Raw genomic sequence first — 112,251 nt, 5'->3', positions numbered from 1 at the left:
AAACGTACACAAGCCAACATCTGTTGAATACTGTATGAATACAGTAGACACATTTGCTTATCATTCCCTCTCCATTCCTTTGTGCCCCCCGGCTTCAACCCACAAATAGCCCCGGCTTCTTTGGACCAGCTTCCGAAGCTGAACTTCAACCAGCTTACATCCACAAACATCGGCCTGCTTCAGCCCTGAGGTTCCCGAATGCGAACTCCACCGGCTTCCACTTACCAGCATCTGCCAGCTTTTGCTAGGTCCATCGCTAAACACCAGCCGGCTTCCAAACTGGGATATATCAGCAGACTCCAAGGTCGCGAACTGGGCATAGTATCACTCCATAGCATCCCACTACCAGACGATTGCCGCCTTGCATTCGCCAGTTCACCACCTCCAAGTGGAAAAAAAACACCAGGCAATGCTGAAGGTCACAGCTGTTGCCAGTTGAGTTCTGCTTCCCCCCTTGGCCCTCCTTCATAGGAGGCAACTCCTAAGGGCCTAAGGGGTCTTCAGCTCCCTGATGAAATATTGAGCCCCCCCCCCCGCCGCTGCCGCCCAGTTGATGGGCATTATGGTGCTGGAGGAGACTCTTGAGAGTCCCATGGACTGCAAGAAGATCAAAACTCTCCATTCTGAAGGAAATCAGCCCTGAGTGCTCACTGGAAGGACAGATCCTGAAGCTGAGGCTCCAAGACTTTGGGCACTTCATGAGAAGAGAAGACTCCCTGGAAAAGACCCTGATGTTGGGAAAGATGGAGGGCACAAGGAGAAGGGGATGACAGAGGATGAGATGGTTGGACAGTGTTCTCAAAGCGACCAACATGAATCTGACCAAACTGCGGGAGGCAGTGGAAGACAGGAGTGCCTGGCGTGCTCTGGTCCATGGGGTCACGAAGAGTCGGACACGACTAAACAACAACCATTCAAATGGTGTGCATGCACTGCGTCTTGTAATCAATTATGTGGGGCTGGGCTTACCTGCTCTCTCTCCCCACCCCCCTGTATTTTATTCAAGTTGGCATCCCTGCCCTTGTTTATAACCACTCTGCTGCCAAGTGCTTTTGTGACATCACAGGCAGTCCGTAGCCAATGGCAACAGCTTCGGAAGCCTCAGCAGACCTTCCCAGTGTCCCTATTTTCCAGGGACAGTTGCAGATTTTCAGAAGCCCCCCTGGTTTCTGATTTGATCCCGGAATGTCCTTCTTTTCCTTAGGACGTCACTATTTTCATTGGAGAAATGTTGGTGGGTATGGAGTAATCTGGCCCTTGAGCCATCTGTTGGCAGTCTTGTACATTTTTTTAAAAAATGTTTAATGTTTCATTATGTTTTTATCATCTTCCAAAGGAACTACTCTATTCTGAACTTAAAAATGGAAAGCGTAATGTTCAGTCGTTCAGTCGTGTCCGACTCTTCGTGACCCCATGGACCAGAGCACGCCAGGCACGCCTATCCTTCACTGCCTCCCGCAGTTTGGCCAAACTCATGTTAGTAGCTTCGAGAATACTGTCCAACCATCTCATCCTTTGTCGTCCCCTTCTCCTTGTGCCCTCCATCTTTCCCAACATCAGGGTCTTTTCCAGGGAGTCTTCTCTTCTCATGAGGTGGCCAAAGTACTGGAGCCTCAACTTCAGGATCTGTCCTTCTAGTGAGCACTCAGGGCCGATTTCCTTGAGAATGGATAGGTTTGATCTTCTTGCAGTCCATGGGACTCTCAAGAGTCTCCTCCAGCACCATAATTCAAAAGCATCAATTCTTCGGCGATCAGCCTTCTTGATGGTCCAGCTCTCACTTCCGTACATTACTACTGGGAAAACCATAGCTTTAACTATACGGACCTTTGTTGGCAAGGTGATGTCTTTGCTTTTTAAGATGCTGTCTAGGTTTGTCATTGCTTTTCTCCCAAGAAGCAGGCGTCTTCTAATTTCGTGACTGCTGTCACCATCTGCAGTGATCATGGAACCCAAGAAAGTGAAATCTCTTACTGCCTCCATTTCTTCCCCTTCTATTTGCCAGGAGGTGATGGGACCAGTGGCCATGATCTTAGTTTTTTGAAAAAGCGTAATGCTGGTGGTCAACAAAAGAGGTTCAAAGACTCAAGGCAAATCTAAAAAAATGTAGTATAAACAGCGACAACTGGGAAACACTTCCCTGCGAGCGCTCCAATTGGAGAACAGCCTTTACCAAAGGTGTCATGGGCTTTGAAGACACTCAAACTCAGGACGAAAGGGAGAAACATGCTAAGAGGAAGGCATGCTTGGCAAATCCACACAGTGATCAGTGGTGGAGCTTCAAGCTCTGGCAGGGGCAGGCGGAGAGCAGGTAGGGGCATGGCTGGCGCGCGTCCTGAGGGCATGGTGTGCTGCCTGCAGGGGCGTGGCACCCAGTGCACGGGGGGGGGGGAGCCACGATGGCACCCCACCAGGATAGTGCCGCCAGGGGTGGTGCGCTCCCCCCGCACCCCTGTTCCTACGCCAGTGATCGTGATCAACCCCCACTCAGAAAGCAATGTCCCCGCTGTGGACGGACGTGTGGATCCAGAATTGGCCTCCACAGTCACTTACGGACTCACTTTTATGGAAGACAATCTTACTTGGCTACAAGTGATCACCGAAGAAGAAGAAGAAGAAGAAGAAGATGTTTTTATATATATTGGAAGCTGCCCAAAGTAGCTGGGGAAACCCAGTAAGATGGTTGGGGTATCTATATATATAAAACACAAGTGTCTCTGCGTCCAGTCCCTGTGTCTCTGGGTTTGCGCTACTGAGCATGTGCCCCAGGGACACAGGGATTGGATGGAGAGACATCGGGCCAGGAGCAGCGGCGGCAGTTGAAGCGGGGCGGTTGAAATGGAACGCCGGCGCTCCAGAAGAGAGGGGATGCTGAGGAGGAAGGCCACACTGCCGCTGCCGCTGCTACAACAAGAGCCCCGAGGCCTAGCGGCCCGGGAGTGGCCCAGAGCAGCCCGCCCCCGCGGAGCACCGGCGTTCCGCTTCAACTGCCACCGCCGCGGGAGGGGAGGAGAAGGGAGGAGGAGCATTATTGTCATTCTTAAAGGCTCCAGGGTGCCGCTGCTGCCAGTCTGTGTAGGCCACACTGAGCAAGACGGCAGCCCCCACGGCGATTCTGAGGCGAGGCCTGGCCGCGGCGGCGACGTACCCGAGGCTGGCGGCCATGAGGCCCACAAGGCCGGTGCCTGCGCCCAGCTTGAGCACGGCCTTGCGGCGGAGAGGGAGCCCCATCGGGCCCACTGCCACCTCCGAGTCCTCGGCCCCCTTCTCGAGGAAGCGCGCCAGCACCAGCGCCGCGTCCCACACCACACAGCCCGCCCCGCCCGCCGAGCGCAGCCCGAGGCGGAGCCCCGCCAAGCCGTCCCGCCATGCTAGGGTGCGCTCGAACCCCGGCCCTGTCTCCGGAGAAGGGGAAGAAGACATGATGGAGGCCGCGGGAGAGGAGACGGAGGCCGGCCGGCTGCAGGGAGGGAGGGAGGGAGGAGGAGCGAGAGGGAGGGAGGCGGCTTCTGTTCTAGCGCCCGTTATTTTAACGGGCTGAAACCACTAGTAAGTAATATGATGACAATGGAATAGGATTCTGACTGTTTAAAGTGATTTGGCACTGCTGTAAATATATTGTGCAGATGTGACCATAGCTGCTCCCCCTCGGTTGCTGGGATCAATTTCCCCTGACCTGGGAGGTTTTTTCCTATACTAGTTTCTGTTTCCATAAAACGCCACAGACCAGATTTGTTCTGCAGGGCATCATGAATGTATGCAACTGCTTTAGAAATGGATGCTTCAAATTAATAATGAGGGTAATATACACATACTTCACATACATTTCCAAGAGAATTCTTTCCTCTGATGAAAAAAGGAGCCCCTGATACTCGACTGCCATCTCCTGTATATCAGAGGTAGCAGCAGATGAAGGAGTCGTAATCTGGCCACTTGCCATTGAACAGGGGGCAACCTTGAAATGGGAATGAAATCTGCCTCTTAGGTGGGAGAAGTGAGGACCTGTGTTTGCCACGAAGCACTTTTAATCAGGTGTGTAACAGGACCATCTCCCTCACTCTGCAGGGTTATTTATTTATTTCCTTATCCGCATATCCTGCCCAGTGGCAGCACCAGGGAAAAATAAATAAATTCTGGGCACAGTATATTTTGAAGTGGCTGAGCTGTGTGTTCCAAATGTTAAGATTTCCCGGAAAGAAATGTATATGTATATTGTTACACTCCTCTGCTCGAGTTGTGTTTCCAAACTAAATTCAGGAATTTATGACTTTACGGAAATTCTAACCCTTTCCAGAATCTAAGGATTTGAAGCCTTGCTTCCACCCCCACCCCAAACTCATAACTCTCTCTCTCTCTCTCTCTCTCTCTCTCTCTCTCTCCACACACACACACACACACAGAGAGAGAGAGAGAGAGAGAGAGAGAGAGAGAGAGAAGTAAATGTTAATGACAGGAGTCCAGCAATGGGGGAGGAAACATCCTTGCCTGGCGAGGGGGCAATTGCCCTCCTGCCCCCAGGCACTTCCCAGTATAATATCACATACACAGCAATGCTAACAACCCTCAGCACCCTTAACAAACTACAACTCCCAGAATTCTTCGGGGGAAGCCATGGCAGTTTAGATTGGTATCATAGTGCTTGAAATGTGTGAGAGAGGCCGTATTCCACTCTGATACCCCTTCAAACAGCTGATATATATATATATATATATATATATATATATATATATATATATATATATACCTAATCCTTTTCTCTTATGGGGTATCAAAGAACCCTTTTTGTTGTTGTTTAGTCATTTAGTCGTGTCCGACTCTTCGTGACCCCATGGAACAGAGCACGCCAGGCACTCCTGTCTTCCATTGCCTCCTGCAGTTTGGACAGACTCATGGTTTGATCTTCTTGCAATCCATGGGACTCTCAAGAGTCTCTTCCAGCACCATAGTTCAAAAGCATCAATTCTTCAGCGATCAGCCTTCTTTATGGTCCAGCTCTCACTTCCATACATTACTACTGGGAAAACCATAGCTTTAACTATACGGACCTTTGTCGGCAAGGTGATGTCTCTGCTTTTTAAGATGCTGTCTAGGTTTGTCATTGCTCTTCTCCCAAGAAGCAGGCGTCTTCTAATTCCGTGACTGCTGTCACCATCTGCAGTGATCATGGAGCCCAAGAAAGTAAAATCTCTCACTGCCTCCATTTCTTCCCCTTCTATTTGCCAGGAGGTGATGGGACCAGTGGCCATGATCTTAGTTTTTTTGATGTTGAGCTTCAGACCATATTTTGCGCTCTCCTCTTTCACCCTCATTAAAAGGTTCTTTAATTCCTCCTCACTTTCTGCCATCAAGGTTGTGTCATCAGCATATCTGAGGTTGTTGATATTTCTTCCCTATAGGTAGGGTTCCCTATCGGTAGGAGGAAATAACAGAGGCCAACCAGAGTACAGTATTGAGAAGCAAAGCAGCTAGTAAGCCTGATCTTTATTAACTGTTGCAACAGGGTCCCAGAACAATGGTGTGCAAGCCCTTATATAGCCCAAGACCACCCCCCAAAACATCATACATACATCATAGAAGGAGGTGGTCTAAGGCGGTTTACAGCAGAAATCCTGTTTGTCAGTATACCTGATAATGGCCACTGATTGCTTTACCCGGGCAGCCATTCTTTTGTGATGGTTAATAGTATATTTCCTGAATCCAGGTCACAGGCTCACCCTGTTCATACACAAATACACCCTTAAGACAGGATTTGTAAGCAAAAGACAAAGGGGAGTCTTTCCCCATTTTCCTCCCTTACTGCAGAGGAATATTTGAGGTCATTGGGAGCGTCAAAATGGCTTCAGGATCGCTCTCCTGTACTATTTCAGACACGTGTTTTATATACTTATGTATTTGTTTGCCTTGTACATTCATGAACATTTATATTTGAGACCTTAGAATTCTTATAACTGTGTACGTCCGGAACTATGGGCCCGGACAGGGTTGGGTCCCAGGTACCATTGCCCGCTGTACAGGTCCGGTCTCCTACGAGGTAGGGTTGGAGGGGGGTCTGGTTTGGAAGAGATACCTTGACCAGATCAGAACCAGGACACCTCTGAACAGGGAACTTCAAGCGGAACCAGAGGACAGAGAAATGGGTACTTTGGGAGAATCTGTGCCCAGGCCAGGGTGGGAACCAGATGGGTTGCAGGTGACCGAGTTACCCCTGCGAGGTGACTCCAGGCCAGAGTCCTCAATGGTGCCATTGGCCATGACCCCTTCAGAACTGGCCTCTCCACTTAGACCGCAGGTACTGGAGGAACCTCCTGGGTCACCCATTCGGGCACAGGAACCACAACGGTCCCAGCGGGAGCGGAAAAGGCCAGCACACTTTGATGACTATGTTTGTTCCTTTTGTTAGGAAGTTGGGGGGAGGAGTGTTATGTATTGGGTTTAACACGTTATGATTCTAACTAATCGTAGAAACGTAGGTGGACGAAAGTTCTAATGGCAAGCTCTGTCAACTGCCAACTACCAACTGGCAGTTCTTGTTGGGGCTTTCAGAGTGTGTTCTTGTTTTAATATGGGAGTGAGCTGTTGAATAAACGAAGTTACATTGGGCTTCTGACTTTTCCTGAATATTTAATATTTAATTCCCCAAAGAATTCTGGGAGCTGCAGTTTGTTATGGACACTGAGAGATGTAAGGAGTCCACTGTTTCCCCTCAGAGAGCTACAATTCACAGAGTTCCTTGTGAAGGGGGACTGGTTGGTAAACCACTCTGCGAACTGTAGCTACAGCTCCCAGATTTCTTTAGGAGAAGCCATTACAGTGCTACCTCTGGTTACGAACAGGATCCGTTCTGGAGGCCCGGCCGTATCCCGAAAACTTCATAATCGGAGGTTCCCTTCTGCACATGCACGATTGAGCGCTTCTGCGCATGTGCTCATGGTGAAACCTGGAAGTATACACTTCCGGGGTTGCCACGGCCGTAACCCAAAGATTCCATAACCTGGAGGTTATGCAACACGAGGTACCACTGTACTGTTTAATTTGGTGTCATTGCACTTTAAATGCATACCGGGACGGAATTTGGTAATATGGTGCCCTGAGCAAGGACAAAATTTGCCTCACCGCAATATTTCTTATTTTCACAATAATTCATTTTTTAAAATTCATTATTGTTTTGTGCCCCCCTTGTCTTGGCAGCCTGTGCAGGGGAGCCGCCCACACCACCCTAAATCCGACGCCAATGTGTGATGTGAATGTGGCCAATGTCCACAGCAGGAGGACACAGCAGCTCCAGTTAGGCTCCTCACGGGAGGCGACTTATTCATAGAATCATACCATTGCAGAGTTGGAAGGGACCCTGAGGGTCAGCTAGTCCAACCCCCAGCAATGCAGGAATATGCAGCTGTCCCATATGAAGATCAAACCTGCAACCTTGACGTTATCAGCACCACGCTCTAACCAACCACCCTCCGCCCTCTCTGATGTCAGTGGCGCACTTGGTGACTGCCAATCCATGTGGTTCATGGGAGCCTGGAACTCCTGCATTGAGGGATCGACCAGCCCCAGCCTGTTTGGAGCTGAAATTAGAGGCCCACTTGCTACGCAGGTTTCTAACTTCCACGTTGAACCCTGCCTCATTTGCCAGAAGGTGGCAGCATGGAACCAGGCCAGGCTGAGAACAGCCGCCCAACCCTGTGTTGGGAGAAGTCATTGATCATAGATCATAGAATCCTAGAGTTGGAAGAGACCACAAGGGCCATCCAGTCCAACGCCCTGCCAAGCAGGAAACACCATCAAAGCATTCCTGACAGATGGCTGTCAAGCCTCCGCTTAAAGACCTCCAAAGAAGGAGACTCCACCACCAGTGAAATTGCTAACACCCTGAGCTCTTTCTGCCACTAATGCCCCTCAAATAGGGATGGGGATATCTGCCACATGGAAGAAGGAGGAGCAAGCTTGTTTTCTTCTGCTCTAGAGGGCAGGACCCAAACCGGTGGATTCAAATGGCAGATTCCGACTAAATTTTAGGAAGACCTTTCTGGCAGCAAGAGATGTTAGGCAGTGGGACAGGCAGGGGTGGAGCAAGGGGGGTGCATTGGGGGGGCCCTACCCCGGGTGCCACCCTGGAGGGGGTGACACTCGGCGCCCCCCCCCATGATGCCCAAGCCGAGCCCCGCCACCCGGTAAAGAGCACGCGCCAACGGCTTGCTCACAAACCTGCTCAGCGCACACTTTCCTTTTTCCAGCTGGGGCGGAGGCGAGGAAGCAGCAAAACGTGCGCCGAGCAGGTTTGCAAGCAAGCTGCGGAGCGACACCTCGCCCCCAGGTGCCCCTGGGTTTGCTGCTCCAGGTGGCCATGTGGCTTCCTTCGCCGCTGGGGACAGGCTCCCATGAGAGGTGGTGAGCTCTCTTTCCTTGGAGGTTTCTAAGCAGAGGTCAGACGGCCATCTGTCATGGATGCTTTAGCTGAGATTGTTTCATTGCAGGGGGTTGGAGTAGATGACCCTCAGGGTCCCTTCCCACTATACAGTTCCAGCAAGGCAACGGTAAAGGGACCATGACAATTAAGTCCAGTCGCGAAAGGCTCTGGGGTTGCGGCACTCATGTCGCTTTACTGGCCGAGGGAGCCGACTTTGTCCGCAGTTTTTCTGGGTCATGTGGCCAGCATAACTAAGCCGCTTCTGGCGAAACCAGAGCAGTGCACGGAAACACCGTTGACCTTCCCGCTGGAGCGGTACCTATTTATCTACTTGCACTTTGACATGCTTTTGCACTGCTAGGTTGGCAGGAGCTGGGACCGAACAAGTTCACCCCGTTGCGGGGATTTGAACCGCCAACCTTTTGATCGGCAAGCCCAGGCAGCACAGTGGTTTAACCCACAGCGCCACCCGCGTCGCTACACACACACAGTTCCAGCAAAGTTGGCACGAATTTACCTTTTGGCAACTTTATTTGATAAAAATTAAATACCATTTGAGTGCAAATATAACCTCAAATTGGCATAGGGGAAAAACATAAAAGAAATGTGAAATTTGTCAATACGAAACCAAGATAAGGGTCCCCCCCCTTTTTTCTAAAGAAAATCAGCACTAAACTAAAAAGAGATTAAAACTCACCTCAACATTCCACATACCTGGGTATCCTTGTCGATGAATTTTCTCCCATGGGGTCCAGAGATGGCCACCAATTTGGTTGCCTTTAAAAGCGGATCGGACACTTGCACGGAAGATCAGCCTATTAATGGCTGCTGGCCACAATGACTACAATCTCACTTCACTGACTGAGGCAGTAAATGTCTATTAATGCTAGTTTCTGGGAGTCATAAGTATGAAGGGGGCAGAGGCGCAGGAAGCCTCTTGGGAGCCCGGGGCGGCGTTGCCGCACGGAAGCACCTCCTGGGGGCGGGGCGTCCTGACGCATGCATCGTGACGTCACGACGCATGCGTCAGGACAGACTGTGCATGCCTGGAAATCCGGGTATGCGTAGTCCATCCCACCGGCGCTGCTGCTCCAGCGGCGACCTGCCGGGCGAGCGCCGGCTCCTGGGGCTTCCCCGTCCGTGCTCCTTTAAAGCAGCATGGGCGGTGCAGCACCACGATCCGCCGATCGTGCAGGTCAGCCCCATAGTGGGGCTGGCAGGCGGACCCCGGATGGGCCACAGAGTGGCTTCGCTCCGCGGCTTGCTCAGGGCATGCCGGCGGGACAGAGCTGGCCCAAGTGTCACCCCCCTCCCCTGGAACCCGGGGTGGACCGCCCCCCGCCCCCCTCACGACGCCTGTGGGAGGAGGCTCTTGTGTCCAGGTTCTGCTTTCAGGCTTCCCGAAACCTTGCGAGATCTTGCGGAGCTCACGAGATTTTGGTGAGATCTTGCCTGAAGCCGCGTCCACACAAGCCAGGAGAGGGGGGCTTTGGCAACTAGCCAGCCCTTCCTCCTCCTCCTCCCCCCTCCTCCTTGTGTTAAACTGGAGAGGATACCAGGGACAGAGACTGGCTCCATTCAACTCATAAGCTTTGCCATGGCAGCCCCTGGCCTGCTCCCTCTCACTTTGTTCAGGGCCCAGTGGGGGGTGGCGGGAAAGAGGTAGCAGAGGAGGAATAATGCCGCAAGGAATAATTAAGCCAGAACATTTGTAATAATAGCTGTGCCCTGGATTGAGTGTGTGTGTGTGTGTGTGTGTTGGGGGGTAGGCAGTGTTCTCTAGCACACTTAATCGACATGATGCTGCGAGATGCTTTGTGAGGCTCACCCACACGCCGCTTATCTGTGAGCGCTGGGATCAGTGTGTGGGCCGATGCGAAATGTTCTTTCACCCGCAAATCCTTTTATGGATCCGGAGGGGGCTGGGCGTGTATGTGTGTGTGTGTGTGAGAGAGAGGGGGGGGAGAGAGATCCTTATCACCATGGAATTGGCAGGAGAAAGCATCTCTTGGTGAACATACAAAGGCTCTCCCCTGAACCAGATCAATCCCTTTCGTTTGGTGCCATCATCATAATTCCTTTCATTCCCCAAGCTCAGAGGTGAGGGACAATTCTATGTAGAAAGTACTTCTTCGTGCCACACATAAACTATGGAACTCACTGCCACCGGAGGCGGTGATGGCCACCACCCTAGGTGGCTTTAAATTTGGATTACTGGTAGGCATATTCATGGAGGAAAGGGCTATCCATGATGGACATGCTCCACAGTCGGAGGCTGTAATGTCTCTGAATACCAGCTGCTGGAAAACACGGGGGGGGGGGAGTGTTGAATAAAAGCAGAGAAGTTGCAGCTAAGAAGCTCAAGTTAGATATAGGACTGACACCTTTCTTTGGGAATTAAACCGATGTCCAGACTTGCAGAAACGTAGTTATAGATGAATCAAAACAGCCAACGGCATAGCTAGCCACTCGGGTGCCCGGGGTTGGTGCACGTGCCCTGCACCTGGGGGGAGGGGACGTGAGCTGTCCATGGCGGAGGTGCGAGCCGGGCATGGCGCTCTGGGCAGAGCCTGCACAGAGTCCGTCTGCCGCCTCCCCCTCTCAACCACCCTCCAGCTGAGGGGGAGTTGGCGGGCTGACGCGAGCCCCACGACTCCCAAAAAGGCGTGCAGTGGCTGTGGGCACCCAAGCCACTGCGTCACTCCACATGGCTTGGGTGTGCGGCAGGCCCAGCGGCAAGCACCGCCCCCTGGGTGAGTGGCGCCCTGTGCACCCCGTCCCTCTGCCCCCCGTCCCCAGCTATGCTGCTGTTTACAGTCACATGCTTCTCCAAGCCCTGGGTTAACACTCTTTTCTTCTAACTTCCAAACAACTGTATTTTCCTCGCTTTCCAGAGCTTAGCCCTTCTAGCCTTCTGAATCTCAGTTAGGCCATGCCCTGCAGCTCCTTCGAGAGAGATTCCCACTTTTACATTCTCCCGCGGCTTCGCTCTTTTTCTTTCAAGCAGAGAAGAATCACTCCACCACTCTGTTCGACTTAGCAGTGTTCACAGTGGATTCTCGCTTCACATAAAACGGAGTCTCTCCTTCACTAGATACTTCCCACGGGACCAATGTTAGCCGATCACATGAGAACCTTGAGAGAGATCTCTAGAATTCAGTTACCAACCAATAAAATTTAAACACATAACAATGCATAGAAGCACTTACAATTCCAATGAATTAAGCTACTGTACTTAACAGGGAGAGCTGTGTTTGTGCTTGGGTCCTGCTTGCAGGTTTCTGACAGGCATCTGGTTGGCCACTGTGAGAACAGGATGCTGGACTGGATGGGCCATTGGCCTGATCCTGCGGGATTGGTCTTATGTTCTTCTTTGCTCTGATCCACCCTCTCAATTAGATCTTTGGGAGCTCTGTGTGTGTGTGTGTGTGTGTGTGTGTGTGTGTGTGTGTGCGTGTGTGCGTGGTACTCCAGTGAGAGCCAGTGTGGTGTAATGGTTAAGAGTGGTGGACTCGTAATCTGGTGAACCGGGTTCGCGTCTCCGCTCCTCCACAGGCAGCTGCTGGGTGACCTTGGGCTAGTCACACTTCTCTGAAGTCTCTCAGCCCCACTCACCTCACAGAGTGTTTGTTGTGGGGGAGGAAGGAAAAGGAGAATGTTAGCCGCTTTGAGACTCCTTCGGGTAGGGATAAAGCGGGATATCAAATCCAAACTCTTCTTCTTCCCATGGGACGAGACCCTCCTTCAAATCTGCAGGAGCCGAACCCTTGTGCCATACCCCCCATCCCAGAACCCCAAGCGCTTTCTGGCTCCTGGTCGTCTGACTCCCCTCCGCCTTGTCATTGGGCTGTGTCACCACCCCACCATCTCTGCTTCTGGGGGCAATGCTGGCAGGCTCCCCGGCTCTCTGTTGGAAGCCATGCCAGTTGAGCAGTACAGTCATCCCTGCCTGCCCACAGCGTGTGAGTCACCCGCACGGAGGACGGTTGGTGCTGGAGAAACACAAAGCTGTTTGGAATAAAAAAAACTCCTTTCCTTGTGGCAACTTCTAATTACCGGTATTTCTGGAGGCTTGACAGACCGGCCCCACAATCCAGCTGCTCCTACGCCAGGCCTTACCCCCACGGAAAGTGCTCAGGATTATTCCAGGCTCTCCTGGCATTGCAGTCAGAAAAGTACCAGGGTGGAAAGCAGAGACAGCAGCATGCCAGCAGAGCCATTTGCTGCCTCGGGTCCCTGGGGCAGGGACCACCAGCCTCAATGATGCTTGCTGGTGACATCTCCACCTTTGCCAAGAATGAAGGGCACCAACCTAGAAGAAGAGGAGGAGGAGGAGGAGTTTGGATTTGATATCCCGCTTTATCACTACCCGAAGGAGTCTCAAAGCGGCTAACAATCTCCTTTCCCTTCCTCCCCCACAACAAACACTCTGTGAGGCGAGCGAGGCTGAGAGACTTCAGAGAAGTGTGACTAGCCCAAGGTCACCCAGCAGCTGCATGTGGAGGAGCGGGGAAGCGAACCCGGTTCACCAGATTATGAGTCTGCCACTCTTAACCACTACACCACAGCTGGAGAGGAAGCAACCTTTGTCCCCAAATCCAGTTGCAAGAAAGGATGCAAGACAAGAGCCAGGCAATTTTCAGCTCTCCCCGCCACATAGCTTTGTTATTTTTAAAGACAAACTATGTCAGGTGTTTAGCTGCAGCTCATGACTGCTGCCAGCGCTGCTGTGGGTTAGTTATTTTGCATTTTATAATTAAATAAGGCCTCCCGTTGCTTAGTAACAGGGAATTTGAATTTTTCTAATAGCTTTGAGCTGCTGATTATGATCTTATCATTAAGTTGCCCGGTGGAGGGGAAAGGAGCACCAGTGCTCAAATAATGGGCGAAAGGTGGATGCTTTAGTAGAGATTCTTGCAAGGCAAGGGGTTGGGCTAGATGACCCTTGGGTCCCTTCCAACAGTTCTAGGATTCTATGGTAACCCACTAGCCCAGGCTTCCTCAACCTCGGCCCTCCAGATGTTTTTGGCCTACAGCTCCCATGATCCCTAGCTAGCAGGACCAGTTGTCAGGGATGATGGGAATTGTAGTCTCAAAACATTCTGGAGGGCCGAGGTTGAGGAAGCCTGTACTAGCCCAAGCTACTAATTCACTTCCAGTTTTTAGCCCAAACGCTGTCCCATTCAAGAGCTGTGCTGGATCAGACCAAAGGCCCATCTTACCCAACACCTCAACAAGATGCCTATGGGATTTTCGACTATTGCTTTTTGACTTGCAGGAGAGGGGAAAGCCATCAAGTTATGGGAAAGTAGCACTATTCTCCAGCCTGTCAGGATGTCATAATTTCAGTCTCCCCAGCATGAGTTTTCCATTCAGGTATGAATTACAGAGGAAATGAATATGAATGGAAATAAATTACGGGCGAAATGGATTCTGAGGCAGGAGAGGAAGTCAGCTAGCGGGAGAAAGGGGGAGGGGAGTCGAAGGCCAACGGCAAAAGGCCTCCAGCGAGTCAAAGGAAAGAAGGTATCAGGGACAGAGAGGACAGGAAAGGGTCGTAAGGGATGCCATAGAATTGTAGAGGGACCTCAAGAGTCATCTAGTCCAGCCCCCTGCATTGCTGGGACCACGGCTAAAGGATCTCTAATTTGTGGGCATAGAACATTCTGCAGGAAGCCTGTAAATATTTGCCATGGATCTCAACCAATAAAAGCTACTGTAGACAGTAGTTCTGGTCGCCTCACCGCAAAACGGATATTGCAGAGATGTGAAAAGGGTTCAGAAAATGGCAACCCAAATGAGGAAGGTGATGGAGCAACTCCCCTGTGAAGAAAGGCTGCAGCGTTTAGAGAAAAGGTGAGTAAGAGGCAACCTGGGAGAAGTTTACAAAACGATGCATGGCAAGGAGAAAGCGGACAGAGGAAGAAAAAAGGAATTCTCCCTCTCTCTCCTAACACTAGAACTCGTGGACACCCATTGAAGCTGACTGTTGGAAGATTCTGGACAGAGAAAAGGAAGGGCTTCTTCCTGCCACGCAAAGTTAGACCGTGGAACTCCCTCCCACAGGAAGCAGTGCTGGGCTGGCCACAAACTTGGATGGCTTTAAAAAAAGGATCGAAGAAATCAGTGGAGGACAGGGCTACTTTTGGCTCTCTGCCTTCATAGCTGGAGGCATCGATGCTTCTGAATACTGTTTGCTGGAAACCACAGGCAGGAAGAAGTCTCTCGTGCTCGAATCCTGTTTGTGGGCTTCCCACAGGCATCTGGTCAGTCACTGTGAGAACAGGATGTTGGGTTAGATGGGCCATTGGCCTCATCCATCAGACTCTTCTTATGTTCTCAAATCTAGCAGAAATGCATGTGTGCTGGCCCCAAGGGTTTGTCCATGAAGCGAGGTCCAAGTCCAGTCCTGGGTCTAGGGGTCCAAAGGAGGTCAATCCGGCGGGGAGCAAGGCAGGGAGCAGGTCAAGGTCCAAGGCGGGTTCAGGCACAAGGTTGCAGGTTGAGCACACGCTTGCAACTAAGTTGCTCACGCAACTTGGGCTGGGTCTGGCTGGCTTTTATCTGGCCCTATGCTTAGGGCGGTCCCGATCCTCCGGAGACTCGCCTCTCCTCCGGGCCTGGAGGCGAGCACTCCTCCTGCAGACACTTAACTCCCTTCGCCTCTCTGCCCTGAGCCTCTGTAGCTCAGGAGAGGCTGGTGGGTTACTAGACCCAGGGGATGCCTCCGCTTCTTCTGAAGAGGCTGGGAGTGGAGCACCTGCAGGCAATGAGTCCTCCCTCCCATCAGGAGCCAGAGCAGACTCTGCTGATGCCTGCACCTGGGGATCCAGCACAGGTGGGGATCCTTCAGGCTCAAGCCCTGGCCCCGGCTCAGCTGGTTCTGGAGGCGGGGAATCCTGTGCAGGCTGGGATCCCTCAGGTTCAGCATCAGAGTCTGACTCCCAGGCCATCACACCATCCCCCCTCCCAGGCCTCCCCCTCAACCGAGGGGCCGGACCAGGCTTGCTGGGGTAAGCTGCATGGAAATCACGGAGGCAGGCAGGTGCGTGGACGTTTCCCGCTGGTTCCCATGAACGATCCTCAGGCCCATACCCCTTCCAGTCGATGAGGTATTGGAGCTTCCCCCTGCGGTATCGTGAGTCGAGAATGCGCTCCACCTCGTACTCAGGCTCCCCCTCAACCAAAACTGGCTGCGGTCGTGGATTGTCCGGGTGGAACTCGTCGGGCGGGGCGACTGGACTAAGTAGGGACCGGTGGAATACTGGGTGAACCTTGAGCGATGGAGGTAACTGGAGGCGAAACGCCACCGGTGACACCTGCGCAGTGATGGTGAATGGGCCGGCAAATCGTGCATCCAGCTTTCGTGAGGGCCGAGAAGGATGCAGGTGACGGGTGGAGAGCCACACCCGATCGCCAACACGGAGTTCTGGCCCCTCCTGACGATGTCGGTCAGCCTGGGCCTTGTATGCGTCCTTGGCTTGGCGCAGTTGCTCCATCAATAATTGTTGCTGGGACTGAAGCTCCTGAAGCCAGTCTGTCACTGCGGGGACCGCGGAAGCTGGCAGCACGTCCGGGAACAAACGTGGATGGTAGCCGTAGGAGGCCTGGAACGGGGTCTGCTGGGTGGAGGCGTTCACTGCATTGTTGTAGGCGAACTCCGCCAATGGCAAGTGATCGACCCAGTCATCCTGCTGAAAGCTGCAGTAGCACCGGAGGTACTGCTCCAACACCGCATTTGCCCGTTCCGTCTGGCCATCGGTCTGCGGGTGGTGGGCCGAAGATAGACAGACCTCCGTCCCAAGGGTCTGGTGCAGGGCTCGCCAGAAGTGGGATGTGAACTGGACGCCGCGGTCAGAAACCACACGCTCGGGCAGGCCATGCAGGCGGAAGATGTGCTGCAAGTACAGCTGCGCCGTTTCCTTAGCTGTGGGTATGGACGGGCAGGGGGCACAGTGCACCATCTTAGTGAAATGGTCCGTGAAAACCAGGAGGCAGGTACAGTGACGAGATGGGGGCAAGTCCACCACAAAGTCCAGCGAGACCGTGTGCCAGGGACGCGGTGGGACTGGTAATGGCTGGAGCAGACTGGGGGGTCGCCCGGTAGGACCCTTGGCCCGCCGGCAGACGTCGCAACCAGCAACATAGCGTGCCACATCAGCCTTCAGGCGGGGCCACCAGAACTCCCGGCTTACCAGATGGGTGGTCCGGTACCGCCCAAAGTGCCCTGCTGCTGGGGCATCGTGGGACATCTGGAGAACCTCAGCCCGCAATGGTCCTGGTGGGATGTATAGACGACCCTGGTGCAGCAGTAGGCCCTGGTGCAGGGCCAGCCCCGGATATCGAGGGCATGACCCGTCAGACAGTTCCCGGAGCCGTTCCTGTGCCCAAGCGTCGACCCGTTGCTGTTCTCGCACCCGAGCCTGCAGCGGCTTGGCCTCCTGAGTGGCCAGGAATGCGGCTGGTGGTAAGATAGTCGTCGGTACTGCCTGCTGTACAGTGTCTGCGACGTCCTCAGGTTTCCGGGACAGGGCATCCGCTTTCCGGTTTTGGGAGCTAGGGATGTAGCGGATCCGGAACTGGAACCGGGAGAAAAACAGCGCCCACCGGATCTGCCTTTGGTTCAACTTGCGGGTGGTCTGGAGGTACTCCAGATTCCGGTGGTCCGTTCTCACTTCCACCGGGTGTCGTGCCCCCTCAAGATGATGGCGCCAGACCTCAAAGGCCACCTTGATGGCCAGTAGTTCCCGCTCCCACACGGTATAGTTACGCTCCGCCGGAAGGAGCTGCCGGGAGTAGTAAGCGCAGGGTAACAGTGGCGCATCGGGTCCGTGTTGCTGAGACAGGATGGCACCGAGAGCCGTACTGGAGGCATCAGTCTCCACCACGAAGGGACGAGAGGGATCAGGATGCTGTAAATCGGCGCCCTCTGGAAACAGGCTTTCAACCCCTGAAATGCCACTTCAGCCTCCTCATCCCAGGAGAAGGGCGTCTTGGGGCGCAGCAGTCGGGTTAATGGGGTGGTGCGATGAGCATAATCTGCAATGAAGGTTCGGTAATAGTTGGCGAACCCTAGGAACCGCTGTAAGTCCTTGCGGTTCCGGGGCGCTGCCCACTCTCGAACCGCAGCCACCTTCCCAGGGTCCATCTGCACCCCGTCAGGGGAGAGTCGGTGTCCAAGGAAGTCCACTGACCGCTGGTGGAACTCGCACTTGCTGAGCTTGGCGTACAGGCGGTGCTCCCGCAAGCGCTGCAACACGGACCGAACATGACTCTCGTGATGGGCTGGGTCACGGGAATAAATCAGAATATCATCTAGGTACACCACCACGTATTTGTCTAGCAAGTCCTGGAACACGTGGTTGATGTACCGTTGAAACACGGCGGGCGCGTTGCATAATCCGAACGGCATAACCAGGTATTCAAACTGCCCATACCGGGTCCCGAATGCAGTCTTACACTCGTCCCCGGCACGGATCCGAATCAAGTTGTAGGCCCCTCGGAGGTCCAGTTTGGTGAACATCTGCGCCCCCTGCACCCGCTCCAGCAATTCTGCAATAAGGGGCAAGGGGTACCGGTCTGGGATGGTGATCTTATTCAGGGCCCGGTAGTCATGGCAGAGGCGAAGCTCCCCACACTTCTTCTTAACGAAGAGTACAGGAGCGGCAGTGGGTGAGGTAGAGGGTCTAATGAACCCACGTTCCAGGTTCTTGCGAAGGAAGTCCTGCAAATCTTCACGCTCTGGCTCCGAAAGAGAATATAGGCGGCTCACAGGCAGGGGCGCCCCAGGCTGTAGGTCTATGCCGCAGTCGAAGGACCGATGAGGCGGCAGCTTGTCTGCTCCCTGTTCCTCGAACACGTCTAAATAGTCCTGGTACACGGCAGGGAGCGTTGACACAGCCTGCCCCATGGGGGCAGCTGCTACTAACTCGGACTGAGCACGGGAACCCGGGTCTGGGAAGCGTACAGTCCGATTGACCCAGTCGATCTGAACATTGTGTGACTCCAGCCAGTCCATCCCAAGCACCAGGGGAAACCGGGGCATGGTGGCAATGTCCAGGGTTCGCACCTCCCGGTGCTGCTGGTAGCACAGGACCAAGGGCTGGGTCTCCCGAGTAACAGCGCCCGAGCGTAGGAGCCGTCCGTCAATTGCCTCCACCTGTACTGGTTCCGGCTTGTTCTGAAGCGGCACCTGATGCTGAGTGGCGAAGGCAGAGTCCATATAGGAGCGGGTTGCCCCCGAATCCACCAGAGCGTGGGTGAGAATCCAGGGCCCACCGGGGGGGTATAGACGCACCGGTATCATGAGGTGTTGCAATTCCACTGGTGAGGGCCCATCATGTGATGCTTGGGTCCCCAGGTAGCCTGGGCCATCGGCTACTGGGGTTGGCAGTTTTCCCTGCGGCTGGCGTTTCTCAGGGCAGGTTCGGGCGTAGTGTCCACTCCCACCGCAGTAGAGACACAGGTTCCCCTCCCGACGCCGAGTCTTTTCCGAGGGGGAGAGGCGAGGCCGCGCTGCCCCGAGCTGCATCGGCTCCTCCAATGACTCAGCTCTGGCCACGGAACTGCAGGGAAGCACCGGCGCCGGGAGCCCGGAGTGCCGGCGGCCCCGGGCCTGGCGACGGTCCTCCAACCGATCGTCTATCTGCAGACTCCGTTGGATGAGGGCATCCAGTGTGGCAGGGCGATCCAATGTGGCCAGCTGATCCAGTATCTCGTCTGAAAGTCCCTCGAGATACTGGTCCCGCAGGGCAGTGTCGTTCCAGGTCAAGTCCTGCGCCAGCAGCCGAAATTCCGTGGCGTAGGTGGCCACTGTGGACTTGCCCTGTTTCAACCGCCGAATTGCCCGATTGGCTTGACTCCCCTTCTGAGGGTTGGCGAACGTGGTTTCCAGATGATTGCAAAACCCCGTATAGTCTGTCAGCAAGGGGGAGTCTTGCCGGAGCAGCGGCAACGCCCACTTGGCCGCCTGGTCCTTCAGCAAGCTGATCAGGAAGTGCACCTTGGTGCGGTCGTCAGGGAAATCCCGAGCTCGCCCCTGAATATACAGCTTGGCCTGGGCGAGAAACATGGGAAAGCTGGCTGGGCACCCATCAAATTTCTCTGGCAGGGCCACTGGGTACTTGCCAGGAGCTGGGGCGGCGGCCCCAGGAGCCGGTAGGGCATCCAAACGCTGCTGAAGCGCTGTAACCGCATTGCTTAGCTGCTGCACGGTGTGGGTCAAGGCCTGGTTCTCCTGGGCCAATGCCACTAGCGCAGCCGCCTGGTCTGCCATGGCTACTAGTTCCTCCCGAACGCACCCCAGCGAAGGGGGAGTGCGGGTGTGGCGTGAGCAAACTGTGCTGGCCCCAAGGGTTTGTCCATGAAGCGAGGTCCAAGTCCAGTCCTGGGTCTAGGGGTCCAAAGGAGGTCAATCCGGCGGGGAGCAAGGCAGGGAGCAGGTCAAGGTCCAAGGCGGGTTCAGGCACAAGGTTGCAGGTTGAGCACACGCTTGCAACTAAGTTGCTCACGCAACTTGGGCTGGGTCTGGCTGGCTTTTATCTGGCCCTATGCTTAGGGCGGTCCCGATCCTCCGGAGACTCGCCTCTCCTCCGGGCCTGGAGGCGAGCACTCCTCCTGCAGACACTTAACTCCCTTCGCCTCTCTGCCCTGAGCCTCTGTACCTCAGGAGAGGCTGGTGGGTTACTAGACCCAGGGGATGCCTCCGCTTCTTCTGAAGAGGCTGGGAGTGGAGCACCTGCAGGCAATGAGTCCTCCCTCCCATCAGGAGCCAGAGCAGACTCTGCTGATGCCTGCACCTGGGGATCCAGCACAGGTGGGGATCCTTCAGGCTCAAGCCCTGGCCCCGGCTCAGCTGGTTCTGGAGGCGGGGAATCCTGTGCAGGCTGGGATCCCTCAGGTTCAGCATCAGAGTCTGACTCCCAGGCCATCACAGCATGGAAGATGAAGTCATGGAGAATCAGGCTTGGCTACTAGGCACAAGTTGTTGTTGTTGTTGTTGTTGTTGTTGTTCAGTCGTGTCCGACTCTTCGTGACCCCATGGACCAGAGCACGCCAGGCACGCCTATCCTTCACTGCCTCCCACAGTTTGGCCAAACTCATGCCAGTCGCTTCGAGAACACTGTCCAACCATCTCGTCCTCTGTCGTCCCCTTCTCCTTGTGCCCTCCATCTTTCCCAACATCAGGGTCTTTTCCAGGGAGTCTTCTCTTCTCATGAGGTGGCCAAAATACTGGAGCCTCAACTTCAGGATCTGCCCTTCCAGGGAGCACTCAGGGCTGATTTCTTTAAGGATGGATAAGTTTGATCTTTTTGCAGTCCATGGGACTCTCAAGAGTCTCCTCCAGCACCATAATTCAAAAGCATCAATTCTTCGGCGATCAGTCTTCTTTATGGTCCAGCACTCACTTCCATACATTACTACTGGCACAAGTAAGGATGAGCAAATCTGTCAATTTTGGTTTGTCTTGGTTTCTCATTTTTTCCAAACCATAGTTCCGGGCAGGGTTGAGTCCGCAATGTCTCTCACCTCACCCCTAGCATCCTCAGGTACGCAATGGATGTAGGACTGCAAGAGCCCAGCTGTTTGGAGCACCACTGTAATTTGACTCATCAGGAGAACCATAAGAGGTGTCCTTCAGCTGTGCTGCTGGTGTATAATTTAGCCTATTTCTTCACAGCACTCAGCATGTCTGTAAAAACTCTCTTTTCTGTACTTAGGGGAAAAAAACGCTCTGCGCAAAAGGGTTACACGGAGAGCTGAGTGGACCTTTACTTGTTTAGTTCATAAAATGTATACACTGTTTGACAGGTGTGTTGTTCTTTAAAAAAGCTCAAAGTGGCTTACAAAAAGAACAAAATATAATTCTCAGTAAAAATGACTCTTCTAAAACACGCAGAAGAGAAAATCAGCGACAAACTAAAAACAGATTAAAACAGATAGGACTTCAGCAGTTCAAAACATTCATCCTGATTCCACCCCAATTTGCTTGCATGAAAACATCTTCCTATTAGTGATTTGTTCATCCCATGCTTTTCAATGCATTTCCCTGTAAATTTCCTAACCATAAATGTTTTAATTAAAAATTCCTTCCAGTAGCACCTTAGAGACCAACTAAGTTTGTTCTTGGTATGAACTTTTGTGTGCATGCACACTTCTTCAGAAACGGAGTCTCTCTATTTCTCATTTCTCCAATCTTAAATTCAGGTCTCCATCTTGCTTGGAGAACCACGTCGCAAAATCTAGATAAGTGCCTATTCCCAAAAGACAGTTGCTATTATATCATTTCATAAAATGTGGGAATGTTGCCTTTAAGGGGTTCATCTGCACTTCTTCCTAGAAATCACAGGTCTGAGAGGTTTTGCTTTAACCCCACTGTTTCCTTCCCCCGGGGAAATCCTGCTCTTTAGTACTAAATTGGAACAAACAGCAATCTGTGAAAAACCCAGTTGTTGTTTGTTCCGATTCAATGCTAAGCCATGGGCTTTTTCCAGAGGCAAACAGCAGAGCAAATGGAATGGTGGATGAATCCTGATGGTGAACTGAATCAAATTCCTGCACCATTCCTATAACCCCTGAATCTGAGAGGTTTTGCTAGAGGAGAGTCTTCATGTCTTCCTCCCCCTCCTAGCTTTCGGAACCAGAATGCAGGACTAGGTGGGCATGAAGGAGCTGGAAGCTGCATTGGGAAACAGCGGAACCAGAGGAGAGATGCGCTGAAAATTCACTGCCCTTCCCTAACGTTTGCAGGTGACCATAAAGGGAAGAGGAAGCAGCGAGGATGAGCTTGTGCTCGCATCTTCTGTTCTAGCAACATCTTGCTCACAGCACAGGGTGGATATTTATATCTCTACAGTTTAGGAAAAGCAGAGGAGCTTGTCGCTCCGATGTCTTCAGTGCGTATTTTGAGCCTGTTATATAACCAGCAAAGAAAGAGCAGAAAGAAAATAGTTTCACAGGGTGCCCTCTTCCATTTACTTAGAAGATTCTTAATGTGCCGTACCATTTAATGCAAATAACACAGTGAACATGGACCGTGCAACAATCAGGTGCACAATAGGTATTACTGTATATTGAGAGATCATTTGCATCAGGCATTAGGGGGAGCTGTTTGGGAAGGGAGGGACGTGGGTGATCCCCCCCCCCCAATTTCAGCCATCAGCGGTACAGGGAGGCACAGCCCTGGGGAGGTGATAATTCATTAAGGCTACTTACACCTTGTTCCTCTCTTCCGCCCCTCCCATGGCCAGGTTCCTGGTTGCTCTCCTGCTGTGCCCACCAGCCTGCGCGTGCTGTGGCTTAGCATAAGATGAGTACATGAGAGAGAGAGTGGTAGACTTGTAAGAGCGGTAGACTTGTAATCTGGGGAACCAGGTTCGCATCCCCGCTCCTCCACATGCAGCTGCTGGGTGACCTTGGGCGCTAGTCACACTTCTCTGAAGTCTCTCAGCCCCACTCACCTCACAGAGTGTTTGTTTGGGGGGGGGGAGGGAAAGGAGAATGTGAGCCGCTTTGAGACTCCTTCAGGTAGGGATAAAGTGGGATATAAAATCCAAACTCTTCCTCTTCTTCTTCTACATGCAAGACCTCTGAGCAGTTTGCAGCTGGTGCTCTAAAAGACAGTTTTTGGAGATAGTCCAGGACGGCTGTCACCCTTGATTCTTGGTAGGTCTCATGTAATATCTGTATGACATTTTACAGTTTTAGCTTTGAAGTGCTTTCTCCCGAAAGGTAAGTGATGCTAATGGGACCCCTGACCATTAAGTTCAGTCGCGGACTTCCTTGCATGTAATTAGTGGGTGGGCATGACCTTTCCAGACCAGGTAACAGGACAAGGCATGCTGCCACTCTCCCTCTTTCCCCATCTTCCTTTTGTCCTGCGAACTCCCCGGACTGCTAACTGCAGTCACTCGCTCAACCCACATATGGGGTAAACCTGTTTGTATATGCTTGTAACTTTAAGCCTTAAGCCTGCCTTCAGGGATCACACTCTGCTCTGCCTGATCGTGAGTAAACTTCCTTTTTATTGCTTATGAACAAGACTGTGGTGTCTTTATTCTTTTAGGAGGGATTCAAGGGGTCTTACCAGTAAAATATTAGACCACATTTCAATCTGGACAAGCCAGATGGAATTCCGTATTGCCTTAAGAAACTCACACCAGCTTTCTGCTGTGTAAAGGGGAATGCACTCTGCTAAGTGAAGAAACTTGCTAGCGCAAGTTAGGAAGGATATTAATAAACAATATCTCCTCTCCTGCCACCCTCAACATTCCCACACAATGCAGGAGGGCTTGTTGTTGTTCAGTCGTTCAGTCGTGTCCGACTCTTCGTGACCCCATGGACCAGAGCACGCCAGGCACCCCTATCCTCCACTGCCTCTCGCAGTTTGGTCAAACTCATATGACAATGACAATGGCCAAACTTATATGACAATGAGTAGCAGGAGGGCTACTCATTGCCATATAAGCTGCCTGCAGATAAAAGCAGAACAAATGGTCACTAAAGACCGGACATAGTCTAACTTCCGTGTAAGCAAACTGGGACGAATGCTGAATAAACGGATTGCCTAGGTGAGCTGAATTCTGGGTCCAGGTACCTCCCTCCTCCATTGCCCAGATTGTCTCCTTCACACAGCCACCTGCTTGTCTGCTTCGTTCCCAGCCTGAGGGAGGAGGGCCCCTCTGCAATGACAAAAAATAATAATAAATAACGGAGGTGTTTTCTTTTCTTGTCCCTGCTCTCACATTTGGTCTGTTCCAGCAAGATGTTTCAGGGCCCACAACCATCTGTCTGCTGGCTTGCTTTTCCGCTTATTGATTAATTGCCTGTTTACTTATATCCTGGAAGGTAGGAAGCAGGGTGGATCCTGGCTCCCCCACATAAGCATCACCACTGAGCTGTGCCAGACCTGCAAAGGGGGGAAGGTTTCACTTGCTCCTGCTCCCTTCCTTAAAATGCTATCAAATGGATTCTTCAGTTTGCTAAAGTCCTAAAACACGCCAAGTGTGGCTGAATGGAACAAACGGTTCACTCACCTCAATATCCTGTGCTTGGCAGAGGTCACAGGGTCTACCGGAAGGATGGTGGCCAAGGCTGTTCTCAGAACAATCTGAAGCTGCTGTCAAAGTTCAGGCTCTAGAATAAAGTTGGCGTCAAGGCTGGTTATGTAACTCTTCCTCCCTGATTTTATTCCCAAAGTGGCACGGATGTGTTCGCAGTCTTCCATTCTTCTTTGGATTTAAGGGCTCCCCTTTAAGGACTTCTGTGCATGTACAGTTTCCCACTCCTTGTGAGCCTGCCCTGAAGGCAGGGAACTGGGAACGAGAAGGAGGTACCGGGGAACCGATACGATGGCCACCTTCCAAGATGTGAAGGGCTGTCTCGTGGAAGATGGAGCAAGCTTGTTTTCTGTTGCTCCAACCTGAGCACAACCTGAACCAATGGATTCAAATGACAAGGAAGGAGATTCCAATTAAACATTAGGAAGAACTTTCTGGTGCTAAGAGCTGTTCAACAATGGAATGAACTGCCTCGGAAAGTGGTGGACTCTCCTTCCTTGGAGGTTTTTAAGCAGAGGTTAGGGGGGCATCTGTCATGGATGCTTTAGCTGAGATTCCTGCATTGCAGGGGGTTGGACTGGATGACCTTTGGGGTCCCTTCCAACTCTACAAATCTATGATTCTAGGGGAAATGAGTGGGAGTCAGTCAATTGCTAAGGAATATTTGAACCCGACCCTGCTTAGAGCAAAACTTGCCAAGGGGCGTATCTGTCACCCCAGCCTCTTCTGGCGAGGAAAAAACTTAAACACATAGCAGAGTTCCAAAAAAAAAAAAAAATATAGACCAGAGGCAATTGTACTTCATCCAGCAGAGCTTTACTTGCTACTGAAGTAAATGAGCATAATGGTCACAGATCCAGTACATTCAGGATTGGCACAGTCCATAAGAAATCCAGTTGCAGCAGTTACAATAAAACTTACAATACTTATAATAAGACTAAACTGTAGTATACTGAACAGAACACTAAAACAAAGAGATAGTTGGCTAGCCAGCACGAACTTGACAGAAAGATAACAGAACAATTTAAACCAGCTGTACTCAGTTTCCCAGAAGGAATAACTCAAACAAGAACCTTCTGCCTGTTTCTTTCACACAGAAAGAAAACTTTCCAGAACCTTCTTGAACCAAGCAGAATGGGAAAGATCTCTACACATCAGATCAGTACTTTCTGTACTAAGAAATGCAAACTGACAATATCCCCCCCTGCAGTCTTCATGGAACATATATTCCATAGAGGGAGGTTGTTTTCCATGGACAGCAGGTCAGAATGGCCCAGGCACTTTGGGGGAAATGTAGATCAGAAGGCAGGTTGAGATGGAACCAGATTCAGTGGAGGAGTAATTTATACATAGCTCAGTGTCATTCCAGGTGGAAGAAACAAGCCATGCTCCTTATGACTTTGTTCTGCTTGAATGCTGTTCAACATCTTTATCAATGTATTGGGGACAGGAATGGGGTATATAGGTACATGACATATCTGAAGAAGGCACAAAACTCATAGGAATTGTAAATGTTATAGAGGACAATATTTTGTCTTTTTTTTAGGAGAAAGGCTGTGGCTCAGGGGTAGAGAGCCAGTGTGGTGTAGTGGTTAAGAGCGGTAGACTCGTAATCTGGTGAACCGGGTTCGCGTCCCCGCTCCTCCACATACAGCTACTGGGTGACCTTGGGCTAGTCCCACTTCTCTGAAGTCTCTCAGCCCCACTCACCTCACAGAGTGTTTGTTGTGGGGGAGGAAGGGAAAGGAGAATGTGAGCCGCTATGAGACTCCTTCGGGTAGTGATAAAGCGGGATATCAAATCCAAACTCTTCTTCGTCTTCTCTTCTTCTTTGTAGGTTCAATCCCAGGCACCCCCAGATAGGATTGGGAGGGACCCCTGTCCGGAACCCTCGAAAGCCACTGCTAATCAGTGCAGACAATATTTAGCTAGATTGATCAATGGTCTGACTCGGTATAAGGTAGCTTCCCAAGTTTCTATATGCTTCCCGTTATGCTTCTGTTCATCCCATGCTTTTCAGTGCCGTTTCCCTGTCACTATCCTAAATGCAAAAAGACCTTTAAAAAGAAGTGGATTTCCTGCTCCAGGGTGACAGAGGACATTAATCTACTTTAATCACGCAAAGCTAAATTTCTGGCATGCTCTGGAATCCCTTCTACAGAATAGCGACAGTCTGGAGGCATCTTTAGACTAGTAGCTGTCATTCTCTCTCTCTCCAGGGAAGACCAGGAACTGTCAGTCGGTGCTGCAGGGCTGTGAATCAACAATAGGAAATTCCCTGCATCCTTCCCAAACAGCTCAAAGGATGCTTCGGAGGGGAACCACGACTGCTATAAAACTAAACTTTGTTTTTAATAGAGATGCTGTGGTTGGTCTGCAGCATCTCCCTTGAGAGATGGTGGAGTCTCATTCCTTCGAGGTTTTTAAGCAGAGGTTGGAGGGCCATCTGTCATGGATGCTTTAGCTGAGATTCCTGCATTGCAGGGAGTTGGACTAGATGACCCTGGGGGGGCCTCTTCCAACTCTACAATTCTATGATTCCATGAATGACATATTCCAGCCTTTACCACCCTGGTGGCATCCAGATGTTTTTGGATTGCAGTTTCCTTTAACCCACATCTGACAGGAGCTGCAGTCCAGAAACATCTGGATGGCACCAGGTTGGCAAAGGATGACATAGTCATGCCAGGCAAAAACACTCTGGGTGCGAAGTAGAGCCCACGAAGGGGCGTGGCTTGAGGAGAGGGGCGTGGCTTGGGAAGAGCTCTGGGGGCCAGAGAGAGAGGCCTGGAGAGCTGTATTTGGCCCCAATGCCTGAGGTGTTCCACCCCTGCTCTGTTATTAGTTGGAGAGAGAGAAGGCGGGGGGGGGGGAGGGGAATTGAGGTTTACAGATCTCCCTTCATTTCAATTCCGGCTGCAAATGACTTCGCAACTGCTCTCCCACACACTCTCAATACAGATTCTGGCAAGTCATCTCCCACGCACATGCAGTGCATCATTTTAAATTGGGAGAATAGTGTGTGCGTGTGTAAGAAATGACAGAAAAGGCATTCTTTGGGAGATGAAGTTGGCACACAACTCACTAAAATGAGAGGGCACTAATTTGGCCCGTCTTCCCCTGGTCTTGGTGGCTGCTGGCATCAAGTTTCTTCAGATCCCACAACAACCCAGTGTTGTTGTTGTTTGGTCGTTCAGTCGTGTCCGACTCTTCGTGACCCCATGGACCAGAGCACGCCAGGCACGCCTATCCTTCACTGCCTCCCGCAGTTTGGTCAAACTCATGTTTTTTGAGAACACTGTCCAACCATCTCATCCTCTGTCGTCCCCTTCTCCTTGTGCCCTCCATCTTTCCCAACATCAGGGTCTTTTCCAGGGAGTCTTCTCTTCTCATGAGGTGGCCAAAGTCTTGGAGCCTCAGCTTCAGGATCTGTCCTTCCAGTGAGCACTCAGGGCTGATTTCCTTCAGAATGGATGGGTTTGATCTTCTTGCATTCCATGGGACCCTCAAGAGTCTTCTCCAGCACCATAATTCAAAAGCAATCCAATAGGTATTAATTAATATGGATTTCATGCATAATTCAATAATTAAGAAGAGCCTGCAGCTGGACCAGGCCAATGGTCCATCTAGACCGGCATCCTGTTCTCACAGTGGCCAACCAGAGGACTCTTTGGGAAACCAGCAAGCAGGATATGAGCACAAGAGCTCTCTCCCCTCCTGTGGTTTCCAGCAATTGGTATTCAGAGGCAACGCTGCCTTTGACCGCAGAGGCAGAACATAGCTGTCCCGGCTAGCAGTCATTGATAGCCCTCCTCTGATTCTCATAAAGCAACAAATGTATAAACAGTGTGTGTGTAGCCCGTGCCAGGAACAGGTTAGATCTCTGCATGAAATATTGTAGTCCTGCAGGTGTTGGCAGTTGTGGCCAAACACATGTAACCATTTGTTATTTCTATTTTTTAAACTGCTGTAATTGTATTGATGACTTTTACGTGGTTTGCTGCATATATGGAATAATAGAATTGTAGAGTTGGAAGGGACCGCAAGGGTCATCTAATTCAAACCTTTGCGAAGAAGGAATGGTAAAGGACCACCGGACAGTTAAGTCCAGTTAAAGGCAACTATAAGATTGCGGCGCTCAACTAGCTTTCAGGCCGAGGGAGCTGGCGTTTGTCTGCAGACAGTTTTTCGGGTCATGTGGACTAAATTGCTACTGGCACAACAGGACACTGTGGCGGAAGCCAGAGCGCACGGAAACGCTGTTTATCTTCCCGCCGCAGTGGTACCTATTTGTGGGATGTAAACACAGAGCAGCCAAACACAACACTGCTAGAGTGGACATGAAGGTAACTCAGTCCTCCAGGCTTAACTTCCTGTTTACCTGGACTGAGTTACAGGAACCAGAAGTAGGTGTGGTCTTACCTGGGAACAAGATCCCAAAGATCACTCTCCATTTTGCCTCGGCTTTTGAACAAGCAGGATGCTCTCTCTCAGCTTGCAGCTGAGAGAAGCAGAGGTGAAGCCTGTTCCCCTATGGAAGCAGCTTCACCACATGTAAATATATTTATCTAAGCTTATCTGCCTCTTTGAGCCTGTACTGTAACTCATGGATGACTGTAAGTAAACTCTTTTATATCTTATAATCAGTACTGTATTGTGTCTTTGCTTTTAAGAGGGAACAAGGGGAATATACCAGGAATATATATTTCTTATAGAGGCTTTAGCAAGCCTATGCAACCGTTTTCTGCTGTGTTTTAAAAGGGAATGTAACTCTGCTAAGTTTGGAGCTTGCTCACACAAGCTGGGATGATATATATAAAATAGTATATACTCATCCACACTCCTAAACATTCCCACACTATTTATCTACTTGCACTGGTGTGCTTTAGAACTGCTAGGTTGGCAGGAGCTGGGACAGAGCAATGGGAGCTCACCCTGTCGCAGGGATTCGAACCACTGACCTTTTGATCGGCAAGCCCTAGGCTCTGTGGTTTAGACCACAGCGCCACCCGCACCCATATGCAAATAAAATAAAAGGTATCTACTGTCTGCCTATCTCCAATTTACTCTATCCCATTTACTTTACTCGGACACAGATATGACTTCTTTCTTACTCCAGGTTGAGTGCCTCTGTGTGCGCGCATTGAGTGGGAGCCAGGATACTAGACTAGTTTGTACAAGGGGGAGCATTCCAAAATGGCACCCACCCTTCCCAGTCTGAGTGGTGCAGCCCACTCTGCCAGCTGTGCTAAATATTGTACCTGCAGGAGAGTTTGGCTTTGTTACATAAGGGACCACAGAAAAATATGGTTTCCACCTGAAGTGGTACAGTCCATTCTACTGACTGTACCACCTTATTCTGCTGCACATGTAGACCAGTGAGTGTTTGAACCAGAGTTTCTATGGATCTAGAAAATGTCATCCTGAACATGAGAATGCAAACATCTTCTTAAGGGAGCAACAAGCGTTAACTCTACGTGCAGATTCAGGAAGCACACATTGTTCGGGATTCCTGCGTTTTGTGCATAAAGCTGAAGGCGGCTGCTACACATGGATTTGTCTTCCTGACCTAGAAATCCCCCTCCATCCCATTAAATGCTCCAAATCCATGTTGGAGATGTAAAACTGGTTTTGTAAAAAAAAAACAAAAAAAAAAACTAGGTCAGGTATTTTAATATTTTTCATTCATTCCGATTACATTGGTAAATGGATGTTGGAAGTCAAAGCATTGATAATTCATCACGCACTGTGTTAAGGCTAAATGGTAGATTTAAGCCTCATATTTTTCAAAATACTTTTTCTTTTTCTAACCTTAGGAGACTTCTAATGGATGTGGTGTGTGGAGGGGAGAGCATCTGTCTAGCTTTTATTTGTTAATCTGGAGCAAAGCTGAAAACTTTGTCTAGTTTTATGCACAGGAATCAGAAGCAGTATTTATTTTATTTCCTGTTTCCTGTATTGACATAAGAACACGGTAAAAGTAAAGGACCCCTGAACAGTTAAGTCCAGCCAAAGGCAACTATGGGGTTGCAGCACTCATCTTGCTTTCAGGCCAAGGGAGCCAGTGTCTGTCTACAGACAGCTTTCGAAGCGTTGGTTCTGACCTTTAAAGCCCTAAATGGCCTTGGCCCAGTATCCCTGAAGGAGCGTCTCCACCCCCATTGTTCAGCCCGGACACTGAGGTCCAGCTCCGAGGGCCTTCTGGTGGTTCCCTCACTGTGAGAAGTGACGTTACATGGAGCCTGGCAGAGGGCCTTCTCGGTGGTGGCGCCCGCCTTGTGGAATCCCCTCCCACCAGATGTCATGGAAATAAACAACTACCTGACTTTTAGAAGACATCTGAAGGCAGCCCTGTTGAGGGAAGTTTTTAATGCTTGATGTTTTACTGTGTATTTAATACCCTGTTGTAAACCGCCCAGAGTAGGAGGATTGGAAGAAATTCAAAGACTATTTGAAACGACGTGAAAAGATAGACATTTGAAATTGAAATCAGTGGATATATAAGGCTACAGTAATGCCAGAAGTTAGATTAAGATAGGATATAAGAAGTAGTTAGAAATATGATATGTTTGTTTTTATTAGGATTAAGATTAAAGTTAAATGATGATTATTGTTTATAAAGATTAAGATCTGATGAGAAAGAAGATTTTACAATGTTATAAAGTTACTAAAGAAGATTAGAAATGAACGCAGAAGAGAGGATGTGAGGAGGTCCCCAAACAATGTTAGGAAGAAGATAAGGATAGTTAAATAAGTGTTTGTTTGTTAAGATTTTTGTATTTTTTGAAGTTTTGCAGTTTTTTTGTTGTATTTTGTATTTTGTGTGTGTTTTATTGTTAAAATTTAATAAATTTTCTTTAAAAAAAAAGGAAACCGCCCAGAGTGGCTGGGGAGGCCTGGCCAGATGGGCAGGGTATAAGTAATAAATTATTATTATTATTATTATTATTATTATTATTATTATTATTAATGTTTTTAGGTGTTTGACCCTGCCTCAGGGTCAGCTCAAAACATTTTGCTGCCAGAGGGAGCTGGGTGTGTTTAGCCTGGAGAAGAGGAGGCAGAGAGGAGTTCATAGAATCATAGAACCGTTGGAAGGGACCCAAGGGTCATCTAGTCCACCCCCCTGCAATCTCAGCTAAAGCATCCATGAGAGATGGCCATCCAACTTCTGCTTAAAAACTCCAAGGAAGAAGTGTCCACAACCTCCCAAGGGAGACTGTTCCACTTTAAAGGTAACTGAAATTGTCTGAAGGGCTCTCATATTTTCTGCTGCATCAGACGGTGGGATCCAAACCAATGGATTCAAATGACAAGAATGGAGATTTCAACTAAGCATTAGGAAGAGCTTTGTGACAGTAAGAACTGTTCAGTAGTGGAACGAGCTTCCTCAGGTGGTGGGGTCTCCTTCACTGGAGGTTTTTCAAGAGAGTTTGGAATGGCCACCTGCCAGGCATTCTTTAATTGCAATATCTGCTTTTCAGGCGGTCAGCCTAGATGACCCTTTGGGTTCCTTCCAACTCTACAATTCTACGATTCTCTATCACCGCCCCCCTCCAATTTTTTATTTGGTTTTACATAATTGAATTTACAATCATACCACAACACATTGAAAGGTACAAGATTCCGATGAATCTCTGGACTTCCCGCCATCCCCTCCATGGGTTCAGTTGTTAAATCTTTTCTACTGCATCTTTTTTAAAAATGATCCAAATTTTTATTACTCCATTGTATCCATAGTTCTTGTTGTGTTAAAAGTGTTGTTGCAATCCTGCTAACGTTTTCAACGATTTACAGTGGTCTCCAAGGTGAATTCTAAATTTCCTCCATTCCCTATTAAAGCTTTGGTCTTCCTGTTTCTGACCCTTCCAGACATTTTTTCCCATTTCAGCATAGTCCATCAATTTGATCTGCCATTCTTCTCTGGTAGGGACTTAATCTTTTTTCCATCTCTGGGCTAGCAACATCCGCACAGCTGTCATCGCATACAATGAACAGTGTTTTCTGCTCCTTTTGAATTTCAGCAACTACAATTCCTAATAAAAAAGCCTCTGGTTTTTTCTTGTAAAAGTTATTAACCCCCCCCCCCCAGTTCATTATATATCATTTCCCAGAATGCTTTTAGGTAAAAGATAAAGGTAAAGGACCCTTGGACGCTTAAGTCCAGTCAAAGGCGACTATAGGGTTGCAGCGCTCATCCCGCTTTCAGGCTGAGGGAGCCGGCGTTTGTCCACAGACAGCTTTCCGGGTCATGTGGCCAGCAGGACTAAACCGCTTCTGGTGCAACAGAACACCGTGACGGAAACCAGGGTGCACGGAAATGCCGTCTACCTTCCTGCCACAGGGGTACCTATTTATCTACTTGCACTAGTGTGCTTTTGAACTGCTAGGTTGGCAGGAGCTGGGACAGAGCAATACGAGCTCAGTCCGTCACAGGAATTCGAACCACTGAGCCAAAGAGACTCAGTGGTTTAGATCACAGCGCCACCTGTGTCCCTTTTATTACCTTACACTTCCACTTTGTTGTTGTTTAGTCGTGTCCGACTCTTTGTGACCCCATGGACCAGAGCACGCCAGGCACGCCTATCCTCCACTGCCTCCTGCAGTTTGGCCAAACTCATGCCAGTTGCTTCGAGAACACTGTCCAACCATCTCATCCTTTGTCGTCCCCTTCTCCTTGTGCCCTCCATCTTTCCCAACATCAGGGTCTTTTCCAGGGAGTCTTCTCTTCTTATGAGGTGGCCAAAGTCTTGGAGCCTCAGCTTCAGGATCTGTCCTTCCAGTGAGCACTCAGGGCTGATTTCCTTCAGAAAGGTGCCTACAGTTCTATGATTCTAGGTGAAAGGAACATTAGAAAATGGGACAGGTATATGGGCAGCACAGGAGTATTACCAGAAAAACTAATGCCAAACCCCTCACATCTTAGATGTTTATTGAGAGTAGGGACAGTTTTCCTCCGATAAAAAGATGTTGAGATCTGCTGTCAGGGGCCCTTGTCTCTCGTGGCCCATAAATGTCCTGCTGGGGTAACAAGCCATCCTGGAGCACGCAGGAGACTCCATGAAGCCGGGGGGGGGGGCACGCAAGGCGCTCTCTTTCTCCTGCAAGACTTTGCCTTGGAAACGGGCATGCTTTATCGGCTGCTCCAAGGCGGTCTCTGAAGCCTTTTGTGGCGCCTCTGCTGCCATGGCAACCTCTACAGATTCTGGTCACGGTGTCAGCCTCTCTCCCGGCCACCAAAAAAAACCTTATCTAAATCAACTGACGCTCCACAAGGCAGGCGCGAACAGAGCTGTGTGTGTTTGTAGGAGTGGGGTGTTGCCTTCCGAGTGCCCCTGCTCAAGCCCAGAGAATGCATTGGGGTTTGGGGCTCCTTCGAAGGGGTCGGCAACAGATTCCTGGTGATGAGAGGGCTCTGGCGATGGGTGCTGCTGCTCCTGTGATCTCTGTCACACAAATGTGCAGGTAGCACAGGGAGGAAGAGGTTAGCGCTCTGGCTGACTGAACTGGTCTTTAAAAGCAGCTGCATCTCTCCCCCCGCCCCCCCCAATCCAAAGCACATAATACGCCTGTTACATCCCACCCCAATCTCTGAGCGGTGAGAGACTCCAGGTTCTGGGCAGATACCCTGCTGTGGTTTCCTCAGAATGAAGGTCAGTGGAGACACCGTGGTGCCTTTAGGATAAATGATTTTATAAGGGTACCTCCCTTAGTCGTAGGGATGCGGGTGGCGCTGTGGGTTAAACCACAGAGCCTAGGGCTTGCCGATCAGAAGGTCAATGGTTCGAATCCCTGCAACGGGGTGAGCTCCCATTGCTCGGTCCCAGCTCCTGTCCACCTAGCAGTTCGAAAGCACGTCAAGTAGATAAATAGGTACTGCTCAGGCGGGAAGGTAAACGGCATTTCTGTGCGCAGCTCTGGTTTGCCAGAAGCGGCTTAGTCATGCTGGCCACATGACCTGGAAGCTGTACGCCGGCTCCCTCGGCCAATAAAGTGAGATGAGCACCGCAACCCCAGAGTCGTCCGCGACTGGACCTAATGGTCAGGGGTCCCTTTACCTTTACCCTTAGTCGTAGCTCTTACAACCCAACTCATTATTTTGGGATGCTGATGAGGACACTTAAATTCATCTGCAGAATCCTCCATTTGATTCTAATCCTCGCTGGGTACAGGACCTCATGAATTGGGAGGGACTCAAGGCATCATCCAGACTGACCACTCCAAACCCACAAAATGCCCCCCCCCTAACTTGCAAAGACTCCTCCTTGCCAGCCCCTGTGAAAACACAAAACCAACCTTTCTCCTTTGCTGGATACCTTAAAATTATTGCAAGAAGCTGCCTTATACTAATTCAGACTGTTGGTCTATCCAGTTCAGTGTTTTGAACTGAAACTGCAATTAAACCAGAATGCAGCAGCTAGACTGGTGACTGGGAGTAGCCGCTGGGACCACATAACAGAGAGATCTACATTGGCTCCCAGTATGTTTCCGAACACAATTCAAAGTATTGGTGCTGGCCTTTAAAGCCCTAAACGGCCTCGGTCCTGTATACCTGAAGGAGTGTCTCCACCCCATTGTTCAGCCCGGACACTGAGGTCCAGCTCTGAGGGCCTTCTGGCGGTTCCCTCACTGCGAGAAGCCAAGTTACAGGGAACCAGGCAGAGGGCCTTCTCGGTAGTGGCGCCCGCCCTGTGGAACGCCCTCCCACCAGAGGTCAAGGAGATAAACAACTACCTGACATTCAGAAAATACCTGAAGGCAGCCCTGTTTAGGGAAGATTTTAATCTGTGATATTCTAATGTATTTTAATATTTGTTGGAAGCTGCCCAGAGTGGCTGGGGAGACCCAGCCAGATGGGCGGGGTACAAATAAATAATTATTATTATTATTATTATTATTATTATTATTATTATTATTATTTACACTGGCAGTCGCTCACCAGGGTTTTAGGCAGGGCTCATTCCCAGCCCCAGCTGGAGATGTTGGGGACTGGACATGGCACCTTCTGAATGCTCTACCACTGACCTACGGCCCTTGCCACGGAAGGGTTGTGGTTTTTTTTATACCTATTGGTAGTCATCAATCACCTAAGGCAGGGTTACCCAAACTCCCCATCATCCCTAGCTAGCAGGACCAGTGGTCAGGGATGATGGGAATTGTAGTCCAAAAACAGCTGGAGACCCAAGTTTGGGAATCCCTAGTCTAAGGTCATCCATGGTCCTTTAGCTATTGAGGTGCTGATTGATGAAATATGCCATTAGCTGTCAGCTATGCACAGTTCTAGAACGAAGGTAATCTGCTCAGGACCCAACATCCCTTTGTTGCTTTAAAATATTTTTAACCCAATCTTCCCAACTCAAAAAGCACTTTTTTAAAAAAAGTGAAATGAATGTTTAATCAATATTCCATTAGAAATCTTTAGGCTGCAATCCAGGACGGTAAGTACCACTGAATTCAATGCGACTTAATTCTAAGGAAATAGGAAATTCTTTCCAGTAGCACCTTAGAGACCAACTGAGTTTGTTCCTGGTATGAGCTTTCGTGTGCATGCACACTTCTTCAGATACACGGAAACAGAAGTCACCAGATCCTTAAATATAGTGGGGGAGTGGGGAGGGGTATTACTCAGAAGGGTGGTGGGAATGGGTGATCGGCTGATAAGTGTGGATCGGCTGATAAGTGTGGAAAACACGAAAGCTCATACCAAGAACAAACTCAGTTGGTCTCTAAGGTGCTACTGGAAAGAATTTCCTATTTTGTTTCGACTATGGCAGACCAACACGGCTACCCACCTGTAATTAATTCTAAGGGGGAGAGGATTACACTGCTAATTACAGTGATGGCACCAGCAGAGAACTTTCATAAGACCCTCCAGCCGATTAACCAAAGACCTCAGGTGGCCGTTCCGACAAGTACCTCCTACATCTACTTTCCACCATGGACATAGCCAGGGTTTTTGTTGAGGGGGGCAGGACTTTGTTGGGGGGCAGGACTTTGGGGGGCAGAACAGATGTGATTGGTCAGTTAAGTATTTTTAATTACAGGTAGGTAGCCGTGTTGGTCTGCCATAGTCAAAACAAAATAAACAATAAGAAAATTCCTTCCAGTAGCACCTTAGAGACCAACTAAGTTTGTTCTTGGTATGAGCTTTCATGTGCATGCACACTTCTTCAGATACACTGGAACAGAAGTCACCAGACCCTTATATATAGTGAGAGAGTGGGGAGGGGTATTACTCAGAAGGGTGGTGGGAATGGGCTGATGGGTGTTTTTGCACACAAAAGCTCATACCAAGAACAAACTTAGTTGGTCTCTAAGGTGCTACTGGAAGGAATTTTTTATTTTTTCATTTTGTTTTAAGTATTTTTTATTGTTTTACTTGATCTAGGGGGGCAGCTGCTCCCCCTGCCCCCCCCTTGGGCTGTGCCCATGCCTCCCACAACATCTAGACAACCACAAAGAAGATGGAGAAAGCTTGCTTTCTGCTGCAGGACCCAAACCAATGGATTCAAATGACAAGAAATGAGTTTCCGACTAAACATTAGGAAGAAACTATCTGACATTAAGAGTTGTTGGACCGTCTCCTTCGGAAGGTTGTGGGCTCTCCTTCCTTGGAGGTTTTTAAGCAGAGGTTGGGTGGCCATCAGACATGGATGCTTTTAGCTGACATTCCTGCATTGCAGAGGGTTGGACTAGATGACCCTTGGGGTCTCTTCCAACTCTGCAATTCCATTATTCTATGAAGAGACCAAGGGTGACATCCACAACAGGGACTCTAGAATCTGGAGAGTCCCAGAAGCCCAAAAAGCTGGGTGATCACCAGCTTAGGCCAATCCAATGGGCTTTCTTACTTGCCACTACTCTATAGGCATCGCCAAAGCCTCAGGGAGGCATTGAAGTGGATCTTTCACCTCCTGCTGGTTCCATCAATGCTTTTTTTTTGGGTTGGACCAGAAAGCCTGGAGAAAGCAGACTCCATAAAACGGTGGAAGACAAAGTGGGTCAGCATGTTATTCTGTGGGTGGGGAATGTACAGCTTGTCTTCAGTCTAATTCTGCGCAATCTGTTCCACAGTGGGGGGTTTTAGGATACATTGAGTAGGAGGCAAAAGAGGAAGAAAAAAAAAGTTAAGTTTCATCTTGCATCCGAGTGCTGAAATTTGCCTGCTGCCATGGCAACCAAATTAGCTAAAAATAATAAAAAAGTGTGCTACCTTAAATGGCGAACCCTGGCAAGCTTCCTCTGACGTCGAATGTGCCCAACTTGAAATCTGCAATCATGGCTCTCTAACGGCATTCAAAGGTGCGGTATTTAATTAGCAGAGGAGTTTTATCTCTGAGCGAGGGCTTCCCACCTGCTCTGCCTCCCTGCCTTGAAATTGGTGTGATTACAATGAGGCATTCTTCACAGCTCCTGAAATCTTACCTAGAGAGGCAGATTGTAGAATCTCCTAGCTTGAGAATACATTTGAAAGCCAGCAGGCCCTGTCTTTCAGATTTCCATGTTAGAATTGAGCCCCACCAGACCTTCTTATGGTCCCAGAGAGAGTGGACAACACCTCTGTCTATAGACTTTGCATCCAAACTCAAGTGGGCTACTTGCTGTTGGCCAGTTCCCCCCGGAATAAATAATAATAATAATAATAATAATAATAATAATAATAATAATAAAATTAAAATTAAAATTTATACCCCGCCCTTCCCAGCCCAAAAAAACACAGCAAAAAAACACAAACACAATCAATTTAAAATAACAGATTAAAATACAAATTTAAAAATTCAATATTAAAACTGCAGTCTCAATTTCAATAACCCACCAATAAAAAATGAAGCATAAATATTAAACAGAAACCAACCCAAAGGCCAGGTGGAACAGCTCCGTCTTGCAGGCCCTGCGGAAAGATGCCAAATCCCGCAGGGCCCTGGTCTCTTGTAATAGACTGTTCCACCAAGTCGGGGCCAATACTGAGAAGGCCCTGGCCCTAGTTGAGGCCAACCTAGCATCCTTGTTGCTCGGGAATGTGCAGAAAGGATGGGCATGGTCAATGAATTTATTTGTTCAGATGCACAAAACCACTTAATGATCAATGAATCAATCAATCAATCAATCAATCAATCAATCAATATCTACTATATATTTTAGAAACTGGTCCATTCACCATGCATTCGACACCTCTTAAAATATCTTAACCAAATTTCACAGGATGATCCCTGAGATCAAGGCAGCGAGTTTTCATCTATGTTTAGATACAGCTGGAGGCCATTTTGAATCAATATGGCAGACTCAACCTTCAAAACTGCTCTGATCTTTTTGGTTTCTTAGCGTTCCCACCCACAACTGATATGCAGCTTCTGGAAGGTTCTCCAATAAGGAAATGCGGGGGGGGGGGAGCTGAAAAGGGTCCCCCATTCCTGTCATAGAAGATGCACTTTCCAAGTGCAAATAGCTACTAGGGTGAGATTCCAGCAGATTTCAATTTCCCGTCTTGGAAGCACCATTTTGGAGACCCTAGCTCTTTGGAACAGATTGGAGGAAGGAATTAAGCTTCTCTGGCCATCTGGGAAGAAGGGTGGACTCTTCTTGAGCTGCCTAGCCAAACAGAAGGGGGATTTGCTTTTTAGCAGTTTGCAAGTCTAATCACTTCAGAAACATGGCAGGTTCTCTGGGGTCATTCCGAATGTAGCTATATTTCCACTTTGTATTACAGCGAATTACAATGGACAGGTGGACAGGTAGTTTGGAAGTGAATATATTTGCGGCAGGGTCCAGCATTTCTAAGTCCCTCCTTCCCTGTGAAGTCCCCACCCTTTGGGAATACCAACTCCTCCCCCCCATATATTAGGTATGGGTCACCCTCACTCAGGTAGTCAGTGTTTTGCAGAACCCAGGTGAATATCAGAAATGTAGGTTTGCACAATTAAATTGGATTAAAGCCTTCTGTCATGCAAGGAAATAAAGTTGAATGCTTCTTGTGGTATAATAAATTAGAAATGGATGCTCAATAAAGAGCTGGTGTAGTGTAACATAATGCAAGGTTGTCTGGAGGAATCCAGTGAATAACTTCATATTTATTTTTAATGTTTGTTGTCGTCGTTGAGTCGTGTCCAACTCTTCGTGACCCCATGGACCAGAGCCTGCCAGGCACTCCTGTCTTCCACTGCCTCCCTCAGTTTGCTCAGACTCATGTTGGTAGCTTCGAGAACACTGTCCAACCATCTCGCCCTCTGCAAACCACACCCTGCTAAAGTCTATCTTTTACTCAGGGATGGGAAACTCAAGATGTTGTTGGACTTTCATCAGCCGCAGCCAGTATGACCAATCGTAGAGTTGGGAGGGACTCAAAGCGTCATCCAATCCAGCCCTTGGCAATGCAAATAATAATAGTTGAAGGACCCCTGTTCTTTAATTTTTTAAAAAAAGGATCAGAGGGGCAGGTGGTTCAGGACCACTTCCTTCTGCTTCCTCCACAGCCCTACTGATGACTGCTGCCTTTGCCCATGGCACTCTGCTCCCCAAAAGCTGCGGCCCACAGCTCTGCCTTAGTGAGGCAGTTTTCTAACGTTAAAAAGTCAACAGGAGACATTCAGGTGCACGAGGACTGAAGCGGTCCAGAGGAGGGGGATAATTCCCTTGCTTGACTTCATTAGTATACCAGGAGGGCAGATTTTTAATTACTACTTGATTCAAATTAGATGTCATTCCCTCCCCCCTTTTTTTTTAAAAAATAAAGGTGTCTGAACACTTCCAAGAAAGTAACAGCGCTTCAAGAATTAATTACCAGTTGTGTGGCTCTTGACCTTTTCCCTGCAACTCTGTGTGAGCTGGGGAGAGGAAGGGGGAAAAAACCAAGACAACTGGGTTGGAAGGAAGAGAAGACCAAATTTACTAATACAGTATAACAGAGCAAGCCACCTTACACCCAACCAGACTATGAGTCCATCTAGCTCCAGATTGTTTACACTGACTGGCAGCAGCTCTCCATGGCTTCAGGCAGGGGATATTCCCAGCCCTGCATGGAGATGCCATTGCAGATTGACCCTGGGACCTTCTGCATGCAGAGCAGGTGTCCTGTCACTGAGCCACAGCCCTTCCCTTCTCTGGTCTTCAGCAACCTTGGGTAGACCACATGACAGAGAAAAGGAGTTCAGAGATATTTGTAAAAAAATGTTTAAATGAGCTGTGCATCCTCATTTCTCACTTTGATCCTTCTACATGGTTTTGTATGTTTTGTGGGATTCAAACCACCAACCTTCTGATCTGCATGCAAGCCTAAGAGGCTCTGTGGTTTAGACCACAGAACCACCTGCACAAAGACTCTCAAGGACTCCTATAGATCTAAAGGGCAAGAAAGGAGATTCCAGCTATACATCAGGAAGAAGTTTCTGATGGCAAGTGCCATTAGTGGAACAGATGACCTCGGAAGGCGGTGGGCACTCATTCACTAGAGGTTTATAAGCAGAGGTTGGATGACCATCAGTCAGGGATTTGTTAGCTGTGATTCCTGCATTGCATGGGCAGAGGAGGAGAAGAAGAAGAGTTTGGATTTGATATCCCACTTTATCACTACCTGAAGGAGTTTCAAAGCGGCTAACATTCTCCTTTCCCTTCCTCCCCCACAACCAACACTCTGTGAGATGAGTGGGGCTGAGAGACTTCAAAGAAGTTTGACTAGCCCAAGGTCACCCAGCAGCTGCATGTGGAGGAGTGGACACACAAACCCGGTTTCCCAGATTACGAGTCTACCGCTCTTAACCACTACACCACACTGACAGAGACCGATTTAGGGCACTGCAACTGATTCCCCCACACAGGGTGCAAGGGCTAAGGGGGAACCTTGCACCCTGGGCTTTGGGAAGGAGGTGTGAGGGTTCTGATAGGGTCCTAGAGTCCTCCCTCTTCCTTCCCCAAGCCTAGTTAGCACTTGCCCAGCTTTCTGAAGTAGGAGGAAGGGCTCTAGGACCCTGCCAGAGCCTTGTTGCTGTGGGAATGTTCAGGGTGGCAGGAGAGGATATATTGTTTATCCTTTCTAAGGATATATATATCCTTCCTAACTTGTGCTAGCAAGTTCCTTCATGTAGCAGAGTTACAGCCCCCTTTCTTACATGCACAGAAGATAGCTGATTGCTGGCTTGTGCAAGCCTCTCACTATTATACAATTCAGTCTGTCTCGGATTGAATTGTACACTCCTGGTGAGTTCCCTTGAATCCTCTTAAAAGAATAAAGACACAGGAATCCTATTTAAAGTCAATAAAAGAAGTTTACTCACATCAGTTCACAGTTGGATTCCTGAAGGCAGAATTAGTTACAAATATGTACATGTGGATCTACCCCATACGGGGAATAGTCCCAGTGGTTCTGCTAGCTGATAGCTAGCAGAACACTCCTAGCTAAGAAGCTGGTGCAACGAAGAAGGAAGTGAAAAAAAGAGAGAGAATGCTGTGTGACTCTTCCTATTGTTACCTCGACAGGGAAGAAGAAGAAGAAGAAGAAGAAGAAGAAGAAGAAGAAGAAGAGGAGGAGGAGTTTGGATTTGATATCCTGCTTTATCACTACCCGAAGGAGTCTCAAAGCGGCTAACATTCTGCTTTTCCTTCCTCCCCCACAACAAACACTCTGTGAGGTGAGTGGGGCTGAGAGATTTCAGAGAAGTGTGACTAGCCCAAGGTCACCCAGCAGCTGCATGTGGAGGAGCAGAGACGCAAACCCAGTTCACCAGAGTACGAATCTACTGCTCCTAACCACTACACCACACTGGCTCTACCTCTAGTCACATGCAAGGAAGGATGCTCCAGCCCAGGAGGAACAGGGAGTTTCGACTGGCTGGACCAACATCCTCTTGCATGTCCATTCTAGGAAAACAAGGAATGTTGTATTTGACTGTTCCAAGTGGATTACACCCCGCAGTGCCTCCTTCCCTTCCCAAAGCCCAGCATCTCCCTTACCCAGCTTTGAGGAGGTGTGAGGGGTAGGAGTGCCTTGAATTTAGTCCTTGCAATGGTGCCATATTACCAGTGGTGGAGCTTCATGCTCTAGCACTGGGGGCGGAGAGCAGGTGATGGCACGGCTGGCGTGCATTCTGGGGTCATGGCGCGCATTCTGGGGGTGGGGTGCACCGCCTGTGGGGGCGGGGGGCAGCCGCGATGGAACCCCACCAGGATCGCGCTGCTGGGGGCAGTGTGCTCCCACCGCCCCCCTCTTCCTCCACCCCTACATATTACCAAGGTTCACCCTTGGCATGGGGTTGGACTAGATGACCCTTGGTGTCCCTGCCAACTTTACGATTCTATAATTCTGTGATGAAGGAGGGCCAGTGAGGGGTGAGGCTTGACCAGAGCAGGTACCCGGGACGAATCAGCCATCTCCATTGCACCTTGCTTTTGAGCCATGTCATTTGGTTGGACGCAGAATCCCAGAGCTGACGGGCCTTTGTTTTTTGTGAATTTATGATGAATTGGATCCAGCCTGGTGGGGGGTGTTTGGCTGAAGAAGGATTTTTGGCATGAGACTCTCATTGCAGGATTGGGGAAGGAGGGATGACTCACTCAAAGTAGCTGAGTCTTGGATCCTGGCAAGGAAAGCAGGGAGAAATGAGACTGGAGAGGGTGCCCGTTATGAAATCTGCAGTGCTTCAGCAGATACCCTGTTCTTCCAAATGGCCAGTATCAACCTCAGGATCAGCCCACACATTGAGGAAATGCAACTTTGTCCTGGCTGTTGGCAGAGCTGTAGCTACAGGGTGGGGTGGGAGCTAGCCAGGTTTCTTTTGCCCAGGGTGAAGCTTCCAGTGGGGCACGATTGAGGCTCCCAGCCTGCATGTGTACATATTTGACCCAGGTGAAATAAAGCCTAGTTTTGCCCCTGGCTGCTGGTTCTCCAGTGAAGTACTGAGCACACACACAATGCCAGCCACTTGTGTGGCTGAATCATGGAATCATAGAAATGTGGAGTTGGAAGGGACCCCAGGGGTCATTCAGTCCAACCCCCTGCGATGCAAGAATCTCAACTAAATCATCCCTGGCAGATGAGCATTCAACATGTGCTTAAAAACCTCCAGTGAAGGAAAGCCCACCACTTTCTGAGGGAGTCCGTTGCACCATTAAACAGCTCTTGCCACCAGAAAGATCTTCCTGATGTTTAGTTGGAATCTCCTTTCTTGTAACTTGAAGCCATTGGTTTGAGACCAGCAGCGTCTTCCTTGGGCAAGCCTTGCTGAAATGGAGAGGAGCTAGCAGGTCTTATCACAAAACAAGATATCCCCTTGGATCCTAAAACAGCCCTTCTGTTGTGCTACTCAGAAGCTGCTCAACAACTTTCCCACAAGGGTCTAGTTACTCGCCTGACGCCTTACTATTGCAAGGAATTGGAAGACTCTAAATGCAGGCATGTTTGAGATCAGGACCTCACAACTCAGGCGTTTGATATTGTTACACAAGCCGGATCTTGGGAGAGACCTGTGCTGCTGCCTCTAGTAAAGACTATGCCATAAGATCTGGACTCCATGCAGATGGAAGCTGTAAATAGGTGAGTAGGCCATATTCTTTCTTTCTTTTTCCTTTAAAGAAAGTTCTTATTAAATTTTACATTTTTATCATATTACATCATATCAATTCATCAAAATAAAAGAAACGCATTTCCCCAATTTGCCCCTCCTCCCCGACTTCCCTCAACCCCCCCTTCTGGTTTTCCCCAATTCTGGTTTCCCCGGCTTGCTTTCCTGTACCTTCATATGGACTCTCTACATAAATTATATATTAATTATATCTGAAGAAGTGTGCATGCACACGAAAGCTCATACCAAGAACAAACTCAGTTGGTCTCTAAGGTGCTACTGGAAAGAATTTCATATTAATTATTGTTACCTTTTATCAGTTTGACATCATCTTTATAGTTTTCATGCTTATTTTTGTTAATTGTACATGTTTACTCAAACCCTGCTAGTGAATCTATTTCTTTACATTGTTTCTGTAAGTACAGCATAAATAGTTCCCAATCTTTTTAAAATTCTCTATTGTCTTTGTCTCTGAGTCCTTCTGTTAGTTTTGCCATTTCAGCGTATTCCATCAGTTTTTGTTGCCATTCTTCTTTAGTTGGTATTTCTTCACTTTTCCATCTTTGGGCTAGTAGCATGCTAGCTGCAGTCATAGTGTCCATGAAGAATTTTTTTCTTTTCTGTTGGCAATTCTGGACCTGAAATTCCTAATAAAAAGGCTTCTGGGTTTTTTGGGGGGTTTTTTAAGTAAAGGTGAACTTAAACATTTTCTTAATTTCATTATAAATCATAGCCCAATAATTTTTAATCAATTTGCAGCTCCACCACATATGAAAAAAGTGCCTTCCTTTTCTTTACATTTCCAACACTTATTGGAGCCTGTTCTGTACATTTTTGCTATTTTTTCAGGTGTAATATACCACCTATACATCATTTTCATATAATTTTCTTTTAATAGTATACAGTCAGTAAAATTCAAATTCACTCTCCACATTTTTTTCCATTCTTCCATAAGCCATATTCTTAAAGACACGTGGCTGGCACCCCATGGGCTCTTGCCACCGCTCAGCATAGAGAGGGCAGGCACCCAACTTTTTTATAAGACTCTAAATGGGACAAACTGACAACCCATGGAAACCAGTACTTTCAATCAACCTGGCATAGTTTTATTACACATGCAGCGCTGACAGAACATGGTTATACGCCTCCAAGGACACATGGAAACTTGTAGAATGATGCCTTTGCCTAAAAACTGGAATGACTTCCAAGTTAGATGTGACCAAATAGATATTTAGTGCATCTCTCTCTGTGTGTGGATTGTTGAATCCACTGATGGTTGCTTCTTGTATAAATACTTGAAAATAAAATATTTTTTGAGGTGGGGGAGGGTGCACCAGAGCACTATAGGTCATCTCAGACCCACCTCCCACTCTGCTGTCACCTTTTAAAGGTAAAGGTAAAGGTACCCCTGACCGCTAGGTCCAGTCGCGGACGACTCTGGGATTGCGGTGCTCATCTCGCTCTATAGGCTGAGGGAGCTGGCCTTTGTCCGCAGACAGCTTCCACGTCATGTGGCCAGCATGACTAAGCCGCTTCTGGCAAAACCAGAGCAGCGCATGGAAATGCCATTTACCTTCCCGGCGGAGCGGTACCTATTTATCTACTTGCACTTTGATGTGCTTTCGAACTGCTAGGTGGACAGGAGCTGGGACTGAGCAATGGGAGCTCACCCCTTCGCAGGGATTCGAACTGCTGACCTTTTAGGACACCCAAAACCTATTGCTGGGGATGGCTACCTTCCATTGTCTCTCAAGAAAGGATAAATCTGGGCATATTCAATGTAAAAAACAAACTTTGAGGTCTGCCTTCCTGTTCCTCGTTATTTAACTGCTGAGTGCCCGCGCAAACGAGCCAGGAAATCTATATCTGGTTTCATAACCTTTTCCCACACTCCTAACCACCACTGTGTCTCTCCAAAGAGTTTAGCAAGCAGGGAAGCAATGATTACAGCTCTTTTGCTTATGAAAACAGCAACACTCCTCGGGGCAATATTGAACATGACAGAGAGGGAGCAGCAGCATCTTGTATGACCCAAAGCGTTGTCTCGTCGAGTTAAAGAGGGCTGAAACATTGTGTCAGGTAGAAAGCCACAGGATGAGATGATGGTACATGACGAAGGGGAGGTGGAGGTGGAAAGCAGCCCCACACTTCCTGGTTTCCCTATCCTGGAGGTTTGCTGCTCATTTGCAAGCTAAGCAGACCCTCCGCCCTGATACAGTGATAAATGACCCAGGGTTGCCCACAGAGGCACAAACATTGAGGAGGTTTTTACCTGGCCAAAGGGAAGCCAGGCTCGGTGGTGTGTGTGTGTGTGTGTGTGTGTGTGTGTGTGTGTGTGTGTGTGTGTTTGGAGGGGTGGGGGTGCAGCTACAGAAGGCAACGAGGATAACAAATGAACACATGGAGGCAGCTGTCAAGAGACCCCAGGAATGCATGCCTAAGGGCCTTGCAGTGTATTCCAGCAAGAAAATGCTCCTGACCTCATAAGGAGCCCTGCTGGGTCAGGCCAATGGCCTATTTCTAGTCCAGCATCCTGTTCTCACAGTGGCCAACCAGATGCCTGTGGGAAGCCTGCAAGCAGGACCTGAGCACAAAAGCAACTCTCCCCTTCTGTGATCTCCAGCAACTGGTATTCAGAAGCTTTGCTGCCTCCGACTGTGTAGGCAGAGCGGAGCCATCCCGGCCAGTAGCCATCAATAGCCCTTTGCTCCATGAATTTGTCCGATCCTCTTTCGAAACCATTTATGTTGGTGGTCAACGCTGCTTGCTGTGGGAGTGATTTCCATAGTTTAACTATGTCCTAAATGTCCTCGCATATTTAGCATGCTTCCTAACCGAGCTTATGTGCAGATAAAAGGGCAGGGTTAGTAAATGTCAGGCTAACAGCAGGAAAGCAACATTTGTGTGTGTGTGTGTGTGTGTGTGTGTGTGTGTGTGTGTAACTTCTTCACCAAGCCAAAGCTGGCCTTGCCGTTGGGCAATGTAACAAGTCTCAGGTGGCAGATACAGTGGTGGCTTGTGCCCAGTGGAACCGATAGGGCGGAAGGCAGGGAGATCAACAGCAGGTGGAACCAGAGCAATGACAGAAGGAGCAAACAGAAGGAGTTCTGTCCCCACCCTCTTCCTTGCTGAGTAATACAAGGGCAGCCCTGAGGCCAAATTCACACAACACATTTAAAGCACTATGATTCCCTAAGACCCTTGGTTGCATCTTGTATGCTTCCTTCCAGCAACTCCTGCAGCCAAGCTGGTGCCCACCAATCCATACCCACTTGTGGGACATCTTCAGGAATAGAAAAGACCAAGGTGTAAACCCTACACAAATCCAGAGCGGAGTCCCTAAGATGGTTGGATGGCACCTGTACTCCTCCTTCCGGCAACTCCTGCAGCCAAGCTGGTGCCCAGCATCTTGCTCTGCTTTCCTTTGGGCCACATCAGGAAGGCCGAGAGGGGTGGTCTTCTCCTCTGGACACCACAGGACCTCCAGACACACTGCCCAGCCAATGGGTGTAGCCAGGATTTGTGTTGGGGGGGAAGGCTTTATATTGGGGGGGGGGGGCAGAACCTCAGTTAGATAAGTATTTTGCATTGATTTACTTGATTGGGGGGCAGCTGCCCCTCCCTGCCCCCTAGCTACACCCATGATTGTGCCCAGTGTTGTTGTTCAGGGGGTGCTCGAGGGTACTCAGGACCGGCAGTTCTCTCTCTTTTTTGTTAAAAAGCGTGGCACTTATTGTAACAACTTCATGGTGAGTACCAGCACCTATTTTTCCAGGGGAAAATCACTGCCTGTGCCCCAGAGAGGTCACTTTGGTGCTGCAAACACAGATATCACTTCTCCCAAAGTCATAAAGGTAAAGGGACCCCTGACCACTAGGTCCAGTCACGGACGACTCTGGGGTTGCGGCGCTCATCTCGCTTTACTGGCCAAGGGAGCTGGAGTACAGCTTCTGGGTCATGTGGCCAGCATGACTAAGCCGCTTCTGGCGAACCAGAGCAGTGCACGGAAACGCCGTTTACCGTCCCGTTGGAGCGGTACCTATTTATCTACTTGCACTTTGACGTGCTTTTGAACTGCTAGGTGGGCAGGAGCTGGGACCCAGCAATGGGAGCTCACCCCATCGTGGGGATTCGAACCACTGACCTTCTATAGTTGCAGTTACAGGTGGGTAGCCGTGTTGGTCTGCCATAGTCAAAACAAAATCGAAAATTCTTTCTAGTAGCACCTTAGAGACCAACTGAGTTTGTTCCTGGTATGAGCTTTCGTGTGCATGCACACTTCTTCAGATACCTGGTATCTGAAGAAGTGTGCATGCACACGAAAGCTCATACCAGGAACAAACTCAGTTGGTCTCTAAGGTGCTACTAGAAAGAATTTTCGATTTTGTTTTGACACTGACCTTCTGATCAGCAAGCCCTAGCCTCTATGGTTTAACCCACAGCACCACCCGAGCTGTAGTTTGTTAAGGGTGCTGAGAGTTGTTAGGAGACCACCTTTATTCCTCTCCTAGAGATATAATGCTCAGAGTAGTTTAACAATTCAACTCTCTTCCCAGGGAACTCTGGGGATTGTTACCTCTGGGAGGAGGAGAGACAGGTGGGTGTGGATTTCATGGCTCAAGCGACACCAGGGAAGTCTTCTCCCAGTCCAGGATTAAATTCTGGACTTTTGCTACCACAAGATGAGGTGATGCTTGGATGGCCCTAAAACAGGGAGCAACTCATGGCCTTTCGGATGTTATTGGACTCCAGCTGCCATCATTCTAAGCCAGCACGATCAATGGTCAGAGGGTGGTGACCACTGCAGTCCAACAGTATCTGAAGCACCTCGGGGGGCCCATCCCTGCCCTCTGTGTTGAGGCAAATGGCGCGGGACTGGGTGGGGGAGAAGAACAGGGAGAGGGGCGATCGCCTTCAAGCCTGATTTACTAGCTTCCCAGACGCGTCAGTCTGGCCAAGATGCTGCGCTAAACGGGCCTCGGCTCTGAGGATCCAACCCGACACATCCCGTCCGTCCGTCCCCCGCAATCCCATTTACAGGCCTCAGTCCCAATTGGGCTGTGGTTCCCCCAGCCGACCCACGATCCCCTTGTCCTGGGTGACAGCGTCCTCCTGGGCCCCCTGGGTGAAGCATCCCAGGGTGTCCTCGGAGTGCTGGTGGGCGCCTAAGCCGCATCCAACGCTCCAGAGAAGACGTGCTCTTCCTTTTCCGCAGCAGGAGCGGCGCCTCTCCTCTGCTGCGGCCGCCCCCACCTCGGCGAGGGCAGGGGGGCAGGAGGAGGAGCTCCTCTCTCCGGGGGGCGCCTTCCCTGGGCCAATGGCGGCCGGGCACTGGGCTCGAGATGGCCAATGGCGAGCGTCGGGGGCGGGGCCCGAGGAGCGGAGGGGCGGCTGCGGCAGCCAGGCGCTCGCAGAGGTTGGCGGCGCGCAGGCAGAGCGAGGCTGGCAGCCGGCGCAGCAACAGCAGGAGCTGTTCGCTGTCCGTGGTGCTGAAAGCTCCGTGGTGCTGAAAGCGCCTCTGCCCGCTTGCTCGCTCGCTCGCTCCCTGCTGCTGCTGACGGTGGCCGTCGAAGGGCAGCGGCGGCTGCTGTGCTCCATGGACGAGATGGAAGAGGAGCTCAAGTGCCCGGTGTGCGGCTCCTTCTACCGGGAGCCCTTGATCTTGCCCTGCTCGCACAACCTGTGCCAGGCGTGCGCCCGCAACATCCTGGTGCAGACGCCCGAGGCGGACTCGCCACAGAGCCGGCGCGCCTCGGGCTCCGGCGGCTCGGCCTCCGATTATGACTACCTGGACCTGGACAAGATGAGCCTGTACAGCGAGGCGGACAGCGGCTACGGCTCGTACGGCGGCTTCGCCAGCGCGCCCACCACGCCGTGCCAGAAGTCTCCCAACGGCGTGCGCGTCTTCCCGCCGACCGTGCCGCCCGCCGCGCACCTCCCGCCGGCCTCGGCCGCTTCTCTGGCGCCGGTGCCGCGCAACTCCTGCCTGACGTGCCCGCAGTGCCACCGCAGCCTGATCCTGGACGAGCGGGGCCTGCGCGGCTTCCCCAAGAACCGCGTCCTGGAGGGCGTCATCGACCGCTACCAGCAGAGCAAGGCGGCCGCCCTGCGCTGCCAGCTGTGCGAGAAGGCGCCCAAGGAGGCCACCGTCATGTGCGAGCAGTGCGACGTCTTCTACTGCGACCCCTGCCGCCTGCGCTGCCACCCGCCGCGGGGGCCGTTGGCCAAGCACCGCCTGTTGCCCCCTGCCCAGGGCCGGGTCAGCCGTAGGCTCAGCCCGCGCAAGATCTCCACCTGCACCGACCACGAGCTGGAAAACCACAGCATGTATTGCGTCCAGTGCAAGGTGCCCGTCTGCTACCAGTGCCTGGAGGAGGGCAAGCACTCCAGCCACGAGGTCAAGGCCCTGGGTGCCATGTGGAAGCTCCACAAGGTCAGCCCCCGGGAGTGTGTTTGTGGGCGGGCGGGAGGTGGGCAGATCTTTTACTTGTTTGTTTATTGCATTTATATATTACCCCTTTCTCCAAGAAGCTCATGGTTCTCCCCACTCCACATTTCAACCCACAACAATTCCTTGCGAGGTAGGGTAGGCTGAGAGGCAGTGACTGGCCCAAGGTCACCCATGGAGGTTCAAGTGGGGATTTGAACCCTGGTCTCCCAGGCCCTAGTTCAACACTCTAACCACTATACTATAGGGCTGGCATACAGTGACCTAAAGGCAGCTCCAGGTCCATTTTCTGTGGGGGGGCTTCTTTCCATCTCTCCTATCCAACCATCCATCCATCCATTTCTCTTCTCTTCTCTTCTCTTTCTCACTTATCTACCTCTTCACTTGGTTCTTCTCCCTCTGCCTTTCTCTCTCTTTCTCTCTCTCTCTCTCTGCCTTCCTCAACTTGGTGCCCCCCAGATGTTACCTTATTACAACTCCAGAGCCTCCACCATGGCTGGCTGGGGCTGATGGGAGTTGTAGTCAAAAGCAGCTGGTGGCCACTAGTTGGGCAGTCAGCTTTGAAGAGTTCCCTTCTTCCCTTTCCACCTCTTGACTCCCTTCATTGCCCCACTTTGTCTTTTTTCTGCAGGGTCCCTCCTTAGGGTTCATCCACACCGCCCCTCAATGTGGATAGAAAGCTTCCTGTCCCTCCATTAATTTTCATTTGCCCATAGGACTCTCTCCTCTAAATCACTGCCTCCTCACACTTTCCTCTCGCTCCATACGGATTTTCTCATACACTCACAAAAGGAACGTTTGTGGAGGCAGTGATTTGCAGGAGAACGTCATACGGGTAATGGAGAATCAATGGATGTACATCCATATTAAATGACAGTATGAAGGAGCGAACACTCTCATCCTTCCCTCCCTCCCTCCCACCCATCTCTTTCCTCTCATCATCCAGCTTCCTCCCTACCTGACTAATCAATCCCACCCCCCATCTCCCTCCCCCGCCTTTAATGATTCAGTCTCAACTCCGTGTAAACAACCTTCTTCCCAGTCTTTGCTCCTCGGTGGGCTTCCAGGAGTCCCTTTCCAGACCCCCCCCAGCTGTTGCCCCTCCTGTCTGTCAGCCAATCCAGCTGCTTCTTGGGGTGCCTCTCGCCCTGATTTCGAAGCACAGAACTGCTGGGGTTCCATTGCCTCTTTTGCCAAGGCTCTTGCCACCCCCACCCCCACCCCATTTTATTGGCTGCTGTTCAAGTGTTTGCACCAAGCTGCCTGCAGTGCAAAGCAACACAGTCCTGGGGGTTGGGGGGTGGATGAATTTAACATTGACAGATGAGTGTGGATGTGAGCAGGGATGAAATAGACTTTGTTATGCTGCAGCCCTCGACTGTCCTTATATCACCCCTGGGACTGCCTAGGCTTCCATTGCCTTTGCAGGCGACGTTCCCCCACAGGAACCCCAACAAGCTTTTCTTGCAAACGTACCTCTCATTTTTCAGGGAGGCTGCAAAGGGCAGCACCAGATATCTAGAGCCAGGGGTGGTGGGCAGGGTGCTGGTATCAATCTTGGCTTGGTGCAGCTGCTTTGGGTCTCTCAGCTGCATTTCTGTGTTGCCATATGCGCAAGAACGTGTCGTGTTTATTTTGTTAAGAGGGGGAAACGCTTTGCCTATGCCTGTCAGATATTTTCAGCCCTGTTCCTTCACTGACGACAGCACAGAACTGGCCATTGGCATTGGGGGGGGGGAACAAACAAACGAATTCTTGGGTTCAAATGAAGGGTCTGTGGAGAGAGAGGGGCTTTAAGCCAGTGACAGATCTCAAGAGCGTCAGAGGAGATTTGGGAGGCTGCTTTCTTGAGGATTAGATTTCATAGAATCATAGAGTTGGAAGAGACCACAAGATTTCTCTCCTGAATGCTGACCAGCCTCTCTGCAAATTATTTCAGACGCCACTTTATGTTGCTTGATGCAGCCTTTGCCAACCTGGTGCCCTCCTGATGTTGTCGGACTGCAACTCTCATCGGCCCCAGCCGGCACGAATGCAATGGGACTTATAGTTTGACAACATCTGGAAGACACCAGGTTGGCAAAGGCTGGCTGAATAAATATGGAGCAGCCACTCCAGTGGTGCGTGGGAAGAATGAGATGAGGGGTATGGTTTTAGTCTCCCACCAAATCCACCCATTCTACACACACACACAGACACACACACACAGAGACACACACACACAAGCTACCCATGTCTAGCTGACACAGGGGATCTGGCTGCAGGTTGGCGACCCTGCCTCTGAGGTAACTAGGGCAGAGAAGCGACTCCGATGTGGCTGGATATCCCTTCCTCCCCCACGTACCCTGACGGAACACGTAAGCTGGGCATCAGCGCATGGATGCACATCGGCATAATTGATTCCCCTCTCTCACACACACACCCGATCACCCTCACTGAGCTGTCTGGGCAGGGAGCCAGGATGTGGCATATTCAGTATGGTGTGTGGGAAGAAGCCACCTAGTGACACATTTATCCCTGGAGAGGGTTTGGTGGTGGTGATTTTTTTTGTTTTTTTGCAAATGTCGCACCCGGACTGTGAAGCCCATGTTCCAATGCGCAAACCAGAAGCATCTGCCTCTGTTGGAGATGAAGTGCATGTACACCCATCCCCGCTGGTTGAGACTCCAGCTACGATTCTGCCCGGTGTAGCCAGAACCAACAATGTGTGCAAAATTACGGCTAAGTGTTGCATCGTGAGCGGGAAGACCCTGTTTCCTCTCTGCTCATCCATGAAATGCAAAGTGCCCTCAGGGTCACAAATGTGGGGATAATCACACTGCCTTGCTCCATTCCGGGTTTTTGTATGGATTGCTGAAACAATGTACTGTACATGGTATGCTATGACTTAAGAGCACCCAAAGCTTTTAGCTTCAGGTCTCATAGTCAATAATGAATTTAGTGCTGCTCAAGGCGCCGTGTGGGATGTGGCAATAGAACATTTCTCCTCAAGCCACATGAACCAGGAATACACGAAATGTCATTTGTTGCGGTGGGAGCATTTGGAAACAAGGGTGCCCTACAGCCAATGCACTAGCCTTGCCTTCTGCAACCTGGTGCACCCCCAGGTGTTTTGGACTACAACTCCCACCAGGTAATTATTGGTCAGGGGGTGCAGACCAGGGTTGGGCATAGACAGAGGGGAGGTATTGGAGTCAGAGCCAGGGATGGGCAAAACTGAAGTGGACAGAGCACCCCATTTCTCTCTTTCAGCCACCCACTTCTCTCTCTCTCTTTCTGCCACTCTTGTTCCCTCTCTCAGAACCCACCTCTCTCCTTCATGCTGCCACTCTGTTTTCTCTCTTTCTGCCACCCAGCACCCTCTCTCTCTATTCCCCCCCACACTTCTTTTCTCTCTTTCTCCCACATTCTCTCTTCTTTTCTAACCTCCCTTTCTCTCTCTTTTTCTGTCACCCCTCCATCATAGGATCATAGAATTGTAGAACTGGAAGGGACCCCGAGGGTCATCTAGTCCAGTGCATCCCAACCTTGTGCCTCCAGATGTTTTTGGACTACAAGTCCCATCATCCCTAGCTAGCAAGACCAGTGGTCAGGGATGATGGGACTTGTAGTCTGAAAACAGCTGGAGGCACAAGGTTGGGAAACACTGATCTAGTCCAACCCTCTGCAATGCTGGAATCTCAGCTAAAGCATCCATGACAGATGGCCAAACAAACTCTGCTTTAAAACCCTCATGGAAGGAGCGTCCACCACCTTCTAAAGGAGTGCATTCCACTGTCGAACAGTTCTTACTGCCAGAAGGTTCTATTTCATGTTTAGTTGAAATCTCCTTTATTGTCATTAAATCCATTGGTTCGAGTCCTAACCTCTGGAGTAGGAGGGGGGAATTGCTCCTCCTTCCATGTGACACTGTGACAGCCCTTAAGATATTTGAAGATGCCTATTACATCCCCTCTTGGTGTCCTCTTCTCCAGGCTAAGCACCCCCAACTCCCTCAACTGTTCCTCATAAAGCTTGGTTTCCAGACCCTTGATCATCTTGGTTGCCCTTCTCTGCATGCATCACCGCTTATCTGTTGGATGGATTTAGATGAGTAGGTGAGGATATTTTATTAATTATCTGTCCTCTTTCTCTCGCATGTGAGAATGCTATTATTATTATTATTAATCAGTGCATGGATGCACAGTGTTTGCATCCCCATGGGCTATGGAACAGTGTGTGGCCCAAAGCCATCTCATGAGTTTCAGGAAACCTGAACCCAGCTCCCCTCAGCCCTAGCCCAATGATCCCACTTCAGCAAAGTGGCATCGCTGCACCAAAGTCAACTTGCCTGGCCCAGGAATGCATTTAAAATCAGCCTTCTGAAATATGTTTTAATTCATCATTGTAATGAATTCTAATGAGCTTCCGAGACATACTGAATCGCCTCGTTTTCGAGACCACAATTCATAGATATCGGCAGATGAATGGCCAAGTAACTGCTATTAGACAAGATGTGGTGGTGGTTTCCATTTCTCAGGCAAGGGATTGGGGTTGGCCCTGCTATTAGATCGAGTAAGGTGACTGCCTTAGGTGCATTGACTCAGGCGTAGCAGCAGCAGCAGCAGCTCCAGGCTGTTCCTCCTGGGTCCCCAGCCAGTCTCTGCCGTTTCCACATGGCCACTCCTGCCCCACTTAAAAATCTGACCTGCTGCCACAGGCATGGTGGGGAATGCTACCATGTCACCAGTGTGGAAGTAAGATTGACTTCTATATGTGGAATTAGGGGGTGGTCAGCTCCCCCCCGCCTCAGGTGGCAAAATGCCTTGGACTGGACATGGATGGCGTCAAACAAAACTTTCTGGAGAGCTCTTTGGAGCAAGACACAGAGCCTGGGACTTGACCTGCTTTTTGTAACCAAGCAAAAGTTGTCAATGTGGGAATGTTGAGGATAGTAGGAGAGGATATATTGATTAAATATAATACCCCAGAGGACAGGATCACACTTCAAAATGACCTTAACAGATTAGAGAACTGGGCCAGAGCAAACAAGATGAATTTTAACAGGGAGAAATGCAGAGTACTACACTTGGGCAAAAAAAAAAAAAAAAATGAAAGGCACAAATACAGGATGGGTGACACCTGGCTTGAAATTAGTACATATGAAAAGGATCTAGGAGTCTTGGTAGACCACAAACTTGACATGAGTCAACAGTGTGATGCAGCAGCTAAAACAGCCAATGCAATTCTGGGCTGCATTAAGAGGAGTATAGCGTCTAGATCAAGGGAGGTAATAGTACCACTATATTCTGCTCTGGTCAGACCTCACCTGGAATACTGTGTCCAGTTCTGGGCACCACAGTTCAAGAAGGATACTGACAAGCTGGAAGGTGTCCAGAGGAGGGCAACCAAAATGGTCAGAGGCCTGGAAACGATTCTATGAAATATTATCCTCCCTCCCTCATGCTAGTGAGCTAGTAGCAGAGCACATTCCCTTGCACATTGCAGGAAGCTAGTTGATGGATTTGTGAGAATCATTTGAGTGAAGCAATCCAGTCTGGGCTTGTCCAGATTGGATTGTTCCTGGTAAATCCCCTTTGGTTCCCTCTTAAAAACAATAGTGACACAACCGTCTTCCTTTAAAAGTAGTGATAAGGTTTACTTACATTCAGTTCACAGTATGGTCTTGAAGGCAGGCTTTATCTTTACAGAGAAAAGTGTGGGGGTCATCCTCTGTGAGGAATGAGCCCATGTGCTGCTGGCTGAGAGCCAGCAGACAGCAAAAGGCAAAATGGAGAGAAGGGATCAAGAGAGAGCAGCAGAAGAGGAAGATGACTGCGTGACTGGCCCCTTTGTAGGGTCTGCTAGGGTCACACCCATCTACTTGGTCACATACAGGGGGAGGATGCTCCAGACCAGGTGTGACAGGAAGTCCTCCTGGCTGGAGCAACAGTGTATCCAGTCTGGGCAAACAGGAAATGTTGTATTTGACTGCTTCAGTGATGTTACATCCCACAGTCAAAAGGTACCATTTTGTCCATGGGGCCAAGCTTGGTTACAGCTGACTTTGACCTCATAGAGGATGGGGTCCTTTAATGACTGGGAGCAGTGAAGGTCATCTTTCTTAGCAAGGAACCCACCCCTCTTGTAGTACCCAAGGACTTGAATGGAAGAGGCTCAGAAAAGCAGTTCAGAACAAGCTTTTGTAAGATACACCAATGCCCTCTCAGGCTTGGGTTTAGGTGACCCTTTTAGCTTGTTTTCACCATGGGGAATCTCCACGGAGCAAACACAGCAGCTGGAAGGAATCCTTGCAATTTGCATCTATAACCCCCCTCCAAAAAAACTTAACACAAATATCAAAGAAGTCCTTTCTCAAGTAACAGCACTTTTTTTTGGTTGCCTCAGTGCCTTTGACACTGCCTACAGCACCCTTGAAATTCACAAGGCCTGAATAAGTTTTTGCACAAAACATGGCATTGATTTTATATTATTTTTATTTAGCAAAATTTAGATAGTGCTTAGTGGGGGGGGGAGTTCAGGCACGCACCTCCACTGAAGTCATTTCAATGCCTACTAGAAACATGTTTGTTTAAACAAGTCTACCCAGATGCAGGTGGTGCTGTGGGTTAAACCACAGAGCCTAGGGCTTGCCAATCAGAAGGTCGGCAGTTCGAATCCGCGCGACGGGGTGAGCTCCCATTGCCCGGTCCCTGCTCCTGCCAACCTAGCAGTTCGAAAGGACATCAAAGTGCTAGTAGATAAATAGGTACCACTCTGGCGCGAAGGTAAACAACGTTTCCGTGTGCTGCTCTGGTTCACCAGAAGCAGCTTAGTCATGCTGGCCACATGACCCGGAAGCTGTACGCCAGCTCCCTCTGCCAGTAGAGCGAGATGAGCGCCACAACCCCAGAGTCGGACACGACTGGACCTAATGGTCAGGGGTCCCTTTACCTTTACCCAGATATTAAGAAAGTTGATGCGAGTTTTAATCTGTTTTAAATTTATGGTTATTTTAACTTTTATGAAAGCCTTAGGATAGCGCAGCTGGTAGGGAATGAGACACTTAATCTCAGGGTCCTGGGTTCAAGTCCCACGTTGGGTGAAAGATTCCTGCATTGCAGGGGGTTGGACTAGATTACCCTAGTGGTCCCTTCCAGCTCTACAGTTCTATGATGCTATGATTGTTGTCAGTTCTTCATATTGATAATTTTATTGGTTTATACTTTTTTTGTAAGCTGCTTTGAGGTTTTCAGTTTTCGATTAGTTTTACAACCAGGCAGTGTATAAATTTTTATGAAATAGATGAATAAATTAAGTAAAAGGATATTAAATATTCAGCATCAGTTGCTGTCCTTTGCATGTCTCCGTCCAATTGGGAGGCCGGTATTATTGTCTCTTTTTAAAACAAGTCATACAGAGGAGGGAGAAAGGTTGTTTTCTGCTGCTCCAGAGAAGCGGACACGGGGCAATGGATTCAAACTACAAGAAAGAAGATTCCACCTAAACATTAGGAAGAACTTCCTGACAGTAAGAGCTGCTCGACAGTGGAATTTTCTGCCAAGGAGTGTGGTGGAGTCTCCTTCTTTGGAGGTCTTTAAGCAGAGGCTTGACAGCCATCTGTCAGGAATGCTTTGATGGTGTTTCCTGCTTGGCAGGGGGTTGGACTGGATGGCCCTTGGGGTCTCTTCCAACTCTAGGATTCTATGATTCTATGAAATATCAGATAGGGTCCTGTAGATAACGCTGAGCTATTTGGACCAATGGTCTGACTCAGTGTAAGAGATCATGAACACTGGTAACCAGTGTACAACTTCAAATAGAGGAGAAATGCAACCATGGCAGTGGGTCCTTGCTGGCAACTTCGCCACCCTATTTGCTAGTATCCTTGTCTCTATATTTCAGATAGGGTGGGACAGGGGCTGAACAAAGAACCCCCTAGAACAGGGATCAGCAAACTTTTTCAGCAGGGGGCCGGTCCACTGTCCCTCAGACCTTGTGGGGGGCCGGACTATATTTTGGGGGAAAAAATATATGAACGAATTGCTATGCCCCACAAATAAACCAGAGATGCATTTTAAATAAAAGCACACATTCTACTCATGTAAAAACAAGCTGATTCCCGGACCATCCGCAGGCCGGATTTAGAAGGCGATTGGGCCAGATCCGGCCCCTGGGCCTTAGTGTGCCTACCCATGCCCTAGAAAGTTCATGCTCTGTGCACACTGGGACTGTGAGTGTGGCTGGCTTTGAGCCAGGAGAATCTGCTCAAGCCACTATTGCACCACCTTCAGTTTAGCAGCTCTCAGCGCACAAGAAAGTAGACCATGCAGGGCATCAAGCAAACATTGCCAGGGGGATTGCTCAGCAGTCGACGAAGTGTGAAAGGAAATGTTGGCACCTAAGCTGTGCACATAGCTTGTTGCAAAGAAACCGCACTCCAGGAAATTCTGTTGCTTCTTTTTCTGGTTGCCTCACCTCCCAAAGGATCTTGTAGAGTTGGAAAAAGGCTAGCAAAATGGAGATGGAGATGGAGAAACTCCACTCTGGGAAAAGGTTGCAGCATTTGTTGGAAACAAAATTAAAAAATTCCTTCCAGTAGCACCTTAAAGGTAAAGGGACCCCTGACCATCAGGTCCAGTCGTGTCCGACTCTGGGGTTGCGGCACTGATCTCGCTCTATAGGCCAAGGGAGCCGGCGTTTGTCCGTAGACAGCTTCCGGGTCATGTGGCCAGCATGACTAAGCCGCTTCTGGCGAACCAGGGTAGCACACGGAAACGCCGTTTACCTTCCCGCTGGAGCGGTCCCTATTTATCTACTTGCACTTTGATGTGCTTTCGAACTGCTAGGTGGGCAGGAGCTGGGACCGAGCAACGGGAGCTCACCCCGTGGCAGGGATTCGAACCGCCGACCTTCTGATCAGCAAGCCCTAGGCTCTGTGGTTTAACCCACAGCGCCACCTGGGTCCCCTTAGTAGCACCTTAGAGATCAACTAAGTTTGTTCTTGGTATGATCTTTCGTGTGCATGCACACTTCTTCAGATACCTGTGCAATGCATGCACACGGAAGCTCATACCAAGGACAAACTTAGTTGGTCTCTAAGGTGCTACTGGAAGGAATTTTTTAAATTTTGTTTTGACTGTGGCAGACCAACACGGCTACCTACCTGTAACTAGCATTTATTGGGACCTTTTAGTTTAGAGAAAAGGAGTAGAAGTTCTTCTCCCTCTTTAATTGCATTAGGAGTTCTGGATTTGGGGGAAAAAACTGGGATAGAAATATGAACAATATTTTTTTTAAAAAAATAAGATACGGCAAACATGCACTCCCACAATTCGGGGGGGGAGGGGGAGTGGCAGGATCCGATAGCCGCCAATCGGGTGAGAGGCTGGTTCCTTAGGCATGCATGTGGCTCTGTGGACTTCCTGTGCTTGTGTGCCTTCTCCTGGCAAAGATGGAGGGGGAAATGGACACTGTTTGCATTTTTTAATGAGAAACAATCCAATTTGCACTTTTCAAAACAATACCCAAACTGAAATCCAGTCTCCCCTTAAAAATTCACGCTTCTCTGAATTTTGCAACCAGGCAATACATACAAAAATGTATATAAGGCAGGAAAAGTCACCAACAACAGGCCCCAGGGTAGGTGACAACAATTTAAAATTGGGAAGAAAAAGCAGTTAAAACAAATGACAGTCACAGAAATAGGGTGAAAATAAGAGACCGGATACATTCTTTTAGAGGAAATTGCTTGCAAAAGCACTGCATGCATATTAGTCAAAACTTCACACAAAGATGTGTTTGTCAGGGGAAAATCTGCATTAAAATACTGATGAACTTTTTTAGGGTTCTTTTTTTAAATTGCGAATTGTTGCAGAAATGTGGAGAAATCAATTTAAAGCCGCTTCATCCAACCCCTAACGCCAGGAATGGTTGAGGGAGTTGGGGATGTTTATTTAGCCTGGAGAAGAGAAGACTGAGAGGTGATTTGAGAGCCATCTTCAAATATCCGAAGGACTGTCACGTGGAGGAGGGAGCAGGCTTGATTTCTCCTGCTCTGGAAGGTAGGAGGACCCCAGCCAGTGGATTCAAATGTCAAGAAAGGAGATTCTTATTAAACATGTGGAAGAACTTTCTGATGGCAAGAGCCATATGACAGTGGAATGGACTTCTTTGGATGGTGGTGAACTCTCCTTCACTGGAGGTTTTTAAACAGAAGAAGAAGAGTTTGGATTTGATACCCCAGTTTATCACTACCTGAAGGAGTCTCAAAGCGGCTCACATTCTCCTTTCCCTTCCCCCCCCCACAACAAACACTCTGTGAGGTGAGTGGGGCTGAGAGACTTCAGAGAAGTGTGACTAGCCCAAGGTCACCCAGCAGCTGCATGTAGAAGAGTGAGGAAGCGAACCCGGTTCACCAGATTACGAGTCAACCACTCTTAACCACTACACCACACTGGCTCCAATAGAGGTTGGATAGCCACCTGTCAGAGCTTCCTTAGCTGTGATTCCTGCATTGCAGCGGTTGGACTCTACAATTCTATTATTCTTAGCACCCATGGAGTTTTCTGGAGCATCTCCTTGACTTCACCGGTGGTTGTGGGGTGGGGGGATGAAGAAGGACCTTCCTTCACAATTGCAGCTTTCTTCGCGGCTCCATTTCTTCCCTCTCCTGCTCCCTCCCTCGCTTGCCTCCTCCCTCCCACTCCGCTTCTCAACAAGCGCAGCCCTCCTGAGCTCACTAGGCAGAAGAGAGCCTGCCTGACAAGACACAAACTGCTCTGCCAGCTCTCCGGTGTCATCCAGGCCGCCTCAGGGCAAAAGGGCACTGGGTACAACGTGGCTGGCCACGCATGAGCTTCTTCTCCCGGCAGCCTCCTCAGCCAAGCTGTCAAAATATTTACCCAACATGGGACGCAGCCTTGAAAGAAGCCTAGCTCCCCTCTCCCTTGCCTGGGAAGGGGATTTTCGCCTGCGGTCAGAGATGAGTTCAGTTCTGTGAAGCATCCTTGCAAGAACGGAAAGGAGAGGTGGCACAGCAGTTGGTGATGGGCGACTTCAGCAACAGGCGAGGGGGCTGCCGATCTTGGCTTGTGCAATCCTTCAGGTCCTGTGGGTGCCTTTGCAGCCTGAAGTGGTAAAGCCCAGATACAAGTTTTGTGGGAATTTTTAGGAGTGTGGATGAGTATATATTATTTATATATCTCAATCCCAGCTTGTGTGAGCAAGCTCCAAACTTAGCAGAGTTACATTCCCTTTTAAAAACACAGCAGGAAACGGTTGCATAGGCTTGCTAAAGCCTCTATAAGAAATATATATTCCTGGTATATTCCCCTTGTTCCCTCTTAAAAGCAAAGACACAATACAGTACTGATTATAAGATATAAAAGTTTACTTACAGTCATCATCTATGAAATACAGTACAGGCTCAAAGAGGCAGATAAGCTTAGATAAATCTATTTACATGTGGTGAAGCTGATTCCATAGGGGAACAGGCTTCACCTCTGCTTCTCTCAGCTGCAAGCTGAGAGAGAGAGCATCCTGCTTGTTCGAAAGACAAGGCAAAATGGGGAGTCTTCTTTGGGATCTGGTTCCCAGGTAAGACCACACCTACTTCTGGTTCCTGTAACTCAGTCCAGGTAAACAGGAAGTTAAGCCTGGAGGACTGAGTTACCTTCATGTCCACTCTAGCAGTGTTGGGTTTGGCTGCTCTGTGTTTACATCCCACAAGTTTAGCGCCTCCATGACAATGAGGCCTCCAACACATTGAATCCCAATTCTTCTCAAATTCGTATTTCCACACTTCAATGCAGGTTGCGTTCATGGGATTTTGTTGCCTTACTCTCTCAAATCACTAGAGATTGGGGGCCTGGGGGTGGGGGTGGGTGGAGGGATGCTAGAGGAGGTAATTTGTAGCAATTAGCACTTGGCTACAGTCATTCCACAAGCAATTGATGGGTCACGGCTGTCAGATTGTGACGTGTGGCAATGAAGGCAGCCAGAGCAATTTGTGTCAATGCAGGAACGCTTCATCTCCAATGGCACACATTTCCGCTATCAAGAAGGTGGCACATCCATGGCTTGTGGTGAGCAGAGCCCACCTGCTCCGCTCTGCGCATTCTATGATGTCCCAAGTGATGGGGGAGGGCAGGACAGAGGGTATGCAATCCCCACAGTGCAAGTTAAACCAAGCGGTAACATGGGGGGGGGCGTGGTGCTGAGGTCAGCGTGGTGCAAACACAACAGCGGGGCAATCCGCTGCACCCAACATTGCTACCACCTTGCCCCTCCCATTTAAGAGTGATGCAACCAAGCAGAGGTCAGGGGCCACAGCCAGCCTACCACATGGTTGGCTAACGCTACTCACTGGCCAAATAGTTGACCTAAACTTCAGCCGTTTCATGAAAGGAGACGTATTATGCAAAACACTCCCCTGGAAACGATGCCTTATGAGGAACGGCTTAGGGAGCTGGGTATGGTTAGCCTGGAGAAGAGAAGGTTAAGGGGTGATATGATAGCCATGTTCAAATATATAAAAGGATGTCATATAGAGGAGGGGAAAAGGTTGTTTTCTGCTGCTCCAGAGAAGTGGGCACGGGGCAATGGATTCAAACTACAAGAAAGAAGATTCCACCTAAACTTTAGGAAGAACTTCCTGACAGTAAGAGCTGTTTGACAGTGGAATTTGCTGCCAAGGAGTGTGGTGGAGTCTCCTTCTTTGGAGGTCTTTAAGTGGAGGCTTGACAGCCATCTGTCAGGAATGCTTTGATGGTGTTTCCTGCTTGGCATGGGGTTGGACTGGATAGCTCTTGTGGTCTCTTCCAACTAGGATTCTATGAAAGTTCTTCCTGATGTTGAGTCCGAATCTCCTTTCTTGCAACTTGAAGCCATTGGTTCTGGTCCTACTCTCCAGATCAGGAGAAAACAAGCATGTTCCATTTCCATGGGACAGCTCTTCATATATTTGAAGATGGCTATCGTATCTCCTCTCAGTCTCCTCTTTTCTAGGCTTAAACAACTCCTTCAACCGTTCCTCATCAGGCTTGGTTTCCAGACCCTTGATCATCTTGGTCGCCCCCCCTCTGCACACCTTCCAGCTTATCAACGTCCTTCTTAAATTGTGGTGCTCAGAATTGGATGCAGGACTCCAGAGTAACCTTATGCAGTCAACATTTTACCAGCTTCTCCACAAGAATATCATGGAGGACTTTGTCAAAAGCCCTGACTATTGGTCATGTTACCTGGGGATGGTGGCAGTTGGAGTCCCAATATCAGGGAGAGTGCCATGGCTTCACCACCCCTATTATAGAGATTCCCGTGAGCCTAGAATCTATTTGAAGGAAGGCTGTTCCTGAGATGGAAGACCAAAAACCTGCAGATCTAGAAGCCACCCTCACCGAGACATCTGCCAAACAAATTACTGACAGATGAAACAAGGCATTGATTTCTCAAATTTACAAGGACATGCATGAAGTCTTTCCTTTTGAGGAATCCCCATTGTGCGCCTGGTAGGGAAGGATATACCGGTAAACAGAACCATTTGCTACATCAAAAAATGTTTCAAAGCGCTGAAGAAAAACCACCAGCCATTTGTCACCCATGGGAAGTTGCATTGTTCAACACTGGGAGTTTGCGCCTTGTGAGAAATCATTCTCAGAGACAAAACTTGGGAGATTCTTCCCAAAATATGTATATACATATGCTTCACAGGTGGAAGGAAGCTTCAGGGTTCAATCCCGTGTACCTCCGAAGCAGGATCTGAGCCCAGGAGCCCTCTTGCCTTTCTGTGCATTCCAGCAACTGGTATTCAGAAACATTGCTATCTCCAACTGTGGAGGCAGAGCAAAGACATCCTAGATAGTAACCCTCGATAGTTCTCTCCTCCATGAGTTTGTCTAATCCTCTTTTAAAGCCATCCTGTGGCAGGGAGTTCCATAGTTCAACAATGTGCTGTGGGAAGAAAGAGACAAGGAAGTATCTTTTCTGAATCTCCCAACAGCTCTTCCACACTTCCCTTTGTCCCACAATTTCATCTGACCTTTAAAGCCCTAAACGGCCTTGGCCCAGTATACCCGAAGGAGCATCTCCACCCCCATCATTCAGCCCGGACGCTGAGGTCCACCTCTGAGGGGCTTCTGGTGGGTCCTTCAATGCGAGAAGCGAAAGTTACAGGGAATCAGGCAGAGGGCCTTCTCGGTAGTGGCGCCCGCCCTGTGGAATGCCCTCCCCTCAGAGCCTGTCTAGTTTTAGGCAAAAGGAGGCGGGGTCAGGAATGTTGTTCAAAGATACTGAATCTGCCAGCTATTTCCTCTTCTAACTGTTCCTCACCCAGTACTTCCCAGCTTCTTCTTCTGGACTATGTCCCTCTGCAAACCACTGTTCTAAATCAATACTGTCCTCCTGCCCTTGGGAAGGTTCAGGAGAAGGGGGTGTGTGGCTCCCACCATTCCTCCTCAGTCCCTGACAGCCTGTGAGTACTTCTTACACCAACTTCTCCTTCCCCACCCCCAGCTTGCCTTGGCGTGTCCCAGTTCCAGCCACACCCCTTGCCAGGATCCTATTCCACCGCTTCTTCCTTCTCCCCATCGTCCTGCCAGTTCATGACAGCAAGACAGTGTGGTGTAGTGGTTAGAGAGACAGACTAGGACCCAGGCAAAAATCCCCACTTGGCCATGAATCTCACTGGGTGACCTTTGGCCCAACCTACCTCACAGGGTTGTTGTGGGGATAAACTGAGGAGTGGGGGAGGGAGGAAGAACCATATAAGCCACCTTGAGCTCCCTGGAGAAAAAAGTGGGATATATAAAAGTGATAAAAAACCAAAGGCAGAAATGAACAGGTAGGAGATGTAACATCACATCCCAAAACACAAGAATCGAGACTGTGGGTTTTTATTCTCTTTCAAGTGTGGAAAGAGCATCACTCATACAGAGGAGAAATCAATACCCTCTTCCGTGGAATGAATTAAAATGCCCCGTTCGTCGTCTTCTACGCCCTCTGCTTCCCATTCGAATCCAGAGTCAGGGTCCTTTAGCTGCTGCTGTGTTTGGCAAATCCTCCTCTCTCTGTCTTGCCTCTCTGCTCCCCCTTCTCCCATCACTCCCTCCCCAGAGGCGCCTTCCTTCGCTCTGCTCCAGTAATCTCATTTCTCCCCGAAGCAACACTTTGGCTTTCCAAGCACAAAAGATGGCCTGCTAATTACAATCTGGGCGGCCTCCTCCAGAACCGAAACACACACACACACACACACACACACCTTCCTTCTCCAAGGTCATCTGAGCACAAGTCTTCTTTCGCAGAAGCAGCCGGCCCAAGAGCCCCCAACACAGAGTGCTGGAATCCCTTAATGGGTAGCAAAAGGCCAAAAGGAGGAGGGGTGGGCAGCTTAGGCAGATGCCCTGTGCAATTTCCACAAATCAAGCGTCCCAGCAAGCCGCTTGGCCTCCCTCCCAAAGCTGCGAAGCCCACCCAGCCTTGCCTTCTCGGGAGCAGCTGTCTGAAAGAACCGCTGATAATCCTTCAGCAGGCTGAGCCCTAGAGCGAAAGCCTCTTGGGATGAATGGGGAAGGGATTGCAAATGTTACAGAGGTTGACGTCATGCCTGGTGTGCAATCTCCAGGAAATAATGTACGGTACTTTTCTCTCTCTCTCTCTCTCTCTCTCTCTCTCCCTCCCTCCCTCCCTCTCTCTCCCCCCCCCCAAATGCATTGTGGAGGCATCCTGGCCTTCAACCTTCCCATTACTTATATAACTCTGTTTTATTAAATTTTCTGTTTCACCGTTTGAAATACGCATTTTCACATCCTTAAGATACCAGTGACTTCCCTTCTTCTCTTTCCATGGTTCATTTCGCAAAACACAAATCCCTGCATATTTTATATAAACCAAACCATTCAGTATTCCATTATTACATCCACCAAAACTTATTTACACTGCCCACATTTTCAAATGAACGTAGTTTTCCTCCATATATTCAATAAACATTTCCCAGTCTTCCTTAAACATATGTTCTTCTTGCTCTCTTATTCTATATGTTAGGTCTGCAAACTGCGCGTATTCCATCAATTTAAGTTGCCATTCTGTTCTCACAGTGGTCAAAGATGCCCGTGGGAAACCTGCGAGCAGAATCCCAGTATTCTCCCCTCTCATGGTCTCCAGAAATTGCTATTCAGAAGCATTGCTGCCTCCAACTGGCAAGGCACAGTACGGCCATCTTGGCTTGTTGTTGTTTAGTTGTTTAGTCGTGTCTGACTCTTCATGACCCCATGGACCAGAGCATGCCAGGCCACCACATGCCAGTGTGTTGTAGTGGTTAAGAGTGGTAGACTCGTGTTATGTACTGAGTTGAATAGGATCCAAACTGCAGCAGTCTGATTGGTCCTAGAACAATAGGATTGAGATTGCAGCAGTCTGACTGGTCCCAGAACAATAGGATTGAGATTGCAGCAGTCTGATTGGCCCCAGAACAATAGGATTGAGATTGCAGCAGTCTGATTGGTCTGCAGGAGCCACCCAATCCAGCTCCAGGTGGAAGTGAATCCACACTCTGATTGGCATACAGGAGTATCCCGGAATTAGCCAATCACGTGGGGCCCATTGTGTAAATAGTGTATATAAAGCAAACGTTTTGGGGGAACTGCATTCCTCACTACTATGAGCTGAATAAAGAGCATGAAAGTCACACTGGACTCCGAGTATCTTTCAACTCGTAATCTGTGGAACCGGGTTCATGTCTCCGTTCCTCCGCATGCAGCTGCTGGGTGACCTTGGGCTAGTCACACTTCTCTGAAGTCTCTCAGCCCCACTCACCTCACAGAGTGTTTGTTGTGGGGGAGGAAGGGAAAGGAGAATGTTAGCCGCTTTGAGACTCCTTCGGGTAATGATAAAGTGGGATATCAAATCGAAACTCTTCCTGTCTTCCACTGCCTCCTGCAGTTTGGTAAGACTCATGTTGGTAGCCACGAGAACACCGTCCAACCACCTCGTCTTCTGTCGTCCCCTTCTCCTTGTGCCCTCCATCTTTCTTGTCATGGTGAAGGGGCTTGAATGACTCAGAGAAGCTATGAGCTATGCCGTGCAGGGCCACCCAAGATGGACAGGTCATAGTGGAAAGTTTTGACTAAATATGATCCATCTGGAGCAGGAACTGGCAAGCCACTCTAGTATCCCTGCCAAGAAAATTCCATCTTGGCTAGTAGCCATCAATAGCCTTTTCTTCATGAATTTGTCCAATTCTCCTTGAAAACCATCCAAATTGGTTGCCATCGCTGCCTCCGGTAGAAGCGAGTTTCGTAGTTTAACTGTGTGAATAAGTACTTCCTTTTATCTGTCCTGAATCTTCCAACAGCCAGCTTTGTTGGACGTCCACAAGTTCGAGTGTGGGATCCTTGCACAGGTGTGTGGCCTCACCTGTATGGTCTTTTTCTGGAAGCCACATATGACTTGGATTTAGCCCAAAAACGAGCATGATAAGGAGCTCCTTGAAAAGTTGCACCTGGTTTGACAGTTGCCAGGTGAACCTGGACACTCTTGATTACATGTTAGGAACACGAGTGGCTGTCTCATACTGAGTTAGAGTAGAGCACCAGTCCATCTATCTCAGAATTGCCACGAAGCCCATGGAGTCATCTCAGAGAGAGTGGTTGGAAGGGGAGAAGGAGTGGGTGTGGGGAATGGAGATGTGGACCCCAGGGAGAAGCTCAGCAGGCTGAAGTCTGTCAGATCAGATCCTGGAGTGGCAGACTGGACTATCAGGGCAGAAATCCACCTCAGTGTCATCAGCTACATTGGGCTGATGAGAAAAACCAAACATAACAAATGCTCTTTCTGGTAAATTGCAGCCTGCCGTTTATAGGCTAGCTAGAGTATTCTTCCAGTGTGTCTTTTGTAGCATGTCCTTGATACAATAATAGTGGATTAGTGGTGGATTTATACCGGACCATCCACACATCGTTCTGCTTTCTTGGTTGGTCTGTGATGATCCTTCAATGTTATTCCATCACTGCCATCTGTAGAAGAGTTTGGATTTGGATTTGATACCCCGCATTATCACTACCCAAAGGAGTCTCGAAGCGGCTAACATTCTCCTTTCCCTTCCTCCCCCACAACAAACACTCTGTGAGGTGAGTGGGGCTGAGAGACTTCAGAGAAGTGTGACTGGCCCAAGGTCACCCAGCAGCTGCATGCGGAGGAGTGGAGACACAAACCCGGTTCACCAGATTACGAGTCTACCGCTCTTAACCACTACACCACACTGGCTCTCTCTGTAGGGACTGTCTGTCATCATCTTCCTTAAATTGTGGTACGCAGAACTGGACACAGTATTCCAGGTTTGGTCTGACCAAGCAGAATAGAACGGGACTATTACTTCCCTTGATCTGGACACTAGACCTCTGTTGATGCAGCCTAGAACAGCATTAGCTAAACAGGACTTGACATTTGCTGAGAATTCCCTCTCTCTTCTCCAGGCTTCCTCAAACTCGGCCCTCCAGATGTTTTGAGACTACAGTTCCCACCATCCCTGATCACTGGTCCTGCTAGCTAGGGATCATGGGAGTTGTAGGCCAAAAACATCTGGAGGGCCAAGGTTGAGGAATCCTGCCCTAGTCACATGACTAATGGTTGATGATAGACCTCTCTACTGGGTTGTCTAAAAGCCAGTGGCAGGGAGTTCCACTGACTATGTGCTGTGTATGGTCGAAGTGCCACTTGTTCCTTGCCTTGAATCCGCTGCTGTCAATCCACTTCAGGGGTTCCAGGTCTGGTTTCTAGAATGGGCCTCTCCAGGAGCTTTGACTCCAACCCCCATCAGCCCCAAAAAACATCTGGAGGGCCAAGTTTGAAGAAGCCTGCTCTTCTCTTTCTGAAAACTAAATGGTGGAGGGGTCGGTGTCACCTGTATCTAGTTTGTGTTTTTCTTGATTGCGTCTAGTTTCGTATTCCTTGGAAAATCTTCACCCCGAAGCTTCTCAACAGTGCCCCCACCCTGTGTTTTTCCATGTTACTTGGAGTAAGGGGAGAATTGAGTGGGAGCAGGGCTGATGAGTGGCGTCATTTTAATGAGAGAACCCTCCGTTGATTAGCTCTCCATCTTAATGATCTTGTTGCTATAAATTACCCAGAAAAGAATTGACAAAGGACTGCATTAGGTTCCCCCCCCCCCCTTTAGAGAGGCAACTGTAAGGTCATTTTCCACTTCGTTAAGCCTAGGGGGCCCTTCCCCCTTCTCATCCCAGATCTATCCTAGGACACCAGCTCCTTTTCCAAGATTGAAGTGCAGGAGAGGAGAAAAGCGCTTTGACCTAGACAAATTTCCGGTCACTGCACACTGGCGATCTTTGTTCCTTCTCCAAAATCTGTTAATGCAAGCGGAAAAGAGATGGGGGTGTGCAAAAGAAAACTCCATCAGGACATAAGTACGTAAGATTTAAACAGAAGGCTGCCTTGTGCAGAGTCAGAGCATTGGTCCAGCTAGCTCAGTATAGTCTACACGGACGGGCAGGTTCTCTCCAAGCCCTACCTGGAGATGCTGCCCAGGGCGGAACCAGCGGAGGGGCCCCAGCAAAGCAGTAGGTCACATGCCTTGCATGCAGAAGGTCCCAGGTTTAATCTGCAGGAGAGGAACCCTGCCTGAAACCCTGGAGAGCTGCTGCCAGTCAGTGCAGACAATACTGAGCTAATTGGACCAATGGTCTGACGCGGTATTTATTTTCTGATGGGAGATGGTGGACTCTCCTTGCTTCAAGGTTTTTAAGCAGAGGTTGGATGGCCATCAGACATGGATGCTTTAGTTGAGATTCCTCCATTGCAGGGGGTTGGACTAGATGACCCTTGGGTCCCTTCCAACTCTTTTTTTCTTAAATATAATTTTTATTTGTTTTTACACATGTTTTCCAAGCATAGCACCCCACTTTAAACAACATAACAGACCTCTGGCTATCACAGCCTAGGACTTCCATCGACCTCGACTGCTGGTTTTCTATCTTCCTTTTTAATTTTGCATTTTATTTTAATAGTTATTGCTGTAAAATCCAAATCCTAAATAAACTCCTCCTTAGTCCTCTTTTGCAATAATTCATATGGTTCTCCTTACTAAACTTATTGTAACCCTACAAGCGATGTCAATTGATTACAATTGTCTTTCAAATGTATCGTGATTTTCTTCCAGTCCTTCAGGAAAGTCTGGTCTTGCTGGTTCTGAATTTTCCCAGTCAATTACTTCCAATTCGGCATAATCCATCAGTTCCATCTGCCACTCTTCTTTTCTTGGTAATTCTTCCCGCTTCCATTGGGCTAATGGTATTCTTGCTGCAGTTGTCGCATATAAAAACATTTTTTAAATCATGCTTATGAATCTCTATACCTACAATACCAAGTAAAGGGGCTTCTAGTTGTTGTTTTTTAAAGAAATGTATATTTCAACATTTTAAAAATCTCACTGTAAATCATTTCCCAAAAGTCCTTTACTTTCTTACAGTCCCACCACATATGCTTCTTGGGAGGAAAGCAATGACAAACCTAGACAGCATCTTAAAAAGCAGAGACATCACCTTGCCGACAAAGGTCCGTATAGTTAAAGCTATGGTTTTCCCAGTAGTAATGTACGGAAGCGAGAGCTGGACCATAAAGAAGACTGATCGCCGAAGAATGGATGCTTTTGAATTATGGTGCTGGAGGAGACTCTTGAGAGTCCCATGGACTGCAAGAAGACCAAACTTATCCATCCTTAAAGAAATCAGGCCTGAGTGCTCACTGGAAGGACAGATCCTGAAGTTGAGGCTCCAGTAGAGAAGAGAAGACTCCCTGGAAAAGACCCTGATGTTGGGAAAGATGGAGGGCACAAGGAGAAGGGGACGACAGGGGATGAGATGGTTGGACAGTGTTCTCGAAGCGACTGGCATGAGTTTGGCCAAACTGCGGGAGGCAGTGAAAGATAGGGGTGCCTGGCGTGCTCTGGTCCATGGGGTCACGAAGAGTCGGACACAACTGAACGACTGAACAACAACAACACCTTCTTTTTCCTTACGTTTCCAACATTGATTGGGTCCCTTCCAACTCCATGAATCTATGGAATAAGGCAGCTACTTATGTTCCAATGTTCCGAGAACCTTCTGCATACAAAGCAGATGCTTCACCGCTAAGCTTCCCCCCTTCCTTTGCTTTTGTGCTACCATCCATTTGCCTCTGAATTCCTGGCATAAATCTTCCAGCGGTTCCTTGTCACTGAAAAAGCCTCCGTGTCTGCATTGATGCACCTCAGGAACCAGCCGTGCAGTGAATCCAGGGCACCCAATTTACATAATGTGGAAGCAATTGATTGCAAGGAGGTAGTTGCAGGGATGAGTAATTGTTTCAAAAGGCTGGGCTCCATTTACTGTTTCCTCGCCCGCCGCTTCAGCAATCAAACTGCCGCCTGATGGAGCTTTTCCCACTGAGCGCATGCAAAAGATCAGGAAGGAAATTCTTCCTCCAGTGCCATTGCTTTCTCCTTCCCAGGAGGCTCGACAAATGGCCTACCCTGGAAAGGGTCTGGGTTTGGGATGGTGGTGTAGCAGGGACCCTTTTAAAAACCAGGGACCTATAGCTGGGATTGCATCTGTCCCTGAGGCCAAAATTGCACCTGTGCCCTGAAATCACAGAGCACATGACTAACAGGTGCTGTCAAGAAGAATATTGTCTGTCAAGAACAGGCATAGGCAAACTCCGGCCCTCCAGATGTTTGGGACTACAATTCCCATCATCCCTGACCACTGGCCCTGTTAGCTAGGGATGATGGGAATTGTAGTCCCAAACGTCTGGAGGCCTGGAGTTTGCCTATGCCTGGTCAAGTAGGATGCTGTCCCTTTAAGAATTAGAGAAGGAAGAAGTGCTTGTCCACAGAGCTGAGAAAAGATAAGGTGTAATTGATGACACTTGATTCCCTAAAGAGAATTTTAGAAACTGCTGCTATTCATAATGGTTAAATCCATCATGTCTGCATGTGAGGGGGCACATTGGGGGTTGGGTTTCTTTTTCAGGGGAGGGGTTGCTGCCAGTGTCAAATCTAGCTAGATGTCCCTTTCCTGGGCTGAAGACCACTATGCTATGTCACTTCTGCCAGTGGCATCTTTGAAGATGATGATGATGATGATAATAATAATAATAATAATAATAATAATAATAATAATAACAATAATTTATTTATACCCCGCCCATCTGGCTGGGTTTCCACTCTGGGCGGCTTCCAATAGAATGTTAAAATACAACAATCTATTAAACATTAAAAGCTTCCCTAAACAGGGCTGCTTTCAGGTGTCTCCCAAAAGTCTGGTAGTTGGTTTTCTCTTTGACATCTGGTGAGAGGGTGTTCCACAGGGCGGGCGCCACCACCGAGAAGGCCCTCTGCCTGGTTCCTGTAACCTCACTTCTCGCAGGGAGGGAACCACCAGAATGCCCTCGGCACTTGACCTCAGTGTCCGGGCAGAACGATAGGGGTGGACCAAGGCCGTTTAGGGCTTTGAAGGTCAGCGCCAACACTTTGAATTGTGCTCGGAAACATACTGGGGCTGAGCTATGTTTCTATGTTTTCCTCTACAGGCCCTTCCTCTGCACAGAAAGAAATCCGCTTTTTGCAATATGCCCTCACCATGTAGTGCATCTGAGTATGTGCAGAGTGCATTTTTCTAGCCACAGGTTGCAGTAAATCCACATAAAGGGGGGGTGAAGTGACTTTGAGCAGAGTGTCTCTTCTGTAATATTGCCTTTTCCTTTTTTTCTTTCGGTAAGTGGGGAAATAGTGAAACCCCCCAATCACTTAATTTTGTTTTGGCCTTACAATCCTGCTGTCCTGGTGACTTGAGCATTCTGAGCAGGCTGGTAAATTTCTGTCTGCATGTATGAGCAAGAACCCCACTGGGAAGGAGTGCAGTGGATTGCAATGGGTTGTGGAATGTGAATTATTTACCGCTCTCTGTGAAATTCGCCTCCTGCTAATCGTTGGCTGAACCTGAGCTGTTGCAATTCTGAGTTGCTTGGAATATTTGGCTCCATAACCTACCTAAATAGAATGTTGAGTGCAGGTGCGGGAACGATGAGCTCTCTGAGCATGTGCAGAGGCTCATAAGACCCTGACCCTGATTTATGTACCCGAATCCCCTGAATTTCTGTTTGGTTTTATGTGCTTTTCCGCTGCCGATTTTGGGTGGTAGTTTTGTTTTAAGGACGCTGCTTGTTTTTACGCTGCATTTACAAAATCTAAATGTTTTTCAATAAATCAAATAGTGACAAATGGAGTAAATATCAATCTCACATCTGGAGCAGCTAAAACCAGCCTGCATTTTTTTTCTGGGAAATGGGGTCCTTTCTTCTAACCCAGATTTTTCCTCCTTCCCCCCGCAGAGCCAGCTGTCTCAGGCGCTGAATGGACTCTCAGACAGAGCAAAGGAGGCCAAAGAATTCCTGGTGCAGCTACGGAACATGGTGCAGCAAATCCAGGTACGCTCTTGAATTCACGGCGCTTGGGGACCTGAAACCGAAAGCCCAAATTGGACCCCTGGCCACTAGTGAACAAGGCTTATTGCCCAGCCAAGCAGCCCCCTGACCAGATGCCCTCCAGCTGTTTTGAACACCCATTAGCCCCCATCATGAGGACCGGGGGCAGATCCACACCATAATTTAAACCAGGCATAGGCAACCTTGGCCCTCCAGGTGTTTTGGGGACTACAATTCCCATCATCCCTGACCACTGGTCCTGTTAACTAGGGATCATGGGAGTTGTAGTCCCAAAACATCTGGAGGGCTGAGGTGGCCTATGCCTGATGGAAACCATCCATAGTTTAAAACATCCTACGTGCATGCCAAACTCATGACTTCCCCCAAAGTATCCTAGGAATGGTCAAGAGCATGAGATGAACCTGCTGGATCAGGCCAATGGCCCATCGAGTCCAGTATCCTGTTCTGACAGTGGCCACAGTGGGAAACGAGCAAGCAGGATTCGAACACGAGAGCAACATTCTCCCCTCCCATGGTTCCCAGCAACTGGTAGTTTGTTAACAGTCCTGGGAAGTGCAGCTCTGTGAGGAGGAAACGCCGGTTCTATTCAAAGTGTTGGTGCTGACCTTTAAAGCCCTAAACGGCCTCGGCCCAGCATACCTGAAGGAGCGTCTCCACCTCCATCATTCAGCCCGGACACTGAGATCCAGCGCCGAGGGCCTTCTGGGGGTTCCCTTGCTGCGAGAAGCCAAGTTACAGGGAACCAGGCAGAGGGCCTTGTTGGTGGTGGCATCTGCCCTGTAGAACGCCCTCCCACCAGATGTCAAGGAAATAAACAACTATCTGACTTTTAGAAGACATCTGAAGGCAGCCCTGTTTAGGGAAGCTTTTAATATTTGATGAATTATTGTATTTTAATATTTTGCTGGAAGCCGCCCAGAGTGGCTGGGGAAATCCATCCAGATGGGTGGGGTATAAATAATAAATTATAATTGTTATGGTTATTGTTATGGTTCCCAGGATTTATTTTAGGGCAGAAAATCATGTTCTTTTTCTGTGCCTTGGAAGTCCTTTCAGCCCTGGGGCTGATGGGAGCTTTGGCCCAAAACAGCTGGAGGGCACAATGTTGGCAAAGCCTGCTCTGTTGGACCATGTCATTTATTTTGGGGCATGGAGGAGAGGGTTTTAAAAATATTTGCCTTTTATTTTAAAAAATCAGTGAAAATATGATATGAAAGAAAAGAAATGGGAAAGGAAAGAAAGAGGAAAACTTATCAAAACAACAGAATACAACAGCGTACTGTATATAAGCACAAAAGCAGCACTTTTTATCTGGAGAAAAAGGTGAGGAAACTCACCACAAAGCTTGTTTGTTTGTTTTGTTTATTGCGGACCCCATCGCTCTGCCACCCCCACCTCCCAGGCAGTGGCTAAATGTAAGATGTGATTCATAAACTCAAGCAGACAATGATCTGGATTAGAAATGGCCACAACTTTATTGATTGCAGATGTAAGTGGATTTTTGGCTCGGGCGTTGGGTTTTACATCCATTCCAGCCTGCCCAGACAATAATAATAATAATATTTAATTTTAAAAAGGTAATTGAACTTGGTTCCCACAAGTTCCTGCTCCACAAAAACCCTGCACATAAGTAGGACAATTAATCCAACAAATTCTTAACGCGACATTACGCTTTTTACGAACTGATTCCAAATATTTATCCACGCGCAATCTGTGTTTAAAAGCAATCCGTTCGTATGTTGCTAGAGTCATCATCTCTTTCATCCATTGATCGAAGGGAGCCAGGGCATTGCCTTTCCGATGAAATAATATCGGTCTTTTTCGCGGAAGTAAGGGCGCGGAGAGTCCGTTTACATCGACCCTTTGTCAAACCCCAGGCAGCTGGTATATAGTTTAAAATAATAACACCGTCGGACGGACGGTTTCAATTTCCCTTCCCCCCAAAGTAGTATTTAGGCAAGATGGAGAGGTGTTGGGTACCACTGCTGCTGCGGCAGCATCTTCTAAAGATATGGCAAAGCCAAGGCAATTATTCTCTGTGCAGCCTCCCTGCCCCCCAGCCAAGCCTGATAGCATCTCTGCAAATGTGCCTGGTGGGTTAATGCAACTATCCGGAGGAATTGGGCTTCCATGTGGGATTGATTTAAAGTGTGGCTCCTGAGCTGTGGATGGCTGGCTTTGCTTTCCAGGGAGGCTGCTCGTCCTCCTCCCCGCACCCCACCATTCCCCATTAAGCTGGGGAAGAGTCATCCATCAAGGCCAGGATGAGATGTTGCCAAATTAAACCCCCTCCCCTACTTCTCCATACATCGCTTCTTCCTTGAGCCCTGTGGCCCTGTGTGATTCTCACCCCCCCACCGCCTCTCCTCACTTTGTATGCCTTGATGTTAGTAATCCCTCCTGGGACTAATCCTGCCTCGACTAACAGAGCAGCCCTGCTGTGGATGGAGACGCACAACTGTTTCATTCAAGGGGTTTGATATCCAGGAATGGGTTTGAAAGTCCGGAGAGGTTTCTCAAGGCAGCCCAGAGATGCTGTTCGATTCTAACGGCCTGATTTTGCCCTGGTAGCTTGAGCGTGTTACCTATTTTTCTGTGGAAGAGGGGTAATGTAAGGGCTGAGCCACACCAGGGCAGGATTAACCATTAAGCAAATAAGCACACGCTTAAGGCATCAAGGGAAGGGGGGGGCACCGCAGAAATTTTCCATTGCTGGATTTTTTAACATTCATGGTCACAAATGGCTCAGCTGAGCATTCATTTCCTCTGCTGAAGTATATTTAAAACCCCAACGGAACAACTATTCAACAAGGCAGGCTGGATGCCTTAGCTCAACTAAGTGTAGAAGCAGATGTTTTACATAAGATTAGTTTTGAGGATCTGGTCAAAGACTACAATTAGAAAAAGCAGGAGAATTTTTTCCAGATATAAATAAAGTGGAAGTAGACAAAAATAAACATTATTTTCCATTTTACTGTAGGTTTTGTTTCATTTCAAAAAGTGAAAATTTATTTTATGGTTTGTTATTGTTTATATTTTGAATACAGGGCACCCAAATCCTTTAAGTGCTTAGGGCAGGGGGCCGGATCCGGCCCAATCTTCTCCTCAATCCGGCCCGCGGACGATCTGGGAAGCAGCATGTTTTTACATGAGTAGAATGTGTCCTTTTATTTAAAATGCATCTCTGGATTATTTATGGGGCATAGGAATTCGCTCATTATTATTTTTTCAAAATATAGTGCGGCCCACCACATGATCTGAGGGACGGTGGATCGGCCCATGGCTGAAAAAGGTTGCTGACCCCTGGCTTAGGGTCTCTAAAGGTCTTGATCTGGCCCTGATCTACACTTCCTCTTGTCCCACTGCTTCCCCCACCCCCAGGCAAAACCGCTCTTTAGAGCTCAGTTGGAGCAAACAGCAATCGGTTTTTTTGCACAGATTGCTGTTTGCTTCGATTTAGAGCTAAAGACTGGGTTTTTCCTGGGAAAGGAGCAGCGCAAGGTGGAAACGGCTCAGGCCCATGCTTTCTAGGCAATGGACAAGCAAAAGTGTGGGCGAGCCCTTAGTTGAGCGGTAAATGTGCATAACAACCAGCCATTGTGCACATTCACCAGGCCTCCTGGAGAATGTGCACATCATCTGTACGTTTCTTAGTCAATATCCACCACCTCCAGGGGGCCTTGGGGAATCTTCATGCAGCTCAGGAGAGCCTTCGCCAACCTGGTGCCCTCCAGATGTTTGGGGCTGCATCTCTCATCAGCCATACCCCCGGGACTGATGTGAATCCTACTCTGTAACATCTGGAGGGCACCAAGTAGGGGTAGACTTGCATGAGGACAAGACCATGTAGGGGGAGCTGCGTCAACTGTCCCCGTCACTGGGACCATCTGACAGGTGTTTTGCCCCACAGGAGAACAGCGTGGAGTTTGAAGCCTGCCTCGTCGCCCAGTGTGATGCCCTCATTGATGCCCTCAACCGGAGGAAAGCTCAGCTGTTGACGCGGGTCAACAAGGAACACGAGCACAAGCTGAAGGTTGGTCTGGGGTGAGGGTGGTGATGATGTAACATCTGGGGGCACCGTACGGCCCTTGGACAAGAACGGCCAGCAAGGCTGACATGGGTGGTGGACACAGATGGGAGACGGTCGCAGGAGGGGAGAGAACCCTTGCGCTTGGGTCCTACTTGTGGGTTTCCCATTGGGGCTACTGGTTGCCCACTGTGAGAAGAGGATGCCAGACACAGTGGGCCATCATCGTGGTCCAGCAGAGCTCTTCTGATGTTCTTCTGACTGGTTGTAAACAAGAAGATAAGCAGGTATGGGCTGGCTGAGGGCAGACTGAGGTCGGTGAGACGAGATCCATAAAGGTAAAAGGTAAAGGACCCCTGGACGGTTAAGTCCAGTCAAAGGCGACTATGGGGTTGCGGCGCTCATCTCGCTTTTCAGGCCAAGGGAGACGGCGTTTGTCCACAGACAGCTTTCTGGGCCATGTGGCCAGCAGGACTAAACCACTTCTGGTGCAATGGAAGACCATGACAGAAACCAGAGCTCACATAAACGCCGTTTACCTTCCTGCCACAGCAGTACCTATTTATCTACTTGCACTGGTGTGCTTTTGAACTGCTAGGTTGGCAGGAGCTGGGACAGAGCAACGGGAGCTCACTCCATTGCGGGGATTTGAACTGCCGACCTTCCGATCAGCAAGCCCAAGGACCACAGAGCCACCCGTGTCCCTAAAATGTAGATCCATATAGGTAGCTCACCAGCTTGTCTTTGGGACAGGTTTCACCGAACTGGGTGCCTTTCAGTTGTTTTGGATTTCAGCTGCCATCGCCTCAAGCCTGCACACTTGCTTATGCACACACAATTCAGGGATAGCTGAGCATGGCTTCTCCCTGCTTCACCCAGACTCCCTGAACCCCCCACCCCCTTTCGGCGCACGCAGGAATGATTAGAGGGCTGGGATGATTTAGGGATGTGGGTGCAGCCACCGTGGGAGGCAGGGGGCCTGGAAACTGCCGTAGCAACAGTTGCCATAGAAACACCCGGGAGACGGAGGGAGTGATGGCGGCGTGTGTGGCGTGCCGAGGACCAGCAGCAACAGATAAGCCCTGGGAGGACTGACCTTGGAGATGGAGGGCGGCTGCCTGTGTGCTGTGCACACTCCCCTTCGAGGAAAGGTTATAGCTCCTTTCCCAGGAGGGGGTTTGCTGCTGCACAAGAGAATTGATGGAAAGGAAATGGACTAGCGGAGGGAGGAGAGAGTGCGTCTCCCGGGCATTTTCAATGCGCCACTGCAACACAGGCAGGGCAGGCTGAATGTAGGATGAGGGTTGACTCCTAACTGGGTCGACCAGAGCCAAAAGTCTCTCCCCCTGGGAGTAGTCGAAGGCAGCAGTGCTGAGATGTTTTCCAGCCCAGTTAACACAAACACATTTTTGTCTGTTCAGCAGAGGATTCCAAAAGGTTTCCCTGCATGCACAGAGGTGTCCAGCTCAGAGCTTTTGGCTTCCCATCCTCATCCTTCCCTTAGACCTCTCTCTCGCTGCTGGCATTTCCAAAGCAGAACTGAGATGTCTCTTCGAAGCAAACCCGCGTCGCTTCTTACAGTAGAACGCAGCAGGGGCTGCAACAAGTTTTTCTGCTGCCCTGCCCTGCGCAGCAGTTGGGGTGGGGTGGTGGGTGCAAACTGAACCAAAGAATCGCAGAGTTGGGAGGGACCCCAAGGGGCATCTGGTCCACCCCCCTGAAATGCAGGAATCTTTTGCCCAACGTAGGGCTCGAACCTATGACCCAGAGATTAAGAAGTTTAGGGAAGTTACAGGTAGGTAGCCATGCTGGTCTGCCATAGTCAAAACAAAATAAAAAAATTCCTTCCAGTAGCACCTTAGAGACCAACTATGAGCTTTCGTGTGCATGTATCTGAAGAAGTGTGCATGCACACCAAAGCTCATACCAAGAACAAACTTAGTTGGTCTCTAAGGTGCTACCGGAAGGAATTTTTAAATTTTTGTTTCAAGTTTTAGGGAAGTTTTTAATGTTTGATGTCTTATCGTGTTTTTAATATTGTATTGTGAGCCGCCCAGAGCATTCCACAAATGGGGAGCTACTACAGAGAAGACCCCGTTCCAGACCCTCCAAGTGTCCCTATTTTCTAGGGATGTCCCTGATTTAGAGAAGCCGTCCTGGTTTCTGATTTGATCCTGGAATGTCCCACTTTTCCTTAAAAAGGTAAAGGGACCCCTGACTGTTAGGTCCAGTCGTGGACAACTCATCTCGCTTTACTGGCCGAGGGAGCCAGTGTACAGCTTCCAGGTCATGTGGCCAACATAACTAAGCTGCTTCTGGCGAACCAGAGCAGCGCACAGAAACATTGCATACCTTCCTGTCAGAGCAGTACCTATTTATCTACTTGCACTTTGACGTCCTTTTGAACTGACGTCCCTATTTTCATTGGGAAATTTTAGAGGGTATGGAGTTATCCGACCCCCGAGCCGTCTGAAGGCAATCCTGTATAGGGAAGTTTTTAAAATGTTTAATGTTTTATTATGTTTTTATATATGTTGGAAGCTGCCCAGAGTGGCCGGGGCAACCCAGTAAGGTGTGTGGGGTATAAATTGTAAAGGGGTGTAATTTGAATAATTATCCTTATGGAATGGGATGCCCCTGTTTCCATCAGAGAAATGTTGGAAGGTATGCCGTTCTTGGGTTTCCACCCTCCGGACCCCATGTGGAGAGGGCACTCAAAGAACGGCCTCAGGTGGTGAACACAGAGTTCAGATGATGAAGAAATGATCGCCGCAGTTCTCAAGAGAGCCAGTGTGGTGTAGTGGTTAAGAGCGGTAGACTCGTAATCCGGTGAACCGGGTTCGCTTCCCCGCTCCTCCACATGCAGCTGCTGGGTAACCTTGGGCTAGTCACACTTCTCTGAAGTCTCTCAGCCCCACTCACCTCACAGAGTGTTTGTTGTGGGGGAGGGAGGGAAAGGAGAATGTTAGCCGCTTTGAGACTCCTTCTTGTAGTGATAAAGCAGGATATCAAATCCAAACTCTTCCTCTTCTTCTTCTTCTTCTTCTTCTTCTTCTTCTTCTTCTTCTTCTTCTTCTTCTTCTTCTTCTTCTTCTATTTCTTCTTCTTCTTCTTCATGCTGGGTTCTGCTCCCTGTCCTGAATCATACAACCTGTGAGGGCTCCACGATTGTGAAATGACAGTGTTCGTTCAGCTTGTGTTTGTGTGTTGTGTGTGTGTGTGAGAGAGAGGGGGGGGGAGAGAGAGATTCCTGCAAGAGGAGAAGTTCAGGAAGAAGAAACAGATGACGTTTGCAAAGCTGATAATGAGCTTTGGGGTCTCTTAAAGGAGTTGGATGTAACTTGAATTCCCTTGAGCAGTTATTTACACAACATCACCCCTCAGTAATGAGTACCCAGGCCCTCCTGGCTCCGCATCCTCTCTGCCTGCTGGATTCTTTTATGAGCTATAAAGTTGCGTTGACCGTTTGAGTAATTCATTGTGGCCCAGAGGCAGAACTCGTCATTTGGGTCATACCATATTCACATTCGTTGGTCTTAGATTTGAAATTCCACCATCTTTTAATGTCATATAACTTCCTGATACGTCCTCCAAGCCTTCCGTAACAAAATCCACTGAAATAAATGGAAATTAATTCAGAGTGAATGTAGAACAGTGAAACACAAATCCATCAATTTTTAAAAAATTAAATAGACCCACTTCTAGGATCTTCCTGCTGTATTCTTCCTTAGATAATATATATAATAAATATAATATAATATAATATAATATAATATAATATAATATAATATAATCTATTCTATTCTATTCTATTCTATTCTATTCTATTCTATTCTATTCTATCATTTATACCCAACTGATCTGGCTGGGTTTCCCCAGCCATTCTGGGCGGCTCCCAACCAAATATTAAAAACACAATACAGCATTAAACATTAAAAAACACCCCTAAACAGGGCTGCCTTCATATGACACCCCCAAAGATTTTGAGTCTTTTTTCTTTTTTTTTACAAAAATGTTAAAAACGACGTGATTTTTCGATTGACTTGCCTAAGATCCAGGAAAAAGCACCGCCTTTTGGAAATTCCCTCCAGACATCACTTCCGCCTCTCAAATCCCAGTAATGTCCAGGAAAATCTGGGCGTATGACAGCCCTATGTGGATTTTTTTAACTCCCTGCATTTTTACTGAGGGCTGGATTTTCCGTACCTGAAACTTACGCTTTTGTTTTTGAATGAAAGTAAGTTTCTAGCCCTTATGGACATGGGAAGAGTGCCTGGGGCTGGAGAAGGGCCGAATGTGACTTCCAGTGATGCTGGTTTAGGACTTACTAGAGCAACTTATTCGCTCTCCAGCGCCCAGCATCATAAATGATGCAGAAAGATAAATAACCATGCATAATGTGGCACTAATTATGCAAAATATATTTGCATTGCTTTATGAGCATCATTTATTTAGAGTGCAGCATTTGTCTTTTCTCTGGCTCAGAGGATGGGTTTTAAATAATGCACAACATACGCGGGCCAGTTTTTAACTCTTTGTAGGGCCAAGGCTTTATAGTGTCCAGATCAAGGGACGCAATAGTCCTGCTCGATTCTGCCTTGGTCAGGCCGCACCTGGAGTACTGTGTCCAGATCTGGGCACTACAATTTAAGGACGTTGACAAACGGGAATGTGTGCAGAGAACGACAACCAGGATGATAAAGGGTCTGAACCAAGCCTTAGAAGGAATGTTTGAGGGAGTTGGGTATGTTTAGCCTGAAAAAGAGGAGACTGAGAGGAGATAGGAGAGCCATCTTCAGATGTCTTAAGGGCTGTCACGTGGAGGAGGGAGCAAGTTTGTTGCTTTTAAGGGTAGGTCCCAAACCAATGGATTTCAGTTACAAGAAAGGAGATTCCAACTAAACATCAGGAATAGCTTTCTGATGGTAGGAGCTGTTCAGCAGTGGAACGATCTCCCTTGGGAGGTGGTGGACTCTCCTTCCTTGGAGTCTTTTAACCAGAGGTTGGATGGCCATCAGGGATGCGGGTGGCGCTGTGGTCTAAACCACTGAGCCTCTTGGGCTTGCCGATCAGAAGGTCAGCGGTTTGAATCCTTGCGACAGAGTGAGCTCCCGTTGCTCGGTCCCAGCTCCTCCCAACCTAGCAGTTCGAAAGCACGTCAAAAATGCAAGTAGATAAATAGGTACTGCTCCGGAGGGAAGGTAAATGGCGTTTATGTGCGCTGCTCTAGTTTTGGTGTTCCGTTGCGCCAGAAGCGGCTTAGTCATGCTGGCCACATGACCTGGAAAAACTGCGGACAAACGCCGGCTCCCTCAGCCTGTAAAGCGAGATGAGTGCCGCAACCCCAGAGTCATCTGCGACTGGACTTAACTGTCAGGGGTCCCTTTACCTTTACCTTTGGATAGCCATCAGTCATGGATGCTTTAGCTGAGATTCTTCAGGCTCTTGTAGTACCTTCCAACTTTATGATTCTTTGATTCAAAATTCGGTATTTGCACAAGTAGATTCAGACACTCACCAAACCTCCACCCTCAAAGAGCTACAGTTCCCAAAGTGGTTTAATAATCGATCTCTTTCCCCAGGAAACTCTAGGAATTGAAGTTCTCTGAGTGGAATAGCAAACTACGGTCCCCAGGATTCTTGGTAGCAACGGCTGTTTAAAGTGGTATGAGACCACGTTAAATATGTAGTGTGGAATGGGCCTTATTCAAGAGAATTAGAGGCAGCTGGTAGTGTGTTGAACTGGAGGCAATGCATATTCTTTGCAGACATGTTAGCCTTCGACTGGGCTTGTTGTTGAGGTTATAAAATGGTCATAGGTCAGAAGTCACCCCTGGCCAGGTCAAGCCCTAACCTCACAGGTTACAGCTCTGTCCCCCAACACCAGTTAAGGCCCCGCTGGGACTGTGTTAAACCTCCTTCTGTGAAGCTAAGATTATGAGCCGTTATTGAATTTCCGGGGCCCTTGAAGCTCCTTCCTTTGCCATACCTGAGACAGAGCATCCATCATCACCCTGTGATTTATACACACGGAGTCTGTGTGCAGAGCAGATGGTGGCTCCTTCAATAATATTCTGAAAGCGTCAACTTTGAGTGGAGAGGCGAGAGATTTCATTATCTGGGAAGAGCAGGAACCTCGACTTAAGCTGTAAAGAAGATAAGGAGATAAAAGATGGTTTCCCCCGCAAATCCCATATTTGCAATCTCGCTCTCCAGGGCTGGGCTCATCTCCACAAAGAGCATTACCGGAGGCTGCCGTGATGAAAGGGAAGGCTCTTTCAAGGCTTTGCTTGCTTGTCCTTAGGCTGGAGATTTTATAAGAACAGAGGGAGCTGCCTTGTGCTGAATGCCATTGCATGCCCTGTAATAAATGAAATTAAGCACCCAAATGCCACTGCATGCCAACTGCCTACCACCAGGTAGCAAACATTGAAATCGAATAGCATTAATGTAGACATCAAACAACTGGCAAATATTTGAACATTGAGAGTCGACATCAACATTTGCAAAGGGGAGCAAATTGTTGTTGTTATTTAGTCGTGTTCGGTTCTTCGTGACCCCATGGACCAGAGCACACCAGGCACTCCTGTCTTCCACTGCCTCCCACAGTTTAGTCACACTCATGTTGGTATCTTCAAGAACACTGTCCAACCATCTCGTCCTCTGTCGTCCCCTTCTCCTTGTGCCCTCCATCTTTCCCAACATCAGGGTCTTTTCCAGGGAGTCTTCTCTTCTCATGAGGTGGCCAAAGTCTTGGAGCCTCAGCTTCAGGATCTGTCCTTCCAGTGAGCACTCAGGGCTGATTTCCTTCAGAATGGATAGGTTTGATCTTCTTGCAGTCCATGGGACTCTCCATAGTCTCCGCACCTTCATGGATCACTGCCTTGTCATGGCGAAGGGGCTTGAATAACTCAGAGAAGCTATGAGCTATGCCGTGCAGGACCACCCAAGATGGACAGGTCATAGTGGAGAGTTTTGACTAAATGTGATCCACCTGGAGAAGGAACTGGCAAGCCACTCCAGTATCCCTGCCAAGAAAACTCCATGGACAAAGACAACAGCAAATTACTGGGGCACATTGACTTCAGATAAAAAGAAAAGGCCACGGGGATGCCACTCAGAACTGTGTCTGTATATTTTATTTATATTTATTTCATAAAATTTATAAACTGGTTGTTTGTAAAAACAAACAAGGAACCCCCCACAAAGTGGCTAACGAAAAGATAAAGCAATAAAACCACGAAACAATACTTTTAAACATGCTAGAAGTTAAAATACTAGAACAGATTAAAATTCACATTAGCAGTTCTAAGCATCTAGGTAGGCTTAGCCTGAACAAGAACCCAGTCTTGATGTAACTCGGGTTGCCGTATTTAGAAGAGCAAAAAAAGAGAGAGGACGCTATGATGGCCATTCAAAGCAAAGAAATGCAATTTGTCCCAAATTTTACCTCTGAAAAAGAGGGCGTGTGCTGGAAAAAGAGGACACATGAATTACTGTGGCAAGACCTTCCCAGGCCAGGAATGGCAAGAGCTGCTGATTCCACAAGTCCACCATTGGCGAGACTCTGATATCTGGCCTGCCGTTCGGAATCAGTGTGATAAGGAACTCATGTCCTCCTTTTCTGCAGCTTTGCAGAAAATTGCATGAACTCAAATGTCAAATGTAATTGTGAAGAAGAAACACAATGTGCGAGGCCCTCCTACTGGATGCGAGCAGTACTGCAGTATAGGAACTTGAGAAGAGCTGGATCAGGCCAATGGTCCATGTAGCCCCAGCCTCCTGTTCTTACAGTGGCCAAGCAGGTGCCTGTGTGAAGCCTGCAAGCAGGATCTGAGCACAAGAGCAACTCTCTCCTCCTGTTGTTTCCAACAGCTGGTGTTCAGAAGCTGAATTGTAGGTGGATTCCCACGAGGCAAGACAAAGCGATAACAGCAAGAACCTTTGTTGAACTACAGAACTGGACAAGAGGGGCAAAGCAACTGCTTAAATACATTTCTGAAGGCCTGGGCCACTCCCACTCTCAACGTGATTGGCTGCCTAAACTTCCAAGCTGCGAATCATAAGTCAGAGTTTAAGGGCCAATGGCAGAGGCCCAAGTCCTGAAATGTTCTGTGATTGGATATCATGTATCGAATCAGAACACAAGGGCTCAGAAACCCTAGCCCAGACTCAAGGTCAGGCAACACAGACCACTGAATACACAACAGAATCATTGCTGCCTCTGATTGTGGAGGTAGAGCAGAGCCATCTAATCCTCTTCTCAAGCCATCTAGATATGGAATGAAAATAACCGGGTACTGAACAAAAGGTGCAAAAGAAGAACTTACACCCCAGTTCACAGTGGCCCATTAAAGTACGCTTCCAGCAGAGTTAAAGACTAAACACAAGAGAAAAACTGACTTGGCGAAAGCACGCACCAGGAGTAAAGAAAAAAGGCTTTCTTAAAACTAGAGTTTAATTTACGTAAACAAAGTAAGAACTCCCTGTTCGTTTTCTAGCCTTCTTCCAGAGACTCTGTTCAACTAAATATCAAAAAAACTCTCCCTCCCATACTCCCAGCCTTCAACATTCCCCACAACTCCCAAAGCTAGGAGCACTAAACGCTTTGCAACAGAGCCTTTTATACACAGAGTAACACCCACGCTTCAGCCAATTAAGGACAAAACACAGGCATCTTCTATTTCTTAAACAGACAGTACTGACATCAGACCGGCTCGGGTATAATTTTAAACCCAGAACTAGATTGGGGGCCACCACTGCCTCATGCAGGAGGGAGTCCCCTAGTTTAACTCTGCGCTGAGTGAAGAAGGCCTTCCTTTTATTTCTTCTGAAACTTCCAACATCAAGCTTCCATGAGTTCTTAGTGCACTTGCCAGTGTCTATGATCAGCACCTCCCTGGGAGAGCTAGAACGGAGCCAGGGAGCTGGACACTGCTGAGCTCACCATGGGGAGGTGTTACTCCAGGAAGGGTTCAGGGGAGACTGGGGCCCTCATATCCCCACCACTGTCATGGGCTGGCTGGGTGAAGAGGAGTGTGGTGGGAGGCACCAGCTGGGAAAGCACCAGGGGAAGAAGTCTCATATCCCGGGGGTTGGTGGTGGGATGACAGTGAGTGGTCAGAGGGAGAAGAGGGAGCAGACTGGGAAGAGGAGGTGTTGGAAACTGGGAAGGTGCTGGGGCGGGGAGAGAACCCCCTGTACCCCCCAGAGCTTGTGCACTAAGTGGGCCTTGCCCAGCAAGAAAAGTAGAGCAAGAAGAGATGTTAAGCCTTAACATCGTCTACAGGTTTTCCACACCTATCAGCCGATCACCCATTCCCACCACCCTTCTGAGTAATACCCCTCCCCACTCCCTCACTATATTTAAGGGTCTGGTGACTTCTGTTTCAGTGTATCTGAAGAAGTGTGCATGCACGCGAAAGCTCATACCGAGAACAAACTTAGTTGGTCTCTAAGGTGTTACCGGAAGGAATTTTTTTATTTTTTATTTTGTTTTCCCTAAACAGGGCTGCCTTCAGGTGTCTTCTAAAAGTCCAATAGTTTTTCTTTCCTTGACATCTGATGGGAGGGCATTCCAAAGGGCTGGCGCCACCATCGAGAAGGCCCTCTTCCTGGTTCCCTGTAACCTTACTTCTCGCAGGGAGGGAACTGCCAGAAGGCCCTCGGCGCTGGATCTCAGTGTCTGGGCTGGACAATGGTACAGAGATAGAACAGCATGGAAACATTGCTCTGGAAACATTGTTGTCTTGTGTGTCTCGTTGCAGGTGGTGCGGGACCAGATCTCCCACTGCACAGTGAAATTACGCCAGACGACGGGACTCATGGAATACTGCTTGGAGGTCATCAAGGAGAACGATCCCAGCGGATTCCTCCAGGTTGCTGCTTGATTCTCTCCCCCCCCACCCCCGTTCATACTCCTAAGAGAAGTATGCCTTTCCTCTTATGGCTGCAAATGCCCTAATTCAGACCTCCTTGAGTTCATGTATACGTTGTGGTGGTGTTCATGACCGATCCTTTGGATGCTACCTAGCATTCCTAAGGAACTCAAGGCTACTTGGGCCAGGAGGACAAGGCGCTTGTGGAAAGAGGAGGAGTTGACTGCAGGTTTGCAAGTCGTCATGAGAAGATAAACCTGCTAATCTGTTTAACCTCTTAAGACTCAGTCCTCATTGGCTGGAGCAAAGTACAGGGACTGAGCACATCAGATGCAGAAGATCCCTAAATTCAATCCCTGGCATCTCCGGTTAAAAGGATCTCAGGCAGAGTCGCTGCAGAGTGTCTCTGTCTGAGTCCTTGGGGGGGGAAACACGGCTGGTATAACGAGACGGTAGCTTGATAGACCAAAAGATCTGAAGTTGCACAGGAGGAACCATTAAATGCATCTTTTCATTTAATATGCACTTTAAAAGATGCAAAGAGGAGGAGATGCTGAGGAGATGCAGGTTGCTGCAGGCAGAGAAGCAGAGGAGTGTGGCATCAATGGAACATTTCCTCCTGATGCAAATAGCAGCCTCAGAGAAAAGATTTTCCTCAGGACTACAGCAAAGGCTTAAATCCCCTCCTTTTTGTCTTCTGCGATCTGAATTTTCTCAGGTCTGTTGTGTGGGAATGTTCAGGGAGGCAGGAGAGGATATATTGCTTATTAATATCCTTCCTAACTTGTGCTAGCAAGTTCCTTCACTTAGCAGAGTTTTACATTCCCCTTTTAAATGCACAGCAGAAAGCTGGTTGCAGGCTTGTTTAAGCCTCTCACTATTAGATTCCTGGTAAGTCCCCATATATTCCAGTGTGGTGTAGTGGTTAAGAGTGGTAGACTCGTAATCTGGGGAACCGGGTTCATGTCTCCGCTCCTCCACATGCAGCTGCTGGGTGACCTTGGGCCAGTCACACTTCTTTGAAGCCTCTCAGCCCCACTCACCTCACAGAGTGTTTGTTGTGGGGGAGGAAGGGAAAGGAGAATGTGAGCCGCTTTGAGACTCCTTCGGGTAGTGAAAAGCGGGATATCAAATCCAAACTCTTCTTCTTAAAAGAATAAACACACCACAATCTTGTGTAAAGTATATAAAATAAGTTTACTCACATCATCAGTTCACAGCTGGATCCCTGGAGGCAGACTTAGTTTCAAAGTATATATGTGTGGATCTATCCCATATGGGGATAACCCCAGCTGCTCCAATGGCGAAGGAAGTAAAAAAAAAAAGAGAGAGAGAGAGAGCTTCATGCCTTGTGCTTTTGTTACCTGCACAGGTAAGGTCACGCCCACCTCTAGTCACATGCAAAGGAAGTATGTCCCATTGTCCCAGCCCAGTAGGAACCAGGAAGTTTTGACTGCCTGGACCAAACACCCCCTTGCATGTCCGCTCTAGGAAAACAAGGAATGTTGTATTTGACTGCTACTTATTTATCACATCCCACATGTTTGCCATTCACCTGCCCCACCACTTGTTTCCACCCACTGATAGAACTCTCCAAGCTGCAGATACTGTAGGCCAGAGGTTTCCAAACCTTTTGGGGCCACTGCCCCCTTGGTTCCATAAACTCATTCCCCCTATAGCAGGCATGTCCAACAGGTAGATCGCAATCTACTGATAGATCGCGGGGTGTTCCTGGTAGATCCTGGTTAATCTCTGGCCCCTCAGCGATCTCCTTACAAAAAAAGCAAAAAACAAAACAAAACCCAGCTTTGGCTTCCAAAAAACAACAACTCCACAGCTTTGGGTACATCACTGCTAGTTTTTTTTAATACTGTGAATAGATTGCAGTCTATTGGGAGTTGGATGTCCCTACCCTATAGAAAGCCTTATTCAGAAGAGAGCTTTGCATGACTCACTAAGAAAGGTAATAATAATAATAATAATAATAATAATAATAATAATAATAATAATAATAATAATTTATTTATACCCCGCACATCTGGCTGGGTTTCCCCAGCCCCTCTGGGCAGCTTCCAACAAAAGATTAAAAATACATTAAAACATTACTCATTAAAAACTTCCCTAAACAGGGCTGCCTTCAGGTGTCTTCTAAACATTAGATACAGTAGTTGTTTATTTCTTTGACATCTGACGGGTGTTCCACAGGGCAGGTGCCACTGCCAAGAAGGCCCTCTGCTTGGTTCCCTGTAACTTGGCTTCTTGCAGCGAGGGAACCACCAGAAGGCCCTCGGAGCTGGACCTCAGTGTCCGGGCCATAGCTGTCAACCTTCCCTTTTTTGCGGGAAATTCCCATATTATAGCATTGGGAAAAGGGGGGGGGGAAAGTTGACAGCTATGGTCCAGGCTGGATGATGGGGGTGGAGACGCTCCTTCAGGTATACAGGACCGAGGCCGTTTAGGGCTTTAAAGGTCAGCACCAACACTTTGAATTGTGCTCGGAAACGTACTGTAATAACACAGTGCACATTTACTCAAAATCCAATTAAAACTATTTAGTTTGATTAATTTAATAAAATGGATGGACTTGACCCAGTGAGAGCCAGTGTGGTGTAGTGGTTAAGAGAGGCAGACTCGTAATCTGGTGAACCGGGTTCGCTTCCCCGCTCCACATGCAGCTGCTGGGTGACCTTGGGCTAGTTACACTTCTTTGAAGTCTCTCAGCCCCACTCACCTCGCAGAGTGTTTGTTGTGGGGGAGGAAGGGAAAGGAGAATGTGAGCCGCTTTGAGACTCCTTAGGGTAGTGATAAAGCGGGATATCAAATCCAAACTCCTCCTCCTCCTCCTCCTCCTCCTCCTCCTCCTCCTCCTCCTCCTCCTCCTCCTCTTCTTCTTCTTCTTCTTCTTCTTCTTCTTCTTCTTCTTCTTCTTCTTCTTCTCCTCCTCCTCCTCCTCCTCCTCCTCTAGCACCCTCCTGCTGCCCTCTTGCCTCTTAGCAGCCCCCAGGTAATCCCACTGCCCTCACTTTGGAAACCACTGCTATAGAAAGGCGCCCAAGGCCATTGAATCCTCAGTGTATGGCAGTCAAAGGGTACCATGTGTCTAAAAATGGATTTTGCATTTTGGCTATCAAGGCTTGTGACCCTTCCTCACCCCCAGGAGACTTCTCCATCCCTGTATCTATCCACGCCTCGCACACTCTGATTCACCCGTCTCTTTTGCCACCAGATCTCTGATGCGCTGATAAGGAGAGTCCACCTGACAGAGGACCAGTGGGGGAAAGGAACCCTCTCCCCAAGGATGACAACAGACTTTGATCTGAACCTGGACAGCGGGCCTTTGCTGCAGACCATCCACCAGCTGGACTTCATGCAAATGAAAGGTAAATGTCAGAGCAATCCTGTCTCTGTCTGTTTGGAAGGAATGCCAGGCGTGAAATACGAGGGGGAGGAAAGGAACAGCAGGTTTAAAATAGCCGCAAGGTAGAAATTTATTTTAGTCATGTTATCTCCCATACTTGAACAAAGTTCTCAGGGTGACTAACAATTGCATAATAATTAAATTTCTTCTTTCTTTCTTTCTTTCTTTCTTTCTTTCTTTCTTTCTTTTGGAAACACTAGAAACCAGTTTTGAAAGCTGAGCTTTGCTAGTGAGTCTGGGTAGATAACATTTTCATATGGACCAAGATGAGTGATGTTAACTTGTTTCTTTAGGAATCCTAGAGATTCACAACAACATCTTACTAAACAACATCTTATTAAAACATCTTATTAAAACAACAGTGTTTTCGAAGCGACTAGCGTGAGTTTGGCCAAACTGCGGGAGGCAGTGAAAGATGGGGTGTCTGGCGTGCTCTGGTCCATGGGGTCACGAAGAGTCGGACACGACTGAACAACAACAACATTAAAACAACAGACATGGAGCACAGTCCTGTGTGAATCCCTATTTACTGGGAAGTCATAGAATCATGGAACTGCAGAGTTGGAAGGGACCCCAAGGGCCATCTAGTCCAACCCCCTGCAATGCAGGAATCCTGCCCAAAGCCACCCCTGAGGTGGTTAACAGCTAGACGCACCAACTCATTGCACCATTCTTGTGTCCTTAGTTGTGGACATAGCCTCTGGGCTAGGAAAATGACAATCCACTGGACTTGTAAAAGGGTAAAAGAGTATTGGGAAATGATCCATAATGAATTGGGGAGGGGGAAATGTTTAAAAGTACTCCCCCCCAATAAAAATTAGAGTCCTTTCTGTTGGGGATAACTCAGACTTAAATTCCCAGGTGTCAGAAAAGGTTATTAGCCCGTGTTTCGTTAGCCCCCAAATGGATAACGAGCGAGGTCCCAACCAAAGAAGAATGGAAACTACTCGTAGACTTAAGACTGGAAAACATTTATTGAATATATGGGAAATAATTGTGTGCAGCTGAAAATGCTGGCAGCATTAAGATAAATTCAACAGTGTAAACAAGTTGTGATGGATGCAATAATAGAATATTGAATGGTATAGTTTTTGTAAAATGTGCAGGGATTTATGATATGTAAAATGAACCATGGAAAGAGAAGAAGGGAAGTCACGGATATCTTAAGGATGTAAAATGAGTATTTTAAATGGTAAAATAGGAAAATTCAATTAAAATTATTTATACGTGTGTGTATGTGAGAGGGAGGGAGGGAGAGAGAATGAAAATCCAGGTTTCTCAGGATGGAAAATTCCCATGTTTACATGCCTGCAGTATAGGCTGTGCAATTGCCATTTTAGGAAACAGGGAAAATAAATCTGATGCAGAAATGGGAGCGTTTGCCTCCTCCCCCCCCCCCACTTCCTGTGTATGCCGTTCATTCCAAGATCTGTTCTTCTTGCATTCACACCACTGGGCACAATGCAGCCCTGCTTGCCTGCGACATGCCCAGCTGCCTTCGCATCCGTTCCTCTCCTCCTTGCCAGCTCCGCTGCATTGGCACATCGCAACAGGCCCCATCTGGGGCAGAGCAGCAGAGCGGAGAGAGACGGCAAGAGGCAGGGCCGCCGAGAAGATGTTCGCTGGCGATGCTCCCGCCAGCTGTGAGGTGCCCATCTGCCCCATTGTGGCACTTCAAAGCCTCGCAAGGGGGAAGGGGCACCCAGACCCCTGTCTTGAAACAGGCTTTGTTTCAGGGCGAGCCTCAGGGTGCCTGCCAAAGAATGCCACCTGGGTGGGAACTGTAGGCTTGTGGAGAACTGCAGTTCCCACGGCTAATTAGAAGGAAGTTCCGAACTGGCAATTTGGTCTCAGTTTGCAGTAATAACAGTATTTCTATAGCTATTTTTTTCCCCAAAAGTGGGGTTAATGAACAAGAAGCATTGAGATGGCTTACTAATTTCTATACACTCAGTAGAACAGGAGAAAAATTGGCAAGTTTTAGCTGGACCCCAGGACTGTCACCAACAGTTCCAATACAAACATTAAAGCAGAACATACCATAATAAACAGCCTCAGCCCTGTATACCTGAAGGAGTGTCTCCACCCCCATTGTCCATCCTGGACACTGAGGTCCAGCGCCGAGGGCCTTCTGGTGGTTCCCTCACTGTGAGATGTGAGAACAAAATAAAATAAAAAAATTCCTTCCAGTAGTACCTTAGAGACCAACTAAGTTTGTCCTTGGTATGAGCTTTCGTGTGCATGCACACTTCTTCAGATATGTGAACTTCAGAACTATGTGAGATGTGAGATTACAGGGAACCGGGCAGAGGGCCTTCTTGGTAGTGGCACCTGCCCTGTGGAATCCCCTCCCATCAGATGCCAAGGAAATAAACAACTATCTGACTTTTAGAAGACATCTGACGGCAGCCCTGTTGAGGGAGGTTTTTTTATGTTTGATGTTTTATCGTGCTTTTAATATTCTGTTGGGAGCTGCCCAGAGTGGCTGGGGAAACCCAGCCAGATGGGTGGGGTATAAATAATAATAATAATAATAATAATAATAATAATTATTATTATTATTATTATTATTATTATTATTATTATTATTATTATAGGGTGAAGGATGGGTAACAAGCCATCAAACTCTTGCAGAACTCAGAGACCCCGATTTCCACCCTGGCTGGCGGTAGAAGTCGGGGTTACACTAATTTCTGTTTAGCTTCCTCCCCAGTGCCGGCCCCCCCAATCCTCCAGCTGGAAGAATGCTGCACCCAGAACAACAGTGCCACCTTGTCGTGGAAGCAGCCGCCACTTTCCGTGGTGCAAGTAGACGGATACATCCTGGAGTTGGATGATGGGAACGGTGGTCAGTTCAGGGTACGTTTTGTGGAGGGGCGCTTTTTTACGTTGCGGGGTGGGTGGGTGGGTGGGAGGGAGAACAGTGCTGGCTCCGGGTTTTAGAGTTGGAAGGGACCCCGGGGGGTCACCTAGTCCAACCCCGTGTAATGCAGGGATCTCAACCGACAGGTGGCCACCCAACCTCGTTAAAAGGCCATTGAACTCAAATAGAATTGGGACCATGGAATCACAGAACTGTAGAGTTGGGTGGGACCCCGAGGGCCATCTAGGCCAACCCCCTGCAATGCAGGAATTAAAACCACTGACGCTTTGTTTGCGTGGGCAATCGAGAATAGATTTGTGATGTGAGACTTGGGTGGGTGGAAAGCTAAGCGAGCACAGATGCCTTTTTTGGGGGGGAGGCTGGCTTAAAATAGCTGCCTCCAACCTCTTGAAAATAAAAGGCAATTGTTTCCTAGCCTCCTTGTTTCTCTGGGTACAGTTCCTCAACAATCAATTTTCTTAGGATGAGCTACTAGCAATTTAAAAAACCAAAAAACAAAATATATGTAATATATTTGCTGGGGAGTAGCCTCAGCTGCATGGTCGGACATCCACCTTGCTTGTAGAAGGTTGAAGGTTCAATCTCCGAGGCCCCTGAGACGTCACTGCCTGAATCCCTGGAGAGCTGCTGCCAGTCAGTGTGGACAATATTGAGCTAGATGGTCCGGTGGCCTGGCTGCATATGGCAGCTTCCAGTATTACCCTATATATTTAAGGTAGGATCATTGCTCAATGGCAGAGCACCTGCTCTGCATGCAGAAGCACCCTGGTCCAATCCCCGGCATCTCCAAGCTGGGCTGGGAAAGTCTCCCTTCCTGAACCCCCGGAGAGCTGCTGCCTGTCAGTGTAGGCAACATTGAGCACAAAGCAGTTTCCTGCATTCCTAATTTTTTGGACGTTGTTGTTGACTGAACTGAGATTTGAGCCAGAGTCTTCCTTTGCCAAGCTGATGCCTACCGATATTTTGGACTACAACTCCGACCGGCCCCAACATGCGTGGACTTTGGGAGTGGTGGTATGAAACATTTGGAGGGCGTCAGGTTGGCAAAGGCTGGCCTATGGCCTTGCCTCCCACTGTGCACACACCAGATCTCCGCTGCGTTGCAAAGGTTCTTAGAAAGGGCCTGTTCCCTTCCCAACCTGTTTCTGAAGGACCCTGCCAGAGACTAGCAGAGAGAGAGAGAGAAAGAGAAAGAGACAGACAGACAGACAGACAGACAGACAGAAACCCACCTCTCAGGTAGAGGCTGGTTCAGCAGCCTGACTGCATACTGTGGGATGTAATCCACTGGGAGCAGTCAAATACAACATTCCTTATTTTCCTAGAGTGGACATGCAAGGGGATATTGGTCCAGCCAGTCAATACTTCCTGTTTCCTCATGGGATAGAGGATCCTTCCTTGCATGTGACTAGAGGTGGGCGTGACCTTACCTGTCCAGGTAACAAAAAGGACAAGTCACGCAGCACTCTCTCTCTCCATCTTTGACTTCCTTTTTTGTTTGACCAGCTTTTTAGCTAGGACTGCTATGCTAGCTTCTCAGCTTTCATAAACACTGGGATTATTCCCCCATATGGGGTAGATCCACATGTACATATTTTGTAACTAAGTCTGCCTTCAGGAATCCAACTGTGAACTGATGTGAGTAAACTTCTTTTATTGGTTTTAAATAAGATTGTCGCGTCTTTATTTGTTTAAGAGGGATTCAAGGGAACGTACCAGGAACTATACAATTAATTCTGAGACAGAATGAATTGTATAATAGTGAGAGGCTCACACGAGCCTGCAACCAGCTATCTGCTGTGTAAAGGGGAACGCACTCTGCTAAGTAAAGGGACTTGCTAGCGCAAGTTAGGAAGGATATCAATGAACGATGTATCCTCTCCTGCCACCCCGAACATTCCCACTTTGTGTCTTTGGGTCCTTAGGAGGTGTATGTCGGGAAAGAGACGATGTGTACTGTGGATGGACTCCACTTCAACAGCACCTACAGTGCTCGGGTCAAGGCCTTCAACAAGACCGGGGTCAGCCCCTACAGCAAGATGCTGGTCCTGCAGACCTCCGAGGGTAAGTCATGGCTGCCGGGATCAGGGGTGAAGCATTTTCCATTGAAGAGAAGGGCCACAGGGGTCCTTCCTTGCCTAGGCACATCTTAGGAATTCTTGCAGCAGATGCTCTTCCTTGTTTGGGTTGCTAAACGCGGAGAGCCCCTTCCCTCAAAAAAAAAAGGAGAGGAACGCACCTGGGAAAGAACGGAATTCAGGTGTCAAAAGTGATTTCTGTCCTCCCTGCCCCTTCCGTTTCAAAAAGGTGCCGCGCAGTTGGCCGTATTTTCTGTTTAATAGTCGCATCCTGCTTTCCCAGCAATGAACGTGGAGCTCAAAGCGGCTTGCGATAATCACAGCAGCAGTGGAAAGCAACAAAACCCACGGCAGCGACCACTCTAATATCTAACGCAGTGGCGTATGAATAAAGCAAACGGGCAACAACAAATTCACCAGCTAATGTGATTCAGTAACGTCAGAATATGGGGAAGAGATGCTGTGCACCAGCCTTGGAGCAGATGACATCCTCTTTCTGGGGAGGGGCTGCTTCTTTGCTCAGTGCGTCAGGCAGCCCACTCCCAGGCAGTGAGATCGTTCACACTGTATGAGTCCACAGGTGCACCTACAGGTGGGAGCGCCTGGTGTTTTGTTGGAGCACAGAGGTGATTCCTTGAGGTCCAGAGTCTATTTCTTCTCTCTCTCATGGGAAACAGCTGGTGTTGACCTTTAAAGCCCTAAACAGCCTTGGCCCAATATACCTGAAGTAGCGTCTCCAACCCCATCGTTCTGCCCAGACACTGAGGTCCAGCTCCAAGGGCCTTCTGGCGGTTCCCTCCCTGTGAGAAGCCAGGTTACAGGGAACCAGGCAGAGGGCCTTCTCGGTGGTGGCACCTGCCTTGTGGAACGCCCTCCCATCAAATGTCAAAGAAATAAACAACTATCTGACGTTTAGAAGACATCTGAAGGCAGCCCTGTTTAGGGAAGTTTTTAATGTGTGACATTTTAATGTATTTTAAATCTTTGTTGGAAGCCACCCAGAGTGGCTGGGGAAACCCAGCCAGATGGATGGGGTACAAATAAATTATTATTATTATTATTATTATTATTATTATTATTATTATTATTAAGTTTTCCTCCGCCTTCCTCTCCCTCTCTGACACACACACACCCTTCAAACTCCCCTTGGCCTCCCGTTTTCTTACTTCTCCCTTCAGCCCCTAATGGGGGGGGGGGTAGGCCCATCCCATTTTGCCACTTGAGACAGAGCAGGGCTGGGCCACCATCCCCTCCCTGTGCTGTTCACTTCGCCACTGGCGCTGTGCCTCTCTTCCTGCATTGTGTGCCAGAGCCCACAAAGCCCTGCCAGCAGTGCCATCTTCTGGCAGGGGATCTTGCCGAAATCTCACAAGATCTCCTGCTCTCCGTGAGCTCTTGTGAGACTTAGGCAAGATGGAATCATGGAATGCTGGAGTTGGAAAGGACCTTGAGAGTCCTCTAGTCCAACCCAGCAGTGGAGCGTGTATCCATGCCGCCTGTGGACGGGGGCACGCACTGGGGGTGCAGAGGGCGAACGTAGCCCGCTGTGCACACGGCCCAGCCTCGGCCACTGCAGCCGCTGGCGCAACACACGGCCAAGCTGCTTTGCGAGGCTGGGGCTAGGATCGGAAGGTGCGTGGCGTCCTTCTCAAGGCACCCTCCCCGAGCCGCTTTGCGAGGCTGGGATCTGATCATATTCCAGCCTTGCAAAGGGCTGGCTCAAGGAAGGTGGCATGAGCAGCGCTCCGTCCAGAAATGTGCCCGGGGCGATTGCCCAGGGAGTCTCCCCCCTCTCAACGCTTAACAACAACAACAACAACAATTAATTATTTCTACCCCGCCCATCTGGCTGGGTTTCCCCAGCCACTCTGGGTGGCTTCCGACAAAAGTTTAAAAATACATTAAAACACCAGTCATTAAAAGCTTCCCTAAACAGGGCTGCCTTCAGATGTCTTCTAAACGTCATATAGTTGTTTATCTCTTTGACATCTGATGGGAGGGCTTCCACAGGGCAGGCGCCACTACTGAGAAGGCCCTCTGCCTGGTTCCCTGTAGCTTTGCATCTTGCAGGGAGGGAACCGCCAGAAGACCCTCGGCGCTGGACCTCAGTGTCCGGGCAGAACGATGGGGGTGGAGACGCTCCTTCAGGCATCCTGGACTGAGGCCCAGTATCCCTACTCCAACCCCTTGCAAGGCAGGAATCTCAGATGAAGCATCCTTGACAGGTGGCCCACCCAAACTCTGCTTAAAAACCTCCCGGGAAGGAGAGTCCACAGCCACTGTCTCTTCAGAGAGCCAGCAGTGGTGTAGTGGTTAAGAGCGGTAGTCTCATAATCTGGTGAACCGGGTTCGCGTCTCCGCTCTTCCACATGCAGCTGCTGGGTGACCTTGGGCTAGTCACACTTCTTTGAAGTCTCTCAGCCCCACTCACCTCACAGAGTGTTTGTTGTGGGGGAGGAAGGGAAAGGAGAATGTGAGCCGCTTTGAGACTCCTTCGGGTAGTGAAAAGCGGGATATCAAATCCAAACTCCTCCTCCTCCTCCTCTTCTTCTTCTTCTTCTTCTTCTTCTTCTTCTTCTTCTTCTTCTTCTTCTTCTTCTTCCTCTTCTTCTTACTGTTCCACTTGCCGAAAGATAAGGTTTGCTTGCTCAAGGATTTCTGCTGAGGAGTGTGTGTGTGTGTGTGTGTGTGTGTGTGTGTGTGTGTGTGAATTCATGCACATGTGTATATCTATAGATTTGTATCCAGCTTTTTAGATCTGTATGCACAGTTTTGTATACCCCGTATAGGGTTGCATCCGACACTAAGCTAGCAGAATGCTTTCGGTTGGGTGGGGCTTTCCCTTCCTCTCCTCTCCCTGCGATCCTCCCCAAAATTGGTAAAGCCATAACTGGGAGCTGGCGTTCCGCACCAGGGGCCACGCTCCCCTTTGGAGACTCCGCCCTCTTTGCACTTGCACAGGTAAGGGCTTGGGTGCCTTGTTGGAATCACCTGTTTGGGAGCTCTGACCTTGAGTTTGCCTTGATCTTGCATCTAGACTCCGAACCGGAGGAGCAGGCCCTGACTTTCCCAGTGCCTTTGGAAAGGCTGCAGCTGCGTAGATCGAGCCCCTTCTCTTCCACCCTTAACCTGCAAAACAGCTTTCCGGGGAGATCCTACTTTGAGCTCAGATCCTCGTCCCACCAAATGAGCTTGCACTCTTCCTTACAATCTCTGAATTCGGCCGGTGGGTGAGCCGAGCGTGCCTGGCGTTGCCTCTTGAGCTGTGCTTCTGGATGTCCCCCCGTTTTTGTTTCGGGGGTTCGGTTCTTGTTTTGTTGCTGTTTGCTTTTCTTTTTTAGCTTTCCTTTTTAATTTTTTTTTTTGGGGGGGCCCTCCTCCCCTTCTTCCCCTGCCCATGGCATCCGTGTGAGACAGGACTCGCTGTTCTATGTTGTCAGTGGCCCGTGTTCCACTGTGGAGGAAACTCTGAGGATGTAGACATGATGTGTGACATGTATGTTTCTGTGTAACAAGTTCGTAGACTTTGTTTGAACTGCACCAGCAAGCAAGGATGTCATTGCTGACATTCTGTCTCCTTTACATGGACCTGCACTCAGCAGCATTGTCTCTGAGACTGAGAAGCAAAAATAGTCACAAATGTGCAAAGTTCAAATAGCATTTAGAAGGATTTTAAAAAACCACCTACCGTATTTTTCACTCCATAAGACGCACTTTTTTCCTCCTAAAAAGTAAGGGGAAATATCTGTGCATCTTAAGGAGCGAATGGTGGTCCCTGGAGCTGAATTGCCCAGGGGCCAAAAGAGGATCATGCTTTTTATTTTACAAAGAGAAAAGGGGGTGTTGAAAGGACCCCACTGAGCAGCTGAGCAGCAAGAGATCGGGAGAGACATAAGAGTCTCAGCTCCCTTTCAGCCCCGCCCCCTTGCCCAGGCCTCCATTGTTGAATGTGCTGCAGAGGGAGGTTGTTTGTTTCCCCAGCAACATGTGACTGGCTGATTAGATTATCTGTCTGGAAACTGTAGAAAAGGCTCCCTTTCCTTTAGAAGCTGCAGAAATGTGAGTTGAACCCCATAAAAATGGGGCTTTCCCTCTTTGCTTTTCCCCCTTTGCAAAAGTAGCTTTGCTTTTCCCCCTTTGCAAAAAAGCTGCAAAACGTTTAGCTGATCCTCAAAAAAGCAGGGCTTTTCCCTTTGCAAAAAAAGCTGCAAAACCTTTATCTGATCCTCAAAAAAGCAGGGCTTTTCCCTTTGCAAAAAAAGCTGCAAAACCTTTAGCTGATCCTCAAAAAAACGGCTTTTCCCTTTGCAAAAAATGCTGCAAAACTTTTAGCTGATCCTCAAAATAACAGGGCTTTTAGAGGAAGAAAACCAGAAAAATATTTTTTTCCTTGTTTCCTCCTCTCAAAATGAGGTGCACCCTATGGTCCGGTGCGCCCTATGGAGCGAAAAATACGGTATTTACTTACAGTATTCTATTTATTAAATTTCTATCCTGCTGTTCCTCCCAAAGGAGCCCAGGGCAGGCAGCAATTACTGGATTTCACTACTAGATCGGGGATTTAAAAAATGCAACTTGAGGGTCTAACACAGCCTTTGCCAACCTGGTGCTCTGCAAATATTTTGGACTACAACTCCCATGAACACCCAGCCAGCACCCTCATGAGCATATGACCATGCTGCCTGAGGCTGATGGGAGTTGTAGTCCAACACCACTGTTGAGCACCAAAATGGCGAAAGCTGCTGTAACAGAAGAAGCATATTGGATCACAGATGTGCCAAGGATCAGGGATGATGGGAGTTGTAGTCCAGCAATATCTGGAATGCACCACACTGACTAACTGTGGCACAGCATATCAGCAAGAAGACAGGACCAGGAAATGTCTCCCTAACAGGCTAAACTTCCCCCAGTGCAGAGGTTTTCGTGCAGGACAGGAGACCCAATGTGGTCTCTCCAGATGTTGGGCTGCAGCGCCCATCACCTCCAGCCGGCTTGGCCAGTGGCCAGTGGAGCTGGTTCCAACAACATCTGGAAGGCAAAATGTTGGCTGCTGCCATGTAGGAAAACATCCAAGCTGCGTTTGGGTTCCTGAAGGCGTATAATTCCTGGGTGGGAGATGGGTGTCCACTGTCCATAGCATTGAATCTGTGGCCAGGCCCCACACATTTATGTGTTATTTATTTCCTAAAATGTATACGCCGCTGGATTGTAAAAAACAACACACACGGTTTACGAAAAAGAAAACAAACATTAAAATTGTCACAAACAAAAATGATTTAAGACTTTTGAAAGGTTTAAAATAACGATAAGCTAAAAACAGCTTAAGGCTTGTCTGGACAGAAACGTTTCCAGCAGGCACCCAAAAAAGTACAGCGAAGGTCCCTGATGTCAATAGGCAGGGAGTTCCAAAGTGTAGGAAGCGCCGCATGAAAAGATGAAGTTCTTACAAGCGCAGAACGGGTCTTACATGGCATCTGCAACAGTGCCAGTTGCACAGATCGAAGCAGTCGAGTGGGCACAGAAGGGGCAAGGTGATTTCCACTGTGATGCCTTCAGCAAGAGAGCAACCAATGAGAAGGAAGGTTCTAGAAAGCTTTTCCTGAGCCTTGGGATGTAATTCACATGCATTTTCCTGTGTCAAGCGGGATATGCTGGAATTCCAGTGCCAAGGCCTCAGGTGGCTCCTCTCTCTGCAGCCACTGCCCCCCTTCCCCCTCCCATCTTTGCAAGAACCAACCTTTTCAGTTTGGGTTTTTTTTTTTTAGGATTCTCCCGTTGCTACAAGCTTACGCTGGTGTAACCCCCATTGGCACCTGCCTGACACCGGCGTAAGCTAAAGGAGAATAGCTCTGGCATAGATTTCTTTCTTTCTGTCCACCCCATAATTTGGAATGAGGAATGGCACAGTCTTTCAGTTGCTGGGCTACACCGAGGGGCCGGACCCACAACCCCGGCTTCATTATATTTTCCCCATCGTGCTTTTACGGGTTACCCCATCCCACTGCTTTTGTGCGACTGGCTTTCGACATAATCCATCCCCGAACGTTTCTGATCTTGTGTCCTGTGTACGAAGAGTCGGTGCTGCCTGCTTCCTTGTACGTTCTTGGAGTTTGTATCTTTGGAGTGAATTGGTCTCAAGCTGGGCGTGTGGCACTGGGGGGGGGGGCGGATTTGTGGGGTGGAGGTAGGGATGTGGGGGGGGGGAACTGGATTCGGTTCGCTTTTAAAAAGCAAACCTGCATAATTTGCGCTTCCTGAAACAATAAGCAAACCTACACATTGCCATCGTTTGAGATTCACCGTCCTCCGAACTTTGCAGCGTAGTTCTCCGGCCAAGTAGTTTGTACAAAAACGAATCTCTTAAAGGGAAATTGATATATTGGTGGAGATAACATATAAAAACCCATTCTGTTGGGAGGAATTGCTTTGCAAAAATATGCCCGTGAAACGTTGCGTACAAAACAAGTGTGTATCATGGTGGCGAATTTTCGTGAGAATACCTGTATCTTTTTTTAAAAAAAATCGCAAACTGGTGTGGAAATGTGGAGAGCTTAAGAGTGGGGAAAGAGGAAACAGAGAGGGTGTGAAATCCACAGATTCACCTATCCTTAGATGGTTGGAGGGGCTCAGGTCTCCTCATCCCTAAAAGTGACACCTTTTGCTTCTCTTAGGAGACATTGCACAATGGGAAATTGCCAAAAAATAAAAATGTGAACGACACAATCCCCTAAGTTGGTATGTGTCCTGATTCATTTAAAAGGCTTTTGCTAAATCCCACATAATCAGGGTCATATGCATTTCTTCCTTTGGGAGGAAAGCCAGAATATAAGTAATTTGTTGTTTTTATCATCACCATCATAGAATTGTAGAGTTGGAGGGGACCCCAAGGGTCATCCAATCCAACCCTCTCCAATGCAGGAATCACAGCTAAAGAATCCCTGGCAAGTGGCCGTCCAGATAGGATAGGAAGAAAAAGTAGGACAGATAAGAAGTGGGGACGGGACATTGAAACTAGAATGCTCAATATATCGATTTGTATTTAATACTGAGAAGATGGTAATAGCCCTCTAGGATCAGACTACAGTTCCACCTAGACTGCTGTTTTCAGCAGTGGTGAATACCAGCGAGGAGGCCTTCCAAGCACCAGCCACAGCCCTCCTTTGACACCTTCCCTTTAGCACCTGGGGCAACCGGTACCTCTGAAGCTGGAACTTCTAGTTCAGGCTTCCTCAACCTCGGTCCTCCAGATGTTTTGAGACTACAATTCCCATCATCCCTGACCACTGGTCCTGCTAACTGGGGATCATGGGAGTTGTAGGCCAAAAACATCTGGAGGGCCAAGGTTGAGGAAGCCTGCTCTAGTCGCATGACTAATGGTTGATGATAGACCTCTCCACTGGGTTGTCTAAAAGCCAGTGGCAGGGAGTTCCACTGGCTATGTGCTGTGTATGGTCGAAGTGCCGCTTGTTCCTTGCCTTGAATCCGCTGCTGTCAATCCACTTCAGGGGTGCCAGGTCTTGTTTCTAGAACGGGCCTCTCCAGGAGCTTTGACTCCAACTCCCATCAGCCCCTTCCAGCACGATCGGGGCTGATGGGAGTTGGGAGTCCAATTGACCTGGAGAGACGCAGGTTGGCGAAGGCCCATGAAATGCACATGTCTCTGGTTCTGATGGCGGGGCCTCTCGCTTTGTAAGTGAATCTGGCAAATCCGTTTCGGCGGCTGACACCCGCTGGTGCCCCAGCTGCGTGGCTTCTGCCGCCCGAATCCGGTTGCCCTTTTCCAGTGTCGACGTATGAAATGCAGTGTGTCTCTTTATAGGTTTTGAGGCTCAGGCAGGACCTTTCTCCCAATTGGGCAAGTATATACTTCCTTCCACGTTTCGGTGGCATTTGTTTCGGTCACTTGTTTTTAACCCTCGACTCCCCCCATTCGTATGTGACAAGGAGAGACCCCCCAGCTATACACCCGATGTTTAAACTAACACTATGTTTGGTCCAGTCTGTCCCGTCCCCCCCACCTTGTTTGTAACACCTTTGAGGGGTGGGGGAAGAGGGGAGGCAGCCCAGGAAGCGATTCTGAAATGAGAAACAGCTGTTTTCAGCTACAGGGGGAAGACACCAGCTCATAAGAATGTAAGTAAATACTCAGAGCCTGTTAGAATGCCTTTGGAGGAAGGCTGGCTTAGAGCATGTGACTGCCCCCTGCCCAGATATATCACAGTTAAGCAGAGATTTGAACCCAGGTCTCCCTGGTCTGAGCAAACTCACTCTCCGCATCGCATCACATCACACCTGGCTCAAGGTGTCCATTGGAGCCTCGGAAACTCATAAGGGATGGATCGAGTTATGGCACTATGGAAGCAGTCCTATAAACCTAGCTTGGAGTCAACCCTTTGAAGAAGTGAAATTTAGACCTGGTTTTTCTTTCTTTAATTGGGTGGGGAATCCTACTTAGTTTCTTAGCTGAATTTTGGGAAGGCAGGAGCAGCTAAAGGAAACCAGCCTCTTGCATAATTTGGTAGCCTTTCCTTGAGCCCTTCCCTGTCTGCAGAAGCTGTGTGGTCTCCGGTACACATTATGTATAACTGTGTGAGGTTTCTGCTAACGCCAAATTGATATGCCAGCTTTGGCCGGGAGGGGGCATACAAAATATGCAGCCAGGAGACAAAGCTACAAACAGAAGCCTCAATGAAGCCCGCGGTTGGCACTGTTGTCCTCTATCAATGCCGACGCCGCTTCTCATTTGTTCCCCTCCATGCCTTTCGCTCGGAACGACGACAGTTGATATTAAAAAACTGGTAGCAGGTAGGAGCCCTTTTGGGTGCATGGAGCCAATGGAGCCTACTGACTGGCTGCAACAGTTTGTGTGTGTTTGTGCTTTGAAAACTTTGTGGCAAGTGTGTTGTCCTCAAGGCGACGTCTTGCCTGTAGGAATTCCACTAACCAAGTCTTAGCCGTGCCTTTGGCACAGGCCCAGATCGCTACCCCAAAGCTCTGTGGGTTCCCAGTTGGTGCAGCAAAACTCAGCAACCCAACAGCATCTTCTGCTGGGACAATGTGCAAATACAGTGGAAAGCCTAAATAGCCAGGGAGCAAAGCAGGCAAATACTAATAATAATAATAATTTATTATTTGTACCCCGCCCATCTGGCTGGGTCTCCCCGGCCACTCTGGGCGGCTTCCAACAAATATTAAAATACATTAGAATATCACAGATTAAAAACTTCCCTAAACAGGGCTGCCTTCACGTATTTTCTAAATGTCAGGTAGTTGTTTATCTCAAAGGCAAGGGCAATCAGGGGGCCAAGTCTGCAGGCCAAGGGCAGCCCTGCCATTAGACAGAGTTATGCGCCTGCCTTCAGGCGGCAGGTTCAGGGGAGGGGCATCACCCCATGGCTCCTCCCCATGAGCCCATGCTCCACCCATTTTCTGTTCTTGCCTACATTTGTCACACGCAACATTGTTTCCATTCTGCTGCAAGTCACCTTCCAACAAAAACTAAACCATTTATCTCCCTACCTGCTGTGGGGAACTACTGTACGCAGCTTGCATAACTTACATAGGGGGGGAGGGGTTCATAGGGAGGGATTTCTGTGCCTCCCTTTGGATATGTCCCCAGAACAGGGCTGGCCCTACCATGAGACAAAGTAAGGCAAGTGCCTCGGGTGGCAAATACGGATGAGCGTTGAGTGGAGACAGCCCACGGGGTGCAGGGGAGGGTGTTGAAATAAGATGCAATGGTCTGCTGAGCTTTCGTACTTGGAATGGGACTGGGTGGTTTTAACTTCTTGCCCCCTGCTTCAGGCGGCAAAATGCCTTGGGCCGGCTCTGTCCCAGAAAGCATGTGGAATCATGGCCTTCGACCAACCTGCAACTCTCCTCCTGCTGCATGCCTGCATGGAATGCATTTTGTGCCTCCTACTCTCCCCCCCCCCCAGCCTAGGGACTGCCATCCCATTCACACAGGTAACTGCTCTCCCCTCGTGTCCATTGCAGTGGCCTGGTTTTCGTTTGACCCAAATACGGCCCACTCGGACGTCATTTTCTCCAACGACAACCTGACCGTCACCTGCAACAGCTACGACGACCGGGTGGTGTTGGGCAAAACGGGCTTCTCCAAGGGGCTCCACTACTGGGAGCTGTCCATCGACCGCTACGACAACCACCCGGACCCGGCCTTTGGTGTGGCCCGCATGGATGTTCTCAAGGACGTCATGCTGGGGAAAGATGACAAGGCCTGGGCCATGTACGTGGACAACAACCGGAGCTGGTTCATGCATAACAATTCACACACCAACAGGTACGTGGCCCCTGGGCATCTCTTGCTCCCTCTCTCTCTTCCCCTCCCCCCCCCGTCCTCTGAACGTTTGAAGGTTCAGGAAGCACACAGTTAGACTCTGGAACTCCCTGCCACAAGAGGTAGTGGATAGTTTTAGAAGAGGGTTACGATATGTCCTTTCCGTCGGGGATAATTCAGACTGAAATCCCCAGGTGTCAAAAAAAGGTTATTTATGTATGCTACTACTGCGGCCCGTGTTTTGTTAGCCCCAAAATGGAAAACGAGTGAGGTCCCAACTAAAGAAAAGTGGCAACTTAAGTTGACAGAATATGCACAACTCACAGACTTAACATATACAGGTAGAATAAGAGAACGAGAAGAACATACGTTTAAAGAAGATTGGGAGATGTTTATGGAATATATAGGAGATAATTGTGTACAGCTGAAAACTCTGGCAGCATTAAGATAAATTCCACAGTGTAAACAATTTTTGATGGGTGCAATAATGGAATATTGAATGGTATGGTTTTTGTAAAATGTGCAGGGATTTATGATATGTAAAATGAACTGTGGAAAGAGAAGAAGGGAAGTCATTGATATCTTAAGGATGTAAAATGAGTATTTTAAATAGTAAAGCAGAAAATTCAATTTAAAAAAATCACACTTTTTTCTGGGGGTACATAGGGGTACGCATACCCCTAAACATTTTGTGGATCTTTGTACTTTTGTCCATTTCCTGTATTTATTTTTCCTGGTTTGAACTATAAAGTGGTGATTTTATTGAGTCAAAATGAGAGTACTCCTAAACATTTTTAAAATAGAAAAAAAGCAGTGTATGTGTGTGTGTGTATAACAGAGAGAGAGAGAGAGAGAGAGAGAGAGAGAAGAGGATTAGGATAACCATAGCCAAACTGTCTTTGTCCTTGTCCATGGAGCTTTCTTGGCAGGGATACTGGAGTGGCTTGCCAGTTCCTTCTCCAGGTGGATCACGTTTGGTCCAAACTCTCCACTATGACCTGTCCTTCTTGACCTGTCCATAGCTTCCCTGAGTAATTCAAGCCCCTTCGCCATGACAAGGCAGTGATCCATGAAGGGGTCATGGATCAGTGTTCTCGAAGCTACTAACATGAGTTTGGCCAAACTGCGAGAGGCAGTGAAGGATAGGCGTGCCTGGCGTGCTCTGGTCCATGGGGTCACGAAGAGTCGGACACGACTGAACGACTGAACAACAACAGCCAAACTGTGGGAGGCAGTGGAGGATAGGGGTGCCTGGCGTGCTCTGGTCCATGGGGTCACGAAGAGTCGGACACGACTGAACGACTGAACAACAACAAAGACTTGTACAGTTGGAAGGGACCCAAAGTGTCTTGTAGCCCAACCCCCTGAGCTAATGAGGAGCGCTTTCTTTCTCGGCAGGACTGAAGGGGGCATCACCAAAGGGGCGACTGTCGGGATCTTGCTTGATCTAACCCGGAGGACCTTGACCTTCTCCATCAATGAGGACCAGCAGGGGCCGGTGGCCTTTGAGAACCTAGAAGGTGTCTTCTTCCCTGCTGTCAGTCTGAACAGGAATGTGCAAGTAAGGAGGAGCGGGAAGGAGTCTGGGCCTCTGGGAGGAGAGACTGGGAGGCTTCCTGGATCTCGGGATGAGGTGCTCCCGTCAGTTGCTGGAGAGGGGCAAGGCAGAGAGTGGGAAGAACAGGAACCAGAATGGGGAAACCAGAGTTGTGTATATTCCCCAATTCTACACAAGAGCAGATCACTACTCACCCACACTGCCCCAGCCCCACTGCCATGTTTATGAGTAGCAAAATTGGAATGTTTGGTTGCCTATGCAGAATCTTTGGGATAAGGTCAGGTGCATATTTTTACTGGGGAGCAGAACTCTCTCTCTCTCACACACACACACAGAGAGAGAGAGAGAGAGAGAGAGAGAGAGAGAGAGAGAGAGAGATATGGTTCTGTGAGCATGGGAAGATCAAATCCTGCCAGCCGTGATGGGATTAAAAATGCCACCCCCACTGCTCAGGGCCCGCTCAAGACATTTTGCTGCCTGAGGCAAGGACCAAGATGGTGCCCTTCCCCAAGCAGAAGCCCACTGGACTGGTGGTTGAATCTTACTCCAGCATTGGGAAAGGAAGAAGTGTCCCACGGCAGTTGAATGCAGCATCCTCACAGCTCAGTCTCTGCTGCCTGAGGCTGCTGCCTCACTTTGCCGAATCGTAGGGCCGGCCCTGACATCCCTGATTTAGAAACGCCGTCCCGGTTTCCGATTTGATCCTGGAATGTCCCTATTTTCATTGGAGAATTGTTGGAGGGCATGGAGTTATCCAACCCCCGAGCCGTCTGAAGGCAATCCTGTATAGGGAAGGTTTTTTTAAAAAAATGTTTAATGTTTCATTATGTTCTTATATGTGTTGGAAGCTGCCCAGAGTGGCTGGGGCAACCCAGTAAGATGTGTGGGATGAGATCAGTGGTGGAGCTTCATGCTCCGGCACCGGGGGAGTAGAGCAGGCGGGGGTGGGGCTGGCACGCGTCCCAGGGGTGGGAGGCGCCACCCAAAGGGGCGTGGTGTGCGTCCTGGGGCAGGGTGCGCCACCTGTGGGGGTGTGGCACCCAGCGGGGGTGGGGGGCAGCCGTGATGGAACCCCACCGGAATCACGCTGCCCTCTTCCTCCACCAGTGAATGAGATGTCCCTATTTTCATCTGAGAAATGTTGGAGGGTATTTGTACCAGGTGCTCTTTTGCTTGCAGGTGACGTTACACACCGGCCTCCCGGTCCCAGACTTCTACAACGCACGAGGCTCCATGCAGTAAGGAGTCAGGGGGTGCCCAGCGGCTTTTTCTCAGGACACACCGAGAGACCTGCGTTCGTTTTCTTCAGGAATTGACCTCATGGGAGGAAGGAGGAGAATATCTGGTCGCCTGGTAACTCCAGGCCAGCGGAAACCAAATTTTTTAAACAAACAAAAAAACAAAACAAAAAGCGGGGTGGAATCTAGAGAAGAGAAAGGACCAAGCAGACTTTGGGCACCCCGCCAGGGCCACCCCTCTCCGCCTTTCCAGCTCTCTCTGTGTGTGTGCACGAGTGTGTGTTTGCTTTGCTAATTTTGCTCTTTCGGCTGATGACAACGTTCCCGGAGAGAGCCTGAGATGCGACTCTCTCAAATCAGCTTTTGGGTTCAGTTATTCTTTCAGTTTGGGATTCCCCCTTACCCCTAAATGTGGATCAGATTCCCCAACTTCCGGATTCTTCAGCCAGAAGGAAAACTGAGCTTCACTTGCTATGGATGGAGAGTTGTGCATATAACATCAGCCAGACCCCCACCCACCCACCCAAAGCCCCTGGGCGGGCAAGAATTGGCTGGTCCTTGAAGGGTCAGCAAAGAGTCCAGTTGACTTTTTCCTCCTCTGTCCTCGTGGCCTTTCTTGCTGAATAACACCTTCTCATAGACATCAGCTTGGGATCACCACTTAATCGACATATAAAAGCCATGCAGGATGATGAATCAAGCCTTGGGAGATGGGATTTATCTTATTTTTTCCCCAGTCAAAGCAGAGAGGTGGGGGGGGGGAGGTCACATGATACCCCCCTCCAATTACAAAGGCCTGGAAACGAAATGGTCCAAGGCCTGGAAACGATGCCTTATGAGGAACGGCTTAGGGAGCTGGGTATGTTTAGCCTGGAGAAGAGAAGGTTAAGGGGTGATATGATAGCCATGTTCAAATATAGAAAAGGATGTCATATAGAGGAGGGTGAAAGGTTGTTTTCTGCTGCTCCAGAGAAGCGGACATGGGGCAGTGGATTCAAACTACAAGAAAGAAGATTCCACCTAAACATTAGGAAGAACTTCCTGACAGTGAGAGCTGTTTGGCAGTGGAATTTGCTGCCAAGGAGTGTGGTGGAGTCTCCTTCTTTGGAGGTCTTTAAGCAGAGGCTTGACAGCCATCTGTCAGGAATGCTTTGATGGCGTTTCCTGCTTGGCAGGGGGTTGGACTGGATGGCCCTTGGGGTCTCTTCCAACTCTAGGATTCTATAATTCTATGATTCTACAGTGTTTACCTTTTCGTTTTTCAAAGATCATGCAACCCTTTTTTTTTTTTGACCCAGAGGATGCTCAAAGCACTTCGCCACAAAGCACAGAACACTGATATAAACAAATCAACACTGGGAAATAATAATGTTGGTTATGAATGATGATATCTTAGTTAGGCATCCTTTGGGGCCTAGCAACTGAGGCCTGGTTCTCCAGCCCAGGTGTGATGGGGGCCGCCCCATAGGAGCTGCTCCCAGCACCCGCATCTGAAGTGGTACAGCTCAGATACAGGTCTAACACCCCTGTGAGGTTGAAGTGTACAATTTAGATCACTCTACGGAGGATTCCCCAACGCTTTAATCTGCATATGAAATTAGCACCGTTTACAAATTTGGAATTCTATTGGCAGACATTCGCCTTTGAGTTCCGAGTAAATTATCACTTTGTAGGGGCAGAACATTTCCTCAAAGAATTCCATTTTCAGCGATTTTCAAAACTCAAACGCCAACATTCCAATTTCTGAATGCTCCCCCGGAAATGCCCCCGCCCCGCATTTAGCAAATATATCCAGTATCCCATTTCTTCTCTGATTGGGATGGGTGGTTGTATTTAGCAGAATGTGACAATCTTCTGGCTCAAGTCAGTTGGCTGTTTATCCAGACGTTAAAAATTAAAATATCTTTATTACGGTCAAAGACCAGAAAGCTATTTATAAAAAGTATGGCAGTGTAAGTTGTATTGTGCTACAAATAAAAATAGAAATGCGGGCCAATTCACGGAATTGGTGCTTACATTTAAGACCAAATTCCAGCCTTTTAAAGTTTAAAATTTAAATTCATGAGTCTCTGCTGTCTATTATCGTTCTATCGGGGGTTAGAATTCAAACTCCATCGCTGACATCACTACTCATCTTATTCTTGTTGCAATGTGACAGTACTTTGCCACAGACCTGATAATTTCGGGATCTTTACCAGCTAGGAGGTGTCTGGTATAGGTATCATCTGTACTAGTGGGTAATTTCCTCAGAATCGGTTCAGTCAGCTCTTTTCTGGAGTCTTTCAATCAGCTCTTTCCCAGACATTTGTCCTGTAAATGGAGGGGGGGTCACCAATCTGTCTCTGAATGCCTGAGGTAGAAGGAGGCACCCAGAATTTGCTCTAGTGTGTAACAAGCGCCCGTTGCACGCTAGAGACGGCAGCTCCCATAATTCACTTCCGTTTCTCATTTGTTTACATCAGCCTTTGCTATCCTAATTTCCCCTGGCTGTTTCGGACTGAAGCAAAATGTGAGAGGTCTCATCCTCCCAGTCCTATTCCTAGTACAAAACCTCAACAGACCATTGAATCTTATTCCAACATCCTCCACTGAACCCCGAGGGTGCCGGACAGGTTGCATAACACGCACGTCCACAGAGCTCCCCCCACTTGACACCGACACCCTCCAATACTTGCCACCTGAGGCAGCCGCCTCATGTTAGGGCCGGCCCTGTGGGACTTCCTTCTTCCGCTGCTCCTCGGGCTGCGGTGATTATCGCGGCTTTGACTGGAGACAATGGCGTGGCTTCTTACATGATTGTTTTGTGGGCTAAGTCAGTTTGCAGAGATGCGACTCCAGACTGGTCATGGTGGATGGGTCGGGGGATTTCCAGACTGGGAGAGATCCATATTCACAGCAAGGCTCAAAGGCTGGCTCTTAGATATATCCAAGTTTCCCT

General features: G+C 48.9%; 1 protein-coding gene across 3 annotated transcripts; it reads left to right on the top strand.

The window, feature by feature from the left end:
• The first annotated feature begins 49,534 nt into the window (after positions 1-49,534).
• Positions 49,535-109,824, top strand: TRIM9 (tripartite motif containing 9). 3 transcript variants are annotated; one of them, XM_033162359.1, is made up of 13 exons: positions 49,535-50,451; positions 73,822-73,917; positions 77,846-77,968; positions 87,730-87,840; positions 91,067-91,220; positions 93,960-94,117; positions 96,068-96,206; positions 99,258-99,446; positions 104,040-104,075; positions 105,002-105,025; positions 106,217-106,520; positions 107,916-108,078; positions 109,255-109,824. In XM_033162359.1, exons 1-13 carry the CDS (start codon positions 49,615-49,617, stop codon positions 109,315-109,317), a joined length of 2,397 nt encoding a protein of 798 aa, XP_033018250.1. In that variant the 5' UTR covers positions 49,535-49,614; the 3' UTR covers positions 109,318-109,824. The 3 variants fall into 3 exon arrangements, with proteins under 3 accessions (XP_033018250.1, XP_033018159.1, XP_033018335.1); XM_033162444.1 differs by lacking the exons at positions 99,258-99,446; positions 104,040-104,075; positions 105,002-105,025 and having other exon boundaries at positions 49,536-50,451; XM_033162268.1 differs by lacking the exons at positions 99,258-99,446; positions 105,002-105,025; positions 106,217-106,520; positions 107,916-108,078; positions 109,255-109,824 and having other exon boundaries at positions 104,040-104,336.
• The last annotated feature ends 2,427 nt before the right edge of the window (positions 109,825-112,251 follow it).

Source organism: Lacerta agilis, chromosome 1 (genome assembly GCF_009819535.1).
Source record: "Lacerta agilis isolate rLacAgi1 chromosome 1, rLacAgi1.pri, whole genome shotgun sequence".
NCBI classification, from domain to species: Eukaryota; Metazoa; Chordata; class Lepidosauria; order Squamata; family Lacertidae; genus Lacerta; species Lacerta agilis.
Note: the sequence above shows the minus strand (reverse complement) of the source record. Positions and strands in the feature narration are given on the sequence as shown.

Excerpts from the sequence above, each read along its gene's own strand:
- TRIM9 (XM_033162359.1), top strand. The coding sequence starts at position 49,615 with ATGGACGAGATGGAAGAGGAGCTCAAGTGCCCGGTGTGCGGCTCCTTC. Across the intron at positions 94,118-96,067 it reads GGAACGGTGGTCAGTTCAGG|GAGGTGTATGTCGGGAAAGA; the intron begins GTACGTTTTGTG and ends TTGGGTCCTTAG. Across the intron at positions 104,076-105,001 it reads AGGACCTTTCTCCCAATTGG|TTGATATTAAAAAACTGGTA; the intron begins GCAAGTATATAC and ends GAACGACGACAG.